Genomic DNA, 140445 nt, shown 5'->3' with positions numbered 1-140445 from the left:
TCTCTCGATGCTCTGGCACCTCTACACCGTTGTCCCCCTCTACCTATTATTCTTCAGGCCTATAGTCTCCCAGGCCTCCAGCCTCTGACTGCCTTCTTTCCTTTCCCCAACTTGGCACTCACTTCTTTGATATATTGAGCTCCCTATCCCCTGATCCCATGGCCACAGTGGACCACTGCTTGCTGTGGGTGGTCTGACCTTGACTTTCTCAGCTCCTGGCCCAGGCTGCTGAAGGCCCTGGAGAAAATCACAGATGGGGGACCCTCAGGGCCTGATTCCCAGGCCCAGCTGGTACTTGAATGGCCAGTCCTTCCCTAGCACGCTCCCCAACCCTCTCCGGAGGCTCCCGGAAACCCTCAGCCTGTTCTCCAGCCTCCTCCCATCCTCCTCCATGACTCAGCAGATTACTTCAGAGAAACACTTCTCAGAGAAACAGGTTCCCGAGGACCTGCCTGCTCTCTACATAGAAGTCCATTCACTTGCCTTCCACTTCAGCCGAACCTCCCCCTCCTCGAGTGCTCCAGACCTCCCTGTTTCCAGTTATCCACCTGTCCCTCCCACTTCCGCCCCTAACCCTCCAGCCTGACTCTCCAGGCTCCTGCATTTAAACCATCCCAGGCATCTCCCGGCCTCATGAACCCTTCCTATTGCCTGGAGCCACCAGCAATATCAGCTTCTCCCTCTTTCATCTCACCATTAACTTACTGTTTAAAACAGTTGTCTCCAAATCTTTTTTCCTTTTTTTTCTCCTAAGAGATTGGGTCTTGCTCTGTCACCCAGGCTGGAGTGCAGTGGTGCAATCATAGCTCACTGCAGCCTCCAACTCCCAGGCTCAAGAAATCCCCCCGCCTTAGCCTCCTGAGCAGCTGGGATGACAGGTGTGGATCACCACACTCGGCTCAGTTTTTGAATTTTTTGTTTTGTACTAACGGGGTCTCACTCTGTTGCGCCGGCTGGTCTCCAACTCCTGGGCTCAAGTGATCTTTCCGCTTTGGCCTCCCGGAGTGTTGAGGTTATAGGTGTGAGCCACTGTGCCCAGTCCAGGCTCCAAAATTTTTTTTTTTTTGAGATGGAGGCAGAGGTTGCAGTGAGCCTAGATTATGCCACTGCACTCCAGCCTGGGCGACAGAGCAAGACTCTGTCTCAAAAAAAAAAAAAAAAAAAGGAAAAAGAAAAAGAAAATAAAAAGAGAGAGAGACAGAGATCCACAGAAAAGAAGTGATTGCTTTAAGGTTATTTAGCAAGTCATTGTTGGAACCAGGCCTCCAGGGTTCTATTTGCTGTCCCAGGCTCCTGAATCCATCATGGATGGCGGCAGCCTTGGGCAGTCCACCTTGCAACTGAGCTCCCTACAACTTGTCCAGCGGGGCCTTGGCTCTGACTCACCCTTTCTCTTGCTAAGACGACACTCCTTATTTCCATGAGAAGGCAGGTAATTTGCTTCTTCCCTCTGTCCTCTCCCACATCTACCTACTTTCCTCTGTATCCTCCAATAGATGGGGTTATAAATAAATCCAGCTGTGGCCTGGCACAGTGGCTCATGTCTGTAATCCCAGTTCTTTTGGGAGGCTGAAGCAAGAGGATCACTTCAGGCCAGGAGTTCAAGACCAGCCTGGGCAACATAGTGAGAACCCCCCCTGCCAATCTCTACAAAAAACTAAAAAAAAAAAAATCGGCTGGCCATGGTGGTGCACACCTGTGGCCCTAGCTACTCAGGAGGCTGAGGCAGGAGGCTTGCTTGAGCCCAGGAGCTGGAGACTGCAGTGAGCTATGATTGTGCCACCACACTTCAGCCTGGGCAACATGGTGAGACTCTGTCTCTAAGTAAATAAAGCTGTGTGTCATAAGTGAGGCCTGCTTTCATTGGTTCTGAAAAGAGGCCAGAAAAAGAAGAAATTCTGGCCAGGTGCAGTGGCTTATGCCTGTAATCTCAGCACTGGGAAGCCAAGGCAACAGGATCGCTAGAGGCTAGGAGTTCAAGACTAGCTTGGCCAACATGGTGAAACCCCATCTCTACTAAAAAAAATTAAAAATTGGCTGGGTGTGGTGGTGCATGCCTGTAGTCCCAGCTACTTGGGAGGCTGAGACAGGAGAATCGCTTGAACCCGGGAGGCGGAGGTTGCAGTGAGCCGAGATCATGCCACTGCACTCCAGCCTGGGTGACAGAGCGAGACTCCATCTCAAAAAAAAAAAAAAAAAAAAAAAGCTGCCAGAAGCTGGGCATGGAGTCTCATGCCTGTAATCCCAGCACTTTGTGAGGCCAAGGTGAGAAGGATCACTTGAGGTCAGGAGTTTGAGACCATTCTGGGTAACATAGCGAGATCCCCATCCCTACACAAAACAAGTTAGCTGGGCATGGTGGTGCCTGTAGTCCCAGCTGCTCAGGAGGCTGAGGTGGGAGGATCACTTGAGCCCAGGAGTTGGAGGCTACAGTGAGCTATGATCTCACCACTGCACTTCAGCCTGGGTGACATAGTCAGATCTTGTCTCTACTAAAAGTTAAAAATAATTTTTTTTTAATTTAAAAAAGCTGTTGGGGAGAAGGAGAATTATCCTTTTTCATTTTTTTTTTTTTTAGGTGCAGTCTTGTTATGTCACCCAGGCTAAAGTGCAGTGGCGCAATCTCAGCTCACTGCAACCTCTGCCTCCCAGGCTCAGGCCATTCTCCTACCCCAGCCTCCAGAGTAGCTGAGACCACAGTCATGCGCCATCTCACATCCAGCTAAGTTTTTGTATTTTTGGTACAGATGGAGTTTCACCATGCTTCCCAGTCTGGTCTCGAACTCCTGAGCTCAAGCAATCCACCCGCCTTGGCCTCCCAAAGTGCTGGGATTACATGTGTGAGCCACTGCATCTGGTTTATCCTTTTTCTTTTCACCCCAGAGGGTAGAATAAGAAAGCACGGGCTGTGCGTGGTGGCTCACACCTGTAATCCCTGCACTTTGGGAGGCCAAGATGGGTGGATCACGAGGTCAGGAGTTCGAGACCAGCCTGGCCAACATGATGAAACCCCATCTCTACTAAAGATACAAAAAATTAGCCGGGCACGGTGGTGGATACCTGTAATCCCAGCTTCTCAGGAGGCTGAGGCAGGAGAATCGCTTGAACCCAGGAGGCAGAGGTTGCAGTGAGCCGAGATCTTGTCACTGCACTCCAGCCTGGGCAACAGAGCAAGACACCATCTCAAAAAATAAATAAATAAATAAATAAATAAATAAAGCACAGACAGAAGGTTCTGGGAATGTGACAGCTGTCCCTCCTGCAGTGGAAAGGGGACCTCAGGAGATGGTGAATTGCCTGTGGCTGGAGGTGTGCTGGGAAGGGCTGAGAAGAAGGAGGTGGGGTGCTGCTTAAGGGATTTCCACCCTGGACAAACTAGAGTTTCTCTGCAGTCCTTTCCAATTTAGCAATCCCAAACTCCAGGAAGACAAGACGGGCACTCGGCTGACTCTGAAACCTAGAAAGCACTGCAGGGTCCACGCCTCTGAGTCATCTTGACTCTGCTGGAAGCTGGGGGTGGAGATGGTGCCTTTTGCCCCTGTCTGTCCCCAGGCTCAGGGCAAGGATTTGGGGCTGAATGTCTGTGCCTACCTCCTGCCCCGGTGCAGCCTGGGCTCCTGTCTGCTTGCTGCGTCAGCACTAGCGTTCCTATTACATGACCAAGTGGGATTTGCACTCTGGAAGCATTAGCGCTGGGCTGACTCTGCAGAACGGCCAACACCAGAAACTGCCAGCTCCTGCACCCCTCCCAGCCGGCTGGCGGGACCCCTCCTGGCTGTTTTCTCTCCTTTTCAGGCAATCCAGGCTGGCCTCCTTCAGAGTTGACAGGGCTCTTTGAGGTGACTTCTGCCGACCACTGGTGGTGCACAAACCCTCCAGAGGGATTTGAAAACATACAGATCCTCAGACCTCTCAGCACTGGAGACTCTGACCCACTATGTCTAGGGTCTGGGACTCTATTCTAGATCAGCTTCCTCAAAGTGTTGGGGGGGTGTGATGCACAGCTAAGCTGAAGACCACTGCTCAGCATCACCCATGAGTGGTGGTCTCTGCCCCAAATCCCCTGCCATCGCTGGACAGCTCCAGTTTATGAATAAATCGCTTCCTTGAACTGAGCTGAAATTGATGGGCTCTCTGACACTTGGAGTCCTCTAAAAACACAAAAACAGCCATCAGTGGTGGCTTACACCTGTAATCCTGGTACTCTGGGAGGCCGAGGTGGAAGGATCGCTTGGGGCCAGGAGTTTAAAACCAGCCTGGGCAAAACAGCACGACACTGTCTGTAAAATAAATAAATAAATAAAATCAAAATATTAGTTGGGAGTGGTGGTGCACACCTGTAGTCCCAGCTACTTGGGAGGCCGAGGTGTGAGACTCTCTTGTGTCTGGGAGGTCAAGGGCTGCAGTGAGCCGTGTTCGTACCACAGCACTCTAGCCTGAGTGACAAAGGGAGACCCTGTCTCAATACACACACACACACACACACACACACACACACACACACACGAAAAACCACAGGTTGCCACCATCCCCGTCACTGTGAGTACCCCATGAGTTATTTGTCCTCTGTTAGTATTCCAAGTACCAAAACATTCCAGACTCTTCTACCAAGTAGAAGAATACTGCTGTCCATTTCACAGTTCCATTCAAAGGCCATGGTACAGATTTCTCTTTAAGATTCAGAGGGGAAACCCAAGCTCTAGATTGGTAAGGTACTTGGCCTAAGTTCACACAGCTGAGTTTTGGGAGAAGATTGCCGCCCAGGCTCTTCTCCTTCTTGAGAATACGTGGCTTGTCTCTTTGAGACAGTGGCCCATTTTTTTTGTGACACACAATCCCTTGTCGAGGTAATTTTTTTTTTTTTGAGATGGAGTTTTGCTGTCATCCAGGCAGGAATGCAGTGGCATGATCTCAGCTCAATGCAACATTTGCCTCCTGAGTTCTAGTGATTCTCCCGCCTCAGCTTCCCCAGGTAGCTGGTTTACAGACGTGCACAACCACGCCTGGCTAATTTTTGTATTTTTAGTAGAAATGGGGTTTCATCATGTTGGCTAGGCTGATCTTGATCTCCTGGCTTCAAGTGATTCACCTCCCTCGGCCTCCCAAAGTGCTGGGATTACAGGCATGAGCCACCACACCTGTCCTCCTTTTAAAAAATTGTTTTTTGTTTTTTCTTTTTAATTTTTTGAGACAGCGTCTCACTCTGTTGCCCAGGCTGGAGTGGAGTGGCACCATCATAGCTCAATGAAGCCTCCAACTCCTGGGGTCACGTGATCCCCCCACCTCAGCCTCCCAAAGTGCTGCAGTTACAGGTGTAAGCCACCGTGCTGTGCCTGGCCTGATTCCCTTCTTAGAGCAGAGAGTCTCTTTCATTGAACACAACTTTGCTGAACACCTGGCTCCATGCTAGGCTTGGAGATCAGAGATGGCTCAGACTGAGTCCATGTCTTCAAGGAATATGACCCCACGGAAGACAGAATCATACACATCTCAATGTAATATGCTGGTCTGGGCCCTTCTCTAGAGAACATGACAGGAGAGCCCATGGGGACCGAGGAGAGAAAGGTTAGTTCAACTCACAGTGTCTGAGTCTGAAAGATGAGGAGGTATGGGTCTAATGGGGGTGGGCATAGAAGGAGTTTCCAGCACAAGGAACAGCTTTTGAAAAAGCCCAGACTGAGGCTGGGCGCAGCGGCTCACGCCTGTAATCCCAACACTTTGGGAGACTGAGGTGGGTGGATCACCTGAGGTCAGGAGTTCGAGACCAGCCTGACAAACATGGAGAACCCCCATCTCTACTAAAATTACAAAATTAGCCGGGCGTGGTGGCACATACCTGTAATCCCAGCCACCTGGGAGGCTGAGGCAGGAGAATTTGCTTGAATCCAGGAGGTGGAGGTTGTGGTGAACCAGGATCATATCATTGAACTCCAGACTAGGCAAAGAGAGTGACTCTGTCTCAAAAAAAAAAAAAAAAAAAAGCCAGGTGCGGTGGCTCACACCTCACGCCTGCAATCTCAACTCTTTGGGAGGCCTAGGCAGGTAGATCACAAGGTCAGGAGTTCGAGACTAGCCTGGCCAAGACGGTGAAACCCCGTCTCTACCAAAAATACAAAAAGTTAGCCAGGTGTGGTGGCGCATGCCTGTAATCCCAACTACTTGAGAGGCTGAGGCAGGAGAATCGCTTGAACCCAGGAGGCAGAGGTTTCGGTGAGCCGGGATTGTGCCATTGCACTCTAGCCTGGGCAAAAAGAGCAAAACTCTGTTTAAAAAAAAAAAAAAAGCCCAGACTGGCCAGGTGTGGTGATTCATACCTACAATTCCAGCACTTTGGGAGGTCAAGGCAGGAGGATTGCTTGAGCCCAGGAATTTGGGACTACTTGGACAACAAAGCATAGACCTATCTCACCTATCTCTACAAAAATAAAAAAAAAAGGAGAAACATTTTTTCTACCGGGCATGGTGGTGTGAACCTGTATTCCCAGCTACTCTGAAGGCTAAGGCAGGAGGATCACCTGAGCCTAGGAGGTCGTGCAGTGAGCTACGATTGCACCACTGCACTCCAGCCTGGGCAATAGAGCGTGACCCTATCTCAAAAGGAAACAAAGATATATTGGACCTTTCACTGGGGAGGATGGAAAGAGGCTGAGACAGGGATGTTAGTTGAAAAGCTGTTGCTATAAACTAGAAGATCTTAAGAAGCATCCACCCAGTTCCTCTTTTTTATAGATGTACAATCTGAGACCCAGAGAGGCAAAGTGATTTGCCCAAGGTCACCCAGCAAGATTAATGGCAAAGTCAGGGCTTCAAGATGTGGGTTCTGCCTCCTGGGCTCATGCCTCCTCCACTGGCTGGAGATCCTCGGGAAAAGAAGCAGGCTGCAGAGATTTCCTTGTCATTCTTTGCTCCTGCTGCAGGCCAGCCTGCTAAGGCAGTGACGGGGAAGTGTTCCCAGAGGACAGGGCGGGGAGCATTGCTGCTTGGCCTCAGAAGATGCTGCTGCTGCTGCCTCTGCACTAATCAGAGAGCTTTCCAGCCGCAAGAGGAAGCCAGAAGCTAGGGGATGGGGCTGCGTGATTTATGACTACACAGAAACGGCAGGACAATCATGTCCCTGGCTGGCCTGTATGTCTACCAATCCAGCCGGAGAGGATGCATTTAAAAGGTCATGTCCTCCAGTGCTGGAGAAGGGGATGGAGGGTGCCCTTCTGACAGGTCGTTCACTCCTTTCCTGAGCAGATGCCAAGGAGGGTAGAACCTGGACAGGAAATGGTGCCTTTGCTGCTAAGAGTCTAGGAGGTCTGCCTGTGTTTGAATTCAGGCTCTGTTAGCTGAGACACAGAAACTGTGTGACTTTTGGCTGATCAAACAGCCTCTCTGTGTCTCTACTTCCTTGTCTTATAAAACAGGGATGAGGCCGGGTGTGGTGGCTCACGCTTGTAATCTCAGCACTTTGAAAGGCCAAGGCAGGTGGATCACCTGGGGTCAGGAGTTTGAGGCCATCCTGGCCAACACGGTGAAAACCTGTCTGTACTAGAAATACAAAAATTAGCCAAGTGTGGTGGCAGGCATCTGTAATCCCAGCTACTTGGGAAGCTGAGGCAGAAGAATCGCTTGAACCCAGGAGGCGGAGGTTGCAGTGAACCAGGATCATGTCACTGCACTCAAGCCTAGGTGACAAAGCAAGACTCCACCAAAAAAAAAAAAAAAATAGCTGGGCGTGGTGGCACACACTTGCAATCCCAGCTACTCAGGAGGCTCAGGCACAAGAATCACTTGAACCTGGAAGGCGGAGGTTGTAGTGAGCCGAGATTGCACCACTGCACTCCAGCCTGGGCGGCAGAGAGAAACTCCATCTCAGGAAAAGAAAAAAAAAAAATGCCAGTAGCTTCCATTTCAGAAGAAGAACATGCTGAATCTAGAACTATGACTCATCACAGCTGGGTGCTTAAACTTAGTGCTCTTTTAGTTTAATTTCTGGTTTTCAAGGTGGGGAAATTAGACCCAGAGAGGGGACAGGTCCTGCACACAGAGCTGGGGGCCAGGCAGAAGCCCAAATGCTAGCTCTTAACATCCCTGCTTCAGGTTTCTTTCTGCACTACCAGGCAGTGGAGGAGGAAGCCAGGATCTGAAGCCATTTGCTCTTTGTGATGTCATCAAGCCTCTGAAGCCGCCCTCTAAACAGCCAGGACCTGTGGGCAGCTGCAGCTGGAAGCTGAGAGCCTTGCAAAATCAAAAGGGAAAGGAAGGCAGGGCCCACTCTCCCCTGCATGGTTGGAGGGGAGGCTCCGTGTGGAGGCTGCGGATATCATTCCTGTTTGGCTGCGAAACACCCTTTTCTTTGCATCTGCTTTATTTTACTTTTTCTCAAACAGATTTGGCCTGAGCTGATTTTTTTCTTTTTTTTCTTTGTACATTAGACTGTTGGGGGAAGGAACTGAGGTGGAGAGGTCAGAGAGGTAGACTGAAATGGACCAGGAAGTTCCTGAGATTTAACATTTGGTCCTGAATCATGGACACGTTTAAGCCACATGTGGATAACCCAGATTGGTGGTCAGGGCTCACTCCCATGGACTAATGATGCCCAGGCCAGAGGAGGTGCAGGCCGGTCCTGCAGGGAGGAAGAGAAAGGAAGAGGAATGATTTGGCGAACACTCACACAAGAGACAGAAGGAAGTGGGAGGGTTTATTCAGCAGCAGGCTCACATTTTGCTGGGTGGTGTGGTAAGAGAAGAGGGTCCGGGCCAGATCTTCTGTTGGAGGAGCGGGAGAAAACTATTTCTAGACTCTCTCCCCACTCAGTCCATCTCCTCCACCTCCTGCCAGCAGTCTCCCTAAAGCGCACTCCTTTCTTCCCTCATTAATTTCTTTCTTTCTCTCTTTTTCTTCAGAGACAGGGTCTTGCTCTGTCTCCCAGGCTGGAGTGCAGTGGTGTAATCACTGCTCACTGCAGCCTCCAACTCCTGGGCTCAAGCCTCGGCCCCCCAAATAGCTGGGATCACCACACCCAGCTAATTTTTAATTTTTTTTTTTTTTTTTTTTTTTTTTAAGAAATGAGGTCTTGCTATGTTGCCCAGGTTGGTCTTGAACTCTTGGCCTCAAGTAATCCTCCTGCCTTGGCCTCCTGACTAGCTGGGCCTATAGCCACATTCATTTCTTTTTCTTCTTCTTCTTTTTTTTTTTTCTTTTTTGAGATGCAGTCTGGCTCTGTTGCCCAGGCTGGAGTGCAGTGGTGCGATCTTGGCTCACTGTAGCCTCAACCTCCTGGGTTCGAGCAATTCTCCTGCCTTAGCCTCCCTAGTAGCTGGGACTACAGGCATGCACCACCACCACCATGCCTGGCTAATTTTTGTATTTTTAGTAGAGACGGGGTTTCATCATGTTGGCCAGGTTGGTCTCAAACTCCTGACCTCAGGTGATCCACTCATCTCATTTTCCTGAAGTGTGGACTACAGGCATGAGCCACCGCACCCAGCCACGTTCATTTATTTATTTCCTATGCTCTCTCTATGTACTTACCATGTGCCAGGTACTGTGCTGAGTGCTGAGCAGCCAATTGTAATGATGAAGAAGACAAAACCCAACTCTGATCATTTTCTGCCATTGTTAAAATCTCTCACAGGCCTCCAATTAATTTCAGAATAAAAATTTAACTCCTGGGGCTGCCATTCAGTGCCGTTCTGGCCCATGACTCTATCCCCAGCCCCTTACCCATCAACCAGACACCAAATACCTCAGATTCTTTGCCTGTCAATAAATATTTCTGGGTGTGGGGGTGTATGCCTGTAGTCCCAGCTACTCAGGAGGCTGAGGTGGGAGGATCACTTGAGCCCAGGAATTGGAGGCTGCAGTGAGCTATGATTGTGCCACTGCACTCCACCCTGGGCAACATAGTGAGATCCCCATCTCACAAAAATAAGTACATAAATCAATAAATCAGGGAGGAACTTGCCTTTGAGTCTTGCTAACTGTACCTCTGCTTGCTCTCAAATCCTACAGTCCTTTAAAGGCTGGGTTGGGCTGGGTGCATGGCTCACGCCTGTAATCCCAGCACTTTGGGAGGCCAAGGTGGGTGAATCACGTGAGGTCAGGAGTTCAAGACCAGCCTGACCAGCCTCACTAGAACATGGTGAAACCCCATCTCTACTGAAAATACAAAAAGTAGCTGGGCGTGGTTAATCCCAGCTACTTGGGAGGCTGAGGCAGAAGAATCAGTTGAACCCAGGAGGCAGAGGTTGCAGTGAGCCAAGATCACGCCACTGCACAGCAGCCTGGGTGACAGACAGAGACTCCGTCTCAAAAAAATGCTGGGTTGGAAATGTTACCAAACTCCCTAGAGAAGCTTTTCAGAACCTCTTCCTTTGCAGCCTGGGAGAAGTTATTTTTTAAACAAAATATTTACAATGCTTAACACACTCTGAATTCTTTGAGGACAGGGGTCCTCCAGCATCTGGCATAGAGCCGGCAATATTCCCCCACGGAATCTCTTTCATTCCAGAGTCTCATGCACTCTTCACGTTTCTTATTTTATCTTTCACTTCTTACTGATTTTTTTTGTTGTTATTTAGTTTTATTTCATAATCACAAACTTCATCCTGCAATCTAGCCAGACATGGAAGGGAATAAGAGAAACACGGAACGCAAAGGGTGCTGTAGCAAGAGCACAAATATTGTAGGATATGGGAGCAAATAAGGTGGATAGGTGCTCTCCTGAGCTACAGAGGGAATGGTCTGGTGGTTAAGATAAAACGCAAGTCAAATTTATTAGAGTTGTTCACAGTCAGCAATGGTGATCTTCTTCTTCTTTTTTTAAATCCCTTCACCCTAACATTCCTGAATAGGTGACCTTGTTTTTCGTTGTTGCTTCTTTGAAATGGAGTTTCGCTCTTGTTGCCCAGGCTGGAGTGCAATGGTGCAATCTTGGCTCACCGCAACCTCTGCCTCTCCAGTTCCAGTGATTCTCCTGCTTCAGCCTCCCGAGTAGCTGGGACTACAGGCATCCATAACTATGCTCGGCTAACTTTTGTATTTTTAGCAGAGCTGGGTTTTCACCATGTTGGCCAGGCTGGTCTCAAACTCCTGACCTCAAGTGATCTGCCTGCCACGGCCTCCCAAAGTGCTAGGATTATAGGCATGAGACACTGTGCCTGGCCATTGCTGGTCTTGCCATTCCTGGACCCAAAGTGCTCCATGGTCTCCACAGTATTCATGCTTTCTTTCACCTTGCCGAAGACCACCATGCTTGCCATCTAACCTCTCAGTATGGGCAGTGCAGATGAAAAACTGGAAAGCGTTTGTGTTGGGTCCAGCATCTGCCATGGGCAAGATGCCAGGACCTGTATGCTTCAGGATGAGGTCTGGTCATCGAATTTCTCACCGTAGATGGACTCGTCACCAGTGCGATTACGGTGTGGGAAGTCACCACCCTGACACATAAACCCTGGAATAATTCTGTGAAAGTGGGAACCCTTATAACTAAATCTTTTCTCTCTAGTGCTCAGAGAACGAAAGTTTTCTGCTGTCTTTGCAACCATTGCTTTATGGTTTAGATGAGAAGTCGCTTCTTTTTTTTTTTAGATGGAGTCTCGCTCTATCCAAGATTGTGCAGCCATGCGATCTTGGCTCACTGCAACCTCTCCTGCCTCAGCCTCCCAAGTAGCTGGGATTATAGGCACCTGCCACCATGCCCGGTTAATTTCTGAATTTTTAGTAGAGACAGGGTTTGACTGTGTTGGCCAGACTGGCCTTGAACTCCTGACCTCAGGTGATCCACCCGCTTCAGCCTCCCAAAGTACTGGGATTACAGGCGTGAGCCACCGTGCCTGGCCAAAGCTTACTTCTTACTGACTTCTAGCATACTCTACATATCTTCTTGGGCAGGGATTTTTGTCTGTTTTGCTCACTGCTGTACCTCGTGGCTTAGAATAGGGCTTGGAACACAGTAGCTTCTCACAGATAATTGTTGAATAAAGTAAATAAAATGTGCAGTCAAAACTATGGGGCCTGCAGGCATAGTCGCTCATGTCTGTAATCCCAGCACTTTGGGAGGCTGAGGCAGGAGGATCGCTTGAGCCCAGGAGTTCAAGACCAGCCTGGGCAACAAAGCTAGACCCCTGTCTGTACAAAAACCAAAACAAAGCAAAAAAAATTATGGTACCTGCAAGCTATGTGGAATATTAAGAAAGGGAAGCATATGAACGAGAATATATCAGCGTGACGTCAGCATGTATGTATGTCTTAGGAGGGGAGAGAAGGCTGGACAACCAAGCCCTACACACAGCCCAGTTAGGCGTGGAGTAGGCTCCTGGTAGCTGAACTGAATCTTTAGTACTCCACCCTAGAGAGGAAGAAGGGGTTCTCCAGGGTCAGCCAGCAGACAGCTGCATCCTTTCTGGAAAACAACCAGTGTGGCCAGCCGGTATTTGTTTTCACTTAGTCAGGCCCAAGAACCTCAAGGTGGGGTGGGGGGGTTAGCGGAAGCTCGTTGGGGGAGGAGGTGACAGTCCCCAGGGTCTGGCTCCTTAATTCAGCCATCCCGCGGGCAGGCACCACACTGAGTCTGGATCCACAAGGGACGCGCCTCCTGTCCTTCCCACACCACGGTCTACTACGTAATCTCGGAAACAGGGTCTAGGACTGAGGCCCCTGCCCCCTCCTCTCGTAATTTCCCGTAGAATTTGGGGCGGGGCGGTGAATCAGCACTTGCAGAGACAGATGCAGCCCTGATCCCCGCCAGGGGTCCCCAGCGGCGTCGGGATTCGAACCAATCCCACCCCCCCGCCCGTCCGCCTGTGCCTGCGCGCTACGTCTGCTGGGAGTTGTAGTCTTGACCGCCCCTTTGTCCTTGGTCTCCCCAACGCCTCAGCCCATGGCAGGTTGAACTACAACTCCCAGAGACCCACGCGTCGGAGGCCTGGAGTGGCTGAGGGCTCAAGGAGGAGGGATAAGGGGGCGTCTGGAGAAGCTGGGGCGAGGGAACTGAGGAGTGAAGGGAATAAAGGAAAGCATGGGGGCTCAGTGGGAAAGGACAGGGTGCCCGAAAGATGCGCAGTGAGCCGAGGTGGGGAGCGGGGAGCCCCAACTGCGGCCCGGCCCGGGCGGGGCCTGGGCGGGGCTTGTGGGAGGGCGGGGACTGCCTGCGTCACGCAACGTGGGCGGGGCCTTAGGGGGTTGTCCGTCTGTGGCACGCACAGCAGCCGCAGCCGCCTCGCGCCTGGTTCCGCGGTCGCAGCTCTAGTCGCTTCCTCCGCGCAGCCGCCGCCTCAGCAGCTCGCTCCGTGGATCGGTCCCCTCCGCCACTTGGGCTCCAGCCTTACCCTCCAAGCCCTTCAGGCCGCCCCAGTGTCCTTCTTTTTCTCCGGCCCGACCCCGCTCCGCGAAGATGGTGGACCGCGAGCAACTGGTGCAGAAAGCCCGGCTCGCCGAGCAGGCGGAGCGCTACGACGACATGGCCGCGGCCATGAAGAACGTGAGTGTCTCCTCCCCTCCCCCGCCACTCTCTGCTCCTCTGGAGACGCGGTCCTCGGCGTGGAAGGCCCGGGGCTTCATCGCCTTGTCGCGATGGCGGGGTGACTGCCCCGTTTCGCTCACTGAGGGGCCCTGGGGAGGGTCCCGAGAGGCGACGGGAACCCGGGCTGTGACGCGGCCTCTGCTGGCGTCCCCGGGGCCCCGCGGCGCTGCCTCTCAGGCCCTGCGCGGGCGCGGGCCGGGGCGGGGTCCCGCGGGGCTGGACTTGGGAGCGGGGTCTCCGGCCCCCGCGGCTCTGGGGGTGCAGGGGACCCTAGCGGGGAGCCGTGCGCATCCTTTGTGCCCCACTTCCCCCCTCCTCCCAGCCTGGGCGTGGGGGCGGGGGACCGCATGGATGCGGTTCCTCTTTCTCTCCCTGGTGTCTGGGCGGCGCCTTTCCATTCACTCAGCAGGTCTCCCGGTTTTCCGCCTCCCGAGCCCCCTCAAAATCTTCCCCACCGTCTCTCCCGACAGATTCCTGAGAACCTTCCCAGGAACATCGTGTAAGGGGGGGGTCTCTTGAAAACCTGAGCCCTGTGGTGCAAAATCGAAACCACCTTGCTCACGTTTTTCTTAACAAAAGGCTCCTCTTTCTCCATTCCCCCAAAGCAAGTCCTCCGGCTTTTAGGAAGGGGGAACGTTTGTCTCGCTAGCATTTTCATTGATCGTTCTCAACATGTCATCTCCATCTTACCCCTAATGTTTTTGTATCGAAAAGGGTGGGTATTGCCTGTAAAATAAAAGGTGGTGAATGTAGCTGACTGGTTCGATCTGTGACATATGCCGTTTCTTTTTTGCATACAGGCACGCGTCTGTTGAAATTCCTATAAGTTGGGGGAAAAATATTCTGTCTGATCTGATAGTGCAAACAAAGCGGTGGTGAGAGGCAGTATCAAGTCATTCCAGAAGATTCTGCATTTGTCATATTGCAGAGAGCCTAGACTGGGTGGAGGCTGGGAGGAGTTATTTTAAAGGGGAAAAAGTCTTTTAAAAAATTTTTTGTTGTTAGATGCATCTGAGGCTTTTTTTTTTTAAGCGAGTACATCTTCATGCTGATGAAAAGAGAATACTGATCTCCAGTTGTCGCATTTTGTCTGGATTGCAGATTCCTTCCTGTATTGCACCATTTTGTCAGTAACATCACATTTATCTAATGGGCTGTCAACCAGTTTGATATTAGAGGAGGGGGAAGTATTGAACATTAGGAAATGAAAGGTTGAAAATTAATATAATTAATGATTTCTGGGCCCCACTATCTTAATATTTAACTTCCTGCCTTATGTAACAAAGGTTTTCAAATTCATCTCCATTGTGAAGTGGATGCTGAAGTGTATGTACCTTGCGTGTTACAGCTTTTAAATGAAGCATTATTGATATTACAGGTCAATTCTTGAATAACTTAACCGGTTCTCAAAAGAGGACAATGCTGATACCTTTATATTTAAACCAGCCATATTCACAAAGAAAGGTTGTTATTTTATTAAATAAGAGAATTGGTTCTGAAATTGGGGATACTGCTGTGGTCACAGTCTCTGTCTTCTAAGGTTTTACTGCTCAAATGATGTAAGTTGCACTGCTAATAGGTATCAGTATTGGAAATATCTTCAGTTTGTGTTATTTAGACTCTTCTAATTTTTCCATATTTCTAGTTCCACAGGAAAGCGAGTGACCTCGCACCTATATCCATAGCAACCAAGTGATGTCACACACAATGACACAGAGGCTGCAATGCACCTAAGGGCTGGTAGGGAGTGTGCAAATGGCATTTGTCCAAGGTAATGCAGAAATTAGCCGATAAGCCAGGTGGAATCGAGCACTTCATATTCCACCAGATAAGAATTAGTCCAAAAAATAAGGATTTCATTTACCCTTAGACATGCAGATCTGTGACCTCTAGCTAGGCCTTGTTCCCCCTATTGCTGGCTTTCTCACAAAAGTTTATAAGATGCTTTTTTATAATTTTAAACATTCATCTCACTAATTTAGAATACTGGGCAGTGATAGAATAAAAGTAGAAATTTTAAGCTAGAATATATTTTATGATAACAGTGCAGAGATGGGATGATTCCTTCGAGTGTTTTTGCAGATAATTTGGCAGATTTTAATAAAAGCCTTGAAAAAATGACTTCCTACTGAGTCATTTTCAGTTACTATTAGGGAATGAGAACCTGTTACAAAGCCTTTTAAGTCAAGGTTTGGGAGGTTTGTTTTTTTCTAGATTTGTGCTTCTGCTCCTTTCCAGTATACAGGAAAGAACAGTCTGTAAAATAAAAACCTTTTTTCAAATCTGCTTCCTGTGACTTTAAGGAAATAGTCTCTGTGCCTCATTTTCCTCATCTGTAAAATGGGACAATACTTCAAAAAGTTGTGCGGATTCGATAAGAAATGTAGTAGGTGTTCCAAAATGGCAACTACCTAAGACATTTTCTTCCTGTTTATAAAAGTCATCATGGAGAATTTTGGAAACTGCAGAGAAAGAACCCAGTCTTACCATTCAAGTGAGCTCTCCTTTAAGGCCAAAAATCATTCTGTTGATAGAAGGATTAAAATGTATTTGCATTTAATGAAATTATCCTAGTACTAAGACTGTTGGGATCTGTGCAGAATGATAGTTCTACGTGGGTAACCAGGACAGAAATACTCTATTGTGCAGTATTTTGAAAGGAAGGAAATAGGAACGTTAGGCCTTTTAAGAGATGTTTAGTCTTGTATTGAAGGAGAGTGAACATCTAGCTGGTTCCTACATGTTAGATGTTAGACAATACTGTCTTGTCCTTTGGCTTTTAATAGTCTCTTGAGAAGTTAATATTTTAAGTAGGCTACTGGTACTTGCCTGGGGGTGGGGGAAGGTTCAGGGCTACTAATTTTGTTGAAGTTACTGGGTTAAGCAGTTTAACTCAGCGAGGGGTGGGAGGGCAAAGATGGCAAAAGGCTATCGCAGTTTTTCTAAATCTTTCCAAGTGGGATCAATGGACTTAAATAATTCTTACTATCTTAAGCATTCCATTTTTCCCTCTAGCTCTTCCAGGAGGCTAGATCAATAGCCATTATCACTAATGGAGTAATGGAACCTCTGTAGACTCTTCAGAGGTGGAGTTCTGCCAACCATTATTCTAAGTCATGTGGCTTGAATTGTTCTCTTCTTGGGGTTGGGAAGAATACACATCATACAGCTTGCTTTTCATGTGCTAGCCTTCACAGTAACTGAAGCGGATGTTAAGTGCTTTTTCTGATAATTTTGGAAATCTTCTATGTGTCTTTTGAATTCTACTGAGATACAACATGGCGGTAAATGTTCATCCTCACTGCAGTCTTGGATTAACTGCAAACCTTGGTTAGGATTTCATCTCTTGTACTCAGGAAAGCCTTATTTATTAAGCCAATCTCTAGATTATTGAAAAGAGTGGAGAAAACGATTGTGTTTTCATCGAGGTAAAAGTCGCATAACATAACTTGAACATGGTCACGTAAAATGTCAAGTGTGCAGTCAAGTGGCATTGGGTACATTCACAGTGCTGTGTTGCCATCACCTGTGTTCAAGAAATAAGAAAGTGGTTATTTTTAAAAAGTGATGCCGGTCTGGAGTACAGCCGGCTGGAATTCAGCATGCCATTTACCGATTCAGGAATGTGTCGATAATGGAGTGCCCACAACAGCTCACAGCCAGTGATAATTGTCTATCTCTTTGTCTTCGTTTTCAAGCGTCTGAACTGAAAAAAAGGGAATTAGCTTGAACTAAGTTTGTGGTGTATTTCCACTTAAAAAGTTACGGAACTTAAATGCTGTGTAATGTTCACCCAAATAAATAAGAGCGATTTACTTGAAATCTGAGCAAACCATTAACTCTTTGGAGATTATGGAAATTTTGCTAGTGTTCCTGGGACTCATTTTCAGCCCCACAGCTAGCTTTATTATAAGGGATTTGCACCCTGTGTGGTGGTAGTTTCCTAACAAGTACGATGCAGGGCTGAGACTGGGGCTGTTGGAGCATGAGGCTCTCAACTGATGGGATGCCAGCATAAGACATTCAGTACATTCTGGCTGTCAGGAGCTGAATGGGAGTGAATTACAGTTACTTTTCCCATCTTTGCTCACTCCCAATATCACCAGTCCTAACTTTTTTTTTTTTTTGAGATGGAGTCTCTGTCGCCCAGGCTGCAGTGCATGATCAATCTTGGCTCACTGCAACCTCCGCCTCCCGGGTTCAAGTGATTCTCCTGCCTCAGCCTCCTGAGTAGCTGGGATTACAGGCACCTGCCACCACTTGTGGCTGATTTTTGTACATTTAGTAGAGATGGGGTCAAACAGAAATACCACTTTTAAGTGATATAAAACATTATTTTTTCTTTGCCTTTTTAAAGCTACTTAGTGTTTTACCAGATAATTCCAGTCTATAATTATGTGTGCCTTTGGTTGCTTGATTTATTTGTGGTTTTTTTGTTTGTTTGTTTTGTTTTTTTTGTTTTTGAGACAGGGTCTCACTGTGTCACCCAGGCTGGAGCATGGGTCACTGCCTCGACCTCACCTCCAGCCTCAGCCACCCAAGTAGCTGGGACTACAGGTGCATGCCACCACACCTGGCTAATTTTTTGTATTTTTTTTGTAGACACAGGGTGTTACCATGTTGTCCAGCCTGGTCTCGAGCTCCTGGACTCAAGCAGTCTGCCTGTCTTGGCCTCCCAAAGTGCTGGGATTACAGGTGTGAGCCACCACACCCAGCCCAGTCTATAATTATGAGTCGGCTAAATGTTGCCTTTCTATAAAGGCTACCAGTACCAGCTGCCTTACAGCCGGCCTCTCCTCTCAGAATTATTTTTCTGTTTCCTTCCCCAAATTCCATTTTAGGTGTCAGCTATCATTTTGATTAACTACCGAACCATATTATTTTACTTAAAATTGGCATTTGTGGAAATTTTGAAAATGTTGATATTTTGCTAAATGAATTTATGAATTTGAGTGGTAGAAAATTAGTTACATGAAAACTGATTTTAAAAATTCCCTGGGCCGGGCGCGGTGGCTCATGCCTATAATCCCAGTACTTTGGGAGTCCGAGGTGGGCAGATCATGAGGTCAGGAGTTCAAGACCAGCCTGGCCAACATGGTGAACACTCGTCTCTACTAAAATTAAAAAAAAAATTAGCTGGGCTGTGGTGGCGTGTGCCTGTAATCCCAGCACTTTGGGAGGCTGAGGCAGATGGATCACCTGAGGTCAGGAGTTCGAGACCACCCTGGCCAACATGAAAACCCATCTCTACTAAAAATACCAAAAATTAGCTGGGTGTGGTGGCACGTGCCTGTAATCCCAGCTACTCGGGAGGCTGAGGCAGGAGAATCACTTGGACGCGGGAGGTGGAGGTTTGCAGGGAGCTGAGATCTGCCACTGCACTCCAGCCTTGGGTGACAGAGGAAGACTCTATCTCAAAAAAAAGAAAAAAATTTCCCAAAGAAAGCTTTAGTTTTAAGGTAAATGGTTATGAATAATTGGTTTGCTGCCATGATTTTGTAGAAAAAAATAAAAATTGTAAATCTTAAAGACTATGTGCGTGAGTCTTTTCTTTTTGTGTAAGGAACTGGCGAAGTCTTAGCTAAATTGCTGCCTGCATTTCACTTGTTAAGTGTGTGTCCTACAGATTTTTTTTTTTTTTTTTTTTGCCTGAGTTAAATACTACTAATATGTGCTACATGGCATAAGTTTTGGTTGTGGACCAGGCGTAGTAACTCACGCCTGTAATCCCAGCACTTTGGGAGGCGGAGGTAGGCGGATCACTTGAGGTCAGGAGTTCAAGACCAGCCTGGCCAATATGGTGAAACCCCATCTCTATTAAAGATACAAAAATTACCTGGGTGTGGTGTCGCATGCCTGTAATCCCAGCTACTTGAGAGTCTGAGGTAGGAGAATCACTTGAACCCCGGGAGGCAGAGGTTGCAGTGAGCTGAGATCGCACCACTGCACTCCACTCTGGGTGACATGCGAGACTCCATCTCAAAAACAAGAAAATTTTTTTTGGTTGTGAATAAATATGAAAGAGAGTGTTCTTACATATATAGATTTTTAACATTAAAACAGTAAAATTATTCCAGATAAACTCTTGGTCTTCTTAACCTTTGGAAGGGTACCTGTCTTTGGAGAGATCTAAAGCCCATCTTGTTGAGTGGAACCCAAGTACCCAGTTCTCCTCTGAGCAGGGGTTTCCGAGCTGGGAGTATGACAGTGATAGCAGTGACCAGCTGAACATGTAATGATAGTAGCTGAAGAGGAGTTGCTGATCCACCCCCAACCTGCTGCAAGTTGAGTATAAAGAGCAGCTGCCGTGGGCAGGAAAGTATGGAGTGGCTAAGGGAGCAAGGGGAAGGCATTAAAAAGCCAGGTTTTTTGAAGCCATAGAGATAATTTACATTTCTTGAGCTGTCTAAAAGGAATTACTCATGACTTAAGCTATCGTATTTAAAAAACCCAGATCTGGGAAACAGTTGCCTCCGGTGCTGGTTCTTAAAGATTGTAGGAATCAGCTTGAATTTTGGACTGTTTCTATACAGTAAGTACTCCTTTTGTAGCAATGAGACATGAAGCAGATGCTTGTCTTTGCAGTGGAGGTACAGCATGGTTAGTAGCCGTGCAGATGACTCCATATCCATTGGCAGTATGTTTTAATGTAAGGGCCTATCTGGCCTGAGTAGGCTATGAAGCAGTGGTCCCCAGCTTTTTTGGCACCAGCGACCAGTTTCAAGGAAGACAGTTTTTCCATGGACTGGGTGGGGGTTGAGGGGGAATAGTTTGGGGACGAATCAAGCACATTACATTTATTGTGCACTTCGTCATTGCTACATTGTAGTATGTAATAAAATAGTTATACAAGTCACTGTCATGTAGAATCAGTGGGAGCCGTGAGCTTGTTTTCCCATAACTAGATGGTCCCATCTGGGGGTGATGGGAGACAGTGACATATCATCAGGCATTAGATTCTCATAAGGAGCGGGCAGCCTAGATCCCGCGCATGCGCAGTTCACGGTAGGTTGGCACTAATTGCAGAATCTGATGCCTCCGCTGATTTGACAGGAGGCGGAGCTCAGGTGGTAATTCTAGCAATGGGGAGTGACAGGCCTGCTCTGGAGCCGGGTTCCTCACAAGCCACTGACCCATTGGGGACCCCTGCTATAGAGGATAGATGTTACTGTTTTCAAACCATACCCTAATAGGGTCTTGTGTCTGTGTCATAGAAGTTAAGGCTGAAAGTTATTTTTCCTGCTAGATTGAAAAAATGACCCTACTCAGAAAGGCAAGAAGAATGAACAGAAGAATGATAGGAACAACAGAAAAGGGCATTCCAAGGCGAGGAAAGCTAGTGGGGACAAGTGAGTAGGGAAGCACTATTCTAGAACATCTTGGATTCTGGAATGCCATGCCCGTTTAAGGGAGTCTGTGGTCTTTGGAAGGCTGTCAGCAGTGGGATTGACCACTGAAGACCGAAATGTTGGTGGCCTTAAGGATGCTAGAAATTTCGGGGGAAAACGACAAGAACAATCACCATAATTCACATGCAGGGATGTTTCCATTGTGCCTTTTTCTACAGTTTATATTCTTTTGCACCTTGCCTTTTTCACGTGACGTCATTTCAATGATACTGTGTCGTTATTTTCAGTAGCTGAATAATCCTGTGGATATGTCATAATTTAATTTTTTTACTTAGCATTTAGGCTGTTTCCAGATTTACATTTGTAAATAATATTGATGTGGGTATAGGTGGTCCCTGATTTGAGATGGTTGAACCTAACGATTTTTCTTTTTTTTTTTTTTTTTTGAGACAGTCTCGCTCTCTTGCCCAGGCTGGAGTGCAGTGATGCATTCTCAGCTCACTATCACCTCCGCCCCCTGAGTTCCAGTGATTCTCCTGCCTCAGCCTCCCAAGTAGCTGAAATTACAGGCGCATACCACCATACCCAGCTAATTTTTGTATTTTTAGTAGAAATGGGTTTCCCCATGTTGGCCAGGCTGGTCTCCAACCCCTGGCCTCAAGTGATTAGCTCTCCTTGGCCTCCCAAAGTGCTGGGACTGCAGACGTGAGCCACCACACTCAGCCTTAACCTGATGATTTTTCGACTTTACGATGGTGCAAAAGCGGTAGGCATTCAGTAAGCTCCTCCACTTAGGATGGGGTCACGTCCCTATAAACAAATTGTACCTCAAGGAGCATCTGGTGTCTTTCAGGCACGGTTCGTATGTTAAGATAGACCCAAGAGCGGAATTGCTGGAAAACCAGCTAAGAATAATGTTTAAGGTCCTCACTAGTACAGGGTATTCTTTTTCAAAAGTTTGAAAAATTTGTTTGAATAGGTATTATGTACACATGTTTCAGAATTAAAAAGGCATCCATCACCCTTTGTCCTCTAGGAAGAACAATGAGGTTGAAGCTGGGGTAGGCTTGAGTGCTGGCTTATTTGAGCCAAGGCCCATCTCCCTTATGCTTCTTTGGAGTGATTCCTTTTTTTTTCCCCTTTGACTAATGGAAGCTTTCAAACATACAAAATAAAGGCAAATAATACAGTAACCCCCATACACTCAGCTTCACCATTTTTCAACATATCGGCCAATCTTTTATCTCTATTTTCTTGTTTTTCTGGCCTCCTCAGGGATTATTTACCAATTTGGAAGATGGCTTTTGGGAGACAGAGTCTCGCTCTGTCACCCAGGCTGGAGTGCAGTGGTTCAATCTTGGCACATTGCAACCTCCCCATCCTGGGTTCAAGCGATTCTCCTGCCTCAGCTTCTGAGTAGTTGGGATTATAGGTACCCACCATCATGCCTGGCTAATTTTTGTATTTTTAGTAGACGCAGGGTTTCTCCATTTGGGCCAGGCTGGTCTCAAACTCCCTACCTCAGGTGTTCCACCTGCCTCAGCCTCTGAGTGCTGGGATCGCAGGTGTGAGCCACTGGGCCTGACCATGGCTTTTTATCTATATAAAATTACCCTTATTTACCACAGATGCTCAAATTACAAGCAGAATCTCTATATTCACATTTGGCAACCTCAAGTGTAGTTTCTTGCTTAAAGCATTTAATCCTGATGGCAGGTAACCTCATTTTTCCCCGATGTTAAGAGAAGGGTTTCCCTTTAGTTGCCTGGCCTCCCATTAGCTTTTACTCACATGAGGGGGACAGAAGCCTGGGTGGGTCATGAGTGGGTTGGGAAAAGATGGTGTGACACCTGTGGGTTACGGAAAGAGTCCTGCTGTCATTACAGGGCTCTTCTGGCCCCCTTTCTTGCTGCCTTTTTTTCTTTTTCTTTTTTAAACAGCAGTTCTATCAGTTTTGGCCATTATCACTAGTCTGATAAAAGAGCTAACATCCAGTTGATTTGTTGGGGACTATGTGAGTCAACCGATTTTGCTTTTGTTTGCCCTTGTTGCTTGCCAAGCACTTAAAAAATAGTTTTTGCCTTAAAAAAGGCAGTATACTATATGACTATGTGTATGTTTGTGTCTGTTTCTGTGTGTGTGTTTGTATTTGTGTGTGTATATATATACATACATATGAACAAAATATACACTGTCTAGGCCAAGATAGCCTGAGTTTGAATCTATGTTCAGAAGTGTGGAATTGGCTGGGCGCATTGGCTCACGCCTATAATCCCAGCACTTTGGGAGGCCAAGGCGGGTGGATCACGAGGTCAAGAGATCGAGACCATCCTGGTCAACATGATGAAACCCCGTCTCTAATAAAAATATGAAAAATTAGCTGGGCATGGTGGTGCATGCCTGTAGTCCCAGCTACTCGGGAGGCTGAGGCAGGAGAATTGCTTGAACTCAGGAGGCGGAGGTTGCGGTGAGCCAAAATCGTGCCATTGCACTCCAGCCTGGGTAACAAGAGTGAAACTCCGTCTCAAAAAAAAAACCAAAAAACAAAGAAATGTGGGATTAGTCTGGGCATAGTGGCTCTCCCTGTAATCCCAGCACTTTGGGAGACTGAGGCAGGATTGCTTGAGCCCAGGATTTTTGAGACCAGCCTGGGCAACTTAGTGAGACCCCCCATCTCTGTATTTAAGAAAAGAAAAAAAGTGTGGAGCTGACCAATTTAATGATGTTTAGGTGAGTATGCTGCTGATTTATTGATTTTTTTTTTTTTTTTTTTTTTTGAGATGGTGTCTTACTCTGTCATCCAGGCTGGAGTGCAGTGGTGGCGTGATCTTGGCTCACTACAACCTCTGCCTTCTGAGTTCAAGTGATTCTCCTCCTCAGCCTCCCAAGTAACTGGGACTACAGCACACACCATAACACCCAGCTATTTTTTGTATTTTTAATAGAGACCAGCTTTCACCATGTTAGCCAGGCTGGTCTCAAACTCCTGACCTTAAGTGATCCACCTGCCTCGTATTTTTGTTTTTCTTTGTTTGCTGGTCGTGTAGAAAAAGACTTCAGATATTTGGAACTTGAGGTATTTATTGAGGAAGGAAAACCAATATGGCAAAATTTCAAATGGAGCTGTCAAACAGGTTAAATTTTAAAAACTTACATAGAATATATTTCTACCGACATCTATCTAGAGCTGTGGCATATAGATTCTCAAAAACACTTTCTGAGTGAATTATAACTACTTATTTTCATTTTATGGTAACCTGTTGCATTTTGATCTTGGGTTTCTCTGTTCGTGTGTGTGTGTGTGTGTGTGTGTGTGTGTGTGTGTATGTGTGTGTTAATAATGACCAAAACTTTAGCAAGTGTTTATATCTGTTGTAAAAATTTAAATCAGTACCATCATTTACTGAGCAGTTGCAATTCTGAGATGTTGATGAGTTAAGCTGAGCATCTGGACCGCAATGGAAAACCTAGAGTACTTTTTAGTATGAATTTTTTTACATTTGTTCTCTAAATTTATGCACTGACTAAAATCTTTTTGGGAAGATAGAAGTTTTTTGTGTGTGTTTTTTTTTTTGAGATGGAGTCTCTGTTGCCCAGGCTGGAGTACAGTGGTGTGATCTTGGCTCACCACAGCCTCCACCTCCTGGGTTCAAGCAGTTCTCCTGCCTCGGCCTCCCAAGTAGCTGGGAGTACAGGTGTACACCACCATGCCCAGCTAATTTTTGTATTTTTAGTAGCGATGGGGTTTTACTATATTGGTCAGGCTGGTCTTGAACTCTTGACCTTGTGATTTGCCCACCTCAGCCTCCCAAAGTGCTGGGATTTTTAAAATTACACACTGTTAGATGAAATGTTGTAGTATAGTTTGACGTTTACTGACGTTTACTTTGGGAAGCATTTTTATATACTTTTCCCATTTAATTTCACAACAGTTTTATAAAGTGGTGGTCTTCCAGTTTTAAAGATGGAAATGTTTAATTTGCCTTAAAATTTTTCTTTTTCAAAGTCTAAGGCTCTTGGTTTGTAATCGTAGCACTTGGGGGCGCTGAGGTGAGCAGATGACTTGACATTAGGAGTTTGAGACCAGCCTCTCTGACATGGTGAAGCCTCGTCTCTACAAAAAATACAAAAATTAGCGGGCATGGTAGCATGTGCCTATAATCCCAGTTGCTTAGAGGCTGAGGCATGAGAATCACTTGAACCAGGGAGACAGAGGCTACAGTGAGCTGAAATTGTGCCACTGCACTCCAGCCTGGGCCATGGACTCTGTCAAAAAAAAAAAAAGTCTAAGGCTCTTGTTTTAAGTTTTTGTTTTTGTTCCTAGAAAAAGGTCATGGGTAAAGTGGATACCAGCCGTGGTCTCAGTTGATCTCTTAATTAATTTTAGCATATGTTCCACTGCTTGCAGAAGCATGGAAAATCCTTTTAAACTGCTGCATATTTAATACTTTTTCCATTGGTTAACCTTGAGGCGGTGGTTTGTCATCTGGGTTGAAATATAGAAGAACACATTTCCTTCAGGACAGTTGCAAGATATATTACTCAATACAACTGTAATCCGGTTTCTTTTAGAAAACATACCGTGATTGCAGTATGTTTTTAAAATATTATTTAACAAAGGAGAGCTTCAGTTTTTTTGTTTGTTTTTGTTTGAGACAGAGTCTGGCTCTGTTGCCCAGGCTGGAGTGCAGTGGCATGATTGGCTCACTGCAACCTCTGCCTCTCGGGTTCAAGTGATTATCCAGCCTCAGCCTCCTAAGTAGCTGGAATTACAGGTGTGCGCCACCATGCACAGCTACTTTTTGTATTTTTAGTAGAGACAGGGTTTCACCATGGTGGCCAGGCTGGTCTCGAGCTCCTGGCCTCAAGTGATCCACCTGCCTCTGCCTCCTAAACTGCTGGGATTACAGGTGTGAGCTACCATGCCTGGTAAGATTTTTAACATGAGGTAAGTGCTGTAGTTTTGCTGTTAGAGTCTGAGAGATATTGCCAGGAGGCATAAGGATGCTGCTCAGAACTGAATGGAAGCAGATACATCACTCAAAAGAAATAGATCTGGGTACCTTTTGTACAGCAAATAAAAACCAGAATTTGCACACTGGAGTTTGAAACATGTTTTGAGGTTTTGGGTGAAGATCAAAGGAAGAAAAGAGATGCTAGTTTTTTATATTGTGTATAAGACATTTTTGTAGACATTTGAGTGTTTTTTGTTGTTGTTGTTGTTTTTTGAGACGGATTTTCCCTCTTATTGCCCAGGCTAGCGTGCAGTGGCGCAATCTTGGCTCACTGCATCCTCCACCTTCCAGGTTCAAGCGATTTTCCTGCTTCAGCCTCCTGAGCAGCGCACACCACCACACCCAGCTAATTTTTTTGTATTTTTAGTAGAGGCAGGGTTTCACCAAGTTGGTCAGGCTGGTGTCAAACTCCTAATCTCAGGTGATCCACCTGCTTTGGCCTGGGATTACAGGCGTGAGCCACCGTGGCAGACAGTTGAGTATTTGAATGTAAGCATTTGAATATTTTGTAGACATTTTAGGCAGATGGAAGTAATGAATGACACTGATCTCAAATCCTAGGAAAGATACGGTTGTGATGGGAGTGCTATTGAACATCTGTGGGAATCTCAATTCCCCAAAATAAATTGAGGTAAACCCAGAGTGCTGTGGAACTGGAGACGGATGGCAAGTTCACACTGGTCATCAGGGAGGGTTTCCTAGAAGAAGTGATCCCTAAACTATGTGTTTTGAGGGCTTGAGTGAGGGGGAGAGGTTAGAGGAAGGAATAGCCAGGCAGAGGGCATAGGATGCTTAGTTTCAGGATGGAAAAGAAGAATCGGTGGCGTGGTTTGCTTATTCTCTGTTAGTGGCGTTCAGGGAATGCTGTGGTGGTATGCTTTTGAGGGAGTAGGAAGAAATGAGTTGAAAGAGGTTAACAGGAGCCAGCTCACAAAGGGCCTTCTGGAGTTCGTTCCTTCTTAAGCCATGGTGAGTCTCTTTAGGCTGAAGAGGACTACAATCTCATTTTTGGTCTGGAGAGATCCCAGGCAGCAGTGTGGAAACTGAGTAGACGGTGAGGCAGAGCAAGGGGAGGCTGATGAGTAGATGGTCAGGTCTAGTCTTAAGGGACCTGGACAACAATGGCAAGGGCAGATGGGAGAGGGAGAAATGGGTGGCTGGAGATAGAATAAGAAAGAGGAGGAGAAAATGGTGGAAAAGATGAATTCAGTTGTTCTACTGAGTTTGAGGAAACACTTAAGTGAAGGCAAATTCATTTGGCTACAGGTCAATATGAAAGGCATTTGGAACAGTGCCTGGCACAGTGTAAGCAAAGAAACATTTAGGATCTACTAATAACCAGGCTGACGTCACAGCTGGAGAATATAATATCCTCTTCCCTGGTAGAACTGACAGTCAAGTGGGAGCCTTCTCTGTATCCATGTGTGTTGAAACCATGCAGAACAAAGGCCACCTAGAGAAAAATGGAACATCTGTATCCCAATATGAAGTGCTAGGGAGTGGTGGGCACTTAAGTAGTGACTGGAGTGAGGAAGGAAAGACCAGGAATGAAGGCTAACCAGGGGGAGGAGAGCCTCAGGAAAGAGTGGTCATCAGGGTTAGATGCCTCTGTGAGCTCAGACCTAAGATGAAGTTTAAGAGCACTGGATACCTGGGGTGGGAAGACAGTGATGACTTTGTAGGGTCATCACTACCTTGAGGAGGGAATGAAAGATTGAAGTGGAAACAAGTGTAGTCTTAATTTCAGAACCTTGAATTTGAAAGAACCAGGAAGATGTGGGATTGAAATGCATCATTTATTTATGTTAAACTGTAGCTTTCACTGTATGTTAATGAGAAAGAGGAGGAGAGGGAGAATATAAGAATGTAATAGTGTGACCAGTGGGAATCCATGGAGGGGAAGAAGCATCCTTCATTGGCACTCAACAAGGAAGCAGAGATAAGTGCAGCTACTTTTGAAGCAAAGCCCTTAAGATAGGCTTAACTAACGGTCGTGTTCCTCTATGAGGAGGTGGCAGCAACCTAGGATTGCCAGGCGATTTGTATTGACTTCAACCTCTAGTTCTCTGTCTCAGTGTTCCCCTCCCTCACCTAAATCTTGGCTGTGAGAATGGGAGGGGTAGGTGGTTGGATTGGTCTGGGTGTTTTAGGGATGGCGTAGCAGAAGGACAAGGCATGATATACCTGCAGAAAGAATGGAGTTGCTGGGTCTTGATGAACCTTGCAGGGAAGGAATAAAGCCTGAAGGGAAGGGGCTGAGAGAGAAAGGTCGGTATTCGGTATTCAACAGTTAGTCTTATAGCGAAGAGTAGGGACTGGGAGGTTACAAGAGTTCACTTTAAAAGTGAATGATTCTGCAGAAGGTCAGGATGTGGTTTGGGGTAAGTCGTCCCGATGGGTGAGTTCAACTGTTTATAATTTGTTTTTAAGAATAGCCTTGGGATAATGGAAGTGGAACCAGAGGTCTGGACACAGATAAATAATCCCATTTAAAGTGAGCATGACATTGATTCCAGGGGAAATTGTAGAAGCAAAGATCAGACCTGAAGGAGATTATTCTGAAGGAGTCAATATGGGTGTGTTTAGGAACCTTTTTAACTAATTTTGATGGAACTAATTTTGGAATAGGGATTTTGACTGCCAGCCAAGGGGGTGCTGGAACACAGTATATCTGGATTTTTTCAAGGCATTTGATGAGGTGTCTTCCTGATGTGGAGTTAGGTGGGCTGCAGAGGTATGCTATGTGCCCTAATTGTTAAAAATGTTTTAACAAGCCTAATTCTGATTCAGGCTGATCACTTGAGGTCAGGAGTTTAAGACCAGCCTGGCCAACATGGTGAAACCCTGTCTCTGTTAAAAACAGAAAAATTAGCCACATGTGGTGGCACCCACCTCTGGTCCCAGATACTTGGGAGGCTGAGGTGGGAGGATCGCTTGGACCTGCAGTGAGCTGAGATCGCACCACTGCATTCCAGCCTGGGCAACAGTGTGAGAGACTGTCTCAAAAAATAAAAAATCCTAATGCTTAAAGTCCTTTACCTTGGCCCCCAAATTCATCTGTTCCGTTACACTTGGTGCAGGTGTTGCTTAACAGTAACACTTGCAGAGAAAGATAAATCTCGGGCTTTGATTGATATCCCAATAGGAATTGAGTATGATTTGCTTTTCATAAGTCAGTTTAGTTTGGATGTGTGAAAAACAGTATTAGTTATTGCTTGTCTCATACTACTCCCAACAAATACTTATTAATTCTCACAATTCTGTGGGTTGGCTGAGTAGCTGGTCTAGGCCAGCTCCACTGGGCTGGGTGAACTGCAGTGCCCTCACCCGCAGTCTCTCACCTCCGGGTTAAACCAGGCTTCTTCACGCGGTGGTGGAAGGTCCCAGCAGGGAGTCCCAACGCACAGGCACTTTTCAAGCCTTGCTTATCTCGTGCTTGCTCAAGCTCCATCGGTCAAAAACAAGTCATGTGACCAAGTTCAGATTATGAAGGTAGATACCCTATCTCTTGATGGGAGTAGCTGGATTCATACTGGAAAGGAAGTGGGTGGAAGGAATGACAGGGTTGGGAGGAATTACTAGGACCCTTTTTGAAAACAGTCTCAACTGGGTACGTCATGTGTAGATTGATGTCATTCAGCACACATGCAGAAGTGACTGTTGAGTTAAGGTACCACCATGATTCATGAGTGGTGCTGATTCACATCGGCAAGCCCAGATTCTCAGGGTGGAGTGTGAGCGTTATGTTCATGTGAAGAAGCAGCGACAGGTGTGACTGGAAGAGTCTTGAGTTTGCTGGCCATGGTACTGAGAACTTGCAGCAGGGTTCTTCTGCTTCCACAGCGTGCACATTGGGAGCAGGTGATCCTTGGCTGATGTGAGAGGCTGTCCTGTGCATTGTAGGGTGTTCAGCACCATCCCTGGCCTCTACCCAGTAGATTCCTTATTAAAGCTGATTTTTAAAAATGGCTGCACTACACCATGTTTATACAACAGCTTTTACATGTAACAACTTTTTTTTTTTTTTTTTTTTTGAGACAGAGTCCTGCTCTGTTACCCAGGCTGGAGAGCAGTGACACAATCTTGGCTCACTGCAACCTCCACCTCCCAGCTTCAAGCGATTATCCTACCTCAGCCTCCAGGGTAGCTGGGATTACAGGTGCCAGCCACCACGCCTGGCTAATTTTTCTATTTTTAGTAGAGATGGGATTTCATTGTGTTGGCCAGGCTTGTCTTGAATTCCTGACTTTAGGTGATTTGCCTGCCTCAGCCTCCCAAAGTGTTGGGATTACAGGTGTGAGCCACCACATCCGGCAACAGCTTAATTTTTTGTTATTGTTTGGTTTTTGAAACAGAGTTTCACTTTGTTGCCCAGGCTGGAGTGCAGTGGTGCAATTTTGGCTCACTGTAACCTCTGCCTCCCAGATTCAAATGACTCTCCTGCCTCAGCCTCCTGAGTCGCTGGGATTATAGTCACCCGCCACCATGCCTAGCTAATGTTGCTGTATTTTTAATAGAGATGGGGTTTCACCATGTTGGCCACACTGGTCTTGAACTCCTGACCTCAGGTGATCCACCCACCTCAGGCTCCCAAAGTGCTGGGATTACAGGCCTGACCCACCATGTCTGGACAGCAGCTTAATTTTTTAACAGTTTTATTTTTTAGTGGGAAAGTCCTCTCTCCCTCCCCCCACTTCCAAATCAGATCTATGAGAAAACTAGTAATTAATTAGAAATAATCGCTAATTTGTTTGATAAGTTCAGAAAGTAGCCCAGCGGAGGTTTAAAGCCTGATACACTAAAGAGCAGGTTGAGGGATATTGATAAGTGGAAGCGCATTTAGGGCAAGATCGAGACAGGGAAGGGACATGGCCTGGCCATGGAAACAGTGAGTAAGGTTAGAGAAGACTCTAGGATACGAGAAACAACCTTGCCAGTTTCAAAAATGGATTCCGGCCCCTAATAAATAAAAATCTTAAGACCTTGAATGACAGTTGTAGGGAAATAAGCAGCCTTAATGTGAAGAAGTCAAGTACTTGTTAACCTCTGAAGGTGGAATTCAGCCACTTCTCACAGAACGGTGAGAGACCGTCTGTCCTTCACCCAGCAGGGTTTGTAAGAGGGAGGGAGTGCTAGTTTTGGGGAGGAAGGTGTGGATTATCTTCATTTCAGAGTCAGTTATCTTAGTGTGTTTCTTCTTTGACTTTTTCTTCCATATTGGTGAGATCAAATGCTTCTTTTTTTTTTTTTTTTTTTTTTGAAACGGAGTTTCGCTCTTGTTACCCAGGCTGGAGTGCAATGGCACGATCTTGGCTCACCGCAACCTCCGCCTCCTGGGTTCAGGCAATTCTCCTGCCTCAGCCTCCTGAGTAGCTGGGATTACAGGCATGTGCCACCGTGCCCAGTTAATTTTTTGTATTATTAGTAGAGACGGGGTTTCACTGTGTTGACCAGGACGGTCTCGATCTCTTGACCTCGTGATCCACCCGCCTCGACCTCCCAAAGTGCTGGGATTACAGGTGTGAGCCACTACACCCGGCCCTCGAATGCTTCTTAATGACAGTTACCCATGGCAGGGCATGTAAATTTCCTGTCCTTTTTCGATACCTGTGCATAAACCTAAACAAGCCCTTTTGTTCACCTTTTTGAAGAGGATATTGAGAAATACAATCTGCATTATACTACTAGATGTTGATAGGAGGTCACAAGAGGAGGATTAAGTTGTAAGAACCAGAGGTCTATGCTCCATTACAGGGAGCTTTCTCTGTGTAAGTCCATATATCATGAAGCATCAAGTATTTCAAATTTCAAACAAGTGAGCTGATGTTTAATTGCTGGTATATATGAAAGTACTGTATAAACTATTGTATAAAGCAGCAGTTTTCAAATATCTTCGTTGAGATAGAATTTATTTACCATGCGATTCACCCATTTAAAGTGTACAATTTATGGTTTTCAGTGTGTTCAGACTTGCATAACCATCACCACATTTGAAAACATGCCCTCAACCCAAAAAGAAACCCTATATTGGCAGTCACTCTCCATCACCTCCCCTCCCAGCCCAGCCCTAAGTAACCACTAATCTGCTTTCTGTTTCTATGGATTTGCCTATTCTGGACATATTATATAACTGGAATCATAACAGTGTTCAGTCTTTGTGACTGAGAGATCATCACTGTAGCATGCTATCAGCGCATCATTTGTCTGTCTAAATAATACTCCATTGTATAGATCACATTACATTTTGTTCATCCGTTCCTCATTTGATGGACATCTGCATTGTTTCTACCACCTTTTGGCTGTTAGGACTAATGTTGCTGTGAACATTCCTGTACAAGATGTCTTTCTTCTACCACCCCTCCCTTTTTTTTTGAGACAAGAGTCATGCTCTGTCTCCCAGGCTGGAGTGCAGTAGTGCCATCTCGGCTCACTACAACCTCCACCTCCTGGGTTCAAGTGATTCTCATGTCTCAGCCTCCTGAGTAGCTGGGATTACAGGTACAAGCCACCACGCCCAGCTGATTTTTTTATTTTTAGTAAAGATGGGGTTTCACCATGTTGCCCAGGCTGGTCTTCAACTCCTGACCTTAAGTGATCTGCTCGATTCAGCCTCCTAAAGTGCTGGAGTTACAGGTGGGAGCCAATGCTCCCGGCCCCTGTACAAGATTTTGTATGGGCCAGGTGGTGTGGCTCACTCAAGCCTGCAATCCCTGCACTTTGGGAGGCTGGGGGACAGGAGGACTGCTTAAGGCCAGGAGTTTGAGATCAGCCTTGGCAGCATAGTGAGACCCCCATCTCTACAAAAATTTAAAAAATTAGCCAGGCATGGTGACACATGCCAGCTACTCTGGAGGCTACACTCAGGCAGAAGGACTGCTTAAACCTGAGAGGTTGAGGCTACAGCAAGCCATGATCATACACCACTGCACTCCAGCCTTGATGACAGAGTGAGACCCTGTCTTGAAAAAAAAAATTTTGTATGGATGTATGTTTTTATTTCTCTTGTGTACATCTGGGAGTGGAATTGCTGAGTCATAATGCTGCTGACTAAACAGTTTGAGAAACTGCTACAATTTTTAACCTGGAGAAATAGATATGCATGGTTCTCATCTGAATCGTCAAGGGGTAGGGCTGCTTGAGGAGAGATTTTTATAAAAAGCCTCCCCTCCTTGGTTAAGAACTACTTGTATAGTGGAAAGCATGTGGGATTTGGAGCCAGTGTATTTGGGTTCTGTTCTTCAGCTCTGAGCCTTTTTTTTCCCCTTTAAATTAGGAATAAGATGCTTAATCATAAATGATTGTCTGGAGGGCAAGAAATTATAATTTTGTTGAAAAATCCATTTCTGATCAAAAAAGTTGATTAGAAAAATATGGACTAGATGGATACTTTCTTAACATGGTAGAGAAAAATACAACTAACCCAAGAGCTGACATTTAAGAATGAAACCACTGGAAATAGTTCCATTGAATTCAGAACCAAAAAAAAGCTCTTAAGCATTAATGACATTGGTCTTGTCCAGGTAGCATATGACACAAGTATAGGAAGTTGTAGCTATGGGAAAGAACAGGTGATATTTGGAAACCATAGATTATGTTTGTAGAGAATAAACTGGAAAAATACTAGAATTGATTGTTCAGTGAAACAGGGCTGATCCATACAGTTGCCTATTGCACAGTGTGTTAGTTAGGGCACAGTCAAGTCCCATGTGTAATTTTGTTTGTTTGTTTGTGTGGTTGTTTGTTTTTTTGAGACAGAGTCTCGCTCTGTCGCCCAGGCTTGAGTGTGATGGCGCGATCTCAGCTCACTGCAGTCTCTGCCTCCTGGGTTCAAGCAGTTCTCCTGCCTCACCCTCCCACGTAGCTGGGATTACAGGTGCCCACTACCATGCCCAGCTAATTTTTTTATTTTGTAGAGACGGTTTCACCATGTTGGCCAGGCTGGTCTCGAACTCCTGACCTCAGGTGATCTGCCACCTTGGCCTCCCAAACTGCTGGCATTACAGGTGTGAGCCACTGCGCCCAGCCCCATGTACAACTTCTGACTCCCTGAAAACTTCACTGCTAATAACCTGCCATTGACTGGAAGCCTTGCCAATAAATAGTTAACCCATATTTTGTATGTTGTACATATTACATACTATATTCTTACAATGAAGTAAGCTAGAGAAAAAATATTAAGAAAAGCCTAAGAGAAAGTATATTTATTCTTCATTAAGTGGAATTGGGTCATTGTAAAGGTCCTCATCCTCAGGGTCTTCGTGTTGAACAGACTGAGCAGGATAGAGAGGAGGATTGGGCTTGCTGTCTCGGGTGGCAGAGGTGTAGGGAAATTCACATATAAGTGGATTTGTACAGTTCAAACCCGTGTTGTTCAGTGGTCAGCAGTATAGTATATATTCTGTATACTATTCCTGACCTGTATAAAGATATCCTTTGTTCTTCATTGTATCTTTAGCATTTTTATACATTATTATTATCATTATTTTTATTTCTATTCCTTTTTTTTTTTCTTTTTTTGAGACGGAGTTTCGCTCTTGTTACCCAGGCTGGAGTGCAATGGCGCGATCTCGGCTCACCGCAACCTCCGCCTCCTGGGTTCAGGCAATTCTCCTGCCTCAGCCTCCTGAGTAGCTGGGTTTACAGGCACGCGCCACTGCGCCCAGCTAATTTTTTGTATTTTTAGTAGACACAGGGTTTCACCATGTTGACCAGGATGGTCTCGATCTCATAACCTCGTGATCCACCCGCCTCAGCCTCCCAAAGTGCTGGGATTACAGGCGTGAGCCACCGCGCCCAGCCTCTATTCCTTTTTTGAGATGGAATCTTGCTCTGTTGCCCAGGCTAGAGTGCAGTGGCTCGATCTCAGCTCACTGCAACCTCTGCCTCCTGGGTTCAAGCCATATTCTCCTGTCTCAGCCTCCCAAGTAGCTAGGACAACAAGCACTCACCACACCCGACTAATTTTTGTATTTTTAGTAAAGATGGGGTTTCACCATGTTGACCAGGCTGGTCTCAAACTCCTGAATTCAGGTGATCTGCCTGCCTCGTCCTCCCAAAGTGCTGGGATTACAGGCATGAGCCACCGTGCCCGGCCTATTATCATTATTTTTATACAACTAAGTTAACACACACAAAGCAAAGAAGTGTGGGTTTGAGTTTGTTGTATACATCCATAAACTGTTTATATAAAATTACTGGCTTTGAGGTTTTCTGAAAACTTACTTTTCAAGATTGGCTTTAAGCTCTAATTGTAGGTACGAATAACAGGGTGAATTGTGGAGAAGGTTTATTGAAATAGGTACTACTAGTCATCGGTACAAAATTCAGCCTGATCAACCTTGACTGCTTCCCAGCCAGTCTTGCTTTTTTCACACCCTTCTAGAAATGCACTGTGAATACACAGATAATTTTTGGTGCCATCTGGAATTCTGTCATATGCACATGACAAATGGGTGAGTGCCTGTTACCTACACTGTCACCTTCACAATGAAACTGTAGCAGTGTGATCAGAGAAATTAACATAATTAATGAGGCTGAGCATTTTTTCCTATTGTTTTCCCTTTCTCTGCCCCTTTTGCCCACTTTTCTGCTACTGGTTGACCTTAGAAGTTCTCAGGAGGTTTTTATGTCCTAGAGAAGTTAGTCCTTTCTCTGTGGTGTTGCCATAATTACATCATCACAGACTCTTGGCATAGAAAGGAGCACAAGATTTGAAGCCAGAGGGCTAAGAGTTTTTTCTGCTCTGTGGAGTGTGAATGACGTGACTCTGGGGGAAAGTCATGTGATTTCTCCGAGTCACACCTGTAAATGAGTATAATACCCGCCTTGTAGAGTGGGACTTGGCAGCTGTCAGCCAAACCCCAGGCTCTCACCCAGCTCTTCTCTCATCTCTGAGACCTTGGCTTGGCCTTGGGTAGAAGTTTCACAACTCTTTGAGGCTGTTTCTCTTCCTCAAATCAGTGTTTCCCTTCTACACAATTTTTAGCCAGGGTGTTTGATTGCTGCTGAAAAAACCCAGCTAAAGTTGTTACTTCCTAATTAAAATTTTCTCCAAGTATTCCATGCAGTTTGCTACGTTAAGAATACCTCTGCGACTGACACTCTAATGTGAATAAGTTGTATTTTCTCCACGTAGACTGAGTATCTTGAGTACATCCTACTAATTTTTTGTGTCTTCACATTGCAGTACAGTGTGATGTATATACTAGATGGTTCATGGATGCTTGATGAATTAGTTATTTGATAAATAGTGGCCATTAAGCATATTTTTGCTAGTCACCAGACCTTATAGAACATGTTACATCAAGTTTTCTGGAATGAACGTGTGTTGAGAGTCCCCAACACTGCCTCCAGACTTGGTGATTTGCTGGGACTCAGCAAATAGTTGTACTTGTTCATGGCTGTGGTTTTTTACTGTGAAGTATGCAAAGCTCAGTCAGTTAAGAGGGTCAGGCACAGTGGTTCATGCCTGTAACCCCAGCACTTGGGGAGGCTGAGGCAGGTGGATCAGTTGATCTCGGGAGTTCAAGACCAGCCTGGCCAAACATGGTGAAACCCTGTCTCTGCAAAAAAATACAAAAATTAGCCAGACATGGTGGTGGGCGCCTGTAGTCTCAGCTACTCAGGAGGCTGAGGCAGGAGAATCACTTGAACCTGGGAGGCGGAGGCTGCAGTGAGCCAAGATCACACCATCACACTCCAGCCCCGGTGACAGAGCGAAACTCTTTGTGTCAGGGAAGAAAAAAGAGCCAGACTTTTTTAGAGCAGTTTTGGGTTCACAGCAAAATTGAGTGGAGTTCCCGTATACCCCCTGCCCCCACACAAGCACAGCCTCCCTCCCTCAGCAGCCCCTGCCAGAAGGGTACACTTAAACTGCAGTTAATGAATGTATCTTCATTATCACCCCAGGTCCACAGTTTGTAATAGAGCTCACTCTTGGTGTTGTGCATTCTGTGGATTTTGACAAGTATATAGAGGGATGTAGCCACCATCTGAGTATCACACAGTGTAGTTTCATTGCCCTCAAAGTCCTGTGTGCTCTGCCTGTTCATCTCTGTTGGCTTACTTTTTGGATGTGAACTTCAGTTCTTTGTAGAGATTTTCCATTTTATTAAATCAATGTGTTGGGTGAGGTGGTGCATACCTGTAGTTCCAGGTTGAGGCAGGAGGATTGCTTGAGCCCCCAGGAGTTAGTTAAGAAGATGAAAAATGCAAAATTGCATTCATTATTTTTCTTTTCTTTTCTTTGAATATCACTCTGTGCCCTGGGCTGGAGTGCAGTGGTGCAATCTTGGCTCACTGCAACCTCCGCCTCCCAGGTTCAAGTGGTTCTCCTGCCTCAGCCTCCCGAGTAGCTGGGATTACGGGCATGCACACTACACACCTGGCTAAGTTTTGTATTTTTAGTAGAGACAGGGTTTCACCATGTTGGCCAGGCTAGTCTTGAACTACTGACCTCAAGTGATCTGCCCACCTCAGCCTCCCAAAGTGCTGGGATTATAGACGTGAGCCACTGCGCCCAGCTCATTCATTACAATTTAAGGTTCTTGGTAGATAAGAAAATTGTGAATGACCTGGTACTCCATGGCTTAAGGTCGGAGAGTCATCTAAGTAGCTTTCCAAGAATTTCAAGAGTTGCTAATCTTAGGTAGAAAAGGTTTCTCTCCTCGTCAACTCTTAGGGGAAAACAGTTGACACTAATTAATATCTGATTCCTTAGCAGCTGGGATTTGGGGAGTTCTGCATTTTAAACTGTTGGTGAGAATAGCATAGAATTTTCTAACCTTTTTACCTACGGCTATCTTTAACATCTAAGTCATCAAAAGAAATTTGAACTTGAGCTTGTAGTAGTTGAGAAAGCAGAAACTTTAATTTTGTTTTTAAGCAGAACATATAACTCTGGGGAATAAAAACTGAAACCTAAGTTTTCCCACAGCCATGACAGTAAATTTGGGTACCATGTTTACACGTGTCACATTTGTAGAAACAGTTTATTAACTGGGCGTGGTTGGAGGCTGAGGTGGGAGGATCACCTGAGCTTGAGTTGAGGCTGTAGTGAGCTGTGAACTCGCCACTTCTCTCTAGCCTGAGCAACAGAGTGAGACTCTATTTCTTTTCCTTTTTTTTTTTTTTTAAAGAAGAAGGCTGGGCATGATGGCTCACGCCTGTAATCCCATCACTTTGGGCGGCCAAGGCTAGAGGATCACTTGTGCTCAGGAGTTTGAGACCAGCCTGGACAACGCAGGGAGACCCTGGTCCCTGCAAAAAATACAAAAAGTAGCTGTATGGTGGTGGACGCCTATAGTCCCAGCTTCTCTGGAGACTGAGGCACAGGAGTTTGTGGCGTGACTGTAGTGAGCTGTGATTACACCACTGTACTCCAGCCAGGGCAACAGAGTGAGACCCTATCTCTATTTAAAAAACAACAACAAATTTAATGACTGTTTTGAAAAATGTTACTTCCCTTCCCAAATAATACAGATCCCATATCTTCCCACATTGAATAGTTATTCTGCCTTGATTAAATCTTTTTAGACACTATTAGAATAACTTTTGTTCTTTTAAAACGTTATCTTTTCACTTTTAAAACTAGTATGGTGAGGATCTCTTATTTTAATTTAAACATAACAGATTAATTCTCATGTAAGTAATTTTGATCTAAAGGTTAAATAATTTTTTAAAATTCTGATTTAAGGTGTTAGAACAACCTTTCTTTTGAGCAGACTTTTTAGAGCTAAAGGGTTTCCCTCTAACTTAGTTTTTCACTGGCAGAGAACATCTGGACGTGTTCCAAATGTGGTCAAGCTACTCTATCTAAAGGTGCTACTGGCATTTCATAATCTGCTTGTTCCAATTTGTCTGGGGACAACTAGACAGACTTTACATAAGTACAGATCGCCACTCTGGGCTCTGCAGGGAGACTTCATCTGAAGCAGGAAGAGCTCCCCCCAGGACTGGTGAGGTAATTTGAGCTCTAAATAGCTCTTGGCCCTTGAAATAAGGACAGCATGATTTAGGGGAAAGGCCAGAACTTGATCTCTGTGGCCTTCAGTACGATGGCCTCTCCTTGCACTGGAGGCAGTCATGAGGCCTGCACTGCGGGGGTTTGTCTTCAGCGTCCGCACACTCGGGGAGGTATGCCAGACACTGGCGGCAGCAGCGCCCAAGGGCTCAGCTCCTTCCAAAGCCAAGTCTGAGCAGTTTTTTTCAGGCTGTAAGGGACTAGGGTTTTTGGAAGGGAAGTGATGTGAGGCAGCTAAGGCAGTTTCCGCTTAAAATAGAGAAGGGGGTGAAACAGAGAAGAGACACTAGATACAGGAAGATGAGCTAGGAGATCGTTAGGTAGGAAATGTAGACATCCCCTGTGGTGAGAACGAAAATGAAGGAAAGTTATTCAGGGTATTCTTAAAACTAGTTCCTCGCATTTCTGTAGCATTTTCCTTTTTCAAGAAGACTTTGTTGGGCACAGTGGCTCTCACCTGTGATCCCAGCACTCTGAGAGGCCAAGGCAGGAGGATCACTTGAACTTGAGGGGTTCGAGACCAGCCTGGGCAACATAGTGAGACCTCGTCTCTACTAAAAATTTTAAGATGGCTGGATGTAGTGGCTCACACCTGTAATCCTAGCACTTTGGGAGGCTGAGATAGGTGGCTTGCTTGAGGCCAGGAGTTCAAAACCAGCCTTGAAAACATGGCAAGACCCTGTCTCTACAGAAAAATAGAAAAATTAGCTGGGTGTGGTGGCATGTGCCTTGGTCCCAGCTGCTCAGGAGGCTAAGGTAGGAGGATCACTTGAAGCCCTGGGAGGCTGAGGTTGCAGTGAGCTAAGTTGGTGCCACTGCACTCCAGCTGAGGTGACAGAGTAAGACCTTGTCTCAGAAAAAAAAAGATATATCAGCCATAGGCTGGGCACTGTGGCTCAGGCCTGTAATCCCAGCACTTAGGGAGGCTGAGGTGGGTGGATCACTTGAGGCCAGAAGTTTGAGACCAGCCTGGCCAACATGGCAAAACCTCATCTTTACTAAAAATACAAAAATTAGCCAGGCATGGTGGCATATGCTTATATTCCCAGGTAATCGGAAGGCCGAGGCATGAGAATTATTTGAGCCTGGGAGGAGGAGGTTGCAATGAGCCAAGATTGTGCCTTGAACTTCAGCCTGGGCAACAGAGTGAGACCATGTCTTTTTGAAAGTCTGTCTGCTCCCCCTGCCCCCACTCCCCGCCACCCAAAAAAAAGATAGAACTCCACCATGCATGATGGCTCACACCTGTAGTCCCAGCTACTCTGGAGACTGAGGAGGGAGGGTTGCTTGAGCCCAGCAGTTTGAGGCTGCAGTGAGCCGTGATTGTGCCTCTGCACTTCAGCTTGGGTAACAGAGTGAGGCCAGGTCTCAAAAAGAAAAAAAGACTTTCTTATTTGTGTGATATACCTGTATACATTATGAAAGAGGCAGAAATCCCCAGTGTGCAGATAAGAAAACCAAAGCCCAGAGAAATGAAGTGGCTTGTCCACAAGATTGCTTAGGAAATGATGGAACTGGGAAAAACCCAGTCTTTTAGTTATTTGTGGACACAGCAGTAGTGACAGCGGTCTGCTGGATGACAGATAGTGCAGAATGAGGCACGAGGTACCTGTTTTTATTCATGCAGGAGCAGGAGTGTTTGCAGAAGGGCGAGGCGCAGGAGGTGGTAGAGCAGAGCATCGCTTTCTTGGCTTCCTTCTGCTCTGAACCCACCCCTAGTCTTCCCCTCTTTTGAGTCTGTTTCACTGAGGGCACAGCTGTTAGGGGTAACATTGTTCTCCAGCATTAAAACAGAGCGTCAGTAATGTCTAGGAAAAAGTTAACTTTAAAAACACTGCTAATCAGTTTAGGGAATATTTGAATGTATACCATTTGCTAATCAGTTCATTCAAAAAATGAATTGCCTGCCATAAACTAATAAGCATGATTTGGTTTATGTTTTGATTTAATTATCTCTGAGTAGATGCTGCTTGAATTAGTGACTGTATCCAGTTTTGCCAAGCATAACCCCATTTATAATTTAAAGAATTTTTTTTATAGAGATGGGGTCTTGCTATGTTGGCCAGGCTGGTCTTGAACTCCTGGCCTCAAGCAGTCCCCCCTGTTTGGTCTCTCAAAGCACTGGGATTACAGGCATGTACTAATATACTGAACATAAATGATTAAAACGTAGGGGGAAAAAGTCTCCTGGTAGCTCAGTTCCCCCATTCCCCAGGAGTTTAGTAAAGGGCTGTCCAGTCTTTTGGCTTCCCTGGGCCACATTAGAAGAAGAATTGTCTTGGGCCACACATAAAATACACTAACACTAACGATAATTGATGAGCTTAAAAAAAAAATTTTTTTTTTCACAAAAAATGTTATTTTTATTTTTATTTTTGAGTCAGAGTCTCTGTTACCCAGGCTGGAGTGCAATGGCATGATCTCAGCTCACTGCAACCTCCATCCACCCCCACCCCACTACCAAAAATCAAGAGATTCTCCTGCCTCAGCCTCCCGAGTAGCTGGGATTACCGGCTCCCGCCACCTCGCCCAGCTAATTTTTGTATTTTCAGTAAAGACCGGGGTTTCTGACCTCATGATCACCCACCTCAGCCTCTCAAAGTGCTGAGATTACAGGCGTGAGCCACCGCACCCGGCCAAAAATCTCAGTGTTTTAAGAAAGTTGACAAATGTGTGTTGGGCTCACAGCCATCCTGGACTGCGTGCGTCCCGCGGGCCGTGGGCTAGTCAATCTTAGTTTAGTAGATCTTTTTGGATTCTATCTCCCTACCCTTGGTATCTGTATGTAATACAATGTTACACAGATGTTGTGGTTCATCCACACAGGGAACAGTGGGGACTTGGGACAGGGAGTAACCACTTTTCTTCTCTCCCCATCCCCAGCCAGTTGGTGTGTGCTGGTAGTCCCAGCTCCTCAGTAGGCAGAGGTGGGAGAATCATCTGAGCCTGGGGAGGTTGAGGCTGCAGTGAGCTGTGATCATGCCGCTGCACTCCAGGCTGGGCGATAGAATGAGAGACCCTGTCTCAAAAAATAAGAAGAATGTATTTCATATGGTTGTCAAATACTTAATGTAATAATATATTATTCTGATACTATAGAAATCAGGTAAATAAAGTTAGTATTATTGGCTGAACTTTATTATAAGCAGTTATTTGTAGTCATAAAAATATGCAACATTGGTTTGATATGCCACTTTAGTTTTCTTAAGGTGATTAGTCTTGGGGGTGATAAGGGCGGGAAGCTTGAGAAATGCCCGCCTTGGAAGAAGCATTGATTCCTGTTGCCCTGCTCAGCTCGGAGGGGCTGCGCTTGCCTCATTCTTTTGTACTGCTAGTTGTAGTTGTAGTTTTATGCAGTCACACACTCCCACTGCCACAAATATAATACATGAGTTTCCTGGGTTGCTAAAGCGTCACAGTGATCAGACTCAGTCCCATGCCCTCTGAGGTTTAGAATTCACATGGTCTTAGCATACGAGTGGAAAGGCCTCCTTGTTTCTCCGAAGTCGGCTTGAAATTGACTCAGTATTTTCTCATCCAGAAGGGATGGGACTGAAGTTTAGTAGACAGGGCAGGATTAGGAGGAATTTGTCAGTGTGTTTTCCTAAAAAAACAACAACAACAACAACAAAACGCTGAGTTGGACCATCTGTACTCACAGTCTTCAGGATTGGTGCATGTATATAATAGTACATGAAAGAGCGGTTGGCCTTCTGCGATATAGATAAAAGCTTCTCATCTAAGACCTAGACTGTCATGTTTTGTGGAACACATGTGATAGGCCTATGTCCTTTCCTGGGGAGGAAGCTGGGGTTCAGACACCATTGATCCAACCGCACTTTCCCCTCCCTCGCGTGTGCTCCACCTCCAGCCCCCTTCTCCCCGCCATTCTGTTCATCAAGTTACTCAGCCGAGAGCTCTGTTGTAGTGGCCCAAAGAGACGAGTCATCCAGTGGACACCATCTGTACCATAACAGCTCTGTCCTTTTCCCTCTATAGGTGACAGAGCTGAATGAGCCACTGTCCAATGAGGAACGAAACCTCCTGTCTGTGGCCTACAAGAACGTGGTGGGGGCACGCCGCTCTTCCTGGAGGGTCATCAGTAGCATTGAGCAGAAGACATCTGCGGACGGCAACGAGAAGAAGATAGAGATGGTGCGTGCGTACCGGGAGAAGATAGAGAAGGAGCTGGAGGCGGTGTGCCAGGATGTGCTGAGCCTGCTGGATAACTACCTGATCAAGAATTGCAGTGAGACCCAGTACGAGAGCAAAGTGTTCTACCTGAAGATGAAAGGGGACTACTACCGCTACCTGGCCGAAGTGGCCACTGGAGAGAAGAGGGCGACGGTGGTGGAGTCCTCCGAGAAGGCCTACAGTGAAGCCCACGAGATCAGCAAAGAGCACATGCAGCCCACCCACCCCATCCGATTAGGCCTGGCTCTTAACTACTCCGTCTTCTACTATGAGATCCAGAACGCCCCGGAGCAAGCGTGCCACTTGGCCAAGACCGCGTTTGACGACGCCATCGCCGAGCTCGACACCCTCAACGAGGACTCCTACAAGGACTCCACGCTCATCATGCAGCTCCTCCGTGACAACCTCACGCTCTGGACGAGCGACCAGCAGGACGACGACGGCGGCGAAGGCAACAATTAAGGCCCCAGGGGGACTGGCAGCGCACGCGGATGCTACTACTGCAGTCTTTATTTTTTTCCCATGAGTTGGGGGTCGGGTGGGGGAGGGAAAGGGAGGGATGACCTTCCCAGGGAGAAACCCACGACCTGTCCTGTCTTTGATCGCCTCTTTGACATTTTTGCCAAAATACCACTAGTGGAAAGTCAGGCTAGCTGTGCTGGTATTGGAATAGCAGCCTCACACTGGCGTCTGGACTGTTCTGTAGATTCATGCAAGTGGAGCTGTCTGTCTCTAATTTAACTTATTGCTAGAAGATAGGGTTTTCAGATGAAAAGAAAACTTAAAAGAGGAATGGCCCTCATTCAGTAAGTTCTGTGGTTCCAGTAAGGATTTTTATGTACATATGCTCTCGTCTCTCATTTTGGGTACTTTCTATCTCATCTGTCTGGCTCTGCATGTTTTCCAGGGTGTAGCCTACAGACATGGAATAGTGTAAACCCCAGACTGACAGACTTAGAACCTGAGGCCTCGTGCATCCTTGTGGTTTAGGCCTTGCCAGTTTTCCGAAGTCTCTGATTAGTTGACAGTATTAACACTAAATTGCAGTTTACAGTATTTCTACATGACAGCCATATGTAACATCAAGCCATCAACTGCGTATTTTTCCTTTGGTTTGCTAGTTGTTTGGGCTTTAACATCCGTGTTCAGCCTTAGCCAGTTGGTGTTGCTGTTGATCGGTCTCCTAGGCTAAATGAGGAGAATGAAAGCGACTTCGGGTTTTGCTTAATAGGTGCTCGGCAGGTGGCTGTGGGATTTTTTTTTTTTTTTTGTCCTCCTTTCCTCTTAACATAAATCCACCACCAAAATTATCTATCCTCTTGAGAGAAACGTGAAACACCACAAAAATAGAGAAAATTCAGGTCTGTATGTCATGGATCGTGTTGGTATTTTCAGAGAACGTCCCGCTTCCGAAGCTGCCACAGCTCCCTCCTCAGGGATCACACTGCCGTCGCCCACTTTGCACTGGAGCGTTTCCCACTGCCCCTCGTGCTGGCGGACGCAGCTGGGTGGAGAAGCTTTGGGGTCGTAGAGGCGTTTGGAGAAGGTCTGTGGTACAGTGTGTGAAAATTCAGGTGCTAGAAGCCTACTGGTAGAAAAACCCAAAAGGAAGAGCTATATCCATAAACATTCTGTCAAATTTCGGGAGCCTTGTCAGTGTGCTGGTTTTTCCTCCCTGAAGACACTCCTTCCCCTACTCGTTGTAGGAAGATAAACTAAAACTGTTCCAGAGAACGAACTCTTAATTCCTATTTGACCAGAACTTTTTCCTCTCTATATAGTTGTTCTTTTTAATGAAAAAAGCATAGAAATTGGAGATTGGCTTGTCTGTGCAGCCAGCGCGCATTCGGAATGGACGGAAACAACATTGCTATTTCCACCCATTTGTTTTCGGGCCGCCCTGAGTCCCTCATTCTCATTTCAGGTAAATCTGTCTAGCTGTTAACACGGCCTGAGTGCGCATCCAGTTTTTCATCAAGTCAGTGGCAGTAGAAACTCCCGAGGCGTGTAATGATAGCACACTTGTGTTCTTCGTTCCTTTGTTTTATGTAGGCAAGAAGAAGTGTGAGTAATAATTGAGGAAAAATGGACAGATGCTTTTGCTAAATACCAAAACTGAGCTTACACTTAGGAACTGAGTATGTGTAACAGGATACAGTGACAGTGAAGATGGAAGAACCACGATGAGCACAGACTCAGTGTGCTCTGTGACATTGCACAGTTTACCCAGCATGACTTTCCTTAGAAGGCCCCCTCCTCACGCTAGAGCAGAAGTCCCAGTTCACTGAAGCTACCAGAAGAACCAGTAGAAGAAAGCTTTGCCGCTTTGGTGCCTCTTACAGGCACCTCAAGTCATTGCCATGAGAGGAAAACGATTTCGGGAGGGGGGCGGGGTAGGTGGGGCTTTCCCTAATTTATCTTCATGTCCAGTGAGCAGTGTTGCGTTTTTCCTTGTAGCATTTGGAAATGATTTACTGGAATTACAAAACCTATTTTTCCTTTAAATTTCAGCTTTGGCTCTGGCTGCTTTTTAGAATAATGCAAGATTAAAAAATCACACCTGAGGGCTAAAAACGGAGAGGGAATGGGAGACTTGATATTTAAGCAGCTTGAATGGTTTTTCTTTTCTTTATTTTTAAAGAAATGCACTTGCCTATGATACTGTCTCTCCAGTGAAATGATTACTCCTCCATTACTCTATTGATACAATATTGTGCATGCTAGTGTTGTATTTCTATACAGTAGCTTGAAATTGATTAACTTATACTGTAGGTGTTATGTATTCCTATGACAAAAAAATTAAGTCTTCAAATTTTTTAAAGGTTTTTTTTTTGTTTTATTTTGTTTTTAATTTAATTATTCCTTTTGGGGGTAAAGTTTGCTCTACCAAATAGTGATTGTAACAAATTGATCTGTTTTGGATGTTGCTATAGTGACATGCAGTTATATATTTTGTTTTTAAAAGGGGGGGAGCAAAAGAAACACCAGTGTTAGCTTAATCTTAATGTCTGGTGTTTGTCATGGTGAAATTATAACTATTACAGTGTCGGAGAACAACAAACACGTTCTCTGAATGAGCCTTTGTGCTTTTTGTCATGTTATGCAGTGAACTATTTTTAAGGTCTAATCAGTGATTATTTTTCCAGCTCCGTGTTTCTCTAAGGAATTATTTCACACACGGACCATCTTTAGCAGTTTCCTCAGTGATGGAATATCATGAATGTGAGTCATTATGTAGCTGTCGTACATTGAGCAAATAAACTTACAGATCTGACGCCAGTGCTCCTTAGCTTCATTGTGTGAGTTTGACTGTTCCTTTGCTTTTGAAGGTTGGAGTGGATGTTGGTGTTCTCTTCCCCCACTCAAGGAATGAGGTTGGATTGGCAGAAAAAGGGAAAGACAGTATGCAGAAAGACAGTATATACTGGGAAGCACCTCCAATCAGGAATCAGATTTGGCTTTGGGGACTTAAAAAACCATTGCACCAGGCGGGGCACACAGTGGCTCACACCTGTAATCTCAGTACTTTGGGGAGGCTGAGGTGGGCAGATCACAAGGTCAGGAGTTCAATACCAGCCTGCCCAACATGGTGAAACCTTGTCTCTACTGAAAATACAAAAATTAAGCTGGGCATGGTGGTGGGTGCTTTTTATCCCAGCTACTCTGGAAGCTGAGGCAGGAGAATCGCTTGAGCCCAAGAGGTTGCAGTGAGCCAAGATCGCACCATTGCACTCCAGCCTGGGCAACAAGTGGAAAACTCCATCTCAAAAAAAACGAAAAACTAGGCCGAGTAGTAGCTACCAACTCTTCAGCACACATTGACCAAGCACTTTTAGTGTGGCAGTTATAAAAAAAAATCGACTTATAAAAAAAATCGACTTCTTACTGTAACAGGGTCACTGAGGAAGAAGGAAAGTCATACGTCCTCTCTGCTTATGCATCCAGTCTGTTGTGATGTGTTTTTTTTTTTTTTGAGATGGAGTCTCGCTCTGTCGCTCAGGCTGGAGTGCAGTGGCGCAGTCTCGGCTCACTGCAGCCTCCACCTCCCAGGTTCAAGCGATTGTCCTGCCTCAGCCTCCTGAGTAGCTGGAATTACAGGCGCAACCTACCATGCCTGGCTAATTTTTGTATTTTTTAGTAGAGACAGGGTTTCCCCATGTTGGTCAGGCTGGTCTCGACTCCTGACCTCGTGTCCTGCCTCAGCTTCCCAAAGTGCTGGGATTACAGGCATGAGCCACCACTCTTGACCTTTGTGATAGATGTTTTCTTTTTTTTTTTTTTTTTTTTTTTTTTTTTGAGACGGAGTTTCGCTCTTGTTACCCAGGCTGGAGTGCAATGGCACGATCTCGGCTCACCGCAGCCTCCGCCTCCTGGGTTCAGGCAATTCTCCTGCCTCAGCCTCCTGAGTAGCTGGGATTACAGGCACGTGCCTCCATGCCCAGCTAATTTTTTGTATTTTTAGTAGAGACAGGGTTTCAGCACATTGACCAGGATGGTCCCGATCTCTTGACCTCGTGATCCACCCGCCTCGGCCTCCCAAAGTGCTGGGATTACAGGCGTGAGCCATCGCACCCGGCTAGATGTTTTCTTAAGACAGGGTCTCACTCAGTCACTCAGGCTAGAGTGCAGCAGTATAATCATAGCTCACTGCAGCCTCAAACTCCTGGGCTCTCGTGATCCCGCTTCAGCCTCCTGAGTAGCTGGGAGGGCTACCATACTGGGCCATTTTATGTATTTTTTGTTTTCTTGAAGAGATGGAGTCTTGTTCTGTTGCCCAGGCTGGAGTGCAGTGGCATGATCTTGGCTCACTGCCATCTCTGCCTCCTGGGTTCAAGTGATTCTCTGGTCTCAGCCTCCCGAGTAGCTGGGATTATAGGCACATGCTGCCATGCCTGGCTAATTTTTTGTACTTTAATAGACAGAATTTCACTGTTTCCCAGGCTGGTCTCAAACTCCTGAGCTCAGGCAGTCCACCCGTCTTGGCCTCCCAAAGTGCTAGGATTACAGATAGGGTGAGCCACTGCATCCAGCCAGGCCATTTTATATTTTAGAGACAGGGCCTTACCATGTTGTCCAGGCTCATCTCAAACTCCTGGCTTCTAGTGATCTGCCTTAGCCTCCCAGAGCACTAGGATCACAGATGTAAGCCACTGCACCTGGCCTTTTGTGATAAGTTGTTTCAGTTGAAGTATTTGAAAAAACACACTCTCACATAGATAAGTAGTTGGGAAGGGATGAACCTAAAGAATTGAAGTTGAATGGCAGAAGCAGAGTAAGGTTAACAAAGTTCTCATTAGGTGAGCGTGGTGGCTCATGCCTGTAATCGTAACACTTTGGGAGGCTGAAGTGGCGGATTGCTTGAGCCCAGGAGTTCAAGACCAGCCTGGGCAACACAGTGCATAGTGAGACCCCTGTCTCTACAAAAATTAGGTGAGCATGGTGGTGTCCACCTGTAGTCCCAGCCACTCAGGAGGCTGAGATAGAAGGATTGCTTGGGCACAGGAGGTTGAAGGCTGCAGTGAGCCATGATCATGCCACTGAATTCCAGCCTGGGAGACAGAGCAAGAACAAAAAACAAAAAAGGGTCAGGCTGAGTGGTTCATGCCTGTAATCCTAGCACTTTGGGAGACTGAGGCGGACAGATCATGAGGTCGAGATTGAGACCATCCTGGCCAATATGATGAAACCCCGTCTCTACTAAAAATGCAAAAAAGCTGGACATAACGGCACACACCTGTAATCCCAGCTATTCTGGAGGCTGAGGCAGGAAAATCACTTGAACCCAGGAGGCAGAGGCTGCAGTGAGCCAAGATCACTCCATTGCATTCCAGCCAGGTGACAGAGCGAGACTCCATCTCAAAGAAAACAAAAACCAAAAAGACGTATACTACATGAATTAAATCAGTCTGTAGATCAGGCACTGGTGGTAAAGGTCTTTTTTGCCTCTTTTTCAGTATACTCTAGGATTTTTAAAATAACTGATACTAGGCCGGGTGTGGTGGCTCATACCTGTAATCCCAGCACTGGGAGGCCAAGGTGGGCGGATCACCTGAGGCCAGGAGTTCCAGAGAATCCTGGCCAACATGGAGAAACCCTGTCTCTACTGAAAATACAAAAATTAGCTGGGCGTGGTGGTGCACGCCTTTTATCCCAGCTACTCAGGAGGCTGAGGCTGGAGAATCGCTTGAACCCAGAGATGGTTGCGAACTGAGATTGTGCCATGGCACTCCAGCCTGGGCAACAGAGCAAGACTCCATCTCAAAAACAAACAAAAGCTGATACTCTGAAAGGTGATTAAAAATAACTGTGTGAAACAGCAGAGGTCTCGATTCCAAGAACTTCAGGGGTGGAGTAGAGAGGCCATAAATGAGCTAATTCAGTGGGACCTTCTAGTACAGCAAATACACCGCTGTTGACTATGAAAGCAGTTTCCTCCACTCTATTTCCGTGTGGTGACCACACGCACTGGCCTCTGCTCTGGTCAGCTGAAACCACGTTGACTCACTGGGTGATCTGAGTGACTAAGGATGGCACCTACCTCCTGGGCGCACAGTTCGCAAAGCCGGCTTGGAGAAACAACCTTCTGAGCACTGACTCGTTACTGTTCTAGTTGACAGTAAGTGGTCACCAGCCTAATCAGAACATTCACATGTGGCATGTCAGCTTGCTAATTAGCCCACTGCTTTGAATTTTCCAATTCTGGTGTGGATAAATGTGGTTGAATCTGAATGGCCACAAGTCTACCTCTCATTAACCAGAGAGAGCTGTGGTCAGTGAGGAGTTAGGGCGGGAGTGGCTGGGTCACACTGGCAAGACACGAGTCAAGACATCTTAGGTTACCTGAGGTACTAACATGGCACTCTGTAATTCAGAGTATTGGAGAGGAAAGTCCGTAGGAATTACTTTGAGGAACATTATGACTTTGGGCTGTTTTCTCCTTTACTTTTTTGGAGAGACAGGCTCTCACTCTTGCACAGGCTGGAATGCAGTGGCATGATCACAATTCACTGTAGCCTCTACCTCCTAGGCTCAAATGATCCTCCTATCTCAGCCCCCTGAATAGCTGGGACTACAGGTGTGTACCACCACACACACCTGGCTAATTTTTGTATATTTTGCAGAGTTGGGGTCTTGCTATATTGCCCAGGCTGGTCTCGAACTCCTGGCCTCAAGCAATCTTCCCACCTCAGCCTCCCAAAGTGCTGGGATTATACACATGAGCCACTGCACCCAGCCAGTTTTTATTTTTTGAGCTGCCACATGCTACAAAATACAAAAGCGTGAGGCAGCCATATGCAGCCCATGAGGCTTGAAATATTTACTCTGTGGCCAGTAGTCTGCAGACCCCTGGTTTATCAGAAACTCTCCCACCATGCCCGTTATCCGGTCATCCATTCATTGCTGTCCTTAGAGGTAACTACTGCCGTTCATTCTTCTTAATTTGGTTCAGATTGAAATAGGATTTTTGCTGCCTTTGAGCACTGACATGACTCTAGCCTTGTGATTTTAAATATGGATGGTTGAAATTTGGTGGTCCCAAAGCAGACATCTTGAATTAGAATATTTAATCCCATTTAATGGGTAGTTCGGTGGTATTGGGGGACTTGGATCCCAAACACAAAAATTGAAAAGAACATTTCAGTGACTGGCTACAGACCCACTACTTGACATGGCAGATAATGTCTCTGTGTGTTGTGGAAGCTTGAAAGTAAGTCACTGGGCCTGGTGTGGTGGCTCACACCTGTAATTCCAGCACTTTGGGAGACCAAGGCGGGGAGATCACAAGGTCAGGAGTTAAAGACCAGCCTGACCAACATGGTGAAACCCCATCTCTACTAAAAATACAAAAATTAGCCGGGCATGGTGGCACACACCTGTAATCCCAGCAGAGGGCTGACACATGAGAATCTCTTGAACCTGGGAGGCGAAGCTTGCAGTGAGCTGAGATCACGTCACTGCACTCCAGCCTGGGCCACAGAGTGAGACTCCATCTAAAAAAAAAAAAAAAAAAGTCACCACTGGCATTTTACTCCCAATGTTCTTATTTCTCCTTAAAAAAGGACACCCTCGGCCTGGCATGGTGGCTTTTGCCTGTAATCCCAGCAATTTGGGAGGCTGAGGTGGGCAGATCACCTGAGGTCAGGAGTTTGAGACCAGCCTGGTTAACATGGTGAAACCCTGTCTCTACTAAAAATACAAAAAAATTAGCCAGGTGTGGTGGCAGGCGCCTGTAATCCCTACACAGGAGGCTGAGGCAGGAGAATTGCTTGAACTCAGGGAGGAGGAGGTTGCAGTGAGCCAAGATCTCGTCACTGCACTCCAGCACGGGTGACAAACAGAGACTCCATCTCAAAAAATAAATAAGATAGGTGCTTTAATAAGAACTGGCTTTTACTCACCAAGTGTTCCACACACATCCTCACTTGGCCCAGAGTCCTGGTGGTCTGCAGCTGTTCTGCCCTAGGCATGGGGGGAGCTGGGGAGACAGCGCAGCCCACCTTATTTACTCTAGTTAACTCAGGAACAGGAAGCATGCCTGAGATGCTTCCTTCATATTGGATCTACAAGAGGATAATCACAATCTTGGTGTTACATTAGTTCTTCCCACTGTGATGGGGAAATTGCCCTACCACGCATTGGCTCTTAGAAGCTGAGAAGATACATGAAAACCTCTTTTTACTCTCTTAACCTGAAGCCAGATTTTAGAGATGGGGTTTCACTGGTTGTCAGTTTTTTTCTTTTGTTTTGAGACAGGATCTCCCTCTGTCTCCCAGGCTGGAATGCAGTGATGCAGTCACAGCTCACTGCAGCTTCCAACTCCTAGACTCAAAGCAATCCTCCTGCCTCAGCGTCCCAAGTACCTGGGCTACCTTGCCTGGCTAATTAAAAAAATTTTTTTTTTTTGCAGAGACTGGGTCTTACTATACTATGTTGCTCAAGCTGTCTTGAACTCCTGGGCTTAAGCGATCCTCCTGCCTTGGCCTCCCAAACTGCTGGGATTACAGGTGTGAGCCACCATGCCCGGCCGGGTTGTTGGTTCTTTAAAACCAGAGAGAAAACTCATTTTTCATTCCATTAGATTTATCAAAGCAGACTGCCTTCCAAGAGACGGTATTTTTTGTTTTGTTTTTGCTTTTGTTTTGAGACAGAGTCTTGCTCTGCCACCCAAGCTGGAGTGCAGTGGTGTGATCTTGGCTCACTGCAACCTTCACCTCCTGGGTTCAGACGATTCTCCTGTCTCAGCCTCCTGAGTAGCTGGAATTACAGGTGTGCGCCACCACACCCGGTTAATTTTTCTATTTTTAGTAGAGATGAGGTTTCACCATGTTTGTCAGGCTGGTCTCAAACTCCTGACCTAGTGATCTGCCCACCTCGGCTTCCCAAAGTGCTGGGATTACAGGCGTGAGCCACTGTGCCCCGCCCAAGAGAGGTTTTTTTTAGTATTATAGTTTATTAGGGGTTTTGCCTGCAAAGTTTGCTGAGTAAATTCTCAGACAAGGAGTGTGGGTAGTGGGCAGATCAAGAGTGAAAAATACTCCCTTGCCCTAAATCAGAAGACTACATTAGAAACAGACAAGATAGATTCAGGAAATAAAGGATGACTAAAAGGTATAAAGGACAGAGCAGCTTGTAGCTGACTATAAGCATTTTGGGGTGAGTCTTTTTTTCATGTAATCTCCCTAAATACCGCCCAAATCTCTAAGGTCAAACAGATGCCGCCTCCCGCTGCTGGGGCGGCAGCAAGATGAGTGATAATCATTGCTCCCCATGGTATGTTAGCACTTCGATTTCTTTCGCCTAGTGGTGACAGAGCGAAAATGAAACTGGGTAAGTACAAAACACAGCAAAACAGCAGCGGCCCCATCCCTCAGGGCTTCACGCACGCACCCCATTTTTGGGCTACAGAACGCTGCTATGATGCTGGTTTGCTAAGGCCCTGGAGCTGGGCGGGGGGATTCAGCATCCCTCCTGGCCCAGGTCTGGGTCCCCTCCCTACTCCCACGTGGGGGAATCCTGCGGTCCGATCCCCTGCTGACCCCTCCGGGCTCTGAAGCTGCCTTTCCCCGGGACCGCCTCTTCCAGACCCCGGACTGCAACAGCTCCCTCGAGCCCAGCCACCCCAGGTTCCAACTCATCTGGGAGCTCCATCCTCCGCCCTACCTCTGACTACTTCCCCTCCCCAAACGCCCAGACCCCGGGCCAAGGAAGCCTTTTGCTGCCGGCGTCTCCCCGGGGGGGCGGCTTTGCACCGGCGAGCCGTTCGCCCCTAGTCCCGGTGTGCAACGGCGCACCTCTGTTGCCCGCGTTTCTCGACGGAAGCACCGGATTCTCGGACCGCGCAGAGACCAGGGTCCCGGGACTACGCAGAGACCCGGATGTGGGTTGGGCGGGGCCGCGGCTGTGTCTGCATCCCCGTCCCGGGAGGCGGCCCCCTCCTTCTCAGGCATGGCAAGAGCCAATCACAGGCCAGCGTGTCCCCGCTCCGCCAATAGTCGGCCTGTTGCTAGGGCCTGGGTCTTTGCTCCGGAATCGGCCCGCTTTGCTGCCCCAGGGCTTCATTTGTTGCAAACCCGGGCCTGCAGCCACCGGGGAGCTTTATCTCCCAATTTCACCCGCTTCTCTCTCCTCCGTCTTCAGTATGCACCTTTGTTACGTGCTTGGGGGGGCGGAGCCTTGGGGTCGTGGTGGGTCCTTGGTCCCACACCTGACCTTCAGTTTCCCTACCTGAACAATGACGTGATCTCTCGTATCCCAGCCTGTACTGGTTTGCTATCCATTCTCACCTACACATCCTTCCTTCTGGAAACAGCCCTGGGAGGTCTGCGTTATTAGCAGATTGCAGAAGAGGAAACTCCTGGCCCCCCGACACACACAACAGCTGGGAGGTTTCTGGTGGCGACCTGGGTCTGACAGGTTCCATCACCTTATACATGGGCACCATGGTTGCAGCAGTGAGGAAGGGGGCAGATCTGGTGTCCTGGGGACACTGAGGCCTGCCCCTGGCTCTCTTTGGTATTCCAGGCCCTCCATAGCTAGGTCCCAACCTGCCTGTCCAACCTCGGCCGCCGCATGCCCCAGGTGTTTACGGCCCCATCAGCCTCCTGTGCGCCCTGCAAGGCCCTCTGCTCGAATGCTCTTCCCTCCCACGGTCCTGATGGTGATAACTTTGAATTGAACAGCGGCGACCAGCCAGGGCTAGGGCTCTCCCCCATCATCAGTCCTGAAAGATGTCAGAAATGGATTAAAGATACCCAATCTCCCCACTTCCCATCTCCTGACAGAGTTGCATAATCTCAGGCCGAGAGGGGAGATGAGTTGCTCAATTCACTATCAAGGCGGGATTTAGGAATTAAAAATCAACTCCAGTGTGGCTGCTGTTTAAAGGGTGGGATTCTGTCACTCAGCAATATCTATTTTCTCTTTCTTTTTTTCTTTTCTTTTCTTGACAGAGTTTCGCTTTTGTCACCCAGGCTGGAATGCAATGGAACGATCTCAGCTCACTGCAACCTCCGCCTCCTGGGTTGAAGCGATTCTCCTGCCTCAGCCTCCTGAGTAGCTGAGATTACAGGTTCATGCCACCACATTTGGCTAATTTTGGTATTTTTAGTAGGAATGGGGTTTCACCACGTTAGCCAGGCTGGTCTCGGACTCCTTATCTCAGGTGATTCACCTGCCTCCGCTTCCTAAAGTGCTGGGATTACAGGTGTGAGCCACCACGCCCGGCCTCTTTCTTTCTTTTTTAGAGACAGGGTCTCACTGTGTCACCCAGGCTGGACTGGAGTGCAGTGGTGCAATTATATCTCACTGCAGCCTCCAACTCCTGGGCCCCGAGTAGCTGGGACTTATCACCCAGCTGATTTTTTAATTTTTTTTTTTTAAGAAACAAGGTCTCTGAGGTGGGAGGATCACTTGAGCCCAGGAGTTCTGGGCTGTAGTGCGCTATGCCGATCGGGTGTCCACACTAAGTTCAGCATCAATATGGTGACCTCCCGGGAGCGGGGGACCACCAGGTTGCCTAAGGAAGGTGAACCGGCCCAGGTCAGAAACAGCAGGTCAAAACTCCTGTGCTGATCAGTAGTGGGATCACGCCTGTGAATAGCCACTGTACTCCAGCCTGGGCAACATAGCGAGACCCCGTCTCTTTAAAAAAAATGGAAAGAAAGAAACAGCGTCTCGTTATGTTGCCCAGATTAGTCTCAGATACCGGACCTCCAGTCTCAGCCTCCCAAAGTATTGGGATCACAGGTGAAAACCACTGTGCCCTACCCAATGTCTCATTTTCTGAATAAAGGGCTGTTGGGGGACGAAAGCTTAAGAGCTCAGGATTTGGATTCTCATCCCACCATGTCCTAGTTAGGTGACATAACCTCTCAAGGTATTTAGCCTTTTAGGGGGTCAGTTTCCATATCTGTAAAATGGGAATAATACAATCTACTTCAAAAATGTTTAGCAGTGACTGAGTGCTGACTGTTTGCTCTGGGCAGTGTTCTAAAGATTCACAGTGGCCAGGTGCAGAGGCTGAAGCCTGTAATCCCAGCACTTTGGGAAGCTGAGGCAGGAGGATCACCAGAGGCCAGGAGTTTCAGACCAGCCTCGCCAACATAGCGAGACCCTGTCTCTACCAAAAATTACAAAATTAACCAGGCATATTGACAAATGTCTGTAGTCCCAGCTACTTGGGAGGCTGAGGCAAGAAGATAGCTGGAACCCGGGAATTCAAGGCTGCAGTGAGTTGTAATGGCGCCAATGCACGCCAGCCTGGGTGACTGGGCAAGATCCTGTTTCAAAAAAAAAAAAAAAAAAAGACTCCTTAGGTACTAATTCGTATAGTCGCATCATCTTGCAGATGTAGAAACTGAGACTTAACAACACGGCCAAAATTCCACACTTAAAAAGTAAGTGGCGGCCGGGCGCGGTGGCTCAAGCCTGTAATCCCAGCACTTTGGGAGGCCGAGGCGGGTGGATCACAAGGTCAAGAGATCGAGACCATCCTGGTCAACATGGTGAAACACCGTCTCTACTAATACAAAAAATTAGCCAGGCATGGTGGCGCGTGCCTGTAATCCCAGCTACTCAGGAGGCTGAGGCAGGAGAATTGCCTGAACCCAGGAGGCGGAGGTTGCGGTGAGCCGAGATCGCGCCATTGCACTCCAGCCTGGGTAACAAGAGCGAAACTCCGCCTCAAAAAAAAAAAAACAACAACAAAAAAAAAACAAACAAAAAAATAAAAATAAAAATAAAAATAAAAAAAAAAGTAAGTGGCCAGGCCAGGCGCAGTGGTTCATGCCTTTTGTTCCAGCACTTTGGAAGGCTGAGGTGGGCAGATCACCTGAGGTCAGGAGTTCGAACCAGCCTGACCAACATGGAGAAACCCTGTCTCTACTAAAAGTACAAAATTAGCCAGGCATGGTGGTGCATGCCTGTAATCCCAGCTACTTGGGAGGCTGAGGCAGAAGAATCGCTTTAATCAGGGAGGCAGAGGGTGCAATGAGCCAAGATCTGGCCACTGCACTCCAGCCTGGGCAACAAGAGCAAAACTCCGTCTCAAAAAAAAAAAAGTAAGTGGCCAAATGGGATCAAATCCAGGCAGTGTACATGAGTTCCTGCAGGCATAACTGCGATTCCATGCTGCCTCTCAGTGGAGTAGGGTTGCAGAGGATTTAATAAGGTAATGAGTGATTGGCAGCTAGCAGGTGCCTCCTAATACATGCCAGTTCTGATTAGGACCAGAATAGAAACAGTGATCAACTCCCCCTGCAGCAGAGGTGCAACAGGGTGGGGCAGGGGCCCAGGCCCAGGCCTTGGCTGCCAGACCCTTCCAAGGCAGAGAGAGTGGGCTGGGTCCTCCAGGAGGGAAATTCAAGGAGGCTTGAAGGCTTTTGGACACCGAGGCCCAGGGCAGATAAGAATCGGGCAAAGGCATGCTGGGTGTGGGGCTGGGGAGAGGGGCGGTGGGGAGGTGTCAGAGTTTTTCAAGACTGGGCCTCTATTTTTTTTTTTTATTGAGACAGAGTCTTGTTCTGATGCCCAGGCTAGAGTGCAGTGGCATGATCTCAGGTCGCTGCAACCTCCACCTCCTGGGTTCAAGAGATTCTCCTGCCTCAGCCTCCTGAGTAGCTGGAACTACAGGTACCTGCCATCACACTTGGCTAATTTTTGTATTTTTAGTAGAGACAGGGTTTCACCATGTTGGCCAGGCTGGTCTCAAACTCTTGACCTCAAGTTATCCACATGCCTTAGCTTCCCAAAATGCTGGGATTACAGGCATGAACCACCGTGCCCGGCCGGTCTCTTTGTATTTATTTATTTATTTATTTATTTTATTTATTTATTTTTTTTGAGACGGAGTTTCGCTCTTGTTACCCAGGCTGGAGTGCAATGGCGCGATCTCGGCTCACTGCAACCTCCGCCTCCTGGGTTCAGGCAATTCTCCTGCCTCAGCCTCCTGAGTAGCTGGGATTACAGGCACGCGCCACCATGCCCAGCTAATTTTTTGTATTTTTAGTAGAGACGGGGTTTCACCATGTTGACCAGGATGGTCTCGATCTCTTGACCTCGTGATCCACCCGCCTCGGCCTCCCAAAGTGCTGGGATTACAGGCATGAGCCACCGCGCCCGGCTCTTTGTATTTAATTTAATTTATTTATTTATAAGAGACAGGGTCTTGCTCTGTCTTCCAGCCTGGAGTGCAGTGGTGTGATCATAGCTCACTGCAGCCTCTAGCTCTTGGGATCAAGCAATCCTCCTGCCTCAACTTCCTAAGTAGCTGGGGCTGTAGGTGTGCACTACCACACCTGGCTACTTTTTCCTACTTTTTTTTTTTTGGTAGAGATGAGGTCTCACTATGTTGCCCAGGCTGATCTCACACTCCTAGGCTCAAGTGATCCTCCTGCTTCAGCCTCCCAAAGTGCTGGAATTACAGGTGTGAGCCACCATGCCCGGCCAAGACCAAGTCATTTGCCTGTTTGCTCTCTGCAGGGCTCAGAACCTGGGCGGGGCAGTGTCGGTGCCTGAGGAGTTCATTCTCTCTGGGAGGGCACCAGGGGGCAGTCGCTTACTGCTCTATCTGGGCCTGGGAGTGGGGCGAAGTGGGTGCACAGCCCCAAGGCGTCCTCTAGGAGCCAGTCTCGGGCCTGCCTAGGCACAGCTCCATCCTCCGTTCGGGAGGGGCTGAGGCTTCCTGCCTGACCTTGACCCGAGCCCGGGTGGGGATTGATTTATTTTCCTCCCACCCAGAGCCCACTGCCCACTTGCTGAGGGGATCAGCATGTGGGGATGCCCCCAGGGTTCAAGGCTTTCAGGCTGGGCAGGCCTGGAGAAGACGGGACTCAGAGGCCTTCAGCAGAGCGATGGAAGAAATTGCAAAGGGATAGTTTGGGCATGAAGGTTCAGAGAAAGGCAGGGTGGGATTCAGAGAGAGGAGGGGGCCTCAAATAAGTGAGGGGAGCTTGGGGAAGTGAGGAAGTGCAGTCATCGGGTGGGGGCTCAGAGAATACTTTCCTGGAGAACTCTAAGATAAAGTCGGGGTTTCAGGCCAGGCGAGATAATCCCAGCACTTTGGAAGGCAGAAGCAGGAGGATCGCTAGATTCCAGGAGTTCAAAACTTGCCTGGGTGACACAGTGAGACCCCCCCCATCTCTGCAAAAAAATTAAAAACTGCCGGGAGCGGTGGCTCATGCCTGTAATCCTAGCACTTTGGGAGGCCGAGGTGGGTGGATCATCTGAGGTCAGGAGTTCAAGACCAGCCTGGCCATCATGGTGAAACCCCATCTTTATTTTATTTTATTTTATTTTTAGACAGAGTTTCGCTCTTGTTACCCAGGCTGGAGTGCAATGGCGCGATCTCGGCTCACTGCAACCTCCGTCTCCTGGGTTCAAGCAATTCTCCTGCCTCAGCCTCCTGAGTAGCTGGTACTACAGGCGTGCGCCACCATGCCCAGCTAATTTTTGTATTTTTAGTAGAGACGGGGTTTCACCACGTTGACCAAGATGGTCTCGATCTCCTGACCTCGTGGTCCACCCGTCTCGGCCTCCCAGAGTGCTGGGATTACAGGCGTGAGCCACCACACCCGGCCCTGTAACCCCATCTTTAAAAAAAAAAAAAAGTAAAAAGAAAAAAAATTGGCCGGGCGTGGTGGCTCACACCTGTAATCCAAGCACTTTGGAGGCCAAGGTGGGTGGATCACCTGAGGTTGGGAGTTCATGACCAGCCTGACCAACATGGTGAAACCCCATCTTAAAAAAAAAATTAAAAACTTAGGTGGTGCATGCCTGTTGTCGCAGTTACTCAGAAGGCTGGGCAGGAGAATTGTTTGAGCCCAGGAGTTGGAGGTTGCAGCGAGCTATGATCTCGCCAGTGTACTCCAGCCTGGGAGATGGAGTGAAACTCAGTCTCTAAAAAACATAAGAAAAAGAAAAAAAGAAGCCAGGCACAGCAGCTCACACCTGTAATCCCAGCACTTTGGGAGGCCAAGGCAGGTGGATCACTTGAGGTCAGGAGTTCGAGACCAGCCTGGCAACATGGTGAAACCCTGTTTCTTCTTCTTTTTTTTTTTTTTTTTGGTGGGGGGGACAGAGTTTCGCTCTTGTTACCCAGGTTGGAGTGCAATGGCTCGATCTCGGCTCACCACAACCTCTGCCTCCTGGGTTCAAGCAATTCTCCTGCCTCAGCCTCCCGAGTAGCTGGGACTACAGGCGTGCGCCACCATGCCCAGCTAATTTTTGTATTTTTTAGTAGAGACGGGGTTTCACCTTGTTGACCAGGATGGTCTTGATCTCTTGACCTCGTGATCCACCCGCCTCGGCCTCCCAAAGTGCTGGGATTATAGGCGTGAGCCACCACACCTGGCCCGAAACCCTGTTTCTACTAAAAATACAAAAATTAGCTGGGCATGGTAGTGCACACCTGTAATCCCACCTACTCGGGAGGCTGAGGCACAGGAATCACTTGAACCTGTGGGGTGGAGGCTGCAGTGAGCTGAGATGGTACCATTCCACTCCAGCCTGGGTGACAGAGCAAGACTCTGTCTCAAAAAAAAAAAAAAAAAAGGAAAGAAAGAAAGGGTTTCATTCAGTGTGCAAGAAGGGGCTTGGTATTGTGAGGGGGTGCAGTCAGGGAGTAGAGCTGAGTTAGAGAGGAACAGAATCAATGGGCAGATGGGGACTCACAAGAAGTCCAGTGAGGGCATGAGGACGGAGAGAGGGTAGGTGACCCCAGAGAAGGGAGTGACTTTTTTTTTTTTTTTTTTGAGATAGAGTCTCATTCTGTCACCCAGGCTGGAGTACAGTGGCACAGTCTCAGCTCACTGCAGCCTCCGCCTTCCGGGCTCAAGTGATTCTCCTGCCTCAGCCTCCCTAGTAGCTGGGATTACAGGGGCAAGCAACCACGCCCGGCTTTTTTTTTCTTTTTTTTTTTTTGATTTCTAGTAGAGACAGGGTTTCACCGTGTTGATCAGGCTGGTCTCAAACTCCTGACCTCATGATCTGCCCTCCTCAGCCTCCCAAAGTGCTGGGATTACAGGCGTGAGCCACCACGCCTGGCGGGAGTGACCTCTTTGTCATCCATCCACCTAAGTTTTCTTTTTTTTTTCTTTTTTTGAGACGGAGTGTCGCTCTTGTTACCCAGGCTGGAGTGCAATGGCGCGATCTCGGCTCACCGCAACCTCCGCCTCCTGGGTTCAGGCAATTCTCCTGCCTCAGCCTCCTGAGTAGCTGGGATTACAGGCACGCGCCACCATGCCCAGCTAATTTTTTGTATTTTTAGTAGAGACGGGGTTTCACCATGTTGACCAGGATGGTCTCGATCTCTTGACCTCGTGATCCACCCGCCTCAGCCTCCCAAAGTGCTGGGATTACAGGCGTGAGCCACCGCGCCCGGCCCACCTAAGTTTTCAACCTCCTTATCTCATGGCCCCCCCCCAGCCTGAAGACTAGATGCTCCTAACCATCCCTAAGAGGACTCTGAGGAACCCATCATATGGAGAGCAGAATGATGTGGGAAAAAGGGGTTACTCAGTGCCTGCCCTGGGGTCACAGGACAGACTGAAGGGCCTTCTCACCAGGCCCTTGTTGGTCATGCACAGAAATATCCAGATGGCCTCAGGTCCCCCTGGGACTTTGGTCTTCCCACGAAGGTTAGGGGACCCAGGTAGTTTCCAATAGTGATTCCCCCTTGATCTTCACCCTGCCCAGAACTGACAACAGGCAATCAGAGGTCACCCAGAAGTAGAGCCTCAGAATGGAAACTGAGCCCAGGCCCGGGCTGTACCCCAGGCCATGTCTCCGTTAGGGGTGCAGTGGGCCCATACCAAGGGCTGACCCCAGCCTAGGGCTTTTTCCTTTTTTTTTTTTTTTTTTTTTGAGATGGAGTCATGCTCTGTCACCCAGGCTGGAGTGCAATGGCGTGATCTTGGCTCAGGGCAACCTCCACCTCCCAGGTTCAAGCAATTCTCCTGCCTCGGCCTCCCGAGTAGCTGGGATTACAGGTGCCCACTACCATTCATGGCTAACTTTTTGTATTTTTAGTAGAGACAAGGTTTCATCAGGTTGGCTAGGCCGGTCTTGAACTCCTGACCTCAGGTGATCCACCTGCCTCCGCCTCCCAAAATGCTGGGATTACAGGCATGAGTCACTGCGCTTGGCTAGGTTTTCCTAAACACAGAGCTACTCCTGCCGCCTTGATCAATTCTTTATCTCTTTTAGGGACAAGATCTTGCTGTCACCCAGGCTGTAGTGCAGTGGCGTGTCCATAGCTCAAACTCTTGGGCTTAAGCAATTCTCCCACCTCAGTCTCCCAAGTAGCTCTGACTGCAGGCACCACCACGCCCAGCTAATTTTTTATTTTTAGTAGAGCCAGGGTCTTGCTATGTTGCCCAGGCTGGAGTGCAGTAGTATGATCATAGCTCACTGCAGCCTCAACCTCCTGGGCTTGAGTGATCCTCCTGCCTCAGCCTCCTGAGTAGCTGGGATTACAGGCATGCACCACCACGTCTCACTAATTTTTGTATTTTTTAGTAGAGATGGGGTTTTGCCATGTTGATTAGGCTGGTCTCAAACTCCTGACCTCAGGTGATCCACTGCTTGGCCTCCCAAAGTGCTGGAATTACAGGTGTGAGCCACCATGCCCAGCTGCTCCACCTAAATTTTTAAAAACATGAGCCAGGCTCAGTGGCTCACGCCTGTAATCCTAGCACTTTGGGAGGCCAAGGCAGGCAGATTGCCTGAGCTCAGGAGTTAGAGACCAGCCTGGGCAACATGGTGGAACCCTGTCTCTACTAAAATACAAAAAATTAGCCAGGTATGGCACCGCGCACCTGTAGTCCCAGCTGCTTGGGAGGCCGAGGCAGGAGAATTGCTTGAACCCAGGAGGTGGAGGTTGCAGTGAGCCGAGATCACGCCACTGCACTACAGCCTGGGTGACAGAGCTGAGACTCTCTACAAAAAAAACTTTGGTAAAGACAGGGACTTGCTATGTTTCCCAAGTTGGTCTTGAACTCCTGGCCTCAAGCAATCTTCCCGATTCAGCCTCCCAAAGCTCTGGGAATACAGGCATGAGCCACTGCACCCGGCCTTGATTCACTCTTTAACCCCAAGCCCCTGTGGCAGGCTCTGCCCCCTTGTTCAGTCCTGGGGTGGTGGGGGGAGGGGAGACTTCCTTCTACCAGTGCTGGCTGTTGATGCCATCACTGTCATCTTAGGCTGGGCAGCTGGTGTACCAGCTGGGAAGAAGGGTGGGAGGGGATGTTATGCTATAGGAAGCCCGCCCAGAGGTCTGTTTTTCCCAGGATCGCCAGCCATGCTTGTTTCTCTCTGGGCTGAGAGTCGGGAGCCCTGGCTGGACTCTTGCTTTTTGTCTGCAGGCCGGCCAGGGAGGCTCTCCCACCCTCGTGCTCCTGCCCGAGGCCATCCCACGAGTCTATTATTGATCCAGAGCCGTCCCTTCTCAGCCAAGCTTGGGATTCCCGGCATTTGTCATAGTGCCAACTCTCCCAGGACCAACTGGCGGTTGGCAGAGCTGTCTCTTGTAAGCAGCCCATGAAAATATGGCTCATCCTTGGGAGGCACAGTTAGATGGGCACGGTGAGGTCTAAAGTCATCTGGCGAGTTGGAAAGGGAAAGAGAATCAGAGGTGTCTTGACTAGGAGGAGTGTGCCAGGAATGGTGTGATCTCTGCTCACACGTGGGTCTCCATCCCTGCGCTCTTCTGGGCTGCCACCCAGGGCATCGGCTGATGGGTAGAACAGTATGCTCTTTGGGTGGAGTGCACACACCCTGCTTCTGCTCTGCCCAGACCTGCTGGGTGACCCTGGGCAGATGCAGTCCCGGTGGGGCCTCAAGTTCCCCTCTGCAAGCTGAGTGGCTGGACCAGCCAGTTTCTGGGAAAGATACCTGCTCAAACGAATGAGTCCACTGGGGCATAGAGGGAGGGCCTTTTCTTTTCTCTTTTTATTTTTTATTTTTTGAGACAAGATCTTGCTCTGTCCCCAGGCTGGAGTGCAGTGGTGTGGTCATAACTCACTAGAGCCTTGAACTTGGGCTTAAATAATCCTCCGGTAGGCACGTGCCACCACATCTGGCTAATTTTTTTTTTAAGCTGTTTCAGAACTTTTTTTTTTTTTTTTTACAGAGATGGGGTCTTGCTATGCTGCCCAGGCTGGTCTCTAACTCCAGGCATCAAGCAAATCTCCCTCTTCGACCTCCCAAAGTATTGGGATTACAGGCGTGAGCCCTGGTGCCCAGCCTGCAGTGCCTTTCTCTAATTTGCACTAGACATTTACAGATCAAGGGACAGTTGTTTTTTTTGTTTTTGTTTTATTTTGAGAGAATGTCTCGCTCTGTCACTCAGGCTGGAGTGCAGTGGCGCAATCTTGGTTCACTGCAACCTCCGCCTCCTGGACTCAAGTGATTTCTCCTGCCTCAGCCTCTCAAGTAGCTGGGATTACAGGAATGCGCCACCACACTTGACTAATTTTTGTATTTTTAGTAATGATGGAGGTTTTGCCATGTTGGCCAGGCTGGTGTCAAACTCCTGATCTCAGGTGATCTGTCCCCTTTGGCCTCCCAAAGTGCTGGGATTACAGGTGTGAGCCACCGTGCCTGGCCAGATCAGGGACACGTATAGCTGTGATGCTGTTCCCCAACCCCCATGCCTTGCTATGCCCTCCAGGCCCCAGGGGAATTCCACTCAGAGGTCCTCTCATATTCCCTGGGGGTGACTTCCCTGGGAGGACAGCAAGAGGTGAGACTTAGCCCCCATATCAGAGATTCTGAGCTTTTTTTTTTTTTTTTTGAGATGGAGTCTTGCTCTGTTGCCTAGGCTGGAGTGCAGTGGTGTGATCTCAGCTCACTGCAACCTCCGCCTCTCGGATTCAAACGATTCTCCTGCCTCAGCCTCCAGAGTAGCTGGGATTACAGGTACCTGCCACCACACCCAGCTAATTTTTGTATTTTTCGTAGAAACAGGGTTTCACCATGCTGGTCTCGAACTCCTGACCTTGTGATCCACCTGCCTCAGACCTTCCAAAGTGCTAGGATTACAGGCATGAGCCACCGCACCTGGCTGGATTCTGAGCTTTGAGGGCCAGTGCCAGACTGGCCGAGACCAGCTCAGCTTCGCCCATTTCCCTCTGATATCCTGCTTCCTCCCTCCCCTCCCCTGCAGGCCCTGAACTTTAGGACTGTTCCAACCCCCCAGGTCCTGGTATGTGCATGTGGGAAGGGTAGGGAGGTATATGGGGGGCCAGCCTGACCCCTGCCCTGCTCTGGGCTCTGCCAGGGTGGCATAGGGCTTGGGTCGTCTGGGACTCTGTCCGTGGGCTGGAGCTCCAGTTCCCCCGACCCTCCTGTCCCTCCTCCCCTCAGTGGCTCTCCTCCATCACGAACAGGCTCTGCCCCGCCCTCTGGACCCAGCTCTGGGGTCCCCTGTCACCTTTCTGTGGGCAGCTTTTGCTTCTCTCTCCACCCTCTCAATGGAGCCGTCAAAATCTGTGCCTGCCAAACTCTGAGTCAATTCTATAGCAGGAGTGATGATGGCGCCCGGAAATAATTCACTCCCTGGCAGCCAAGGCCCAGGGCTGCCTGATTTTACAGACGGTGATGTCAGCAAACCCCAGAACCCCTCCTGTGGTGGAGGGGCAGTTCCAGGCCTCTGCCGGCCTGTCCTGCCTTTTTGTTTATTTGTTTGTTTGAGACCAGGTCTCACTCTGTTGCACAGGCTGGAGTGCCATGGTGCGATCTCAGCTCACTGCAACCTCTGCCTCCCGGGTTCAGGCAATTCTCCTGTCTCAGAGTTTGAGACCAGCCTGGCCAACATGACAAAGTCCTGACTCTACTAAAAATACAAAAATTGGCTGGGCATGGTGGCAGGTGCCTATAATCCCAGCTACTCAGGAGGCTGAGGCAGGAGAATCGCTTGAACCCGGGAGGTGGAGGTTGCAATAAGCTGAGATCACACCACTGTACTCCAGCCTGGGTGACAGAGTGAGACTCTATCTCAAAAGAAAAAAAAAAGAAAAAGAAAAAAGCAAAGGCAGGACAGGCCTGGAGAGGACTGGACCGAGGGCTGGGACCTGCCCTGACTCCCCACCCTGCTCCCGAGATGGGTTTCTGGACAGGGAGCCCACTAGTGGGCAGACATTAAGAGGCTGGGCCAGGCGCAGTGGCTCATTCCTGCAATCCCAGCAGTTTGGGAGGCCGACACAGGAGGATGGCTTGAGCTCAGGAGTTTGAGATCAGCCTGGGCAACATAGCGAGAGACTCCATGTCTACAAGAAAAAAAAATTAGCCAGACATGCAGTGCACTCCTGGAGATGCCTTGAGCCCAGTAGTTCAAGCCTGCGCCACTTAGCATGGGGCACCAAGATCTCACTACTGCAAAGAGCCTGTGTGACAGTGGGAGACTCTGTCTCTGAAAAAAAAGAAGCTGGCTTTCAGAGGCTGAGGCCAGGGGATCACGAGGTCAGGAGATGGAGACCACCCTGGCTAACATGGTGAAACCCCGACTCTACTAAAATAGAAAAAATTAGCTGGGTGTGTTGGCGCACACCTGCTGTCCCAGCTACTCGGGAGGCCGAGGCAGGAGAATCTCTTGAACCCGGGAGGTAGAGGTTGCAGTGAGCCAAAATCGCACCACTACACTTCAGCCTGACATCAGAGCAAGACCCCATCTCAAAAAAAAAAAAGAAGCTGGGTGGTGTGGGGTGATATGGGAGGTGGTGTGGACATGCTCCAGGCCCTTCCTTGCAGGGTGCCACCCTTCTTAGGGAACCTGGGAAAGTCAGGCTGGGGGCTGATGTTGGAAACAGATGCTCAGTGCTGAAAAGAAAAATTAACACTGAGACAAAGGATCTTTCAGCAATGCAATTTTTGCTTCCTGGACGGCAGAAAGGGTACTCTTGCTAGCTAACATGCCACAAAAGTACAATGAACAAAGGAAAACACACAAATTTATCCCTTATGAGGCCAGGCACAGTGGCGCACACCTATAATCCTAGCACTTTGGGAGGCCGAGGTGGGTGGATCACCTGAGATCAGGAGTTCGAGACCAGCCTGACCAACATGGTGAAACCCCATCTCGAAAAAATAAAAACAATAAAAACAATAAATTTATCCCTTAGGCATCTGAGGTCATCCTTACTGCTGTGTTTGATCTCCCTTGGCTGGAGCCAGACCTCCCAATCTAAACTAAAACCCGATTGGCTAGTAACTTAAAACTTTTTTAAACAGGTAAGGGGCCTCGGCTGTGAGCTGGGACATGCCTGTGAGCACGTCCAGCACAGATATCTTGCTTAAAGTACAAGGATGCAGAATGTACTACGTGCCTGTAAGCATGGCATGTCTCACAGCTACATAGGATAGGGCTTAACAGAGTTACTAGCATGCGTATGATTTATTCTTAAACAAGAAAGGAAACCTTAAAGAGGAACTTTTCTACTTCCCACAGCTGAGAAAAGAACATGGGAGTGTCTTGCTACAGCCTCAGACTCTGGGTCCCTCAAAAATTTGAGGACATCGAGACTGAGCTCTAAAGCCCCCATCTGCTTTTGTTTTTTTGAGACAGTTTCCGCTTTTGTCCCCAAGGCTGGAGGGCAATGGTGAGATCTGGGCTCACTGCAACCTCTGCCTCCCAGGTTCAATCGATTCTCCTGCCTCAGCCTCCCGAGTAGCTGTGATTACAGGCATGCACCACCTCACTTGGCTAATTTATATATTTTTAGTAGAGATGGGGTTTCAGCACGTTGGCCAGGCTGGTCTCAAACTCCTGACCTCAGGTGATCCACCCGCTGTGACCTCCCCAAGTGCTGGGATTACAGGCATGAGCCACCATGCCTGGCCCCCCATCTGCCTTGTACCTCCGCAGCTTTCCCTGGGCCTGGTTAGAGGGTGGCAGCTAGGGCAAGGGCAGACAACAGAGAGAAGAACTGGGCTACACCTGGAGGGAGGCCAACTGGAAATAAACAGGCAACAAGAACCACTGGCACAGCCGGCAGCACAGGTCTGAGCGCGTCGGCCAGGGCGCTGCCCAATCTCCCCACCCCGAGACTCTGCGGGCTCCGTTCTCACCCCAGTTCTGCCTGCCAGTTCCCTTGTGACTGCCAACAGGGATGCCCTGGCCTCAGGGGGTGTGGCGGTGAGAGACCTCAAGGCCTACCAGGTCCACTGTGGTGCCCTTGGGGTGCGCCGAAGCCGAAGCCAAGCTTCTGACACAGTAATCCTGCCATCAGCTCGGCGGGGAGGTGCAATTACCCCTGTGCCCCTTCACCTGGGCTCCAGCCTAGCCGACCCTGAAAACTCAAGCCTCAGGTGCTTCCCGTTTCCTCCGCTTCCACACCTTACAGTTTTAATTGCAACCATGACCTTGCAATCACGACCTTTTTTTTTTCTTTTAAAGACAGGCTCTCACTGAGTTTTTAGTTATTTATTTATTTATTGAGACAGGATCTTGCTCCGTTCCCCAGGCTGGAGTGCAAAGGCACAATCTTAGCTCACTGCACACTTCAACTCCTGGGCTCCAGCAATCCTCCTGCCTCAGTCTCCTGAGTAGCTGGGACTACAGGTGTGCAATAGCACCCCTGGCAAATTTTTATTTTTATATTTTTATTATTTTTTTTTTGAGACAGAGTCTTGCTCTGTCACCCAAGCTGGGGTACAGCGGCACGATCTCAACTCACCACAACCTCTGCTTCCCGGGTTCAAGTGATTCTCCTGCCTTAGCCTCCTGAGTAGCTGGCATTAAAGGCGTATGTCACCACGCCTGGCTAATTTTTGTATTTTTAGTAGAGATGGGGTTTCAGCATGTTGGTCAGGCTGGTCTCAAACTCCTGACCTCATGATCTGCCTGCCTCAGCCTCCCAAAGTGCTGGGATTACAGGCATGAGCCACTGCGACTGGCTTTTTATTTTTAAGAGATAGGGTCTCACTATGTTGTCCAGGCTGGTCTTTAACCCTGGGCTTCAAGCAATTCTTGCGCCTCAACTTACCAAAGTGCTGGGATTGCAGGTATGAGCCACAGTGCCGGGCAACAGGACCTCTGTCTTTATGGATGTGAGTTAGCCTGTGCCTAGCAACCTACACGGGAGTACCCACATGGCCCAGCAAGGGGCTGGGCACCCAGTACACCCTGAGCAAAGGTGGCCAGTCTAAGCCAGGGAATGGCAGGTGCCCGAGGCTTCCTTCCACAAACACCAGGGGCTGAGCCAGTGACAGGAGGGTTGCTTCAAACTTTATTTGAGAAAAACAGAAGACAAACGTATCAAAAGAACATACAGGTGGGTGGGGGGGACATGGCCAGTGGCGGCGGCACCGGTGGGCATCTGGGCTAAGAGTTTTACTTGGCGGCAGACTGGTCGGATTTCGCAGCTTCTGGGCCCCCAAGCTGGGCCCGCGACTCGAAGGTGACGGGGATGGTGATCTCGTTGGACTGCGTGGCTGGCTTGGGCATGGGGGCCTCCACGGTCAGTGTGCCCTCAGGGGACAGGGAGGAGGAGACCTGGGTGGGGTCCACACCAGGGGGCAGCCTGGACGTGCAGAAAGGGAAGGCGAGTGTTACATTACACACCGGGTAGGTCCCTGCGCCCTCCTCCCTAGCCCCAGCCACCCACCCCGACCTGGCGCCAGGACTCACGTGTATTTCCGGGTGAAGCACCGGGAGATGAATCCGTGCTCATCTTGCCGCTCCTCGTGCTTGCCTGTGCGGGAGAGGAAAATCAGAATGAGCGGGAGAGGACCGACTCTCGGCCCCGCCAGGCCAGAGGCCCCACCTCCAGCTTGGAGGCAGCCAGGACTGCAGGCTGGCAGGGATTAACAGAGGGGGCTGGGAGTGGGGGCGTGCCCGCCTGTCCGGGCTCTCAGAAACTTCCGGAAAGTTCGAGTAGGAGTTTTGGGAGGAATGGAGCAGGGTGCCGAGGGGCGGAGGGAGCAGCACGCACGCCCCCTGCGCGGCTAGGGACAGGGACCGCGCCAGGGGACCCACTTATCTGGGGATGGGGCTGCGGGTGGTAAGGGGGTTCCGTGGAAAGGAGCATTTCTTCACTGATGATCTTTTAAAAAAATTTGGTTGCTTTTTTATTTTCTTGTAGTTGGTAGGCGGGGAGGTCTCGCTATATTGCCCAGGCTAGTCTAGAACTGGCGTCCGCCTCCCAAGGAGCTGAGATTACAGAGCAGAAAGCGACCTTAGAAGCGACCTGCACCCCCAATTCCTGAGCAGGGGAATCACCGATCCCGCTTTCCCGGTGCCAGGCTAACTTTTAACTCCCCAGGCCCCGGGTTTCCACCGCACCCCAGGGCCCCGCCCGCCCCGCCAGCCTCCTCCCCTCCCCTGCAGGGCCAGGGGGTGCTCACCGGTGATCTCCACCACGCCATCCTTGGTCTTGACCGTCAGCTCCTCGGGGGCGAAGTGGTTGACGTCCAAGGACACGCGCCAGCGGTCCGCTGTGTGCCGGATCTCCGAGACCCCGCTGCTGAGCTGCCGGCTGAGCGCGCGGCTGTAGGCGGGCGCGGCCACCGCGGAGCCCTCGACCGCGGCGGGGGGCAGGGGGCGCACGTAGCCCGGCCAGCTGCTGGTGCCGAACCACTGCGACCACTCCTCTGGCAGCCGGGGCATCCCAAAGGCCTGGTCGAAGAGACGGCTGTGCGGGTACCAGTCGCGGAAGGGGTCCCAGCTGGGGCTCCGCAGGAGCGAGAAGGGGACGCGGCGCTCGGTCATGCTGGCTGGCTCTGCTCGGGACGTCTGCTCGGAGAAGTGCGGGCCGCGGTGCCGGGCCGCGCTTTTATGCGCCTCCAGTTGGGTATTTTTAGCAGGCGGTGTTTGAGGTCTCTATTAATGGAAATGACCCGTTTGGGACCGCCCCTCCCCATGCACTCCTCCTCCCCCCTCAGCGTTCAGGGGGCCGTGGGCGGGGCGAAGAGGGTTCTGCCCCAATCTGGAACCTTCTCTCGTTAAGGAAAACAAATGAGTTCGAGAGTGCGACGCTGGAGACGTGCCACACCAGGGCACTCGGAGGCCCTGGTGCTTAAGCGCTGGCGGGTGTGGCCGGCGGCCAGGCCCCTCCTTTTGTTCAGGAGGACAGCGCCAGACAGGTTGGGCTGGGGCAAACAGCTGGGAAGTGGCAGAGGCAGGGTTGGAACCACAAGGCTGTTTGATGGAATGTGTTGTAAAGCAGTCTAGTGCTTGAGTCCAGGAGTTCGAGGCTGTAGTGAGCTATGTTCTCACCGCTGCACTTCAGCGTAGGCAACAGAGCAAGGCCCTGTCTTTTAAAAAAATAAAAAGGGGGCCGGGCGTGGTGGCTCACACCTGTAATCCAAGCACTTTGGAGGCCAAGGCGGGCGGATCACCTGAGGTCAGGAGTTCAAGACCAGCCTGACCAACATGGTGAAACCCTGTCTTTAAAATAAATAAAATAAAATAAAATAAAATAAAAAGGGGCTGGGTACATGGCTCATGCCTGTAATCTCAGCACTTTGGGAGGCCAAGGCAGGAAGGATGGATGCCCTGAGGCCAGGAGTTTGAGACCATTCTGGGCAACATAGTGAGACCTCACGTCTACCAAAAAATTTTTTTAAATTAGCTGGATGGCCGAACACTGTGGCTCATGTCTGTAATCCTAGCACTTTGGGAAGCCAAGGTGGATGGATCACGAGGTCAAGAGATCAAGACCATCCTGGCCAACGTGGTGAAACCCCGTCTCTACTAAAAATACAAAAATTAGCTGGGCGTGGTGGCAGGTGCCTGTAGTCTCAGCTACTTGGGAGGCTGAGGCAGGAGAATCACTTGAACCTGGGAGGCAGTGAGCCAAGCTTGCACCACTGTGCTCCACCCTGGCGACAGAGTGAGACTCCGTATCAAAAAAAAAAAAAAAAAAAAAAAAAAAAAAATTACTTGGGCATGGTGGTTTGCACCTCTGGCCCCAGCTACTCTGGAAGCTGAGGCAGGAGGATCCCTTGAAGCCCAGTGGGTAGAGTCTGCGGTGACCCTGGATTGTGCCACCGCACTTCAGCCTGGGCTACAGAGCAAGACCCTGTCTCTACCAAAAATACCAAAAATTAGCTGGCTGTGGTGGTGGGCACATGGAATCCCAGCTACTGAGGAGGCCGAGGCACGAGAATCGCTCCAGGAGGCAGAGGTTGCAGTGAGCCAAGATCAGGCCACTGCAGCACTCCAGCCTGGGTGACAGACAATCTGTCTCAAAAAAAAAAAAAGGGGAGCCTCGGTGTCTCAGGCCTGTTGTCCTGGCATATAAGGAGGTGGGGTTACACATTCGAGGCCAGCCTGGGCGACATAGAAACCCCTCTTCCCTATAACAACAACAACAACAACAAAAATGTGGCTGGGCGCAGTGGCTCACGCCTGTAATCCCAGCACTTTGGGAGGCTGAGGTGGGTAGATCACAAGGTCAGGAGTTCAAGACCAGCCTGGCCAACATGATGAAACCCTATCTTTACTAAAAATACAGAAAATTAGCTGGGCATGGTGGTGCACACCTGTAATCCCAGCTACTCGGGAGGCTGAGGCAGGAGAATCACTTGAACCTGGAAGGCGGAAGTTGTAGTGGGTGGAGATCACGCCATTGTGCTCCAGCCTGGGCAACACAGTGAAACTCCACCTCAAAACAGAAAAAGAAAAGAACAAGCCACGGGCCAGGAACTTGAATTAGTCTGGACTTACTGTATTATTGTTGTTATTATTCTGGACACATCCCCTCCTTACTCCAGGCCTCTGTTTCTCAGTTTCCCTTTTTGTAGGTTTTGATGCCCGTATCACAGTGGGAGCTGGGGCGCCAAGTAGTAGAGTCTGCACAAACTTGCTTAGAGCCTGGAGCTTGCCCCCTGCCTCACCTCATCCATCTGAACACCGATGGGATCCTGGCCCCCATCTCCCAGCTTGGAGGGAGGGTGCTGCCCCTGGGTTCCCACCACAATGCTGACAGTCCCTCTCTCCCGTCTTTGTAGGCATGCGGGGCGGTGCTAGCCTTCCTTCTCCCCTGACTTAGGTCCTGGTCCTGTGATCCCTTTTTTTGTTTGTTTGTTTCTTTGTTTGAGCCAGAGTCTCTCTTGCTCAGACTGGAGTCCAATGGCCTGATCTCGGCTCACTGCAACCTCTGCCTCCTGGGTTCAAGCGATTCTCCTGTCTCGGCTTTCCAAGTAGCAGGGATTACAGGGACCCACCATCATGCCTGGATAATTTTTAGTAGAGAGGATTTCACCATGTTGGCCAGGCTGGTCTCGAACTCCTGACCTCAAGTGATCCTCCCACCACGGCCTCCCAAAGTGCTGAGATTACAGGTGTGAGCCACCACGCCCGGCCCTGTTATCCCTGGTTTTTAGACAAAGAAACAGCTGTGTACAGAGATTAAATGGCTTTCTGCTGTCTCCAGGAAAGCACTCAGAAGCGGCCTCCTGCCTCTCTAGTACCCGGGGCCTCCCACTTCTTCTGTCCCAGTGTACTTGCTGCCCCTATCCTGGGGCTGAGGCTTCACTCCTGCCAGTTCTGTGGGGAGCCAAGGCCACTAAAGCCTCGCCCTGCCCAGGCCCAGAATCCAGGCAGACTCCAGGCCACTCCTGGGGGTAGCAGCAAGTCCCAGGCCCTCTCTGAGTCTCAGTGTCCTTTTTTAATTTAAGATGGGGTTTCACCATGTTGGGGAGACTGGTCTTGAACTCTCAACCTCAGGTGATCCACCCTCCTTGGCCTCCAAAGTGCTTGGATTACAGGCGTGAGCCACCACGCCCAGCCCTCAGTTTCCTTTTTTAGAGAGAGCTCATAAATGCCTTTCTCTCTCTCTCTTTTTTTTTTTTTTTTTTTGAGACGGAGTTTCGCTCTTGTTACCCAGGCTGGAGTGCAATGGTGCAATCTCGGCTCACCGCAACCTCCGCCTCCTGGGTTCAAGCAATTCTCCTGCCTCAGCCTCCCAAGTAGCTGGGACTACAGGTGTGTGCCACCATGCCCAGCTAATTTTTTGTATTTTTAGTAGAGACGGGGTTTCACCATGTTGACCAGGATGGTCTTGATCTCTTGACCTCATGATCCACCTGCCTCGGCCTCCCAAAGTGCTGGGATTATAGGCGTGAGCCAACGCGCCCGGCTCTCTCTTTTTTGAGACGGAGTCTCACTTTGTCACACAAGCTGGAGTGCAGTGGTGCGATCTTGGCTCACTGCAACCTCCACCTTCAGGGTTTAAATGATTCTTCTGCCTCAGCCTCCTGAGAAGCCGTAACCAGAGGTACCCACCACCATGCCCAGCTAATTTTTGTATTTTTAGTAGAGACAGGGTTTCAGCATGTTGACTAGGCTGGTCTTGAACACTTGGCCTCAGGTGATCCACCCACCTCAGCCTCCCAAAGTGCTGGGATTATAAGCGTGAGTCACCGCACCCAGCCTTATTATTTTTCTTTTCTTTCTCCTTCCCTCCCTCCCTTTTTTCCTTCTTTCTCTCTTTCTTTCTTTCTTTCTCTTTTTTCTTTCTCTGTCTCTCTTTCTCTCTTTCCCTCTTTCTTTCTTTTCTTTCTTTTGATAGGGTCTTGCTCTCTTGCCCAGGCTGGAGTGCAGCACAGTGATCATAGCTTATTGCAGCCTTGACCTCCTGGGCTTAAGTGATCCTCCTGCCTCAGCCTCCTGAGTACTTGGGACTACAGGTGTGTGCCACCATATTTGGCTAATTTTAAAATTTTCTGTAGAGACGGGTTGCACTGTGTTGCCCAGACTGGTCTTGAACTCCTGGCGCCAAGCGATCGTCCTGCCTAGGCCTCTCAATGTACTGGGATTACAGGCATGAGCCACTGCGCCCATCCTAGATGCCTCTGTCTTACCCACTTGCTCCTCCTCAGGGAAGAGCCAGGGCTGGACCGTGAATCCCAGCTCACCCCTGGAAAGGCCTCTGAACTCCTGGGGCTCTCAGGAGCCAAGGGTGGGAGGCAGACGGGACCCCTGCCTTCTACCCCACCTCCTGGCTGGGTCATTGTCAATGAACCCAGTGAGCTCCTGGTTGACACCCCATGGGATTTAGCGTCAGAAAGCCCCAGGCCTTTGCTCCTCAGCGCTCCCAGCCCCACCCATCCCCAGCTGTATAAAGTCAGGTGAGGTCAGGAGCCAGGGAGGGCCCTCATCTGCCTCTGCCTGCTCATCTTGGCCCAGACGGGAGCACAGGGTGCCCCACCCAAGAGGGAGCCGTCAGGTGTGGGTGGTTATAAACAGTTTCAGGTGTGGCTCTACCAGGCCCAGCCACGCTCTGGATGGGATCTGCCGGCCCTTTGTAGACACTAGCTCCCTTCATCTTGCCTGAAACCAGGGCGGACTGGATCTATGCCTGCTGCCCCAGCCAGGAGAGATTGTGCAACTCAAGGTACAAAACCCACACACTGCTCACTCCCTCGGAATTCACATTCATTTTCAAGGGCTCAGTTTTTTTTTTTGTTTTTGTTTTTTTTTTGAGATGGAGTCTTGCTCTGTCGCTCAGGCTGGAGTGCAGTGGTGCGATCTCGGCTCGCTGCAACGCCTCCTGGGTTCGAGTGATTCTCCTGCCTCAGCCTCCCGAGTAGCTGGGACTACAGGTGTGGGCTACCAGGGGCCGGGCGTGGTGGCTCACGGCTGTAATCCCAGCACTTTGGGAGGCTAAGGCAAGCAGATTGCCTGAGGTCAGGAGTTCGAGACCAGCCTGGCTGAGGGCTCAGTTCTTGAGGGATGACTCTTAGATCTCCCACAAGGAAGGGAAGATGGGGATGAGGTGGGTGGTGTGGCAGAAACTGGGTTTTGGGGACAGATAGAGCTGGGCTTGAATCTGGGTGCTGCTGGCGTGGTGACCACCCTGAGCCCACATGTCTGCATTTGCAAAGCAGAGTTAGCAATGCCTCTGCATGTCTGACAGCGTTGTGGTCAATTTCAAAGGTGTGAATGTATGTAAAGTGCTTGGTACATAATAAGCGTTCATGGTGACTGTGAGGGCCTTTAATTGTGGATACTGAGCCTTAGAATAATCAGAATTACCCACTTATATGTGCTTTATAGAGTGTCAAAGTGTCCTATCAGAGTCTCTTTTTCTTCCTCTTTTTTAAAAAAAAAAATTTTTTTTTGAGATGGAGTCTCGCTCTGTTGCCCAGGCTGGAGTGCAGTGGCTTGATCTCAGCTCACTGCAACCTCTGCCTCCTGGATTCAAGTGATTCTCCTGCCTCAGCCTCCCGAGTAGCTGGGATTATAGGCACTGGCCACCACTCCCAGCTAATTTTTGTATTTGTAGTAGAGACGGGGTTTCACCATGTTGGTCAGGTTGGTCTCAAACTCCTGACCTTGTGATCTGCCCACCTCTGCCTCCCAAAGTGCTGGGTTTATTCTTTTTTTTTTTTTTTTGAGACAGAGTCTTGCTCTGTTGTCAGGCTGGAGTGCAATGGCGCGATCTCGGCTCACCGCAACCTCCGCCTCTTGGGTTCAAGCAATTCTCCTGCCTCAGCCTCCCAAGTAGCTGGGACTACAGGTGTGCGCCACCACGCCCAGCTAATTTTTGTATTTTTAGTAGAGACAGGGTTTCACCTTGTTGACCAGGATGGTCTCGATCTCTTGACCTCGTGATCCACCCACCTCAGCCTCCCAAAGTGCTGGGATTATAGGCATGAGCCACCGCGCCTGGCCTCATTTTTTATTTTTTTGAGACAGAGTCTCGCTCTGTCACCCAGACTGGAATGCAGTGGCGCTATCTCAGATCACTGCAACCTCCACCTCCCAGGTTCAAGCAATTCTCTTGCCTCAGCCTCTTGAGTAGCTGGGATGACAGGTGCCCACCACCACGCCCTGTATTTTTTGTATTTTTAGTAGAGGTAGAGTTTCACTGTGTTGGCCAGGCTGGTCTCAAATTCCTGACCTCAAATGATTCACCCACCTCAGCCTCCCAAAGTGCTGGGATTACGGGCGTGAGCCACCGTGCCTGGCCTCCTTTTTTCTTTCTTTCTTTCTTTTTTGTTTTAATAGATAGGGTTCCCACTCTGTTGCCCAGGCTGGAGTACAGTGGTGCAGTCATAGCTCACTGCAGCCTTAATGTCCTGGGCTCACATGATCCTCCTTGCTCAGCCTCCTGAGTAGCTGGGACTACAAGCACATGCCACCACACCCAGCCAATTTTACAATTTTTGGTAGAGATTGGGGTTTTACTATGTTGCTCAGGCTGGTCTCAAACTCCTGGCCTCAAGCAATCCTCCTACCTTAGTCTCCAGAGTACCTGGGATTACAGGCATGAGCCATGGCATCCCGCTAGGAGTCTCATTTTTGAGATGAGAAAACTGAGGGTCAGAATGGCCCTGGGGTCACAAAGCTGGTAAGGGTCTCAGATCTCGCTATTCTCCATCCAGAAAGGGGGAGACTTTCCAGATGGTTCAGGGAGGTCTGTGGGCTTCCCAGGGCTCGGGGTGTATTTCTTTCAGCCCTAACCGGGTGGCTTTCCTCTGGCAGGCTGCACTCTGCCCTCCCCACTGGGCAACCAACCTGGGCAAGGGGGGCCATGGCTGAGTGGCAGCTCCCATGTGCCCCCTTTCCCAGCTGTTCTCTGACAGTCTGTGGGCTGGCTCCAGCATCCAGGGTGCTGAGCTGCCAGGGGTGGTTTTTCTGGGATAAAGAGGAAAATTCTAGCCCCAGATTTCCCAGAAGCCTTCTTGGCATGGGGTGGGGGGACTGGGGAGGGGGCAAGTCATAGCCCCTCTCCTCTTCATTGCTCACTGTAAGGTCTGGGGAGTCCTTCATCAGATGGTTCCTCCCTTCACCTCTGGCCCCCAAATCTGGGGTGCTCATCAGCAGCCCCAAGACTACCCCACTTCCTTTCACAGTGCCCAAGGCCTCGACCATGCTAGCCACGCCCTCCGCAGGCTTCGGCCAACTGCAGCTGAACCAGCCCCGCCCTCGCTGGCCCAGCCTCAGAGAAAGTGCCAGAGTCTCCCGGCAGCTGCCCGAGCTCCCCGGAGAGCCCTGACAGTTGATGGATGACGACAGTCTCCGGGCCTGCTGGGAACTGAAAATGTGGACGACAGTAATTAGAGCACTGGGGGTGGGGGAATAGGGGATGCTAGGTCTTTCTGGAAACGTCTAGACACTGCCTCTCTGGGAGTCCGGTTCTAAAAGCCCACCTCCAGCCTGCCCCACTCCTTGGGCCTCCGGTTTCTGGCTGGTCTGGGAGGGGGCTGTGCCACCCCCATAGCCACTAATGCGGGGGCCACAGAGGGGCCAGGTGGGAGGGCTGGGGATCCATCCCCCGGCCCCTCCCCCTCTGGCCGTCTAGCTCTGGAGTCTGGGGACCTGGATGTCTTTGACTGCAGCCTTGGCCAAGGGCCGGCATCCGTGACTCATTTTCTTGATCTGTGCAATGAAACCATCGGACTGGATGTTCTCTTTAAGTCTCCTTCCAGAGCCGTGAATCAACAGTTTCTCCTCCACTCTTCCCCTCCCCTCCAGGTCCCCTGCGTTACCCACTGCACAGCCTAAATGCTGCAGGACCGGGGTGTGCACATGGGAAGTGGCGACAAAGATTCCCTGCTTGACCAAACTTTACTGAGGCTCGGCAACCTTCTTAAACCCCTCTGCATAAATTCAGTTTTTTGTTTGTTTTTTTCCTCGACAGAGTCTCCCTCTGTTGCCCAGGTAGGAGTGCAATAGTGCAATCTTGGCTCACTGCAGCCTCCGCTTCCCAGGTTCAAGCAATTCTCCTGCCTCAGCCTCCGAAGTAGCTGGGATTACAGACGTGCCTACCATGCCTGGCTAAGTTTTTTTTTTTTTTTTTTTTTTTTGAGATGGAGTCTTGCTGTGTCACCCAGGCTGGAGTGCAATGGCGCAATCTCAGCTCACTGCAGCCTCCGCCTCCTGGGTTCAAGCGATTCTCCTGTCTCAGCCTCCCGAGTAGCGGGGACTACAGGTGCATACCACCACTCCCAGCTAATTTTGTATTTTTAGTAGAGATGGGGTTTTACCATATTGGCCAGGCTGGTCTCGAACTCCTGACCTCAGGTGATCTGCCCGCCTTGGCTCCCAAAGTGCTGGGATTATGCTCCCAAAGGCATGAGCCACCGCACCCTGTTCGTAAATCCAGTTTTTGCAAGAAACCTGTGAAGTCTGTTTATCAAGAATCCCTCACCCTCAAGACCTCATCACCCTCCAGATGAGGTTCCTCATCCTCCACCATCTCCAAGGTGATGTCTGATCTCCCTGGCTGGCCTTCAGCTAGAATCCTGCTAGGTCGGTTGAGCCAGAACAGCACCCCAACCCCCGCCATGTTTCCTCTTAGTAAATTTCCATCTACTTGCTCCACTGTGCCCCTGGGCCATAAATTCTTACTTGCCCATGCTCTATTCAGAATTCCGCTCAATCTCTCTTTCCCTACTGCACAATTCCATTGCAGTCCTGCCTATATATCTCCTGTGATGGCCCTGAAGAAAATGTTCCTGCTCATACTTTAACAAGTATCATAGAGTCAGTTTTTAATAGGTGGAGGTGGGAGTGAGGGGAGGATGGGAGACGCTCACCAGGCCTTAGATGAGAATGTTCCCTCCCTGTCTGCCAGCTAAGCCTGGATGTGACTTGGGGCTGCTTTAAATCAGAGTGAAATGGAGAAAAAGGGGTAAATGGGGCAGGAGTCCCCCCTCCCTGAGCCTGCAGGAGAGTGGGGTTCCTGTCCTGAGAGAGATTTAGGTTTCCCCTGTAAGAAAGCTTCAGGCTGGCCGGGCACAGTGGCTCACGCCTGTAATCCCGGCACTTTGGGAGGCCCAGGCCGGAGCATCACTTGAGGTCAGGAATTTGAGACCATCCTGGCCAATATGGTGAAACCCCGTCTGTACTAAAAATACAAAAATTAGTCTGGCATGGTGACGTGAGCCTGTAATCACAGCTACTCGGGAGGCTGAGGCAGGCTTGAACCCAGGAGGTGAAGGTTGCAGTGAGGTGAGATATGCCACTGCACTCCAGCCTGGGAGACAGAGTGAGACTCTGTCTCAAGAAAAAAGAAAAATATGTATGTGTGTGTGTGTGTGTGTGTGTGTGTGTGTGTGTGTGTGTGTCTAGGTGATGGGAGACAGGCTGGGACAGCCAAGCTGGGCTGGGCAGGTGCCCTGTGGCCTGTGGCCTGTTGCCCTCGATCTGGGGCTGTCGGAAACTGATTAAGGAGAAAGGGGAAAATCCAGCTGGGAAAACAGTAAACAGGAAAGGTCTGTCCGGCCTCCTGGCTGCTGTATGTGCTGGAAGGAAAAACGTGCTGTGGAGTGGGTGCTCCCCTGGGCCCCATCTGGAGAGAGAGAGAGAGATCATGAGAGGACCGGCTTCACCCCCAAACCAGAGGAGTGCGCCCCAGGCTCAGGACCCTCCAGCCACAAGTGCCCACATCCTGTGGACGGTTTTCTGCCCGCCCAGGATTGGCGTTTCCTGTTTTCCTGCCGGCCGTCCTGGTCCTGTTCTTCCGGTTCCACAGGGCATACAGCAGAGTTCGGTCTTCTGAGTTCAGACAGCGGGGGCTTGGTATGCTCCCCACCCCTTCCCCACACAGCCAGGGCGGACATTGAGGATGAAGGCTTGGGGCTTCCAGGCTGAGATAGACCCTGGCCCAGGCACCTGTCCTCTGGTCCTGGCCGCGTTTTTTTCCTTACTCTCTGTCGCCCTCTAGTGTCATTTTGCTGCCACCACGCCTCGCCTTTGGTGCCCAGGCCTCTCCCAAGGTTTCTGCAACCGTTCCTCTGTGAATTCCCTCCTTCACTCGCTGACTCACTCCACAGACATTTCAAAGGGTCCTACTTGGGGGATACAGAGACAAGGAAGACATGGGCTGGCCCCCAGAAGCTCAGAGCTTTGGGGATAGACATGCTAACAAATAAATCACTTTTGTTTTTGTTTTGAGACAGTCTCGCTCTGTCGCCCAGGCTGGAGTGCAGTGGCTCACTGCAGCCTTCACCTCCCAGGTTCAAGCAAGAAGAGATCGGGTGCTAACCCAGGCACCCAGAGGACCCCAGAGACAGGAGTAGTCACGGCAACTGCACAGCAGGAAGGCTGCATGGAGTAGAAGGTGGCTGAGCTGGGCCTGGACCTGTGAGCTCACCTGAACCAGTGGAAGCAGAGAAGGCATGAGGGGGGCGAGCTGGGCTCTCGGGTATTAGAATCAAGGGCAGTGATGGGAGATGAGGTGGGAGGGTGCCCCGATAGGAGCCAAGGATGGCACATGCCAGGTGGAGTCACTCAGAAGGCCTCCCAAGGCCCGTGAGCCGGGAGGTGGATGTGGCCGAGGGAGGCAGGGTCTGCAAGGCGGGGGTTCTGTCTCACTTATTCAGTACTGTGTCATCAGAGCCAGCAACTCTGCCGGGGGCATAGGACTTGTTCAGAAGTATTTGTGGAATGAGTGAATGGGTGTTCAGATTTGCCTATTAGAAATAGCGGGAATGGCCAGGCACAGTAGCTCATGCCTGGAATCCAGGCTGAGGCGGGAGGATTCCTTGAGGTCAGGAGTGTGAGACCAGCCTGGGCAACATGGCAAGACCCCATCTCTACAAAAAGTAATGGCCAGGCACAGTAGCTCACGTCTGTAATTCCAGCACTGGGAGGTCGAAGTAGGTGGATTACCTGAGGTCAGGAGTTTGAGACCAGCCTGGCCAACATGGTGAAATGTCGTCTCCACTAAAAATAAACAAGTAAGCCGGGCATGGTGGCACGCACCTATAAGCACCAGAAACCCTGGTGATTGGCCAGGTGTGGTGGCCTCAGCCACAGCTACTCAGGAGGCTGAGGCAGGAGAATTGCTTGAACCTGGGAGGCGAAAGTTGCAGTGAGTCAAAATTGCACCACTACACTCCAGCCTGGGCGACAGAGCGAGACTCTGTCTCAAAACAAAAACAAAAAATAAAAGCAAAAAGCAAAAGTTAATGGCGTAGTGCAGTGCACCTGCAGTCCCAGCTACTTGGGAGTCTGAGGCAGGAAGATCTCTTGAGCCCAGGAGATCAAGGCTGTGCTCCAGTCTAGCCTGAGTTACCGAGTAAGACCCCGTCTCAAAAAAAAAGCAGGAGGGATTGGAGAGGGCAAGGAGGCAGGCTGGCCAGTGAGGAGGCTGGTGGGGCCAGGTGCTGAGGTGGGGTGGGAAGGAAGCAGTTGCTATGTCTGGGAGCAGCCTGGCTGAGGCGTGCAGAAGAAGGAGGCAGTCAGGCTGGGCAGTGAAGGAAAGGGATGGGAGACTGGGGGACAGAACAGCCAGGCAGCAGTGCCCCTAGGTCAGATGGCAGGCTCAGTGCAAGGCAGGCTGACTTGCAGGCCTACCTCCTGGTGTGTTTCACCCATCTCTAGCACAGGGCCAGGTCTGCTCCCCCTGTAGCCCCGCCCCTAGCCTGAGGCTGGTTTTGTTGAACTTGTTAGAAAGGGTTACAGAGATCAGAAGGGTTCTTTTTCTTTTTCCTTCCCTCCTGCCTTCCCTTCTTCTTTTTCTTTTCTTCCTTCCTTCTTTTCTCTTTTTTTTCTCTCTTCCCTTCCCCTTCCTTCCTTCCCTCCCTCCCTTTTTCTCTCTCTCTCTCCTTCCTCCCTCTCTCCCTCCCTTCCTTCCCTCCCTCCCTCCCCCTCTCTCTTTTTTTTTTTCTTTATATAAGAGACAGGGTTTCACCATGTTGGCCAGTCTGGTCTCAAACTCCTGATCTCAAGTGATCCACCAGTCTCAACCTCCCAAAGTGCTGGGATAACAGGCGTGAGCCACCACACCTGGCCAATCACCAGGGCTTCTGGGAACAGCTTCTGCAGATCAGAAACAGAGCCACTGGCCAGGTGCCCCTTCTAGTTTTGGGGAAAAGAAACTGGAAAAGAAGGAGCAGCTCTAGCTCTGGGGACTGGTTCAAGGACACCTGTGTCATGCAGACATGGGAACCATGGCCAATCAGCTGCACCCTCATTGGAGGTGGACCAGGGTTCTTAACCGATGGGATGCTAAAGGCATTGAGTATCCGTGAGATAGATCCGATGTTACAAGCCACACTGCGGGCATGCGCACATTCTTCCGGGAGGCGGGTTCTCAGCCTTCATCAGATTCTCAAAGAACACCTGATTCAAAACAAGCTTAAAATCCACCACCCTGGCCGGGCGCGGTGGCTCAAGCCTGTAATCCCAGCACTTTGGGAGGCCGAGGCGGGTGGATCACGAGGTCAAGAGATCGAGACCATCCTGGTCAAAATGGTGAAACCCTGTCTCTACTAATACAAAAAAATTAGCTGGGCATGGTGGCGCGTGCCTGTAATCCCAGCTACTCAGGAGCCTGAGGCAGGAGAATTGCCTGAACCCAGGAGGCAGAGGTTGTGGTGAACTGAGATCGCGCCATTGCACTCCAGCCTGGGTAACAAGAGCGAAACTCCGTCCGTCTCAAAAAAAAAAAAAAAAAAAAAAAATCCACCACCCTAAGAGAGAGAGAAGAAGGAGAAGAAGGGCTGGGTGCAGTGGCTCACACCTGTAATCCCAGCACTCTGGGAGGCCGAGGCAGGCAGATCATCTGAGGTCAGGAGTTCGAGACCAGCCTGACCAACATGGAGAAACCCTGTCTCTACTAAAAATACAAAATCAGCTGAGTGTGGTGGTGCATGCCTGTAATCCCAGCTACTCAGGAGGCTGAGGCAGAAGAATTGCTTGAACCCGGAAGGCGGAGGTTGTGGTGAGCCGAGATCACACCACTCTCCGCAGCCTGAGCAACAAGAGCAAAACTCTAAAAAAAAAAAAAAAGGAGGAGGGGGAGGTGAGAGGCAAGAAAGAAGGGGAGGAGGAGGAGAATTTGTATATTTCTTTAGATCTAATAATCTAATGAAAGAAAGAAATACAGGCCAGGCACAGTGGCTCATACCTGTAATTTCAGCACTTTGGGAGGATTGCTTGAGTTCGAGACCAGCCTGGGCAACGTGGTGAAACCCTGTGTCTACCAAAAAATACAAAATTAGCTGGGTGTGGTGGTGCACACCTGTAGTCCCAACTACTTGGGAGGCTGAGGTGGGAGGACTGTTTGAGCCCAGGAAGTCAAGGCTGCAGTGAATGGGGATCATGCCACTGCACTCCAGCCTTGGCAACTGAGTGATATCGGGTCTCAAATTTTTTTTTTTTTTGAGATGGAGTCTCCCTCTGTCACCCAGGCTGGAATGCAGTGGTGTGATCTTGGCTCACTGCAATCTGCACCTCCTGGGTTCAAGCGATTCTCCTGCCTCAGCCTCCTAAGTAGCTGCAATTACAGGCACCTGCCATTACGCCCAGTTAATTTTTTTGTAGTTTTAGTAGAGATGGGGTCTCACCGTTTTAGCCACGCTGGTCTCAAACTCCTGATCTCCAGTGATCCGCTCACCTCAGCCTCCCAAAGTGTGAGCCACTGCACCTTGCCCCCCAAAATTTTATTTATTGTTATTTATTTGAGACAGGGTCTCACTCTGTCGCCCAGGCTGGAGTGCAGTAGTGCGATCGCAATTCACTGCAACCTCCACCTCCTGGGCTCAAGTGATTCTCCTGCCTCAGCCTCCCAAGTAGCTGGGATTAGAGGTGTGTACCACCACGCCCGGCTAATTTTTATATTTTTAGTAGAGATGGAGTTTCACCATGTTGGCCGGGATGGGCTCGATCTCTTGACCTCATGATCCACCCACTTTGGCCTCCCAAAGTGCTGGGATTACAGGCGTGAGCCACCATGCCCGGCCTGATTTTTGTATTTTAAGTAGAGACAGGGTTTCACCATGTTGGCCAGGCTGGCCTCGAACTCCTGATCTCATTTCATCCGTCCACCTCAGCCTCCTAAAGTGCTGGGATTACAGGCCTGAGCCCCCGTGCCTGGTCGTGGCTACCTTTTAAATGCTCACTCCATACCAGTCACAATCGCCGATCTGCAGACTGTCAGGATATTTCATGCCCGCTTCATCTTGGCCCCGTGTCACACGGCTGGGAGGTGCAGCAGCCAGGATGCACACTTACATGCTGCCTCGGGCTGTGTCCCATCCACTCTGCGACACCCCACCATGTCGTGAGCGTCCCCTGCGTCTGTGTCCGCCCCGTGCCTCCTCCCTCTACCCCATCCCCATCCACTGCTGAAGCTAGTCTGGGTGTACGGGCTCAGGCAGCCCACCCTACAAGGTGTTCCAAGTCCACCAGCTGTCCAGGCTAGGAGGACGGTTCTCCTTGGGTCCTGTTTTAGCCTCAAGCTCAGAGGCAGCGGGAAAGACCCACTGTCTCCCGGGTGTCAGCTCTTCTCTCTGGGGTCCTAAGGAGCAGTCTGAGCCCCACTGCCCTCCTGAACCTCTGGGGGTGCCCACCTGCACAGAGGCCTGGTCTCACCACCTGCCATCCGGGCACCAAGGGTTTTATTCGAGTCCAATTTTTATCCGCACCGCGGAGAAAGAGGGAGGGGGGACATAGAGAAAGCAGGGAACCCGGACCAGACCCCAGACCCCTCCCCACACTGGAGCCCGGGGCAACTGCCTGGTTGGGCCAAGGAAGACGTTGTGAGATCCCTGAGGGCCCCAGGAGGAGGGGGCTGGGAGCAGCAGAAAAGGACTGGGGGCCACCGCTTCCCCATCGATGCCTCAGGTCAAGGCCATCAGCCTCCTTCTTCTCCCTTCTGAGGGCTGCAGCCTCTGTCTCTGCAGAAGCTTGGTTGGCCGTGGCCCCATCAGATCCCCGAGGTACACGCTCGGCAGGTCCAAAGCACGCGTTATCCTATGCCTGAGACCCTGGGCTGTAATCCGGCCCATGCCCAGACCCCAGGCACAGGCTGCCCTCCTCTTGGGTGGGGCTGGGGGCACTAATGACCTGTCTCCACTCCCCAGGGCCTGCTCAAGTCAGTGGATGACATTCCTTTTTCTCTTCCCTACAGATTCTACCTCCCACCTACCCCTTTCCTCTCCCACCTCTTGACCTGAACCCCTTTTGACCTCACGGTCAAATGCACCTGAGGTCTGTACCCCCCACCTCTTGTCATGCAGAAGGCCTGTCTGGTAGGACCGCGGCCCAGGGCATGGGGTAAGGAGAGTGTGGCCTGGAGAGGTTAGACCAAGAGTGAGGTGCCCAGCTCCCCAGGCTGGGCCTTTGGGGGGCACCCATCTAGGCACTCCTGGGCCAGTGGAGGAGGTTGGGGAGGCTGTGGGGCCAGCCACCAGCCCTCAGCCAGGATCCTCCTGCAGCCAGCTTAAAAGGACGCAGCTCCCAGCTTGGACAGGGGTGCACCAAGGGTGAGGCTGTTCTTCCTTCTATCTAGCTTCGATCCTGCGTGCTGTACCACCTCCTCGGCCGCCCACTGATAGGAGTGGAGGGAGCTGTGGAGTGGGAGAGAGGGGCTCCCAGGGCTGGCACCTTGCAAGGTGTCCCTGGCTGCACTGAGCTAAGGTGAGGTGATGGAGCAGATCGTGGATTCTCCTACCGGCCACCGGCAGCAGTCCCCAGCCTGGTGAGTTGGCATCAGCAGGAAGGGCGGGGCGGGGAGATCCCTGTGTTCATAACGGCTCTTTGTTCCCGGGCACGGTGGGTGGACAGGAGGTGGCAGAGGACACCCTTAGAAGCAGCACATCTGGCTTCTCCGTGTCCACCGGGTGCCCACCCTCAAAGTCTTCCCTGGTCCCATCTGCCCGTGCACTGGCCTTGGGACCTCTTTGTAGCCTTGGGGGCAAGGAGGTGCAGTGCCCTCCCCACCGGGGTCCTGGGGCCCGCCCCTCGCCTCTCCCAGTGTCAGAGGGGCACCAAGCTGAGTCTGTCGGGCTCAGAAGCCCCCGCTCTCGGAGCTGCTCCGGCTGTGGTAGCTGGGACTGGGGGTCTGAGAGGGGCTGCGTGTCCGGCTTCGGGTCCCACGACTGCGACTGCTGTAGCTCCCGTGGCTGTGGCCGGGGCTGGGGCTGTGGCTGTGGCTCCGGGTGGAGTAGTCGCTGCTCAAGCAGCTGGAGGAGGAAGAGGGGCTGGGCCGGTAGTACGGAATAGGACGCTTGCGGGCACTGCAGGGAGGGAAAAGCCGATTACAGGCCATCCCAGGCCCTGAGTCCCATCCGGCAGCGGCCAGGGCTTCCTGCCTCAGTTTCCCCTGAGTCCTGGCCTTAGAGACACCTGCCTCCTCCAAATGGAATTTGACGGTCCATAGTTACTTGCAAATTCCATGTTGATCATTTTGCTTTTCTTCACCCATCTGCAGGGAAAGGAGGCCATGTCTCTGCCTGATCTGAATACCTGCTAATAATAAATACTTGGTGAGGCTAGGTATGGTGGCTCATGCCTGTAATCCCAGCACTTTGGGAGGCTGAGACAGGAGGATCACTGGAGGTCGAGAGTTTGAGACCAGCCTGGCCAACATAGTGAAACCCATCTCTACTAAAAATACAACTAGTTGGGCGTGGTGGCACGCACCTGTAATCCCAGCTACTTGGGAGGCTGAGGTGGGAAAATCACTTGAACTCCAGAGGTGGAGGCTGCAGTGAGCAGAGATTAAGCCACTGCACTCCAGCCTGGGTGGCACAGTGAGACTCTGTCTCAAAATAAATAAATAAGTAAAAGTTGAATGAATGAAACTTGCAAATACAGATGGCTCCTGTCACCCAAACTGGCTTGCAGGTGTCTATGACTACATCCCCGCCCTGCCTCTCTGTCCCCTGTTCCCTCTGCAATCAAGGATTTTGTTGCTCTCAGGTCACTCAAAAGGAATAAGGAGGAGAGTCCTGGTCGCTGCTCCCCACGCCCTGGTCCAGTCCCGAGGCCCCACTCCTCACTCAGCTACCTCCCGCTGGCCCGGAGTTAGTTGGAAGCCAGGAGGCTATGACCCAGAGAAGAGAAAAGAGAGGTTAAGGGGGTGACACCACTCTGTCTCAGGGTTAATTCTGAGGAAGAAAACAGGTGTACGTTAGTGGAGGAGGAGGAGGCAGCCTGGGAGAGGGGCTGAGGGGGTGCCAGGTGGAAGGTGTGAGGGCCTGGCCTACAGGCAGGGTGTGTGACCTGTCTGGGGGCGTCCCCAGCCGGGTGAGTTGGCATCAGAAGAAATGGGGGGACAGGAAGATCCCTGGGTTTGCAATGGCTCTTTGTTCCTTGGGCATGGTGGCTGGGCAGGAGGTGGGAGGGACATCCATTAGAAGCACAATTGACTGGGCTCGGTGGCTCATGCCTGTAATCCCAGCACTTTGGGAGGCCGAGGCAAGTGGATCACAAGGTCAGGAGATCGAGACCATCCTGGCCAACATGGTGAAACCCCGTCTCTACTAAAATACAAAAAAAAAAAAAAAAAAAAAAATTAGCTGGGCGTGGTGGCGTGTGCCTGTAGCTACCCGGGAGGCTGAGAAGGGGAATTGCCTGAACCTGGGAGGCAGAGGTTGCAGTAAGCAGAGATTGTGTCATTGCACTCCAGCCTGGATGACAAAGCTCGACTCCATCTCAAAAAAAAAAAAGAAGCACAATCTGTCTGGGCACTGGGGCTCACGCCTATTATCCCACAACTTTGGGAGGCTAAGGCGGGTGAATCACCTGAGGTCAGGAGTTCGAGACCAGCCTGACTAACATGGTGAAACCCCATCTCTATTAAAAATACAAAAAAATTAGCTGGGCATGATGGTGGGCGCCTGTAATCCCAGCTACTTGGGAAGCTGAGGCAGGAGAATTGCTTGAACCCAGGAGGTGGAGGTTGCGATGAGCCGAGATTGCGCCATTGCACTCCAGCCTGGGCGACAAGGGTGAGACTCCATCTCAAAAAAAAATAATAATAATAATCTGGCTTCTCCTTCAAGGCGGTCTGGCCTTGAGCTCTGGGGAATGCCCCGCCAACCACTACCTTTTTCTTGATTACCTGGATCACCAAGGACTAGGCGGGACTAGTTGGAGAATCATACCCTGTTGGAGCTGAAAAGATGCTCACAAAACTCTGATTATTGTACAGATGTGGCAACCGAGGCCCAGAGAGGCACACCCATCTCCCAAGGCTGCCCAGCAAGGCAGTGGAGAGCTGGGCTCAGGACTTCTTGCCTGTGGTTCCCCCAGCCGCTGCCAGGGTAATCTAGGGTTTCAGGGCGATTTCCACAAAGGTGGTCCATAATGTCACCCGGAGACCGAGGCACAGACACTTCCAATCCTAGCAGAAAAACTGATCATGACTTCACCAGCCATGCCCTGGGCACGGCCCCACTGGGCTGTTGAGGGCAAGGAGGAGTGGCTGGCTCCTCTGACAGCTGCCCTAGAGACCAGACTGCTGTGTCCCCTCCTCCAAATCCCCCAGGTTAGTGAGATAGAGAGAGGCAGACAGACGGACAGCTGACCAGGGCCAGACCAGCTCACTTGGGCATCTCCCAGGCAGCCTGTGCAGAGGGGTCCGCCTGGCCCCCAGGCTGACCACAGGCCACTCAGCAGGCTGGACCTTGAGATGAAGGAGAAAAGGAGACATCATTGTCCGGAGACGGATGTGGGGAGGGCGGGAGGGGCTCCGCAGGGATGGCGGGACGACTCTTGCAGAGCTGAATTCCTTGCCGGCTGCTGCCCACCCAGACCCAAGTACAGAGTCCCTACCCTCCATGAACCCTCAGGCCCAGACCGAGACCCTTCCCTCTGCGAGGCCTCCTGCACCTGTCTCTGATCGCCCTCAGGGCCTCCAGTTCTAGTCCCCCTCCTCCCCGGCCCCCCTACCCTGGCAGAACCCACTCACTGTCCTTTGGCCCCCAACCCCACGCCCCTCTCCGTGCCAGGTTCAGTCGAATCCTCGGAAAAGGTCCCCGAGCCGAGGTCTCTGTCCCTGATCCGGGTCAGCGGCCCCAGCCTTGCGCCCCGGCCCGCCCCGCCCCCGCCTCCCCGCCCCACGACCCTCCATACCTGGTGATGCGCCGCGGCTCCATGAAGCTTGGCGAGTCCCGGCGCCGCTTGCGGATGGGCGAGTAGCTGCGGGAGCGGCGCCGGGAGCGGGCGGCCTCGGCCTCGGCGTGCCTCGCGCGGCCCTCGCCGTCCTTGTCCCTGCGGGGCCGGCCCGAGGTAAGTGAGAGACGCGGCCCGGCCGCTCCACCCCGCCGCCCGCCCCGGGCGGACACTCACCGGCCGAGGGGCTTCTTGGGCGACGGCGAGCGGCTGGGGCTGCGGGGCCGCTTCTCCCCCGAGCGCGAGCGCGATTTGGAGGGCGAGCGGCTGGAGCTCCAGGAGCGGGGGTGCGGGCCCGGGCTGCGCGACGAGCTCTTCTCCTCCGGGCCGCCGCGCCGGCCGTGCGCGCCCGGGGACGGAGAGGTGCTGGCGGGCCGCGCGCGCGGGGGCCGCTCCTTGGCCCTGGAGGAGGAGGACGGCGCGGGACTGGGCTCAGCGACCCGGATGGGGGCTGGGAGTGGGGAGGGCTCCCTGGGGAGGGGCTTAGGGCAGAGGGGCGGGGTCCGCGTAGTTTGTGGTTAGTTTGTGCTGAGCGCGCAGTGAACGCGGAGACAGGTGAAGGGCAGAGGTCAGTTCAGGGGAGCCCCGTGAAGGGCGCGTTGGGGGAGATCAGTGGAGGAGAGAGTTCCGCGGGGTGCGGGGAGCCTCACGGGGGCAGGGGGGCTCCCTGGGAGCAGTGATGAGTAAGGGGAGAGGGATCAGTGTGGGGAAGAGGTCGGGATAACTGGGGGTAGCTCAGGGTGGGGAGGCAGCTCCGTGGGGGGACTGGGATAAGTGGAGTTTGGAGGTCAGTGTAGGTAGGTAACTCCCTGGGGAGGGTTGGGGTCGTCGGGGGAGGGAGCCCTGTGAGAGGGGAGTTGGGATCAGTGGAGGGAGGAAATCCATGGGAGGATCCATGGGGTCCATGGGGGTTTGGGGGTCTGTGGAGAGGGAGGGGAGCTCCGTGGGGGGTTGGGATCCGTGGGAGGCAGCTCAATGGTGGGGGGTGGGATCCGTGGAGGGTAGCTCCGTGGGGAGGGTGGAATCACTAGTGGGTAGCTCGATGTTGGGGAGGGAACTGTGGGGGTAGGTCAATGGGTGGGTGGGATCCGTGGGGGGTAGGTCACTGGGGGTGTGGGATTTGTGGGGGGTAGGTCAGTGGGTGGGTGGGATTCGTAGGGGGTAGGTCAAGAGGGTGGGCGGGATCCGTGAGGGGTAGGTCAGTGGGTGGGCAGGATCTGTGAGAGGTAGGTCAGTGGGTGGGTGGGATCTGTGGGGGTAGGTCAATGGGGTGTGGGATTCGTGCGGGGTAGGTCAGTGGGGAGGGTGGAATCCGTGGTGGGTAGCTCGATGGCGGGGAGGGATCTATGGGGGTAGGTCAATGGGTGGGTGGAATTAGTGAGGGGTAGGTCAATGGGGAGTGGGATCCCTGGGGGGTAGGTCAGTGTGGGGGGGTGGGATCTGTGGGGGGTAGGTCACTGGGGGTTTTGGATCCCTGGGAGGCAGCTCCGTGGGAGGTTGGGATCCGTGGGGGGCAGCTCGGTGCGGGGAGGGATCCCGTGGGCGGGGATCCGCGAGCGGAGGGGAGCCCTGTGCGGGGTCGGGGCGGGAGTCCGGCTCCCGGGGCCGAGCGCGCTCACCGTTTCCCGTGTCCGCCGTGGCCTCGCTCGGAGCCGGGCTCGGGCCCGGGGCCGGGGGCGCCGCCGCCGCTGCCGGAGTCGCTGCTGGAGCGGGCCCTGCTGAGCGAGCGCGACGAGCCCCGGGGGGGCGCGGGCCGGGCGCGCCGGCGACCCCTGCGGCGGGGCGCGGAAGCCGAGGACCGCGAGCGCCGCCGCCTCCGCCGCCGCCGCCGCCGCCTGCCCGCCCCGCCCGCCGCGCGGCCTCCGCGACCTTGGGACGACGGCGCCGAGCGCGGGCTGGGGCTCTCCTTCCCCCGCGCGGGCGGCGTGGGTGCGGGGTCCGCCGCCTTGTCACGGGCCCTGGGCGAGGGCGAGCTGGGCTTCTGACGGGGAGAGAGGCAGAGAGGGCACGGAGGGCGGAGAGGGAGAGGGAGAGAGACAGAGAGAGAGAGAGACAGAGACAGAGAGAGAGGAGAGAGACAGAGAGAGAGACAGGAGAGGGAGAGGGACAGAGAGAGAGGAGAGAGGGGGAGAGAGAGGGAGGAGAGAGACAGAGAGAGACAGAGAGAGATACAGGAGAGGGAGAGAGAGGGAGGAGAGAAACAGAGAGAGACAGGAGAGGGAGAGGGAGAGAGACAGAGACAGAGAGACAGAGACAGAGAGACAGAGACAGAGAGAGAGGAGAGAGGGGGAGAGAGAGGGAGGAGAGAGACAGAGAGAGAGGAGAGGGAGAGAGAGAGACAGAGACAGAGAGAGAGAGACAGAGAGACAGAGACAGAGAGGGAGAGACAGAGAGACAGAGAGGGAGAGAGACACAGAGACAGAGAGAGAGGAGAGAGGGGGAGAGAGAGACAGGAGAGGGACAGGGAGAGAGACAGAGAGAGACAGACAGAGAGGAGAGGGGGAGAGAGAGGGAGGAGAGAGACAGAGAGAGGAGAGAGACAGAGAGAGGAAAGAGAGACAGAAGGGAGTGACAGAGAGGAAGAGAGATGGAGAGAATAAAGAGGGAGGAAAAAGAGCAAGAGAGAGAAGAAAGAGAGGGAGAGAGGGAAGAGAGAAGAGTAAGAGGAAGAGAGAAAGTGGGAGAGAGATGAGAGAGGGAGAATGAGCGTGAGAGGAGAGGGAGGAGAAGGAAAAAAGGAGGGAAGAGAGAAGGGGATAGAGACAGGAGAAGAGAGAGACAGGGAGGGAAATGGAAGAGAGAGAGAGAGAGAGAGAGAGAGAGAGGATGGAAGCCAGGGAGAAGTTCAAGAAACAGAAAAAACCCAGGCATTCAGGCAGGGGACCAGAGTGGAGGCAGAGAGAGAGGACAGAGCAGGAGGAGAGAGGTTGGGGTGGGAGAGCGGGCGGGTGGGGTGGGGGGAGAGAAGGAGAGAGGGCTTTCACCGGGCCCGGGCCGGGGGCTGCCAGTCCCGGAGCATCGCACACACGGTTCCCCGCGCCTGCCCTGCCTCTGCCTCTCCTGGGTGTCCACCTTCTGGCCTCAACAGTGCAGCTCATGCAAGGTTCTTGGCATGCAAAACACAAGAGGGACGGAGCGGTGGGGGGCGGGGGCCAAAAGGGGCAGGGGCTCCAGGACAGGCGTCGGGGCTGGCATTGCCCCCCCGAAGGGACGGACGATTCCCGGCAGAGAGAAGAGAGAGCGGCACCGGGAGCAGGGCCAGGGCCAGCCCATCAGGCCGGCCCCCAGCGCTTGGGGAGTGGGCGAGGGGATGGAGGGGGGAGTCACACGGCACACAGATGGGGGAGGGGCGAGGGGGACAACTGAACGCAAAACTGAACCGAAGAAAGGGAGGAAAACAGAAATAAAAAAACAAAATCCACAAATGTCATTAGATACCAAAAATCAAAAACAATATCTGATCTCCTGGGGAACCTGACATTTTTCTGTTAATATTTTTCTTTCTTTGTTTTCCGGCCCTGCAGAGAGCTTTGGAGCTGTCAGTAGCACCCGACTGTCTTTCTGTTTCTCTCTTTTCTTTTTCTTTTTCTTTCTTTTTTTTTTTTAAGTTCTGATTTTTAAGTCCCTCTTGGTTAACGTCCACTTACCAACAAAGTGGCACTTCCTCCTTTAGTAGGGAAGGTGTGTAAGAGAAGGGAAAAGTGTGGTAGTGTAAGTTCATCATTAGATTCACAAAAACGCAAGAGAGATAGAGAGAGAGAGAGAGAGAAACGCAACCACCCCACTCTAGGCCTGAGAGGAGGCCACGCCACCTCTGGAGGAAGGGCTGGCAGCGCCCGGCTCCTGAGTGGGCACCTCTTAGGTGACCGTTGGATAGAGATGGCAAATGTTTTTCCAAAAGTGGAGTCAGGACACAAGGATCGGGACATAGAAAACCAGGAAGGGCACCTGGCACCACCGTCAATAGGGCCCTGGCTGGGATTCAGGAGTCTGAGAGCCTGCCTCTATCTCACCGAGCGACCCTGGCCACGTCACTTCCCCAGTCTGGGCCTCAGTTTCCCCATCCACAAAATGAGAGGGTTGGCTTTTGCTTCCTGACGTCCCTTCTGGGGCAAAGATTCCAGGATTCCCTGCGTGCCCCCTGCCCACCCTCCCATCTCCCCTCCCTGCACAGAGCTGGTCCCTCCTCCTTCCTTGGCCTTCTATCTAGTAGCAGTTGACTGTCCTCATCTGTTTATAGGTCTGTTCCTCCCCAAAAGTCCTCCGATCACCACTAGCAACTTGACTTTGAGCACCTCCAGGGCAGATGTGGTGTCTGATTCACCTCTGTAACCTCACTTTTTATCACAGAACTTGGTGCCTAGTAAAAGCTTCATTCTGCTTGCTAAGAAAGGAAGAAAGTTTGAGAAGCCAGGTGGCGCCTGGACCAAGCTCTTTTGGCAGGCTCTTTGTTTTCTTTTTCTTTCTTTTTGAGATGGCATCTCGCTCTGCTGCCCAGACTGGAGTGCAGTGGCATGATCTCGGTTCACTGGAACCTCTGCTTCCTGGGTTCAAGCAATTCTCCTGCCTTAGCCTCCCAAGTAGGTGGGACTATAGGCATCTGTCACCACATCTTGCTAATTCTTGTATTTTTAGTAGAGATGGGGTTTCACCGTGTTGGCCAGGCTGGTCTCGAACTCCTGACCTCAAGTGATCCTCTGGCCTCAGCCTCCCAAAGCGCTGGGATTACAGGTGTGAGCCACTGCGCCTGGCCCAATTTGTTTGTATTAAAAAAAAAAAAATAGAAACGGGGTCCTGCCATGGTGCCCATGCTGGTCTTGACCTCCTGGCCTCAGTGATCCTTGGGCCTCAGCCTCCCAAAGTGCTGGGATTACAGGCGTGAGTCACCGCATCCAGCCATTGGCAGGCTGTTTGGATGAGAAGACAAAAGCTGCTGCCACCTCTCAGGGCACCTTGCTGCCAGGGACTGGAAGAATCACGGCCTCCTTGGCATGGTGCAGGGTGTTACCCAGAGGGAGCAAAGTGGTGCCCAGGCCTTTCCTTGCAAGGCTGGCGCTGAGCCTGAACATGGAGGTAGAACCAGGAGGTCAACCTCATTGGTGGAAAGGCACAGATGGCTTCTGATTGGCGCCTGAAGCAGCCAATGAACACTAGCCATAGCTGCCCAAAGCCAGTCAGGCCATGAAGACCTCTCCTGGGAGAGCTTAATATTTCCATTTGGGGCAGAGGCAGGTGTCAGGGAGCACAGTGGATATTACCTGGTATTGGGGTGCCCCTCCAAGCACCCCTGACTCTCCTGATCACAAGCTCACTCCTCACCCTAGGCTAGGAGAGTTGGAGGCTGGATTTGGCCCCTCCTTATTTTTTTTTTTTTTGAGACAAAATCTGCTCTGTCGTCCAGGCTGGAATGCAGTGGCACCATCTCGGCTCACTGCAACCTCTGTCTCCTGGGTTCAAGGGATTCTCCTTCCTCACCCTCCCAAATAGCTGGGATTACAGGCACGCGCCACCACACCCGGCTAATTTTTGTATTTTTAATAGAGACAGGTTTTCACCATGTTGGCCAGGCTGGCATGAACCCCTGACCTCAGGTGATCCACCTGCCTCGGCATCCCAAAGTGCTGGGATTACAGGTGTCAGCCACCGTGCCCAGCCTTGGGTTGGCCCTCTGAGATGGCAGTCTATTCCCAATAGGAGACCCTCAGCTCCCCTAAAAGATACCCTCTCCACTGCAGTAGGTGTCTAGGTAGGCAGCCGGTGCCCCAGCACTTTCAAGCCCCCAGCCCACCATTCCTTTCCCCCAACAACAGGAGGCAAATGAGAAAGTCTCTGGGATTGTCATATTTGCAGTTTCTGTTCTTTACCCTGGGTCGTCAAAGAGTGCAATGTGAACACGTGAGGTGGGGAAGTTCTTAGCCAATTCACAGTAGTCCATAAACCAAGCTGATGCCGGTCTCCTTTAAGAAATCTTTGCTTGCTACTTTGGTTAGGGGGACAGTGGGCAGGGCAGAGTACAGAAGTTAGGAATCAGCCTGGCTGTGAACCCTGGCTCCAACCCTGAATTTGGATGTGAGCCAGTTACTTCTTTTTTTTTTTTCTTTTTCTGGTTGGTTGGTTTGTTTGAGGCGGAGTCTCATGCTATTGACCAGGCTGGACACAATCTTGGCTCACTGCAACCTCCGCCTCCTAAGTAGCTGAGGGATTACAGGTGTGAGACACCATGTCTGGCTAACCTTTTTTGTATTTTTCTTTCTTTTTTTTTTTTTTTGAGACAGAGTTTCACTCTGTTGCCCAGGCTGGAGTGCAGTGGCGCCATCTCGGCTTACTGCAACCTCTACCTCCCAGGTTTAAGCAATTCTCTGCCTCAGCCTCCCGAGCAGCTGAGATTACAGGCACACACCATCATGCTCGGCTAATTGTTTTGTATTTTTAGTAGAGATGGGGTTTCACCATGTTGGCCAGGCTAGTCTTGAATTCCTGGCCTCAAGCAATCCACCTGCCTTGGCCTCCCACTCCCAAAGTGCTGGGATTACAGGCATGAGCCACCACACCTGGTCTGAGCCAGCTACTTCTGACTCAAAGAAAGGGGCCAATCGTCAGGGAGGAAGACGATGGGCCACGATGGGTCCTTCCCACAGAAGCTACAGAGCCCTCTTGACTTCCCATATCTTGGGCTGACAGTGGGGTGGGAGTATTAGAAGCAAAAAGGGTCTAGGGTGGATGGTTGTTCACCCCCATCATAGCGCTGTCCCCTACCATTGAGGTGCAAGCCTCCAGGTCCAATCCCCGGTGCTGATCCGGATGCTTCCTGCCTGCTGGTTTTGAAGACGACCAAGCTCTTCCCCACTTCCTTCTCATCTCCTCCAAGCCACGGGCCTGCCATGGCCCAAGATGATAGAACTTGGAAAAGTGAACACCCTGGAATCGGCCCTGGTGTGAGTTTGCTGTGAGACCTGAAGGAAGTCACCTGACTGTAGGGAGCCTCAGTTTCCCCATTGGTAAAATGGGGATAAGTGGAGTCTTTGCTGCGTCGGCCTATATTGGGGTTGGGGGGACTCTTTTCAGAGTACAACCGACTCATGGTCCCTTCACAGGGTCAGAGCAGTGCAGGAAGGACTGGGGGTCCCCATGGGGTATCCACCATGTAGCAAGATGGCAGAGGACAGGAGGAAGGCACTGCTGGATAGCGTGGCAGATACAGCCTTCCCTAGGGAAGACTCATCGGCTCAGCCTCACATCCTTCTCCACCCATCCCTCCGAGGTCCTCAGGAAGGGGTCACCATGCACCTGCCAGAGTCTGAGCCCCATCCTCGGGTCTTATTTGTCCCAGGAATTGAGGGAAGATCCAAGGCCAAGTGCTATGGGATTTCATAGGATGATCAGAGACCTCCGAACCTCTCCCCCAGGAAGCTGCTTTTTGTGACTTGGTGGCTCTTGCCGGGATCTCCTCTCCTCACCTGCCAGCCACAGCCTGGCTAATGCCTATTGGCATCTCTACCCTCAGCTCCAGGGCGCCTCCTCCAGGCTGTGTCAGGTCTGCTCCTCTATGGTCCCACAGAACCTGGTTCCTCCCTTCCGTAAGGACTCTGCCAGGCCGTGCTAGCTGGGGGGCTGCTGTGGTGAGCTCCCCACTCACATTTCAGCTTTTCCCTTCTCATCATGCTCAGTGGTCTTAATCCATCCTCTATCCTGGGAGGCCCAGGTCTGCCTGCCTCTCTTCTGGCATGGACATCCAGATGGGGCCTGGCACGGAAGAGGTGCCGGGCATATGTGTGTGGGAATGAATGAATGAACGAGTGAGTAAGTGAGGGACCTTGCCTTCCTTCGAGCCCTGTTCCCAGGAGCCCCTCCTCTCCTTTTTACCCCTTGCTTCCTGATATTTTTTCTTTTGCTTGTATAATTTTTTTTTTTTTTTTTTTTGGAGTTAGGGTCTGGCTCTGCTGCCCAGGCTAGAGTGCAATGGTGCAATCATAGCTCACTGCAGCCTCCAACTCCTGGGCTCAAGTGATCCCCCCACCTCAGCCTCCTGAGTAGCTGGGTCTACAGGCACACTCCACCATGCCTGGCTATTTTTTTTTTTTTTAGTAGAGATGGGGTCTTGCTATGTTGCTCAGGCTGGTCCCAAACTCCTAGCCTCAAGTGATCCTCCCACTCAGCCTCCTAAACCATTGGGATTACAGGCATGAGCCATCACACCCAACTTTTGTGAAGGAAATTTCTGAGGGTCAAGTGGAAAAGATGGTAGAAGGAAGTAGCAAGGGTCAGTGTGCTCACCTGGTCCTGGTACTCTGAAGGACCTGAGATGCTTTACTCTTGCTTCCTTTGAGGGCTTAGATAACCACCCGCCTCCAACTCAATGTTTGAGATCCCAACTTATGGGTCCCTAGTCATATCAGAAACTCCAAAGGATGGAGCCTCCCCTTCCTCATCGGGCTTCAACAGCGTTTCTCCTGTCAGATCAGCAGCATTTTCCGTCTTTTCTTTTTTTAATTTTAATTTTTTGAAGGAGTGGCGACAGAGTCTCGCTCTGTTATCCAGGCTGGCGTGCAGTGGTACAATCATGGTTTACTGCAGCCTCAACTCCTGGGCTCAAGCAATCCTCCTGCCTTAGCCTCCTGAGTAGCTGGGACTACAGGCAGTACCACCTTGTCTAGCTTGCACTTTACCTCTTTACAAAGAACCTCTTGCTGTCTGCCCTCCTGGCATCACCCAGGGTTGAGGAGGATGCTCTGAGTAGGTGAGCTCCCTGGCACCTGTCCCTGGGATAAACATGGGGTGGGGTAGGGGTGAGTGGCTAGGCCTTCTCTTTTCCTTTTTCTTTTTTTTTGAGATGAAGTCTCACTCTGTTGCCCAATTTGAAGTGCAGTGGCGTGATATTGGCTCACTGTAACCTCCACCTCCCGGGTTCAAGTGTTTCTCCTACCTCAGCCTCCCGAGTAGCTGGGACTACAGGCACGCGCCACTATGCCCAGCTAATTTTTGTATTTTTAGTAGAGTCAGGGTTTCACCATATTGGTCAGGCTGGTCTTGAACTCCTGACCTCGTGATCACCGCTTCAGCCTCCCAAAGTGCTGGGATTACAGGTGTGAGCCACTGTGCTTGGTCAAGGGCCTTCTCTTTAAAAAGCGGAAGATGAAAGCCTGTGGAGGCCTCATAATGGTTGGAATGCTGAATGTCTTTTTTTTTTTTTTTTTGAGACAGAAGTGCAGTGGCACGATCTAGGCTCACTGCAGCCTCTGCCTCCCGGGTTCAAGCGATTCTCCTGCCTTAGCTTCCCAGATAGCTGGGATTACAGGTGTGCACCACCACCCCTGGCTAATTTTTGTATTTTTAGTAGAGATGGGGTTTTCCCTTGTTGGCTAGGCTGGTCTCGAACTCCTGACCTCAAATGATCCACCCACCTCGGCCTCCCAAAGTGCTGGGATTACAGGCCTGAGCCACCGCACCTGACCGGAATGCTGAATTTCTGTAGCTGTTCCCAGGTGGGAAAGGAAACACTTTAAAGGGCAGGGGTGTGGAGCTGGGGTCCCGTAGGGCCTATCTCTGACTCTAGTACCCTCAGTGTGGCCAGATGAGCCCTGGGTTGGGAGTCACAAGTCCCAGGACCTAGTCCTGCTTCTGCTCCAGCACCTGCGGGCCCCTACCCCTGCTGGTTGTTCTTTCGGGATCCTTCTGCTCTGAGGGTCTACATTAAGCTGCTCAAATTCAGAAGATGGAAGGATGCTGAGGGTGGAGGGAGTCCCTGTCCGGGTTGGATCAGGGACCAAGCAGTGGGCAGGTAAATTACCTGTTAATTACTTCACAGAGACTTTGCTAAGTCGGCCCTCTAGGTCCCAAGCCTGCTCCTGGCCAGCTCACCACCCCACCCTCTGCCACCCAAGTGAATCTACCATCGCACCCAAGAGATGGAACCTGGAGGCCCAGTCCTAGTGCCTGTCCCTGCTCCAGAGTCCTGCAGCTCCCACCCCAAAGCTCCGTCCTGCAGCCAGGGAAGGATCGAGGAAGCCCAGAGTTCTGTTTGGCCCAGTAGCCCCCCGAGGGTGGGATGGGGCTTTTCCCCTGTGCCTGACCTTGGCCAGAACTTCCTCCAGGATCTGGAGGCCAGGAGGCCCCACACTGGCTCCTCTGTCACTGTCTATTGCCCGAAAGGGCCCTGAAGGCCAGCAGGGTGACCGAAGTCCCAGGAACTGGCAGGGATGAAGGGTGAGGAGGGGCTTAGCAGCTACTCCAGACAACAGAAATCAAATTGGCTTAACTGCAGCATACAGTTCAGGAAAGAAACACAAACTTGGAATGCTAAACCACACAGAAATGCATTCGGACAACAGGATGAGAAAGAAGGCATGAAGGAGGATGTGGGGGTGGGAGTCGGGGATGGGGAGGAAGAAGGAAAGAGCAGGGAAGGAGAAGAAGGAGGGGAGATGGGCTAGAAAAGTTGGTCGGGGAAAGTCAAGAAAACCAAATGACAAACCAGGAAACATAGCTTTGTAGCTCATTTGAAGAAAGTGCAAGTTACAAATGAGTAGTCACTAAAATAAAGAAAGAAAAGGGAGGAAGATGAAACCAACCAGGGCAAGATCGAGAGAAAGAGAGAGAAAGAAAACCACATTCAAACCAAGCAAAGTGGCGGGGCTTATCTGGAGATGGGAGCGAGAGCGCACAGCGGAGCTGGGATACCTACCTTCTCAGTGGTCAGGGACAGGAATGCAATAATAAAAAAGAAAAGAAGGTCTCCGCATTGGGAATGCAGAATGGGGGAAAGACAGTGACCCTAAACTGTGCTCCCCCTCCGAGCCAGGAAATGGGTGGCCAATGTGGCTTTTGTCTCATCCCAGAGACGGGAGGGGGCTCTTGCTCAGTCATTTCTGTTTGCTCTTTTTTTTTTCTTCTTTTTAAACAATGGGTTCCACTAGCCAAGCTTTCTTTACTCTTCAAACAGCAGAAAACCTCCACAGGGCATGCAGGAAGCAGCTGATGGAAGAGAACCACAGGGTGGGCTACAGAGGGGCTGGCAGCATGGGAGAGAGGCCCGTGCCGGGGGAGAGAGATGGAGAGGAAGAGAGAAAGAGGCAGAAGGCAGACACAGACAGACAGACAGACACAGACAGACAGAGGTAGAAACGGGAAGAGAGGGACAAAGAGAAACAGAAAGACAGAAGCAAACAGAAGCAGAGAGGCAGGAAGAGAGCGAGGAAAGGTGCCCCCAGACAGAAAGACGAGACAAGCGCTGTTTAAACAAGGCCAATCGGAGTGGACAGGTGGGTGAAGGGAAAATGTGCATTTAAAAGGGAAGGCAACCGCAGATCAGATTTGGAGGAGTGACCCTGTCTCAGGTCAATCCCACTCCTTTTCCCCTGGCTTCGGCATCATTTTGGCAAAATTCATCCCTTTTGCCTTTTTCTGTTCCTGGATAAGGCAGGTCAGGGCATGCCTTGGCACCTCTTCTTGGGGGTCACCCTAGGCTAGGCTGCCCATAATGTGATAACATTTGAACCACAGGGAGAAGTCAGAGAGAGCCTGGGGCCATGATCCTGAGCCTTCTCTGCCATCCTCACCTAAGGATGTCACCTTCCAGCATCTTCTGACACTGGGGGGTTTTTCTATTTTTTTTTTTTTTTTTTTTTTGAGATGGAGTCTCACTCTGTCACCCAGGCTGGAGTGCAGTGGTGCACTCTCAGCTCACTGCAACCTCTGCTTCCTGGGTTCAAGCGATTCTCCTGCCTCAGCCTCCTGAGTAGCTGGGACTATAGGCAGGATGATAGCTCACTGTAAACCTCCAACTCCTGGGCTCAATTGATACTCCCACCTCAGCCTCCTGAGTAGCTGGGATTATAGGCATGCACCACCACACCTGTCTAATTTAAATTTTTTTTTTTTTTTTTGGTAGAGATGGGGGTCTTGCTATGTTGCCCAGGCTGGTCTCTAACTCCTGGTCTCAAGTGACCTTCCTGCCTCGCCTTTCCAAAATACTGGGATTACTGGCTTGAGTCACTGTGTCCGCCCCATCCCCTGAAACTTCTAATGCTAGAGACTTCTAATGTGAGCAGGTGGCCCCTGGACAGAAATGCAATAATAAAAAAGAAAAAATGCCAAACTCCGTATACTTTTTCTAGGCCTCGGGAAGGCTATGCTGGTGGGGGCTGGAGGGAGGCCAGTGAAGGTACCAAGTGAAAACTGGATGGAAGGGGTTGCCCCAGGAGGTCTCCTGCTCAGTTTCTTCCTCTTCCATCCTATGCTGTGTAACCTTGAGCGACTGTCTTCCCTCTCTGTGCCTCCGTATTTCTCCACATGTATGAACTGTGAGGGCTTAGGGTTCCCTGAGTCACTGAAGCACAGTCATATAGAGTGAGTTTCTGTAATGTAGGGGCCACCTGCACCCTGGTCTCTTCGTATGGGCAGACCTCCGTCTAGGGACTTGAGAGGGCTGGATGCTGATTTCTGGAGGGGTCTGATGGGGAAGGCAGGAGCTGAGACAACCAACATACCCCTCCCAAATCCTCCTTCTGCTCAGGGCTCCTAGACTGTGCTCCCCATTTGCCACCCTCTCCACAGCCTGGCTGGGGTCTAGAGGTCAGAGTCAGAGGGCTGGAGTCTATTTTTTCATTTTTTTTTTGTTTTTGTTTTGAGACAGGGTCTTGCTGTGTTGCCCAGGCTGAAGTGCAGTGGCACAATCATGCAGCTCACTGCAGCCTCAAACTCCTGGGCTCGAGCAATCCTCCTTCCTCAGCCTCCTGAGTAGCTGGGATTACAGGTGTATTCCACCATGCCCAGCTAATTTTCTTTTTTCTGAGATGGAGTCTCACTCTGTCACCCAGGCTGGAGTGCAATGGCACAATCACGGCTCTCTGCAACCTCGGCCTCCCACCTTCAAGTGATTTTCCTGCCTCAGCCTCCTGAGTAGCTGGGACTATAGGCGCCCACCACCACACCTGGCTAATTTTTTTGTGTATTTTTAATAGAGATGGGGTTTCACTGTGTTAGCCAGGATGGTCTTGATCTCCTGACCTTGTGATCTGCTCACCTCAGCCTCCCAAAATGCTGGGATTACAGGCGTGAGCCACCACACCCAGCTTTGCCCAGCTAATCTTTCAAAATTTTTGTAGAGACAGGGGTCTTGCAATGTTGCCCAGGCTGGAGTGCAGTGGTGCAATCATGGCTTACTGCAGCCTCGGAACTCCTATGCTCAAGTGATTCTCCTCCCTCATCTCCCCCAGTAACTGAGACTACAGGCACATGCCACCAGGCCTGGCTGATTAAAAAATTTTTTTTTTTGTAGAGATAGAGTCTTGTTCTGTTGAGCAGGCTAGTCTAGAACTCTTGACATCAAGTGATCCACCTGCCTCAGCCTCCCAAGTAGCTGGGATTACAGGCATGCACCAACATGCCTGGCTAATGTTTTTGTATTTTTAGTAGAGATGGGGTGTCACCATGTTGGCTAGGCTGGTCTTGAACTCCTGACCTCAGGTGATCTGCCTGTGTCAGCCTTCCAAAGTGCTAGGATTACAGGTGTGAACCACTACGCCTAGCTGGACTTTTTTTATTTTCAGTAGAGATTGGGTTTCACTATATTGGTCAGGCTGGTTTTGAACTCCTGACCTCAGGTCGTCCAGTCGCCTCAGCCTCCCAAAGTGCTGGGATTACAGGTGTGAGCCACCTCACCCAGCCCAAAATAAAATTTTTCTCTTGCCTGGAGTGTCTCAGCTAAACTCTGCCAGGTGCCTTCAGACCTCTCCCTCCTCCACAGTTTCCTAAGGATCTGAGTCTGGGGTCTGACACTGATGGTACTGAACAGCCTGTCCCCTCCCTGTACCCCTCCCTGTCCCCCGTGTCCAGCCCATTATACTAAACTGAACCAAGGAGTAGCAGCAGCAAGCTCCAAGAAGCTCCCTGGGTGACCAAGGATAAGTCTCTTCCCCTTCCTGGGTCTCCCAGCTTCTCTCCAGCTTGCTGGGGCACGCGGCAGCACAGGCTGCGCCACTGTAGTTAATTTAAAACCTGCGGCAGTTCCAGCCTGTGCCTGGGGTTGAAAGGAGGGCTGCTGCCGCTGCTGACTTGGCAGGAGCTGTCGGTGTGGGCGTGATTTTTTTTAGAGTTATCTTCCCTTTTAAATTCAGATTACAAAGGGGGGAAAAGAGTGTGTATATGATTAATGTTCACTTAAAATTCAAAAGCCGTCTCTGCATTAAGAGGAAAGGTTCCCACAGTAACACACACAAAAGCAAAATTCTAGAACATCAAAGATAGGAAAAAAACCCCAGAGAGATAGTTTGCATTTCTGTACATTAAAAAAGAAAAAAAAAAAAGAAAGAAAGGAAAGGAAATACAAACAAAAACAAAACAACAGAAAAAGTTACATAAACTTGCCCACCCTCTTCCCTCACCAGCTAAGCAAGAAATGGAATCACAGTATTACCACGTTTCAAATGGTAGGCTAAAAAACAAACAAAAACATAGACGGGGTTAAAAAATGTCGAGCTTTCCTTTTTTTTTCCGTTTGTTTCTCTCTCTCTTTTTTTCTTTTCTTCTTTTTTTTTTTTTTAAAAAGGTAGCATCCAAGAATACCACCCCAGGACTTTTTCCCAAAGAGTTTCGTTCATGGTGAAATCTGGGACCCCTTTCCCATCCCCCATCTCACTTTTCCAAAAATGAGCCAGAACCAGCCTCATTTGACTCTGCAGAGGTCTTTTTTTAGACAAAGAGGCAGGGATTTGAGTGCAGGTTTGAGACCCAGGATGCTCTGAAGTCCCAGATGTCCCAGGGCCCCAAGGGGGAGGGATAGGATTTGGGGACAGTGCTTGGTGAAAGGGTTCATGAAACGCCATCTCCAAGAAAACTCCCAGGGCTGTGCCAAACTAGAGTCCCATGCTGGGAGGGAGACAAGATGTGGGTGCTTCAGAAGCTCCCACCCTGAGGCTGGTGGCTGGGTCCCCTTCCCCAAGTGCCCTATCCCTGGGGAGTCTGCCTAGTTGCTGTGACCATTTTGTCTGCACTGGGGAGGGGATGGAGGCGGGATCATTGCTCAGGACTCCAGGGCTGGAGAGAGGACCAGAAGTAAGAAGGGACCCACTTTCAGCCCTGGCTTCAGAGAACCTGCATCTCTGTGTCTCTCTGGAGAGCCCAGGAGGGTGGACAAGAAGCTGGCAAGCAGGTGTTTGGGGTCCTGTGCTCTTGGGAATCCATGCCCACGGGGGTGGGTGGGGGGTGGTGGGTGCCTCTTTTGTGGGCTTGTTAATTCTCTCCAGCCTCTACCAAGCTACCCTCAGCTACCTCTGCCTGCCCTCACCCCTCCTCCCAAGACAGATACGGGGACATCAGTGTCATCCTCCCTGCGTGGCCCAACCAAAACCCCCAGAGCCCAGGAGCCTGGCACCTGGTCCAGGTGGGATGGTCTAAAGACAGGTAAATATCCTTCAATAAAACTTAACCTTGAGACCCAGAGCCTTCAGTCAGCTGCCCTTGACTTTCCTCTCTGAGGCCGTGGGAGTAAAGGGTGTTTGAGAAAAGAAAGGGAGTGAAAGGAAACAGCCAAAAATCAAAATGAAACTGACCAACACGTACATGTTTGCTGCTGAGACCTGAGGTCTGGGGAGGGGCAGCTCCCGGTTCCCAGCTGAGGCTTTGGGGTTGGGTAGCGGGCAGTCTGCGGGTCTGGGAAGGAACCTGCAGGCCTCCCCTCTCCAAGCCAACCCCCCACCCACCCCAGTGCCCCTGCCAGCACTGCAGCTCCCTCTCTCTGAGGGGTCTCAATGGTGTACTCTATAATCAACACACCAGAAGGGGATGTGGACCTTCCCTGGTGTCTGGGAGAAGCCCCCACCCGGGCCCAGCCCATCCACCTAAGGACAGGCTGAGACAGTCTCTCTCCTCTGCCAGCCCCCCAACTGCCCCTGCCTGTAGGTCTTCAGGCATCTGTGCCCCTCCTGGAGGAAGGGTGGGGACAGTTTGGGGGAGGCAGTGTTGGTGTGGGGTCTCAGGCACCTTGGCAGGGTGCCTTAGGAGGGTGGCCTCGGGAAGAGGAGCCGGCAGGTTTGAGACACCTGTAGAAGTGTGGGCGGTGCCTGGAAACGGGCAGAGTCTCCTTGGAGCAGGGACTTTAGAAACGCAATTCTGTGGGGCAAAGGGACTGAGATGCGGGAGGAGCTGGGGGAGACAGGGGCTGGGGAGAAGGTTGGGGGAGGGGAAGGGGTGCTCAGGGGTGGGGCCAGGGCTTGGTGGGGAGAGGAAGACTCAGGGCCCAGATGGTGCCCAGCCGGGGGTCCTGTCTCTCGAATCCTGCTCCTGCCTGGGACTCCTACCAATGCCCCTCCCACCCTAATATGCCTGGGGTGGGCACGAGACCTTGATTCCTCCCCAGCTCTGTACCCAACTCAGTGTCCGGTGATCAACCTCCCTCTGGCCTTCAGTTTGTCAAGCGCAAGGGTGGCCCAAGACCGCAGGCGCCCCCCACCCTGACACCATGGCCTGGTGGGCGCAACAGCCGAGCACTCCCGGCGGCTCCCGAGCCAGGACACCCTCAGCGGGGAGCCGAGGAGGGAGGAAGCGGCCGCCCCCGCCCCCGAGCCACACTCACCGCCCCCTGCCCCGCCGGCGACCCGCCGGACCCGGCACGGCGCAGCCCGCGGCGCGGGAACCCTCCGCAAAGCGAAGCGTACGTACATCGGACGGGCTGTGCGCCGAGCCGGGGCGGCCCCCGTGCGCTCCGCTCCGCTGCCCGCTGCCGCCGTTCCGCTGGGGCGACCCCCATCCGCTGCCGCCGGACGGGGAAGGCGACCGGCTCCCGCTGGACCGCTGGCTGCCCGTCTTTCGCCCTTCGTCTCGGTGCTTGGGGCTCAGCCTGGGATCGGGGGCCAGGGAGAATGGGGGAGCAGGCGTGGGACACCCACTTTGCAAGCGGTTGCGCCTCCCCTTCCCCGCATCCCCGGTGCACGGGGGAGGAGGGCGGACCCCCACCCCACCCACCCTTTCACCACGCTGGGAACCTTTCCACTTAGAGAGAGCTTGACCAGGGTGAGCCAGCCATGCTGTGCCTGGGTTTCCAATGCAGGTGGAGGCTGAGGGGACTTAGGGCGGTTCTTCCTCAAGCTATCACTCCTGGTCAATTTCTCTTGTTAAAATTATTATTAGGCTGGGTTTAGCGGCTCACTCGCCTGTAATCCCAGCACTTTGGGAGGCAGAGGCAGGCGGATCGCTTGAGGTCAGGAATTCGAAACCAGGCTGGCCAACATGGCAAAACCCCATCTCCACTAAAAATACAAAAATCAGCCGGGAGTGGTGGTGCAAGCCTGTAATCCTAGCTACTTGGGTGGCTGGGGCTGGAGAATTGCTTGAATCTGGGAGGCAGAGGTTGCAGTGAGCCAAGAATTGGCCACGGTTCTCCAGCCTGGGCAACAGAGCAATACTCGTCTAAAAAAAAAATTATAATTGCTTTTTTTTTTTTTTTGAGACGGAGTTTCACTCTTGTTGTCCAGGCTGGAGTGCAATGGTGCCATCTGGGCTCACTGCAACCTCTGCCCCACCAGGTTCAAGTGATTCTCCTGCCTCAGCCTCCTGAGAAGCTGGGATTACGGGCATGCACCACCACACCTAGCTAATTTTGTATTTTTAGTAGAGATGGGGTTTCTCCATGTTGGTCAGGTAGGTCTTGAATTCCCGACCTCAGGTGATCCACCTACCTCAGCCTCCCAAAGTGCTGGGATCACAGGTGTGAGCCACCACTACACCTGACTAATTTTAATTAAAGAAGGGGGTCTCACTATGTTTCTCAGGCTGGTCTTGAACTCCTGGCCTCAAGTGATCCTTCCACCTTGGCATCCCAAAGTTCTGAGATTACAGCCATGAGCCACCACACCTGGCCACCCCAATACACTTCTCCCCACTGATGAATTGACATTCTGTCCACCAGCCCTGCTCCCCAGCCCTCGGGGGTGTTTAATCTGCAACCCTCATCCCCTACCAGGAGAAAGCCTCCCAGAGGCCCAGGCTTACCTGCTAGGAGATCTGGAATCACTGTAGTGGGAGGACAGGGAGGGGCTGTGGGAGCTGCCGCTGCTGTGGCGGTGAGACCTCCGGCCTGGAGACTCTGTGTGAGGCCTGACGTGGATGAGGGAAATCAGCCTGTACCTCAATTCTGCCCCCCATGACCCTCCAGCCCCCAAGTTGCCCGACCTCCCACCAGGATCCCAGTGGAGCCCTACTGAAAGCCAGTGTTCATGAGTCCCCTAAAGTATCCTAGAAAAGGAACATCAGCAGGGTTGGTGGTGGCTGCAGAGCCTATCTGGTCCATATGGGTCATCTGTGAGAATTAGGAAAAGGCCCCCTTTTCTCTAGAAAGCCCCAGCTCCCAAGACCCCCCCCCCCAGCCCAGCCTTCACCTTGTGGGGTGGGAGGAAGAAGGGTGGGGGAGTCACGAGGACTGGGCTTAGAAGGACCATGGTTTGGAAGGCAAGAAGCCTAGAATTCGGTTCCAGCTCTGACTCAGCGAGGGCCCTTGGCTTTCTCTCCAGATCTTAATTTTCCCATCTGGGGAAAATGAGCTACGTTTTTGTTTTTTTTTGAGATGGAGTTTCACTCTTGTTGCCCAGGCTGGAGTGCAATGACGCCATCTTGGCTCACCAAAACCTCTGCCTGTCAGGTTCAAGCCATTCTCCTGCCTCAGCCTCCCAAGTAGCTGGGATTACAGGCATGCACCACCATGCCCTGCTAATTTTGTATTTTTAGTAGAGACGGGGTTTCTCCATATTGGTCAGGCTGGTCTTGAACCCCCAACCTCAGGTGATCCGCCTGGCTCGGCCTCCTATAATACTGGGATTACAGGTGTGAGCCACTACACCTGGCCCAAAATGAGCTACCTTTAACGGCCTGATTCTGTGATTTTAAAAGGCCTAGTTTGCTGGGGCAGGAGGGAGATCGAATCGGGGGCTGGAGAGAAGGGAGGGCACTTACCTCTTCCTCTCTTTGTTCTTCTCTTTTCTTTTACTCTTGGAGCTTCGAGATCTGCAGAGAGCAGAGACCACAGTGATGGTGCAGCCCAGGGAGGGCGTGGCCTTTGTGCCCTGGAGCCTGGCTATGCCCAGGTGTGGATCTGAGATTTGTTCCTTTCTAGGGCCTGAGCCCCACGGCTGGTGGGGACTTTTCCATCCTACCCCACCCCTTTGTCCATTTCACTCGGCCAAGGTGTGGTCCTTCCTCCTCCTCTAAGTCCTGGCCTGGCCTGAGAGTACCTGTTCTCAGAAGTGTGGCTGGCCCCAGATAAAGGGGGGTGTTGTCTGCAGGTCTGACAGCCTCAGGCCTCCGGTCTGGGCCAGGTGGAAATGTTCATTTGCTCTTGTCTTTGGTATTGGACCTGGGACACGCCCAATACTCATTCCCTTGATAAGTGAGTACTGGGGTGTGGCCTGACATTCATGCCTCCTGTGCCCCTTCCTCCCTGTGTTCCCAGACTGTGGCCCAGCCCTAGGCCAGCTCACCAGGGGTTTAGGAAAGAAATGCTTTCCCAAGGGAACGATGTCCCTGCTTTTTTTATTCTTCAGATGGAGTCTCACTCTGTTGCCCAGGCTGGAGTACAGTGGCACAGTCTTGGCTCGCTGCAACCTCCACCTCCCAGGTTCAAGTGATTCTCATGCCTTAGCCTCCTGAGTAGCTGGGATTACAGTTGTCTGCCACCACGTCTGGTTATTTTATTTATTTATTTATTTTTTTGAGACAGAGTCTTGCTCTGTCGCCCAGGCTGGAGTGCAGTGGTGTGATCTTGGCTCACTGCCACCTCTGCCTCTCAGGTTTGAGCAATTCTCTGCCTTGGCCTCCCAAAGTGCTGGGATTACAGGCATGAGCCCAAGTAGCTGAGATTACAGGTGCCCACCATCACGCCCAGTTAATTTTTGTATTTTTAGTAAAGATGGGGTTCCACCATCTTGGCCAGGCTAGTCTTGAACTCCTGACCTCGTGATCCACCTGCCTCGGCCTCCCAAAGTGCTGGGATTACAGGTGAGTCACAGTGCCCGACCATGTCTGGCTATTTTTTGTTTGTTTTTTCAGTAGAGACAGGATTTCACCATGTTAGCCAGGCTGTTCTCGAACTCCTGGCCTCTTCTGCCTCAGCCCTCCAACATACTGGGATTACAGGTGAGAGCCACCGTGCCTGGCCAATCTCCCTCCTTTTCTTTTTCTTTTTTTTTTTTGAGACGGAGTTTCACTCTTGTTACCCAGGCTGGAGTGCAATGGCGCGATCTTGGCTTACCGCAACCTCCGCCTCCTGAGTTCAGGCAATTCTCCTGCCTCAGCCTCCTGAGTAGCTGGGATTACAGGCATGCGCCACCATGCCCAGCTAATTTTTTTGTATTTTTAGTAGAGACGGGGTTTCACCATGTTGACCAGGATGGTCTCGATCTCTCAACCTTGTGATCCACCCGCCTCGGCCTCCCAAAGTGCTGGGATTACAGGCGTGAGCCACCGCGCCCAGCATCTCCCTCCTTTTCAGTGACACTCTGGATCCATCTCTAGGGCTGCTCCTCCCAACTCCCACAGCCTCCTGTCTCCTCCCATCGAGCCCTCTGGGGCAAGCCCCCCAGCCCAGCACCCTCTACCTTTGATGAAAGGCCTGAGATGCCTCTGATTAGCCCTCAAAGTTCTCACCCAACCCCAATCCCCAGCCCCAACCTCTCTGGTACCACCAGATCCCTTCAGTCCTTCTGACCACAAAACAAAGCCATGCTAAGAAACACAGAAATGTGCTTCCCGCAGGAGCAGAGTGAGTGCGGGGCAGGCCTGGGAGGTGAAGGGTGTGGGTGCTGGAGCCTGCTTTGGGCTTCAGCTTCCCCATTGAAGCTGGTCTAGCCCTAGTTCACTTTAGGACCTGTCCAGGAAGGATGGGAGCTGGCCAGAGGGTGTGTGTAAGCTAATGGTGGCCACTTGGGGGCAGTAGGGACCCACACTGACCCATAGACACTGGGAGGTCAGGGGAAGATGAAAACTGGGGACATTGGAGGGGCAGGTTTAGGTGTTTGTTTAGGCTCCTCCCTAATTGGCAAATTCTCACTGCAAGGAAGGAACCCAGGACTCTGCCCTTCCTCTGGGCTGCTGGGAGGGGCTCTGGCTCAGATGCCACCTCTGGAATGTGACTGCCAGACAACTTTCTTCCTTCCAAGTTTTCCTTCCCCTTTCCCCTTCCCTTTCCCTTCCCTTCTTTTCTTTTTTTTTTTTTTTTGAGACAGAGTCTTGCTCTGTCACCCAGGCTGGAATGCGGTGGCGTGATCTCGGCTCTCTGCAACCTCTGCCTCTTGGGTTCAAGCGATTCTACCTTGGCCTCCCAACTAGCTGGGATTACAGGTGCCCACCACCATGCCTGGCTAATTTTTGTATTTTCAGTAGAGATGGGGGTATTACCATGTCTCAAATTCCTGACCTCAAACCATCCACCCACCTTGGCCTCCCAAAGTGCTGGGATTACAGGCATGAGCCATTGCACCCGGCCTTTTTTTCTTTTTCCTTTTTTATTTATTTATTTTTCTAAGACAGGGTTTCACCATGTTGGTCAGGCTGGTCTTGAACTCCTGACCTCAGGTGATCCGCCCACCTTGGCCTCTAAAGTGCTTGGATTACAGGCGTGAGCCACCACACTCGGCCCAGGCCTTTTTTTTTTTTGTTCTGAGACAGAGTTTCACTCTGTCGCCCAGGCTGGAGTGGTGTGATCTTGGCTCACTGCAACCTCTGCAACCTGGGTTCAAGCGATTGTCATGCCTCAGCCTCCCGAGTAGCTGGGATTACAGGCACTCGCCACCACACCCAGCTAATTTTTGTATTTTTAGTCGAGATAGGATTTCACCATGTTGACCAGGCTGGTTTCAAACTCCTGGCCTCAAGCAGTTTGTGTGCCTTAGCCTCCCAAAGTGCTGGGATTACAGGCATGACCCACCACGCCTGGCACAGGCTGAGTTTTCTGCTTTCTCATCAACCCTATACTCCTGGACCACTTTGCCTCTGCCTGGGATCCTGCCTTTCACTTCCTCTCCCCTCCCCCAGTCCACCCTGAACAAGCCACTGCCCCGCTCAGAGCCCCTCCACGATAGCCTCTAGCCCTCCTGGGTGGCAGATGACTCCGTAACTTGGCAGTCAACCCTGCTGGGGGGCTAGCATCTGTCCCCTGAAACTCTACCTCTAGCCACAGGTCCCCACTCCGCCTCCTATCCATGGAGCCTTCCCAGCTCACGGAGGTCCTCCTGCCTCTCAAGCTCTTTCCCTGCAAATTCGGGATCTTGGTGTTTCTGTTTGTCTAACCAGCACCTCCACAGACAGACACACCCCTTGGGCATTGGACCTGGAAATTCTTGGGGTCCCCATGCCATGGCTGATGCATGGGGCAGGAAAGGGTTGCAAACAGTTTTCATGCACCTCGTCCACTGCCCAGTCCCCCAAGCCTGGGAAGGAACCCTGGAGCTGAAGGATGGAGCCCAGCGGGACCCTCAGAACCTCCCTCCCATCATTACATCCTTTGGGCTTTGGTCCCTTCAGGGAACACTGTCCGTGTCCTCTGCAAAGCACTGCTCACCTGTGCCGTCTCTTCCTCCGGGACCCAGAATCAGACCTGTAGGGCAATAAAGAAGTTCTCTTGAGCCTGCCTGGGGTGGCCCAGGGAACACCTATGGAGGGGCACAGCCCTGGCCCTGGGCCCCACGGAAGGAAGAGGAGGCCCCAGGGTGGGGCAGCAAGGCTACCTGTCTCGGCGATGTTTCTTCACACTCTTCTTCTTCTTGCGGAGGGGTGAGGAGCTCCCACAGCTGTGGACACAGTGGGGTGGGCTCTTGTGAGCTGGGGTGTGGGCTGAGGGGCTGGAAATGGCTGGAGAGGCCTGAGTGCTTGGGACATTGAAGCTGGAAAGGGGATTCCAGGCCATGAAGCCCAAGGACCCCTGTACAGAGTGACCCTATGCCCCAAGAGTCGCCAAGGTCCCTCAGGGTAGTTGATGGCGCTGCCTCTGTTGTCCCCAAGTCACCCTTCCAGAGCTCCCCCAGCATTGTAGGCAAAGATAGTTTCAAACTCAGAGGTCAGAGGCTCCAATGGTGGGATTCATGGCCTCTGTAGAGGCAAAGCTGGCACCTTGGCAGTGTCCAGGGTGCAGGCCCTGAGGATCCAGGCCTCTGGCCTCTGAGGGATGACCTTAGCATCTCTCCCACCCACAGATGTCCCCACCCTGGGCCCAGCCAGCTCTGCCCCCACTGACCTGCACTCGGACTCCAGTCTTCTCTTTTTGCTGAGGGCAGATGCCAGGGAGAAAGGACAGACGGATGGAGAGGGTTAGCTGGGGCCTCAGACACTTGCCAGGGTCTCACGCAGGACAGGAGAGGGTGTACGGAGAGATGCTGGGATGGCAGATGAGGCCCCTCCTCCCCAGGGCCACTGGCACTGGTGGTGGTGGGCACAGGAGCCCTGGGGGAGGGCAGAGGGGACTGGGAGCAGGTGCTGGTAACACATGGACCTGGTCAGTGAGTCTGGCTCTGGGGATTCATTGAGGGGCAGGTGCTGTAGGGGAGGGTCTCAGTAAGGGTCGGGTCCCAGAGAAGGGGAGGAGCTTGATGAGGGGTGGAGCCTAGTGGGGGAAGGAGCTCGGTTAGAGGTGGGTCCTAGAGAAGGGGAGGGGCTCGATGAGGGGCAGGGCCTAGTGGGACAGAGGCGCTCGGCGAGGGGTGGGTCTTAGAGAAGGGAAGAGGCTCGGTGGGGGGCGGGACCTAGCAAAGGGGAGGGGCTTGTTGAGGGGCGGGGCCCAGAGAAGACGGGGAGCTTCAGGCCTGGGATGGGTTCAGTTACCTGGAGGGCACTTAGTCGGGGGACGGCAAGGTGAGGGCGAGGGAGGGGCGCAGAGAAAGGCAGGGCTCACAAATGAGGCATGGTTGGGGTTCCCCTGCGGGCCAGGGACGGGAACCCGGGGAGAGACCCCACCGCCCCCCTCCCTTCCCGCTCCGGCCAGGCGCGGCTCTCACCGGCTTCTCCGGTGGCCACCTTTCTTTTTCTTCTTTTTCTTGGGAGGGGGCGATGCCGAGCTGCTAGACCAGTGCTTGGTCCTGGGGGAGAAGGGGCGGGGGTGGGGGCGGTGAGGAGGGGCAGCCCTGCGCGCCCCCCACCCCCGCCGCGGCGGCCGCTGACCTGTACCCGCGGTGGCCGCGGTAGCAGGCGGCCGGGCAGTCACAGTCCACCGGGCCGTCGTCGTCGTCGAAGGGCGCGTACTCCAGGCCCGGCTCGGCGCCCTCGGTCAGCCGCGGGGTCTCCGCCACGCTGCCGGCGACAGGGACGCTCACCACCCGTCTCGGGACGCCCTTTCTCCGCCCCTTTCCCCGGCGCGCGGGGCCTGAACTAGCCCCCTAGTTCTGCGAGCTGCTACCCGGCGGGAGGAGGGGCGAGGGGACCTGCAGCCCCTGCCTGTACAGGCCAGGCAGATATTTGGGGAACCCAACGAGTCACGTCCCCTACAGGTCCCCAATCTCACGGCACAATCTTTTGCAAAAAAGAAAGAGAGGAACGGAGCCCCTGATTTAGCCTGCACCCCTTCTAAGTTCTCACCATCTCAGTGAGCCCCCTCCTCTTTTTTTAAATTTTGGAGACAGAGTCTTGCTCTGTTGCTCAGGCTGGGGTGCAGTGGTGGGATTATAGCTCACTGCAGCCTTGAATCCCTGGGCCCAAGCAATCCGCCCTCCTCAGCCTCATGAGTAGCTGGGACTACAGGCGTTCACCACCGCCCTAGCTAATTTGAAAAACTTTGCAGAGTCGGGATCTCACTATATTGCACAGGCTGGTTTCGAACTGCTGGCCTCTAGGGATCCTCCCCTTCGATCTCTCAAAGTGCTGGGATTCCGGGCATGAGCCACCCTGCAGTGGTGGGGGTGGGGAGTGTGCCTACTCCTTATATGAGGCTCCTCTTCCTCACTGAATCCCTTTCATATCCCAGCCCGATTCATTGAAGCCCTCCCCCTCAGTGAACCCCACATTTGGTCCCTGTGCCCCTAACCCTATTGTCCTATTCTGGGACCCCCATCCCAGCCCCTCCTTTCCCTCACTGAACCCTAATTTCTCTCTCCTTCCTTCCTTCTTTCTTTTTTCTTTTCTTTACCTTTCTTTTCTTTTCCTCTCTCTCTTTCTTTCTTTCTTTTTCTTTTTGAGACAGAGTCCCACTCTGTTGCCCTGGCTGCAGTGCAGGGGCCTGATCTCACCTCACTGCAACCCCCTCCCTCCCGGGTTCAAGTGATTCTCCTGCCTCAGCCTCCCGAGTAGCTGGGATTACAGGCATCTGCCACCACATCCAGCTAATTTTTGTATTTTTAGTAGAGATGGATTTCACCATCTTTAGTAGAGATGGATTTCACGTTGGCCAGGCTGGTCTCGAACTCCTGGCCTCAAGTGATCTGCCTACCTTGGCCTCCCAAAGTGCTGAGATTACAGGCATGAGCCACCTCGCCCCACCTGAACCCTAATTTCTAAAAGAGCCCCTTCTTCCTGGCCTAGCCCCGCCCTACTTGAGCCCTGGCTCACTGCTGTGGGTCTTTCCTCACCTGGGTGTCCTAGTCCCTGAGCCCCCTCCAGCTGGATGAGTGCCTCCCTGCTCCCTTTCCTCTCCTTTCCTTCAACCCTGCCTCTGTGGCTGAAATATTCACAGCCTCTCCTCATCCTCCCCTCTGCAGCCTCCAGGGGGCCCCGCTGCTCATCTCTGCAGCAGGACTGTGCTCAACATCAATCAAGCCTGGTGGCAGAGGGTGGGGGCCTCTGATATTCCCTATCCATCTTACAGAGCTCTCCTTTTTGCTCAGCAGGGACCAGCCGCCTCCTGTCTCTGCTCCCGGAGCCTCAGCCAGCCCCTGTCACAGATGTCACCTCCCTGCAGGCTCTTCTCAGAGCGCTGCTTCTTTTTTAGAGGTAGCTGGGCTCGAGGCAAGAGCTTGAGCTTTGAAGCTCCAGACAAGTGCTCATCCTGCACTGTCCTGAGTCATCCTGTGACCTGGGGCCTGTCGTGTCCCTCTTTGTGCCTCTTCCTGAAGGTGAGAGTGATAACTCCATTCCAGGGCTGCTGGGAGAATTTACCGAGGTCATAGGTGCTGTACAGTTTCTTTTCTTTCTTTTTTTTTTTTAACATTTTTATTTTATTTATTTTATTTTTTGAAACAGACTCTTGCTCTGTCGCCCAGGCTGGAGTGCAGTGGTGCGATCACAGCTCACTGCAGCCTTGAACTTCTGGCCTCAGGTGATCCTTCTGCTCCACCCTTGAGAGTAGCTAGGACTACAGGAGCACACCAGCACTCCCAACTATCAGAAATTTTTTTTTTGTAGAAATGGGGTCTCACAATGTTGCCCAGGCTGGTCTTGACCTCCTGGCTTGCTCAAGAAATCCTCTTGCCTTGGCCTCCCAAAGTGCTAGGATTACAGGTATGAGCCACCATGCCCGGCCTTTTTTTTTTTGAGACGGAGTTTCGCTCTTGTTACCCAGGCTGGAGTGCAATGGCGCGATCTCGGCTCACCGCAACCTCCGCCTCCTGGGTTCAGGCAATTCTCCTGCCTCAGCCTCCTGAGTAGCTGGGATTACAGGCATGCGCCACCATGCCCAGCTAATTTTTTTTGTATTTTTAGTAGAGACGGGGTTTCACCATGTTGACCAGGATGGTCTGGATCTCTTGACCTCGTGATCCACCCGCCTCCGCCTCCCAAAGTGCTGGATTACAGACGTGAGCCACCGCGCCTGGCCTATATATATATTTTTTAAGACAGGGTTTCACCATGTTGGTCAGGCTGGTCTTGAACTCCCGACCTCAGGTGATCCACCCGCCTTGGCCTCCAAAGTGCTTGGATTACAGATGTGAGCCACCACGACCAGCCTGTTTTTTATGTTTTTTTTTAAATTTATTTTTGTTTTTATTTAGAGTTTGAGACAGAGTCTCACTCTGTCACCAAGGCTGGAATGCGATTGCATGATCTCGGCTCACTGCAACCTCCACCACCGGGTTCAAGGGATTCTCCCGCTTCAGCCTCCCAGTTTTAGTAGCTGGGAATGCAAGTGTGCACCACCATGCCCGGCTAATTTTTTGTATTTTTAGTAGAGACGGGGTTTCATCATGTTGGCCAGGCTGGTCTCAAACTCCTGACCTCATGATCTGCCCACCTCGGCCTCCCAAAGTGCTGGGATTACAGGTGTGAGCCACCGTGCCCAGCCTTAAATTCATGTTTTCTAACTAGGTTACTCCTGATCATGTATTGGGAGTAGGCAGGGGAAGTTTTACCCTCCTGTGAAAACAAACCGAGCCCCACAGAGCTGATCAAAGTGCACCCAGACAGAGTCTGCTACAAAGGGACAGACAAGGGGAACAGCCCCACAGAGGATGGGCATTGGGCTGACCGCCATGGGCGGGGCTCTGCCCCGGGTAAAGACTGCGCTGCAAGCTCTTCCTCCCGTCAGAGCTTTCACTAATTAACTGGTCCTGTTTCCCATTAGTCAGGAGCACAATGGCCAATTGACAGATGAAAGGACCCAGATGTGGGAGGAGGGTGGGGAGTCCAGGCAAAGGGTCCGCCCTCTCTGCTTATCACTCATCCAGGCCTGCCAGGGGCCCTGGGGGGCAGCGATGACAGAAACAGGGATAAATCAGGTCTCGACCTTCTTCCTTCACTTCTCAGACTGTGGGGCAACACTGTGACATGGTGCATATTATGGTCAGTACTAACCAGGTGCCAGGTACAATTCTGAGCACTTTACATGTATTTATCTCATTTCATCATTTATTATTTATTTATTTATTGAGACAGAGTTTTGCTCTTGTCGCCCAGGCTGGAGTGCAGTGGCACAATCTTGGCTCACTGCAATCTCCGCCTCCTGGGTTCAAGCGATTCTCCTGCCTCAGCTTCCCCAGTAGCTGGGATTACAGGTGCCCGCCACCATGCCCAGCTAATTTTTGTATTTTTAGTAGAACTGGGGTTTCGCCATGTTGCCCAGACTGGTCTCGAACGCCTGAGCTCAAGTGATCCACTCGCCTCGGCCTCCCAAAGTGCTGGGATGACAGGTGTGAGCCACCTCGCCCGGCCTATTTATTTATTTATTTATTTATGAGCCGGAGTCTGGTTCTGTCACCCAGGCTGGAGCCTGTCTCTGTTTCTGTTTCGCTCCTACTCTGGCTGGAAAGATGAGGATTAAGTGGGATGAGGTGAGAAATATTTCACCCCTGACTACCCAGCAATACAGAAAGTCTCCAAGAAGGGTTTCCCCACTGCCCATTGAGGTCTGTTCCTACAATGCTGCCAGCCTTTATGAGGACTACAGCTGGGCGTGGTGGCCCACACCTATAATCCCAGAACTTTGGGAGGCCAAGGCAGGTGAATCACCTGAGGTCAGGAGTTCAAGACTACCCTGGCAAATGTGGTAAAACCCCATCTCTACTAAAAATATAAAAAGTAGCTAGGCCATGGTGGCATGTGCCTGTAATCCCAGCTTCTTGGGAGGCTGAGGCAAGAGAATCACTTGAACCCAAGAGTTGGAGGTTGCAGTGAGCTATCGCGCCACTGCCTTCCAGCCTGGGTGATAGAGCAAGACCCTGTCTCTCTCTCTTTTTTTTTTAGAGATGGGATTTCACCATGTTGGCCAGGCTGATCTCGAACTCCTGACCTCAAGTGATCCACCCGCCTCGGCCTCCCAAAATGCTGGGATTACAGATGTGAGCCACAGTGCCCGGCCAAGACCCTGTCTCGATAAATAAATAAATACAAAAATTAGCTGGGTGCAGTGGTGCACGTCTGTAATCCCAGCTACTCGGGAGGCTGAGGCAGGGGAATTGCTTGAACCTGAGAGGTGGAGGTTGCAGTGAGCTGAGATTGCGTCACTGCACTCCAGCCTGGGTGACAGAGTGAGACTCCATCTCAATTAAAAAAATAAAAATAAAAAAATAAAAAATAAAAATAAATAAATATGACTACAACAGGAGAATCACTCAGAAGGTGCTGCTGGGATAGCAGAATAGCAAATGAATGAACATAACTAACTATTTTTCTTTAAGAGACCTTTATCCATTCCTGCATGTAGGCTAACATTATTTTTATTATTATTATTTTTTGAGATGGAGTCTCACTCTGTCGCCCAGGCTGAATTGCAGTGATGGGATATCAGCTCACTGCAACCTCCGCCTCCTGGATTCAAGTGATTCTCATGCCTCAGCCTCCCAAGTGGCTGGGATTACAGGCATGTGGCACAATGCCCAGTTAATTTTTTTTTTTTTTTTTTTTGAGACAGAGTCTTGCTCTGTCTCCCAGGCTAGAATGCAATGGCATGATCTCAGCTCACGACAACCTCCACCTCCCGGGTTCAAGCGATTCTCCTGCCTCAGCCTCCCGAGTGTCTGGGATCATAGGCACTCGCCATAAGGCCTGGTTAATTTTTGTATTTTTAGTAGAGACAGGGTTTCACCATGTTGGCCAGGCTGACCTCGAACTCTTGACCTCCAGTGATCCTTCTGCCTTAGCCTCTCAAAGTGCTGAGATTACAGGCATGAGCCATTGCTGCACCCAGCCTGGCCCTACTCTTAAAGAAATGACCAGTAGTGTTTAGCCTGGCTTCTCACCAGCCTGAGTTTCACTTTTAGGAAGAGAAGCACGAGATGTTGGTGCTGGGCAGGGAAACTGAAGGTGAACAGGGAAGGCCCATCTGAGTGGATTCAGCATCACTCCCTGAGCACACGGCGCCTGCCAGGCATGGAGCTCGGCCAGGCATGGCTGGACACTCACAGGCACAGGCTGTTCCCACCCTCGCAATGCAGCCGCCTCCATTGTTTGTATGGCTTCAAGTGGTTCACAGTTCGCCTCTGATCTGAGACAATATTTGCCTTGCCATAACTTGCCTGTTTGATTTAAGGCCCACCCAAAGGCCCACAGCAAACCGGTGTTTCTCCTATTCTCTGACAGGCTGCAGAGGCGTGACCTCAACAAAACCCTACACCCTTTTTTTATGAGACAGAGTCTCGCTCTGTCGCCCAGGCTGGAGTGCAGGGGCACAGTTGAAGGCAACCTCCACTTCCCAGGTTCAAGTGATTCTCGTGCCTCAGCCTTCTGAGTAGCTAGGATTACAGGCCCATGACACCACACCCGACTAATATTCCCATGCTGCTCAGGCTGGTCTCGAACTCCTGAGCTCAAGTAATCCTCTCGCCTTGGCCTCTCAAAGTACTGGGATTACAGGCATGTGCCACTGCGCCCGGCCCTACACCCTCTTTATCCACCAAGCCATTGGTCATGGTAGCAGTGGCATTTGGTGTGTGAGTTCTTACTTCCCAGAATGTGCTTACTCCGAATTCAATTCAATTCAATTCAATTCAATTCAATTCAATTCAATTCAATTCAATTCTATTCTATTCTATTCTATTCTATTCTATTCTATTCTATTATTCTATTCTACTTTTTGAGATGGAGTCTCACTCTGTTGACCAGGCTGGATTGCAGTGGTAGGATCTCGGCTCACTGCAACCTTCGCCTTCCGGGTTCAAACGATTCTCCTGCCTCAGCCACCTGAGTAGCTGGGATTACAGGCATGCACCACCACACCTGGCTAAGTTTTGTATTTTTAGTAGAGATGGGTTTTCCCCATGTTGGCCAGGCTTTTTTTTTTTTTTTGAGATGGAGTTTTGCTTTGTTGCAAGGCTGGAGTGCAGTGGTGCAATCTTGGCTCACTGCAACCTCCACCTCCTGGGTTCAAGTGATTCTCCTGCCTCAGCCTCCCAAGTAGCTGGGACTACAGGCACGTGCCACTATGCCCAGCTAATTTTTGTATTTTTAGTAGAGACAGGGTTTCACCATGCTGGCCCAGATGGATGATCTTGATCTCTTGACCTCATGATCAGACCACCTTGATCTCCTAAAGTTCTGTGATTATAGGCGTGAGCCACTGTGCCTGGCCTGAATTTCATTTCTATAGGAGGGAATTATTGGAGCTTGCCTGGGGTCACATTGTTGGCCAGAGACAATGCTGGGGTTAGGGCATATCCTAGGTCTTCCTATTTGCAGTTCAGAATTCCCTGAGCTGAGACCTGGGCTGCCTCCCCCACCCCTCCCACTGCTGAGCCATAGGTAGGACCTAGGGTGGGTAGGAGGAGGCCCTTGGTGATGTCCAGGTGTCCCTGGGCCAGGCCAGCGTTTCCAGTGGGCAGAGTCCATGACCTCTCCTCCTCCTTCTCTTATTCCTCTCCACCCTCTCACCTAAGCTCCAACCAGACCAAGCCACCCGAGGGAGCACCTGGATGGGCCCCTCTGGTACCCAGCTGCTGCCTAAGCCTGCACCCCCTCTCCCCCATCCCCAGATAGGTAAGCACTCACATGTGGCCCCCAGGTCGATCCTCCCTGGTGAGCACTCCCTCCTTCTCCATCAGCATCTGCCGGAATGTCCCCACTTTCTGCCGGATCTCCTCCTCCGAATACCTGCAGTGGCACAAAGAGGGTGAAGGGGCTGGTCTCCTGATTTTGGTTCCCTCTTTTCTGTTCCCCACCCAGCCCAGCCCTCCCACCACACTCCTGGGTCACGACTGCACACTCTGGCTTGCAATAACCTGTCCAAGATAACAGACCAAGCCAGGCCTTCAGCACTGAGGAAGCTCAAGTTCATTGTACACAAACCTGGCCAGTCGCGGTGGCTCACGCCTGTAATCCCAGCACTTTGGGTGTCTGAGGCAGGCAGATCACCTGAGCTCAGGAGTTCAAGACCAGCCTGGCCAGCATGGCAAACCCTGTCTCTACTAAAAATGCAAAAATTAGCCAGGCGTGGTGTCAGGCAACTGTAGTCCCAGTGACTCGGGAGGCTGAGGCAGGAGAATCACTTGAACCAGGGAGGCAGAGGTTGCCATGAGCCGAGACCACGCCACTGCACACCAGCCTGGCTGACCCAGAGACTCCTCTCAAAAGACAAACAAACAAGTAACAACAACAAAACATTGTACACAGACAAAAGAAAACTTATTCCCAGAGGTGGGGAGAGATGACCCCCTCACTCCTCAGGTAAGGCTGAACCCCCAGGGCAGGCCTCCCTCCCATATCCAGACTGCAGTCGCTCTTTTTAGAATTTTAGGGGAAGAGTGAGAATTCTGGCTTTGAGACATACACGGCCTTTTCTGCCTTCCTGGCCTCTGTGACATCTGATCCTCATACAGCCATGGGAGGTCTGCAAAGCACCCCAATTTCTGCAAGAGTGAGGCTGCCAGGTGGCTTGTGGGGGGTGATCGGGGGGTAAGGGGTAGTTTCAATGCTTCTCTCTGCTGCTGGCTTGGGGTAGGGGGGTAGCTGAAGTCTGGGCCTCAAATGGAAGCCCCTGACTTCTCTACTCCCCTCTCCTTCTCCCTATTTCCCTAAGTCCAGTCTCAGGCTAGAGACCAAAGTCTAGTTATCTTTTGTTTTTTTTTTTGAGACAGATTCTCACTCTGTCGCCAGGCTGGAGTGCAGTGGCACGGTCTCAGCTCACTGCAACCTCCGCCTCCTGGGTTCAAGCGAGTCTCCTACCTCAGCCTCCCGAGTAGCTGGGACTACAGGCGTCTGCCAACACACCTGGCTAATTTTTGTATTTTTAGTAGAGATGGGGTTTCACCATGTTGACCAGGATGGTCTCGATCTCTTGACCTCATGATCCACCTGCCCCGGCCTCCCAAAGTGCTGGGATTACAGGCTTGAGGCACCGTGCCCGGCCCCCAAAGTCCAGTTATCTACTCCTCATCCCTGTTCCCACTTCTGGGGTCAGTGGTCATTCGCTCTCACTGCTCCTCTGTGACAGCCGCTACCTGACCTCCCCGTTCCTCTGGGGTCTCTCCAGCTTATGTCCACACTGCCCCTGGAGGCCTTTGATCACGCAGCCCTTGCCCTGTGCCTGGCACACAGCAGGTGTCCAGCAGCTGTTACTGAAGGGATCCTCTGACAACCTCGAAAGGCAGGTCACATTCCCATTTCACAGATGGAGAAGCTAAGGCAAAGTGAATTGACTTGCCCAACCTCACAGAGCTGGGCAATGGGAGGTGCCAGGATTCAAAAACAGGACTGCTGCACTCTTTGCTCTCTCCTTTTCATCACTGGCCCCCATGGCTCAGCTAAGAGGGATGACCTAGAAAAATATGAGGGCAGGGGATGCTCAGAGGTGGTGGTCACACTTGAGGCCTGTTTGTCCAGTAGCCAGATGTCACCCCTGGGTCCCCAGCTTCTCACCCCAGCAAGATGCCCTGGGGCATGGTGGGACCCTCCCCAGGCCTCTGAGTTGATTCAACCCAACACTTACATACACTTGTGTACACTATACAACTTTTATTTTATTTTAATTTTTTTTTTTGAGACGGAGTTTCGCTTTTGTTACCCAGGCTGGAGTGCAATGGCGCGATCTTGGCTCACTGCCACCTCTGCCTCCTGGGTTCAGGCACTTCTCCTGCCTCAGCCTCCTGAGTAGCTGGGATTACAGGCATGAACCACCGTGCCCAGCTAATTTTTTGTATTTTTAGTAGAGACGGGGTTTCACCATGTTGACCAGGATGGTCTGGATCTCTTGACCTCATGATCCACCCGCCTCGGCCTCCCAGAGTGCTGGGATTACAGGCGTGAGCCACCGCGCCCGGCGACTTTTATTTTATTTTCGTGGGTTTTTTTTTTCTTTTTTTGAGATGGAGTCTCACTCTGTCACCCAGGCTGGAGTGCAATCGTGCGATCTCAGCTCATCGCAACCTCTGCCTCCTGGGTTCAAGCGATTCTCCTGCCTCAGCCACCCAAATAGCTGGGATTACAGGCATGCACCACCACAACAGGCTAATTTTTGTATTTTTAGTACGGATAGGGTTTCACTATGTGGGCCAGGCTGGTCTTGAACTCCTGACCTCAGGTGATCCACCCGCCTCGGCCTCCCAAAGTGCCGGGATTACAGGTGTGAGCCACCGCACCTGGACACTATACAACTTTTCTTTCTTTTTGTTTTTTGAGATAGAGTCTTACTCTGCTGCCCAGTCTAGAGTGCAGTGGCGTGATCTCAGCTCACTGCAACCTCCGCCTCCTGGGTTCAAGCAATTCTCTGCCTCAGTCTCCTGAGTAGCTGGGATTACAGGTTCCTACCATGACACCCGGCTAATTTTTTGTATTTTTTTTTTTTTTTTTTTTTTTTTTTGAGACGGAGTTTTGCTCTCGTTACCCAGGCTGGAGTGCAATGGCGCGATCTCGGCTCACCGCAACCTCCGCCTCCTGGGTTCAGGCAATTCTCCTGCCTCAGCCTCCTGAGTAGCTGGGATTACAGGCACGCGCCACCATGCCCAGCTAATTTTCTGTATTAGTAGAGACGGGGTTTCACCATGTTGACCAGGATGGTCTCGATCTCTTGACCTCGTGATCCACCCGCCTCGGCCTCCCAAAGTGCTGGGATTACAGGCTTGAGCCACCGCGCCCGGCCATTTTTTGTATTTTTTAAGTAGAGATGGGGTTTCATCATGTTGGCCAGGCTGGTCTTGAACTCCTGACCTCGTGATCCACCCCCCTCAGCCTCCCAAAGTGCTGGAATTAACGATGTGAGCCACTGTGCCTGGCCTAAGTTTTCTAGCCTTAGCTTCTACAACTGTGAAATGGGAACATGACCTGCCTTTCAAGATTGTCAGAGGATTCATAGAGGTGACGTGCTTACAGCACTTTGCACAGTGCCTGGCATACAGTAGGTGCCCAATAAATGTTAACAACTAAGGCTTATTTGTCCTGAACCTTTCTCTCTGTCCTCCCTGGGCTGCAGGTCATTGTCTTGGACAGAGACCATGGTGAGGGGGAGGTAGGGATGGTTAATGGATACAAAAAATAGAATGAATAAGACCTACTGGCCAGGCATGGTGGCTCACACCTATAATCCCAGCAACCTTGGGAGGCCAAGGCAGGCGGATCACCTGAGGTCAGGAGTTTGAGACCAGCCTGGTCAACATGGTGAAACTGCGTCTCTACCAAAAATACAAAAAATTAGCTGAGTGTGGTGGCACATGCCTGTAGTCCCAGCTACTAGGGAGGCTGAGGCAGGAGAATTGCTTGAACTGGGGAAGCAGAGATTGCAGTGAGCCTAGATTGTGCCAGCACTCCAGCCTGCGACAGAGAGAGACTCCATCTGAAAAAAAAAAAGACCTACTATTTGACAGCCCAAAAGGGTGACTGCAGTCAATAATAACTTAATTGTATATTTTTGAATAACTTAAAGAATATAAATTGGATTATTTGTAACTCAAAGGATAAATGCTTGATGGGATGGATACCCCATTCTCCATGATGGGCCTATTTCACATTGCATGCCTGTATCAAAACATCTCATGTACCCTATAAATATGTACGACTACTATGTGTATTACATTTTTTTTTTTTTTTTTTTTTTTTGAGACAGAGTCTCGCTCTGTCACCAGGCTGGAGTGCAATGGCGCTATCTCGGCTCACTGTAACCTCTGCCTCTTGGGTTTAAGCGATTCTCTCACCTCAGCCTCCAAAGTAGCTGGGACTACAGGTGCACACCACCGTGCTCAGCTAATTTTTGTATTTTTAGTAGAGACAGGGTTTCACCATGTTGGCTAGGATGGTCTTGATCTCTTGACCTTGTGATTCACCACGTTGGCCGGGATGGTCTTGAACTCCTGATCTTGTGATCCACCCACCTTAGCCTCCCAAAGTGCGGGGATTACAGGCGTGAGTCACTGCTCCTGGCCTATTTTTTAATTTTTTAAAATAGAGATGGAGTCTTGCTATATTACACAGGCTAGTCTCAAACTCTTGGCCTCAAGTGATTCTCCCACGCTGGCCTCCCAAAGTGCTGGGATTACAGGCATGTGCCGCTATGCCCAGCTAATTAATTAATTATTTTTTTTGGTGGTAGAGACAGGGCCTTCCTATGTTGCCCAGATCTCCTGGCCTCAAGGAAACCTCCTGTCTTGGCCTCTCAAAGTACTGGGATTACAGGTGTGAGCTCCTGCATTAGGCCAGATGGTGACTTTTTGTTTTGTTTCATTTTTGTTTTTGTTTTTCAGATGGAATCTTGCTCTGCCCCCCGAGTCTGGAGTGCAGAGGTGCCATCATAGCTCGCTGCAGCCTCTACTTCTCAGGCTTAAGTAATCTTCTCACCTCAGCCTTCTGAGTAGCTGAGACCACAGGCATGTGCCACCACACCTCGCTAATTTAAATTTTTTTTTTTGAGACTGAGTCTCGCTCTGTCACCCAGGCTGGAGTGCAGTGGCGCAATCTCGGCTCACTGCAACCTCCGCCTCCCGTGTTCCAGTCATTCTCCTGCCTCAGCCTCCCAAGTAGCTAGGACTACAGGTGTGCACCACCATGCCCAACTAATTTTTGTCTTTGTAGTAGAGATGGGCTTTCTCCATGTTGGCCAGGATGGTCTTGATCTCTGGACCTCATGATCTGCCCACCTCAGCCTTCCAAAGTGCTGGGATTACAGGTGTGAGCCACCATACCTGGCCTAATTAAAAAAATTTTTGTAGATATGGGGGACGGGGGGTTCACTACATTGCCCAGGCTGGTCTCAAACTCTTGGGCTCAAGTGATCCTCCCTCCTCAGCCTCCCAAAGTGCTGGGATTACAGGCATGAGCCACAACGCCTGGGATGGTAGCCTTTTGATTCCCATTTTACAGATGAGCAAACAGAACAGGGAGGGGGAGGGCTCAAAGCTCCAAGCCTAGTTAGGGACGGAGCTGTGCTCTGTCACCTCACCCAAGTCCTCACAAGAAGAGGTATGGCACCTGGGCACAGTGGCTCACGCCTGTAATCACAGCACTTTGGGTGGCCAAGGTGGGTGACTCACTTGAGGTCAGGAGTTTGAGACTAGCCTGGCCAACATGGTGAAACCCCATCTCTACTAAAAATACAAAAGTTGGGCCGGGTGCGGTGGCTCATGCCTGTAATCCCAGCACTTTGGGAGGCCAACGTGGGTGGATCTCGACATCAAGAGATCAGGACCATCCTGGCCAACATGGTGAAACCCGGTCTCTACTAAAAATACAAAAATTAGCTGGGTGTGGTGGCTGGCGCCTGTAGTCCCAGCTACTTGGGGAGGCTGAGGCAGGAGAATCGCTTGAATCCAGGAGATGGAAGTTGCAGTGAGCTGAGATCACGCCACTGCACTCCAGCCTGGGCTACAGACCGAGACTCCATCTAAAAAAAAAAAAAAAAATACAAAAATTAGCTGGATAATTTTTTAGCTACTCAGTGTAAGGTTTGTTCTCAGGTTCTTGCCGAGTTTAAAAGGAAGAAACTGAGGCCAGCACAAGAAGATCCAATGTGAAGGGTTTATTCAGGCTCCCGGGCGAGACGCTGCCATCCGGCAGGAAGGGCTGGAGAAGTCACGCAGATTCTTCTCAGACGTGGGGTTTTATAGGGAGTGAAGTAGCTCGATTGGTTGTGGGAGAGCAGGACTGCTATTGGGTAAGGTTACAAGCCTTTGTTTGCATACAGGACTTGGCTGCTATTGGTTAGAATTACTCGGCTGCTATTGGCTAGAAAGACTTGGCTGCCATTGACTAGAATCACAAGACCCCGCTTGCATACTGGGCTCTTTAAGGGAAAGCCAGGCTGTGCGAGAAAGGGAGAAGGAAACATGCCCGAGCATGTCCGAGCTTTCGGAAAAGTGGGCGGGCGCGTGGGGGGTGTGTGCGCGTCCGAGCTCCCGGAGAGGCAACCGGCCTTACACTCGGGAGGCTGAGGCAGGAGAATCACTTGAACCTGGGAGGCAGGAGTTGCAGTAAGCAGATATCGTGTTACTGTACTCCAGCCTGGGCAACTGAGTGAGACGCCATCTCAAAAAAAAAAAAAAAAAAAAGGCATGGGAAGAAGATAAATAGGGTGGCAGGGAGGATGCTGGGGTCCGTGGTGGGGGCATCACATCAGAAAGGCTGGGGGCTCCATCCCGCCCTGCAGTGATTGCAGACTGTAAGCCAAGGCTGTCTGGGAAGGTGACTCCAAGTACGCCATCAATCACCAGTGGATTAGCCAGCCAGTCATAAATATTAAGAAAAAGGATTGCTTTTTAATGGGGCCAAAGAGTGTGTGTTCCTGTGATTGATGGGAATATTTGTCAAATGCCTGAGAACCCAGTAAATAAACGCCACCGAACCAGTGTTTCTAGATATGGATATTAATGACTCGATTTGATAAAAGAGCAGGGGCGCCTAGTGTTTATTGAGCACTTTGCGAGGACTGGCTGGGGGCTGGGCAGTCTCATGCGTGTCTTTGACCGAGGACTCTCAGAACAGCTCCAGAACACGGTGCCCCTATTTTCCAGGTGAATACACCGAGGCTTATTCAAGGTCAAGATAGGACCAGAAGCCTGGATTTGGGGGTCTCAGAATGCCTGTTCCTGCAATGATCAAATGCCTGCTGAGGATGGGGAGGCCAGGGGGAATGGTCAATCAAGATCTGGTTTTTGGGGGTCGTTCCAGGATAAGGACCACCTGAAGTGAGAGCTTGGGTAGGGGAAGGGCCCTCACTGAGCAGGTGGGGACATAGTGGGTGCTTCCCAGGGAGGCAGGGATCTTTGATGCTGGGAGTCTAACACCCAGGATGTGGCCAAATGACATCGACTTTTGCTTGGGGAGGGGCTCAGTAAGGGAGGGTTTTTTGAAAGGGTGGGGGTCTTTGATGGGGAGGGCTTTCAGGATGGGAAAGTACAGAGAAGAGGAGGGGGCTTAGTGAAGGGAGAGGGGCTCAGGATGGAGATGGGTTCATCAAGGGGTGGGGTTCCGGGAGGAGGAGGAGCAGGAAAGTGCAGGGGACACTTTGCCTGTCCCTGTCAACCCTCTTGTCCTCTGCCCACATCCCCTCCCTCCTTGACTCACCAGACAAAATTTGGCAGAATTTGCAGGTTTTGTTTGTTTGGTTTTGGTTTTGGTTTTGAGATGAAGTCTCGCTCTGTCGCCCAGGCTGGAGTCCAGTGGCACAATCTCGAGTCACTGCAACCTCTGCCTTCCAGGTTCAAGCAATTCTCCTGCCTCAGCTTCCCGAGTAGCTGGGATCACAGGTGCCTGACTCCATGTTCTGCTAATTTTTTTTTTTGTATTTTTTGTATTTTTAGTAGAGATGGGTTTTCATCATGTTGGCCAGGCTGGTCTCGAACTCCTGACCTCAAGTGATCCGCCTGCCTTGGCCTCCCAAAGCGCTGGGATTACAGGCGTGAGCCACCACGCCTGGCTGGATTTGCAGATTTAATTTGGGGATTGGAGTTCTTACCATAGGAGATGCCCCCCACCTCACCCCTTCTTGCCCCTGCCCTTTGGGGTCTCATTCCCTCTTCCCATACCTACTACCCGCAGCTCATCAACGTGTTCCCCCACCAGCTGGAGTCTCTTTTCTGTGTGTCCTCAGCACCCTGCTATCCATCCATCTATCCCTCTCTGCAAGGGGCCTCCTCCTCCTTACGTGGTCCTCTGGGCAAGGTGAGCACCAGGTTCCCATGTCCCCTTCTTCTTCCAAGAAGCAGACCTGTCTGGCAGCCAGTGGGACTCTTGATCCCGGCTCTACCTTGGCCCCCCACCTTCCAGATGGCCTTCAGCAAGTCACTGTCTGTCTGAGCCTGAGGGTTTTCCTGAGCTCTTCAGAGATGGTGGCCCCTGTCTAAGGGAGCCCAGGAGGTCTGGGGTGAACAGTCAAAGGTGTGGCTTGGACGGACCGCAGGACACAGGCCGTGTCTGACCCCATGTGGCTCCAGGCTTCAGCCCCCCTGTGCAGGGAGTTTCTGATTTCTCAGCTCACTGACAGTGCAAGTCTGACGGGCAGTCCCTGCTCCTGGCTGACTCCTTCAGCAGCTAGCCCACTAGTTTCTTTCTTTCTTTCTTTTTCTTTTTGAGACGGTGCCTCGCTCTGTCGCCCAGGCTGTAGTGCAGTGGTGCCATCTCGGTTCACTGCAACCTCCATCTCCCGGGTTCAAGCGATTCTCCTGCCTCAGCTTCCAGAGTAGCTGGGATTATAGGCACGTGCTACCACGCCTGGCTAATTTTTATATTTTTAGTAGAGATGGGGTTTCGCCATGTTTGCCAGACTGATCTCAAACTCCTGACCTCAAGTGATCCACCTGCCTCGACCTCCCAACCTGCTGGGATTACAGGCGTGAGCCACCTCGCCCGGACTTTTTTGTATTTTTCATAGAGTCGGGGTTTCACCATGTTGGCCAGGCTGGTCTCGAACTCCTGACCTCAAATAATCTGCTTGCCTCAGCCTTTCAAAGTGCTGGAATTACAGGCATGAGCCAGTGTGCCCGACCAGTTTTGCCATTACTTTTTTTTTTTTTCAAGAGCTCATGAAGGAAACCATTACTTTTAATAGCAAAAACCAACATTATATTCGCAACAACTTAATACGTAAATGAAAGAGGAGCTGGACTTGCAATAGATTCATCCCAACTGGTCTGGACTCTGGCCTCTGGTCTGACCTAAGCTCCTGGGTCCCCACAGTCGCCTGACTCCGCCCTAATACACCCTAGCCCCGCCCTTCTTCCCGCCCACGGCGTTCGCCACGCCCACAACCGGCATCACTCCCTTCTCCCACCCTCGCCCCGCCCACCGCCCCGCCCCGCGGCTCGCTCACCCCTGCTCCTCCATCATCTCCTGCAGCTCCATGCACTTGAGCTCCACGCGTCGCTTGCGCTCGTGGTCCAGGATCTCGCGGTGCGCGCGCTTCACCAGGCCCGGCTCCGCGGCGCGCAGCTCCTCCTCCGCCCGCGGCCAGGCCCCCGAGGAGGCGCCGGGCTGCGGGAAGCCATTCGCGGCGTCGGGTGGGGACGGCATGCTGGCCGCCCCGTTGTTCACGGTGGACGACATCGCGGCTGGCCCCGGGGCCGCTGGCCTGGGCCGCTGACCCTGAGGGAAAGACACAGACACGAGGCGGGATGGTCACTTCTTGGCCACCTGCTAAGCTCCTCTCTGCTCGAGTTAATCCTGGAGATTTAAGGGCCCACTCATGGCTCTAATCCGCTTCCCTTCCTGGTGCAGAGGAAGGCGGACGGCTGGTTTGCATCTTTGGGTCACACCTCAGGGCACGAGTGGGTTGGACACTGGGCTTTTCCCATCTGTAAGGTGGGTGGATGCAGTCCAGACTGGATCACCTCTAAGAGCCATTGGCTGGGAATCGTGTCACCTCCATGGACCTAGCAACTACTGAGGACAATCCCCTCTGCCTTGCATGAATGCTTGGGCCAGACATCCCAGCGCCCGCGTGCACACATCATTAGCCTCCCAGTCGTGTTTCTCCTTCAGGCTCAGTTGAAACTGTTTACGCACACACCAGACCCATTGTCCTGGCTCTGTCCAGTGGGACACAGATGACATGTGTTCCCACCTCCCAGTCTGCTCCCAGGGGAGCTCTGCAGAGAGGAGAAAGAGGGAAGCTTACTCCATTCTCACCCCAGAGGTAGTTTTCAGCTCTCACTTTGACCTAGCCAACTTTCCCAAAGCCAACATTCTGGGTAAGAGGGGCTTACCCAGACAGGCCCACAGGACTATCCCCTCCTTTGTTCTGGGAACACTGCTTCTGATGATGTGACCAAAGCTACACTGACATTAGCTTTTCAGGCAGCCACATCCTCCTGTAGGCTCAGGGTAGGGTGGGAGTCAACTTGGCTTGGAACTAAGAAGCCCTGACTCCGTTAGGCCCTCCAAAGTAGAGCAGACACACACACGCGCGCGTGCACACACGCACGCACACACACACACCTCTCGCGCTCTCTCTCTCTCTCTCTCCAAGGACTTCTATCTTAACAGAGGGGAGGCATCTCCTGAGCTATTTCCATTTCCTTTCTCCAAGACTCTGCTAGTTGCTAAGCAACAGGGAGGCCTCATTCCCAGGGAGTGGGATGAGAGGGAGGGAACGAAGGAGGGAGGGAGGGAAAGAAGGGATTGGGCATGCCTGGACATCTTGGATTCCTGTAACACTTCTCCCCCAACACACCCTCCCCTCTCTGGCCTCAGAGTGATGGGATGGGGGTGGGAGTGTTCAGAGCCACTGAAACTAGAAAGCAGAGACGAGAGAGGGACTGTGACAGCTATGGGAGGCTATGAAGGGGACAGAATGACAGGAGGTAACAGTGGTGATGAAAACATAAGCTCTTCTCATATGTCCTTCCCCCTGAGTCCCAAGTGCATGGGTTCTAGGCTGCATTCCTCCACTTCTTGCTGTGTGACCCTGAAGATGTCACTACCCCTCTCTGAACCTCTGATTTCTGTTCCTGGGAGCATCTGTCAGATTCTTCTGGAGAGGGGAGTGCCTGAGGGCTTAGAGACCAAAGCTGTTCTTCTAACCCCTCTTTTCCACTTCCACACCTGCTAGCTTCCCACCTCTGTCCCTAGACCAGCCCTATACCACCAGGGGTTTTCCTGGGACACTCCACAAGCATCACCCACCAGGCCCCAAACAGAGCTCTGGGCGCCCTGCTCCCCACCCACTTCGGCCTCAGTGCTTGGCTCATAGGTGATTTCTCTATCTGTTGATCACCTGAGCCAGGGACATGTGCAAAGCTTGCAGACCCCTATCGCCCTGGCTGACCACAGTTCACCTGTCCTCAAGTTGGGTCCCTCATCCCCTCTTCTTTGTTTGTTTTTTGAGACAGGTTCTCACTCTGTCACCCCAGCTTGAGTGCAGTGGCACAGTCGTAGCTCACTGCAGACTTGAACTCCAGAGCTCAAGCGATATCCTCCCACCTCAGTCTCCCAAGGAGCTGGAACTACAGGCGTGTGCCACCATACTCAGGTAGTTAAAAAAAATTTTTTTTTTTTAAAGAGTCAAGGTCTTGCTATTTTGCCCAGTCTGGTCTTGAACTCCTGGCTTACAAAACAATCCTCCCACCTCGGCCTCCCAAAGTGCTTAGATTACAGGCGTGAGCCACCACGCCCAGCCAACATCACTCACATTTATCCACTTCCTCTTCTCCCTTGTGACTACCTGGACCCGAGCTCCTCCCTCCACACAGGTCTACTGCCTCACTGTGGTTGCCTGGCCTCTCTGCTCTCAGACCTTCATGCTCCGCTGACAACTTGGCAGACAGGTTCAGGAGCAAATCAGACCATGTCATGCCCTGGTTGGCAGCCTCCAGTGACTCCTGTCACCTTGGCTTAAAGTCACGACACAGCCCTGCCTCACGGTCCAGCCCCATCCCCATCACTGCCCACCGCACACACCCTCCTCCACCTATCTTGGCTCCAGGCTGTTTCCTGGGACACTCTTCATTCCTAGTTGTCCTCAAAGTCACCACTCGTAGGCATCATCTCCTTCCGAAGCCTTTCTTTCCCCTCTGGCTGGTGTCACCCTCTTAGAGCTTTTTTTTTTGAGATGGAGTCTCACTCTGTTGTCCAGGCTGGAATGCAGTGGCGCCATCTTGGCTCACTACAATCTCCTGGGTCCCTGCCTCAGCCTCCCGAGTAGCTGGGACTACAGGCGTGTGCCACCATGCCTGACTAATTTTTGTATTTTTAGTAGAGACGGGATTTCACTATGTTGGCCAGGCTGGTCTCGAACTTCTGACCTCGTGATCTGCCCGCCTCAGCCTCCCAAAGTGCTGGGATTTCAGGTGTGAGCCACCACTCCCAGACTTCCTCTCTCTCTCTCTCTCTCTCTCTCTCTCTCTCTCTTTCTCTCTCTCTTTTTGAGATGGAGTCTCATTCTGTTTTCCAGGCTGGAGTGCAGTGGTGCAGTCTTGGCCCACTGCAACTCCATCTCCTGGGTTCAAGTGATTCTCCTGCCTCAGCCTCCTGAGTAGCTGGGATTACAGGCGCTCATCACCACGCCTGGCTAATTTTTGTATTTTTAGTAGAGATGGGGTTTCACCATGTTGACCAGGCTGGTCTCGAACTCCCGACCTCATGTGATCCACCCTCCTTGGCCTCCCAAAGTGCTGAGATTACAGGTGTGAGCCACCATGCCTGGTCTTACCTCCCAGAGCTCTTATCACTTGCTGTTGTTGCTGGGGATTCACAGGTCTGGCTCCCCCTGGGCTGAGGGCAGCTTAGCTTTCAACTCCTAGATCCAGACAGTGCCTAGTGCATGTGAAGCTCAACGCACTCGGGTTGAACAAAGACAGTGGCAACAGGAGGCAGGATAGAGGAATACATGGTGTGGTCCTTGATACAGCCTGTAAGAGCCCCTTTGCATTCTGTTGAACACTATCTTGCAATTCATCCCATGCTGCACCTCATCCTGCAACCAACACCCAGCCCCTTAGCCTTGGTCCTCATCCTCCAAATGCGGCTCTTACTTCCTCCTTTGTGCCTTTGCCTGTGTTTCCTCTCGGCTGGAGTTCTGTTTCCCCTTTTCTTCACCTAGGGAACTTCAACTCATCCTTCAGGGCCCAGCGCAAAAGTCACCTCCTCTGGGAAGTCTTCCACTCTTCCAGGAAGGATGAGTCATTCCCTCTGTGCACACTTCTTTTTTTTGAGGCAGAGTCTCACTCTGTCACCAGGCACCAGGCTGGAGTGCAGTGGTGCGATCTCGGCTCACTGCAACCTCCGCCTCCCGGGTTCAAGCGATTCTCCTGCCTCAGCCTCCCGAGTAGCTGGGACCACAGGCGTGCGCCACCAAGCGCAGCTAATTTTTGTATTTTAGTGGCGACAGGGTTTCACTATGTTGGCCAGGATGGTCTCGATCTCTTGACCTCGTGATCCGCCCGCCTTGGCCTCCCAAAGTGCTGGGATTACAGGCGTGAGCCACCATGCCTGGCTGTGCCACACTTTTTAAGTATGACATTTAGATAGTGAGATTCAGTTGACTGTTTGTTTCTAAATGCTGTTCTAGACCATGAGCCTTTTTAAGGAAGGGGACCATTCTTTCATTCCGGCTCATTAGAACCTACCCCAACACCAGGCAATGCAAGCGGCACGCTGAAGGTATGGAGAGAGAGCACAAAGGCGCCAGTGGCGGCGCTGGGAACCATGCTGTTCTGCTCGTCTTCCCTCTGACCTGGGCCAGTCTCCCAGGCCTAGAACTCCACTTGAGCCCCTGGAGGGCAGAGGGGGAAAGCTGGTGGGAGTCGTTCTGAATGCACTCAGATCTCCTAACCTTGAGAAAAATTCTAGCCCCAGTGCTAGGAGAACACCTGGGTAGCAATGCTAGGTTGCCCAGGGTAATCTTCGCAGAAATGATTGAGGAGGAAAGGAGAGCCATGTGGAGAGAGGCGTGGCAGATGCAGTCTGGATTTTCAGTAGGACAGACGGTGGATTCGACCAATTTCGCCTGGTAAGTTGGAGAGGCACCAGGCGGGAATCTGCAGCAGGTCATTAATAGAATGACCCGAATCATCGCACACTAAGTCCACTTCCTTCCAAATCAGGGTGCTGGGCCAGCAGACCAGGGAGTGACTGCAGGAATGCAGGCACAGGGTCCCTCTGTGAGCCATATGACATGATATTTTTATGAAATCGCTGTGGGACTGGGCACGGTGGCTCAAACCTGTAATCCCAGCACTTTGGAAGCCAAGGTAGGTGGATCACCTGAGGTCAGGAGTTCAAGACCAGCTTGGGCAACATGGTAAAACCCCATCTCTACTAAGAATACAAAAGTTAGCCAGCATGGTGGCAGGTGCCTGTAATCTCAGCTACTCGGAAGGCTGAGGCACGAGAATCACTTGAACCCAGGAGGTGGAGGTTGCAGTGAGCTGATATCATGCCATTGCACTTCAGCCTGGGCAAAAGAGCAAGACTCTGTCTCAGAAAAGAAAGAAAAGAAAAGAAAGAAAAGGAAAGAAAAGAAATCATTGTGAGATTTTCCTCCCTCCCTCCCTTCCGTCTTTCCTTCCTTCCTTCCTTTCTTCCTTCCTTCCTTCTTTCCTTCCTTCTTTCCTTCCTTCCTTTTAGACAGATGCTCACTCTGTTGCCCAGGCTAGAGTGCAGTAGCATGACCATAGCTCACTGCAGCCTTGACCTGGGCTCAAGTGATCCTCCTGCTTCAGCCTCCAAGTAGCTGAAACCACAGGTGCACCACCATGCTCAGCTGATTTTTTAAAATTTTATTCTTGTAGAGATGGGATCTTGCTATGTTGCCCAGGCTGTTCTCAAGCTCCTGGGCTCAAGTGATCTTTCTGCCTCAGCCTCCCAAAGTGTTGGGATTACAGGTATGAGCCACTGTGCTTGGCCTCACTGTGAGATTTCATAAAGTGACATTGTCCTGGTGGGTGCTAATATCCCATTTTGCTGTAGTTGGTTGGTTGATTGACCTGTACTCAAAAGGAGCTGATTAATGCATCAATGTCACGTTAGATGTAGGTATTTAGTAGAGAATCACAGGGCTCTACTCTCACCACGTCTGTCCAATATATTCACTATTGACTGGATAGAACATTGGTAGTCTGACAATCAAATTCACTGAGGACCCAGCCTCAGAGGGCTCATGGATATACAGTTAGACTCTAAAAGGACTCAGTAGCCGGGCGCGGTGGCTCACGCCTGTAATCCTAGCACTTTTGGAGGCCGAAGTGGGTGGATCACCTGAGGTCAGGAGTTCAAGACCAGCCTGGCCATCACGGTGAAACCTCATCTTAAAAAAAAAAAAAGAACAAGAAGAAAAATAAAAAAATAAAAAGACTGAGTAACCGGAGATATTGGAATAATCTAAGGTGAAACAGGGCTGGATGTGGTGGCTCACACCTGTAATCCCAGCACTTTGGGAGGCTGAGGCAGGCAGATCACAAGGTCAGAAGTTCAAGACCAGCCTGGCCAACATGGTGAAACCCCATCTCTGCTAAAAATACAAAAGTTAGCCAATCATGGTGGTGAGTGCCTGTAATCTCAGCTACTCGGGAGGCTGAGGCAGGAGAATCACTTAAACATGGGAGGTGGAGGTTGCAGTGAGCTGAGATCACACCACTGCACTCCAGCCTGGGCGATGGAGTGAGACTCTGTCTCAAAAAAAAAAAAGATGGTGAAACACGGATAGTGAGAAGTGCCACATTCTAAAGCTGAGTCCCAAACTAAAATTGGAATGGAGTAGACATAGTTTAGAAGCAGAATGTTTGGGAAGGATTTGGGGATTTTCAATGATCACAGATTCAATTTGAGTCAATATCACAATGTGGCTGCCAAAAGTGCATGTTATCTTAGGCTCTATCAACGAAAATAGGATGCCAAGGAGGGGAGGATGATAAGAATACACAAGTGGTCAGAATACCTGGCTTCAAATATATGAAGGTTGTAGAGGATTTAGGTCAAACCTGGCTGAATCTACTGAGAGACTTGTTAAGAAGTAGCAATGTTTAGCTAGCATTGCAAGATTTGGCAAATAGGAACACAGACTACCCAGTTAAATTAAATCTGAATTTTATATTTGGAACATACTTCTACTAAGAAATTATTCCTTTATCTGAAATTCAAATTTAACTGGGTGCCCTATATTTCATATGTCAGTGCTACCTGGGACCCAACCCAGATCTACTGAATCGAAGTCTTTGGGGATGAAATTGCTCATGTCCCACAGGTCCTTCTGATACAGCCCAAGTATGGACTATCAATTAGGCGGAGGTGGGCACTGGTCTAGAAATAGCCGTTTTTCAATTTTTTTTTTCTTTTTCTTCTTTTTTGAGACGGAGTTTCGCTCTTGTTACCCAGGCTGGAGTGCAATGGCGCGATCTTGGCTCACTGCAACCTCCACCTCCCAGGTTCAAGCAGTTCTCCTGCCTCAGCCTCCCGAGTAGCTGGGATTACAGGTGCACGCCATCATGCCCAGCTAATGTTTGTATTTTTAGTAGAGACGGGGTTTCACCATGTTGGCCAAGCTGGTCTCGAATTCCTGACCTCAAGTGATCCGCCCACCTCGGCCTCCCAAAGTGCTGGGATTACAGGTGTGAGCCACCACACCCGGCCAGAACTGCTTTGTTTTAAAAGAGTTTTTTAGAAGGACCATGTTCCTCTTAGGGTAGTCCAAGGACAAGTAGTATTGGTGTTATTTGTTAGAAATGCACTTCATTCAGCCTGGGTGACAAAGGGAGACTTGATCTCAAAAAACAAACAAGCAAAACTAAGCAGTTTGTCCTAGGATGAATGAGATCCCTATTAAAGGAATTGTTCAAACATGAGATAGAAACGATATTCACACATTCACTCAACAAACACTCACCCAGCATCTGCTCTGGGCCCCACCTTATTAAAGGCTGTGAGTATAGAGAGGCATATGACCCCATCCTTGCCCTGTAGAAGCTCACAGGCTGGTTCAGGAGACTGACAGGTAAACATCAGCGGAGCGTGATAAAAGAGAACTGGAGAAGTGTCTATAGCCCTGCTTGGTTGGCCAAGGCAGGCTTCCCAGCAAGGATGGCGGGGAGCAGGAGGCAGGGCTGCCAGAGCTGGTCAGGATGACCAGGATTCAAGAAACAAATGGGCCATTCTGGCAGGGTTTGTAATTGACTGGATGTGGGATGGGGGAGGCGGCTTAGATGACACTGGGTCTCTGGCCTGGGTGACCAGGTGGATGGCGCAGCCATTTATTGTGATGGGGAACATGGAGAACAAACTGGGGGTGCTTGAGGGTGAGGGGTTTGCAGGGGCAAGCAGGCAGATCGGAGTCTAGAGCCATAACCTTAACCCTAACTCTAACTTGTCTGGTCCTTGGAGGCATTGACACTGCCCTTCTTTGGAGGCAGAACAGCACATGGGACATCTTTACCCTACCACTGATTGGCTGTGAGCCCCTGAACAAGTCCCTGCCCCTCTCTGAACACTTGTTTCTCCCACTAAACAATGAGTCAAAGACTCCACGAGTCCTTTTCTACTCTGGAAGTCTGGATAATACTAACTCCAAATATGTGGCACCAGGCCGGGTGCAGTGTCTCACACCTGTAATTCCAGCACTTTGGGAGGCCGAAACAGATGGATCACCTGAGGTCAAGAGTTCGAGACCGGCCTGACCAACATGATGAAACCCCATCTGTACTAAAAATACAAAAATTAGCTGGGCATGGTGGCGGGCACCTGTAATCTCAGCTACTTGGGAGGCTGAGGCAGGAAAATCGCTTGAACCCTGGAGGCAGAGGTTGCAGTGAGCTGAGATCGTACCATTGCACTCCAGCCTGGGCAACAAGAGCGAAACTCCATCTTAAAAAATAAATGAATAAACAAACACATACATACATAAATGTGTGGCACCAGACCTTCAGTCCACTTCCTTTCTGCTGATACAGCCAGAATCCCAGGCCCCACCAGCCACCCTTAGAGCTCCACTGAGGTTGTCCCCAGCATTGAGTCAGCTCCTAAGGGCAAGCCCAGAAGCTGGAGCCAGCCAAACCCATGTGCAGATTAAGTCATGAAGTCTTAGTTTAATGCCTGCCAAAGGGGCACACTCCCTTTTCTGCAAGCCAGGAAGTGGTTAAAGGCCTAGAGGCCTGATTTCCAAGCCTCATGGCTAGGCCCCTGGACTTGTCTCCCTCCCACAAGCCCAAGCCTGGGTGTCCTGAGCAAGCCTGGCCATGGATGGAAGGGGCCACAAACTGGATGCTGCTACCTGCGAGTGATTAACTGAAGGTGAACCAGCCCATCTGTACTGCAGGGTCCAGCCTGTTCTGGAAAGTCAGCTGCTGACAGGCAGAGAGGCCTCTCAGCTAATGAGGTCAGAATTCACCCTGAGGCTCAGAGGGAGAAGATGCTCAGATCAGTAGTGACCTGGTCAGATCTGGGGGAGAGGAAACAGGCTGTAGTGAGAAGTGGACCACAGATGGGTCTGAGAGGAGACCTGGACCTGCCTTGGGGACCCCTGATTTGAGAGGGAGGCAGGACAGTGCTCTTTGGGAATTCATGAGCCGAGAGACCTAGGGCATGTGACTTCGACTCTCTGAGTCTCCGTTTCTTTGCCTGTAAAATGAAACTAATTTATTGTAAAGGACTAATGCATGGGAAATGCCTCACAGTACCTAATACGCAATGAATGTCTCATAAATGGCACTGGAGGTCATTATTATTATCAATTATTATTATTGTAGAGACAGAGTCTCACTATGTTGCCCAGGCTGGTCTCGAATTCCTGGCCTCAAGTGATCCCCCCGCCTTGGCTTCCCAAAGCACTGGGATTACAGGAATGAGCAAACTACTCCCTGCTCCTCATCTCTCTGGCAGCATCGCAGCCCTCCAGCACCACGGACAGCACCCCGTCACCAATTCAGGAGCCCCATTTGCTCCGGGGGCGCAGAAGCCTCTCTTGTGGGGGACGAGGGGAGGGTACAGCACCCATTCCCCTAGGAGCTTCTTTTCCTGACCCTGCATCATGCCTCCCCAGAGAATGCTGGGACTCAGAGCCTCAAAGGTACAGATTCCCACAGCTTCAAGTGAGCACTTCGTCTGTGGTCACACAATTTAACCACTTTCTTACTGCTAAGGGTTTTTTGTGCTGTCTCCTACAGGGGCCAGGAAAAAGAGTTTTAGACAAGGACAAAGACCTGGAGTCAGAAGACTTTTTTGAGACGGAGTTTCGCTCTTGTTACCCAGGCTGGAGTGCAATGGCGCGATCTCGGCTCACCGCAACCTCCGCCTCCTGGATTCATTCAAGCAATTCTCCTGCCTCAGCCTCCCAAGTAGCTGGGACTACAGGCACGCGCCACCGTGCCCAGCTAATTTTTGTATTTTTAGTAGAGACGGGGTTTCATCTTGTTGACCAGGATGGCCTCGATCTCTTGACCTCGTGATCCACCCACCTCGGCCTCCCAAAGTGCTGGGATTATAGGCGTGAGCCACCGCGCCTGGCCAGAAGACTTTAGCTTACATTCTGGCTCCACTACTTCTGCCTGGGTGATCAGGAAAAGTCATTAAACTTCGAGGCTCAGTTTCCTCATCTGTAAAATGGAGACAATATTTCCTATTCTTGTAGCTTGGAGCTTGGTGGAATCATTCATTCATTTATTCTTGCGCTAACAAGCTTGTTCCGAAGACAGATCTTGTTGACATTCTCCCACCCATCCACCCAGTGGAAGCAAAAAAAAGAGACCAGGGAGGCTCTACTTTTGCCTAGGATGGTCAGGGAAGGTTTCATGAAGAGAATCATGTTAGAAATGGGCCTTTGAAAGATGTGTCTTCAGCTGGGTGCAGTGGCTTAGGCCTGTAATCCTAGCACTTTGGGAGGACGAGGTAGG

At 50.9% G+C, this 140445-nt stretch overlaps 3 protein-coding genes across 4 annotated transcripts; 1 reads left to right on the top strand and 2 right to left on the bottom strand.

Moving 5' to 3' along the window:
• Positions 1–13198: 13198 nt before the first annotated feature.
• YWHAG (tyrosine 3-monooxygenase/tryptophan 5-monooxygenase activation protein gamma) lies at positions 13199–46363 on the top strand. Its single transcript, XM_012449022.2, has 2 exons — positions 13199–13468; positions 42895–46363. The coding sequence occupies exons 1-2, from the start codon at positions 13382–13384 to the stop codon at positions 43549–43551; spliced, it is 744 nt and encodes a 247-aa protein (XP_012304445.1). The 5' UTR covers positions 13199–13381; the 3' UTR covers positions 43552–46363.
• A 22427-nt stretch (positions 46364–68790) lies between these two features.
• Positions 68791–70445, bottom strand: HSPB1 (heat shock protein family B (small) member 1). Its single transcript, XM_012449023.3, has 3 exons — positions 69928–70445; positions 69212–69275; positions 68791–69104 (listed from the first exon to the last, which is right to left on the bottom strand). Exons 1-3 carry the CDS (start codon positions 70289–70291, stop codon positions 68915–68917), a joined length of 618 nt encoding a protein of 205 aa, XP_012304446.1. The 5' UTR covers positions 70292–70445; the 3' UTR covers positions 68791–68914.
• Positions 70446–84865: 14420 nt separating this feature from the next.
• Positions 84866–130174, bottom strand: SRRM3 (serine/arginine repetitive matrix 3). 2 transcript variants are annotated; one of them, XM_064375690.1, is made up of 15 exons: positions 129942–130174; positions 120704–120805; positions 113519–113647; positions 113356–113436; positions 112599–112628; positions 112093–112155; positions 111927–111962; positions 108326–108376; positions 107369–107473; positions 106040–106217; positions 91003–91364; positions 89561–89785; positions 89345–89482; positions 88817–88895; positions 84866–86502 (listed from the first exon to the last, which is right to left on the bottom strand). In XM_064375690.1, exons 1-15 carry the CDS (start codon positions 130172–130174, stop codon positions 86011–86013), a joined length of 2304 nt encoding a protein of 767 aa, XP_064231760.1. In that variant the 3' UTR covers positions 84866–86010. The 2 variants fall into 2 exon arrangements, with proteins under 2 accessions (XP_064231760.1, XP_064231761.1); XM_064375691.1 differs by lacking the exon at positions 88817–88895 and having other exon boundaries at positions 86189–86502.
• Between the last annotated feature and the right edge of the window lie 10271 nt (positions 130175–140445).

The sequence above is a fragment of the Aotus nancymaae genome, unplaced genomic scaffold (assembly GCF_030222135.1).
Source record: "Aotus nancymaae isolate 86718 unplaced genomic scaffold, 86718_ANA_hifiasm-v0.15.2.pri h1tg000012l, whole genome shotgun sequence".
Lineage (NCBI taxonomy): Eukaryota > Metazoa > Chordata > Mammalia > Primates > Aotidae > Aotus > Aotus nancymaae.
The sequence above is the reverse complement of the archived record's forward strand: the minus strand, read 5'-3'. Positions and strand labels throughout refer to the sequence as shown.

Excerpts from the sequence above, each read along its gene's own strand:
- HSPB1 (XM_012449023.3), bottom strand. The coding sequence starts at position 70,291 with ATGACCGAGCGCCGCGTCCCCTTCTCGCTCCTGCGGAGCCCCAGCTGG. Across the intron at positions 69,276-69,927 it reads TGGCGTGGTGGAGATCACCG|GCAAGCACGAGGAGCGGCAA; the intron begins GTGAGCACCCCC and ends TCTCCCGCACAG. Across the intron at positions 69,105-69,211 it reads TGCTTCACCCGGAAATACAC|GCTGCCCCCTGGTGTGGACC; the intron begins GTGAGTCCTGGC and ends CTGCACGTCCAG.
- YWHAG (XM_012449022.2), top strand. The coding sequence starts at position 13,382 with ATGGTGGACCGCGAGCAACTGGTGCAGAAAGCCCGGCTCGCCGAGCAG. Across the intron at positions 13,469-42,894 it reads TGGCCGCGGCCATGAAGAAC|GTGACAGAGCTGAATGAGCC; the intron begins GTGAGTGTCTCC and ends TTCCCTCTATAG.
- SRRM3 (XM_064375690.1), bottom strand. The coding sequence starts at position 130,174 with ATGTCGTCCACCGTGAACAACGGGGCGGCCAGCATGCCGTCCCCACCC. Across the intron at positions 106,218-107,368 it reads GATTCCAGATCTCCTAGCAG|GCTGAGCCCCAAGCACCGAG; the intron begins GTAAGCCTGGGC and ends CCCCGATCCCAG. Across the intron at positions 88,896-89,344 it reads GAGCCGCGGCGCATCACCAG|GTCCAGCCTGCTGAGTGGCC; the intron begins GTATGGAGGGTC and ends CTTCATCTCAAG.